This window comes from Phalangium opilio, unplaced genomic scaffold, assembly GCF_054372755.1.
Source record: "Phalangium opilio isolate 3A_F unplaced genomic scaffold, DU_Popi_V2 ptg000209l_1, whole genome shotgun sequence".
Classification (NCBI taxonomy): Eukaryota; Metazoa; Arthropoda; class Arachnida; order Opiliones; family Phalangiidae; genus Phalangium; species Phalangium opilio.
Genome location: NW_028324217.1, coordinates 13,553,021 through 13,673,525, shown reverse-complemented (window position 1 = coordinate 13,673,525; position 120,505 = coordinate 13,553,021). Strand labels below are relative to the sequence as shown.

The 120,505-nt window shown below is 37.9% G+C and overlaps 8 protein-coding genes across 9 annotated transcripts; 4 read left to right on the top strand and 4 right to left on the bottom strand.

Moving 5' to 3' along the window:
- Positions 1 to 2,698: 2,698 nt before the first annotated feature.
- On the bottom strand, positions 2,699 to 14,406 carry LOC149620735 (uncharacterized). The gene is made up of 3 exons (XM_089855953.1): positions 14,263 to 14,406; positions 8,512 to 8,939; positions 2,699 to 3,422 (listed from the first exon to the last, which is right to left on the bottom strand). Exons 1-3 carry the CDS (start codon positions 14,322 to 14,324, stop codon positions 3,064 to 3,066), a joined length of 849 nt encoding a protein of 282 aa, XP_089712079.1. The 5' UTR covers positions 14,325 to 14,406; the 3' UTR covers positions 2,699 to 3,063.
- A 9,235-nt stretch (positions 14,407 to 23,641) lies between these two features.
- Positions 23,642 to 25,849, bottom strand: LOC149620734 (uncharacterized). Its single transcript, XM_089854583.1, has one exon. The coding sequence runs from the start codon at positions 25,847 to 25,849 to the stop codon at positions 23,642 to 23,644; it is 2,208 nt and encodes a 735-aa protein (XP_089710709.1).
- Positions 25,850 to 50,468: 24,619 nt separating this feature from the next.
- On the top strand, positions 50,469 to 52,204 carry LOC149620733 (uncharacterized). Its single transcript, XM_089855929.1, has 2 exons — positions 50,469 to 51,399; positions 51,460 to 52,204. The coding sequence occupies exons 1-2, from the start codon at positions 50,595 to 50,597 to the stop codon at positions 51,690 to 51,692; spliced, it is 1,038 nt and encodes a 345-aa protein (XP_089712055.1). The 5' UTR covers positions 50,469 to 50,594; the 3' UTR covers positions 51,693 to 52,204.
- A 109-nt stretch (positions 52,205 to 52,313) lies between these two features.
- LOC149620732 (uncharacterized) lies at positions 52,314 to 55,940 on the bottom strand. The gene is made up of 4 exons (XM_089855928.1): positions 55,167 to 55,940; positions 54,826 to 55,100; positions 54,594 to 54,757; positions 52,314 to 54,506 (listed from the first exon to the last, which is right to left on the bottom strand). The coding sequence occupies exons 1-4, from the start codon at positions 55,681 to 55,683 to the stop codon at positions 54,134 to 54,136; spliced, it is 1,329 nt and encodes a 442-aa protein (XP_089712054.1). The 5' UTR covers positions 55,684 to 55,940; the 3' UTR covers positions 52,314 to 54,133.
- A 9,936-nt stretch (positions 55,941 to 65,876) lies between these two features.
- On the bottom strand, positions 65,877 to 72,625 carry LOC149620731 (tektin-4-like). The gene is made up of 3 exons (XM_089854582.1): positions 72,605 to 72,625; positions 72,196 to 72,353; positions 65,877 to 66,090 (listed from the first exon to the last, which is right to left on the bottom strand). Exons 1-3 carry the CDS (start codon positions 72,623 to 72,625, stop codon positions 65,877 to 65,879), a joined length of 393 nt encoding a protein of 130 aa, XP_089710708.1.
- A 1,407-nt stretch (positions 72,626 to 74,032) lies between these two features.
- Positions 74,033 to 76,381, top strand: LOC149620730 (uncharacterized). Its single transcript, XM_089854581.1, has 6 exons — positions 74,033 to 74,607; positions 74,708 to 74,782; positions 74,851 to 75,048; positions 75,123 to 75,945; positions 76,016 to 76,063; positions 76,128 to 76,381. The coding sequence occupies exons 1-6, from the start codon at positions 74,419 to 74,421 to the stop codon at positions 76,379 to 76,381; spliced, it is 1,587 nt and encodes a 528-aa protein (XP_089710707.1). The 5' UTR covers positions 74,033 to 74,418.
- A 21-nt stretch (positions 76,382 to 76,402) lies between these two features.
- LOC149620729 (uncharacterized) lies at positions 76,403 to 77,954 on the top strand. 2 transcript variants are annotated; one of them, XM_089854776.1, is made up of 4 exons: positions 76,403 to 76,834; positions 76,898 to 77,122; positions 77,183 to 77,417; positions 77,501 to 77,954. In XM_089854776.1, exons 1-4 carry the CDS (start codon positions 76,412 to 76,414, stop codon positions 77,860 to 77,862), a joined length of 1,245 nt encoding a protein of 414 aa, XP_089710902.1. In that variant the 5' UTR covers positions 76,403 to 76,411; the 3' UTR covers positions 77,863 to 77,954. The 2 variants fall into 2 exon arrangements, with proteins under 2 accessions (XP_089710902.1, XP_089710903.1); XM_089854777.1 differs by having other exon boundaries at positions 77,560 to 77,784.
- A 16,905-nt stretch (positions 77,955 to 94,859) lies between these two features.
- LOC149620728 (uncharacterized) lies at positions 94,860 to 96,294 on the top strand. The gene has a single exon (XM_089855020.1). It carries the CDS (start codon positions 95,605 to 95,607, stop codon positions 96,253 to 96,255), a length of 651 nt encoding a protein of 216 aa, XP_089711146.1. The 5' UTR covers positions 94,860 to 95,604; the 3' UTR covers positions 96,256 to 96,294.
- Positions 96,295 to 120,505: the final 24,211 nt, after the last annotated feature.

Sequence of the window (120,505 nt, the reverse complement as noted above, 5' to 3'; positions counted from 1 at the left end):
CTGGAAATGTCAGGGATATTGGGCAAATGTGCTCAGGTATAAGCAAAAATAAATAGGGGAAAGTGTCGGACTCTCTGTCTGTGACATGCATTTGGAGGGGTGAATGCATCACGGGGTCCTATAGGCCTACATTAACATAATCCCGGATTCTAAGCTGGTGGCCAGTTATAAGTTGGTCATGTAGTCTAACAGACTCGATACTACTAAATAGTAGTTTCAATTAAAAACTGATAAAATTAGCATAATTGTAAGTACAAAGCTGATTGATAAACAAGGAATTTATAGGCTGCATTCTTTATTTATGGCTTGTTTACAGGTGTGTCCCTTTACAATGTATAGAGGGGTGGTGGCTAGCCCCTATGCCACAGCTAACCGACAGCGCCCTATACTAACTATTACCATTAACCTCTGCAAGTTTTGATGGAAAGGATAAACCGGGTTAGACCGCGGAGGAAAACTCCTTTTAACAAGAGGGGAGAGAACTTGCAAACTCTACGCAGAAGGATTTGTTCCCAGATTTTCATCCGGTGCCACAGTCCGGGATCGAACCCGGGATCCTCTTGCTGCGAGGCGAAAGCGCTAACCGCTACGCCACCCCACCTATGCATTCTGATTTTCATGTTTGTGCAAAAACGGATTTATGGGATAAGAACGTCGGATCGTACCTTTAGCCTCTAGTACCATCCTCGCATACTTTTATTGAGAAACTTCGTCTGCTTATATTTTGACTCCACCCACAAATTCGATCTCTAGAAGTAGCTATATACAGAATTTGTGGGTGGAGTCAAAATATAAGCAGACGAATTTTCTCAATAAAGTATGCGAGGATGGGGAGAGAATTCGCTAACTCCGACGTTCTTATCCCATAAATCCGTTTTTGGTTTGTGTAAGTTTGAAAATTGCTCAGGGAAAACCTGGAAGAGTCAGGGAATTTTGAAATGAAAAATCTATGGCAACCCTGACGCTGCATTCTCGCGAATACAAGGGCTAGGTGTCGAGTAACACTCCTCCGTCACTCCACGTGATTTGTTAGAAAACAAGCTGCCGTTTGCTTAATGAAGAGTAACTCGTACCACGCGCTTTTAATCTCAGAATTAAATAGTTTTGTGACCATTTCATTCTCCCTTTTAAGGGAGGGTGAAAAGGAAAGGCTAGTGATTTTTTATGGATTCTTCTACTAATTATAAGACCAATCTGCATAGTGAAACATCGAAGAAATAACACCAAATTATTTTAAAAATACAATTAATCTTAACTTTGTGTCTCTGACCAGTCGCGTAACGCCCTGCCTTTTTGTCAACGAAATTCTCGTGGCACGCTCCGAGTCGACTGAAATTTATCGTGAGACTTGATAAAATTTGCGCGCGATGTGACAATGAAACTTGGAGCGTGCCACGAGAATTTTGTTAACAAAAAGGGAGGGAGTTACACGATTTCAAACCAATCCACCTTATTCCCTTTCGCCGGAAGTTAGGCTTAGCTCAGGATTCATGGGGGTGAGTAGCAAGAAGAAATTGGTCTGTCGTCCGCTACAGTAGATATTTTTGGCTTATGTAGCAGACGACAGACCAATTTCTTCCCGCTACTCACCCCCATGAATTCCGAGCTAAGCCTAACTTCCAGCGAAAGGGAATAATGTGGATTGTAATTTTAAAAGCATTGGGTGTTACCTTGGATTAAATACGACTACATATGGATATAGTCTCTTACCGAAAAAACCACCTCTAAAACACTTCTTAGGTTGGGCTGAAGACGTTTTTTAGAGGTTTTTTTTTCGGTAAGGGGTACTCTCCAAAAAACTTGACTACCGGTTGTCCCTTAAACGGGGCGCCATCTAGGGTGGGCTAATGGCAAAGGGGGGGGGGAATAGGTAATCATGGTTCAAACTCAATTTTTTTCTTCTAACGCACGTGACTCATGACGACACTGCTTGTCACACCAAAATTATTTCCATTTTTCCGCTACCCTCCTAGGATTTTCCGTATGTTTTGATGTGTCAGAGGCGATTGCCTTACCGAAGCCTAGAGTGCTAGTTTATTATCTAAACAAATTTTACCTTGCCGAAGGTAGGAACCAATTTAAATTCTTATAAGAGGGTGAAGCTAAAATTAGCCATTACAAAGCAGCTGATAAGCAATTTGTAATCGGTGCCAATGGACGAGCGCTTGGCTTTCATTATGTTCTTGCCTTCCAATAGCTGTAGACATGGTGTGACGATACTCTGTAACGAACCAAATCCTACGATCCGTACTTTTAAGCTATTTCGCGGGGTAGAGCATACAAAGTGCTATAAAGGCCAATAGGTAATAATTAAAGAATACTTTACGTCCTTTAGTATATCCTTTATTCGTAACATAAAACTCCCTTATTCCTATGGGGATGTGTTGTCCATCTCCGTGACCCGGATACCGCTAACCGCCTCTAATCCATGCCGCCACCACTGAAGGGAGACCCGGGCTTACATACCATATAAGCGGGTACGTGTGGGGTTAAAGTTCGGGTCACAAACGGTACCTAGCGCCATCTGGCGGTGGACGTTACAACTCTAGGCAAGGAGTGTCGAGACTCGATACTCTAGGCAAGGTGTGACGATACCGTAGACGTGGTGTGACGACACGGTAGACATGGTTTGTCTATACAGTAGACGTGGTATGTTGATAGCATAGACATGATAGAAAAACAATTAAAATAAGGTAGGTACATTGACAACGAATAAAATATTTTCATTTATTAGAAGCTCTTGTTACCGAAATATAAATACTCAAGATGAAGCTTCAACTGAGGTTATACAAAAGTTTGCTATTTAAAGGGTCCCTCGGTGAGCACCATGATAAATTTTTTAACAAGTCTGCCCATTGCCCCTCTTAAACATTCAAGGGGTATTTGAACAATGCAGAAAATGGGCTGCCCGTTTGCGAATCCCCCCGTGGCCCTAACTCGAAAAGTCTCACTTTTTTTTATACTCTCATAAGCATATCCCTTTAGAGTTACTAATAAAAACTATATGTACATTGTTCTTTTTTATACATGATTATTTATATACAATGCCATATAAACCTCGTACTAGTCGGGATCAATAACTTGATCTGGTTTAGCATTTGGACAGTGTTGTTTTCTGAGAAGATCTTTTATTAGTTCAATCATTGCCTGTCTTTCGGCTATTTCCACGCGTTTCAACTCCAAGTCCATGTCAAGACGGGCTTGATTCGCTCTCTTTTCAAGTTCAAACTTCTCTTTTTCAATGTTCAACCGTTGTTGCTCCTGGGCCAACTCGATTTTCCTCAAAGCTAATTCTTCCCTTTTTAGCGCCAGTTCCGCAGCGTGCCTCTTCTCCATGAAATTACTACTAGTAGCTATACCAAGATCCTTGGAGACTGACGTTTTCTTCCTCTTAAGTGTATTTCCAGACATACATTTTTCATCTGAAAGAAAAAAAAAAAAAAAAACCAAAAAAAATTAATCTTAAATTTCAATCATTAAAAGGGAAATTGAAATGGTCAGACAACCATTTTTAATTCTTAATTTTTTTCCCATGCAAAGATAATTTAAAGGGATACTATTAGCTGAAAATTTTAGTGCCGTGTTTTATTTTTTCCTGGTTAGTTTTGATTAAATATGTAGTCTCTAATTTTTTCCGATTTTTAAAACATTTTTTTCAATCAAAATTAAATTTTTTAAAATTTGTTAGGCTTAGCAATGGGTTTCGATTTTAGCACACTTACCTACAGGCCAATAAAAACCTCTTTAGGGATAGAGACAAATCAACCAATCCCGTGAAGTTTAGAGAATATTTAGTCGTATGCTGTCCAGGGCCGGAAATAAGCACAGGACACTGGACATTGTCCAATAAAATTTTAAAATGTCCCATAATTTTTTAAAAACTAAGGGGGTCACTGGACAGTTTGACCAATAAATTTTCCGAAGTTTTGATAGCTTGACTATGGAGATTCGACACTATTTTGCACACTCCAGTGGACAATGTCCTATAAATTTTCAAGTCAAACAGGGGGTCACAGGACGCATGTCCTGTAAGAAATTTTTCTTATTTCCGGCCCTGATGCTGTCTGCTTCAAATAGGAAAAGCTGAGTTTCCAAGGGCGGGAAATAAGTATTTTTTTAAAGTGGCCTGTCACCAGTCTGGGAAATAGCACACTTCCTCTGGTCCAAAACCAGTTTATTAATTGCTCGGACTAGTTTTTAAATTCGAGATGTGGGGCTTACTGGTCCTCGGGACCACTTTATTAATTGCAAATCTATAGGAGAACAAAGGCTGGGACTGGGACCAGTCCGGAGACCAGTTTATTATTTCGGTCCCTAGGGGATCACTGGTCCCAAGGACCAGTTTAAAAAATATCCTTATTTCCCAGACTGCCTGTCACCATTGACTCCCCGGGACCCGTCGTCTGCTAAAGTTTGAGGACGATAGTAATTGTGTTTTAGATTAATGGCGTTTTCCTTTGGGTCCTCGCGGAGCGCTCCCATGGAGGAATAAAACGAGGAGATCCTATTCTTCAAAAACAGTCTTTAACGAAGCTGTAAACTACTACTACCATTTTTATTGCTCCTTGGGAGCGCTCCGCGAGGAACCAAAGGAAAACGCCATGACTCTGCTGAAGTTTAAAAGATGGCTTTTTTAATTTTTTCAATCCCGAACGTCACAAAGAACACTGATCTTCCCATTCCTAAGACTGATAACTTGACACTCAGATTATCAAATATACAACAAAATTACGACACGCCGCATTTTAATATAGAAAGTTTAAGAGAAAAATTTCAGTGTAAGTGAAACGTAAAAGCATAAACCTGCTAATTGTTAATGTTCCTTATCCGCTATTCGTTAAATGATCAAACCCGCGCCTTTCTTTTGAGTTCTAAAAAGTAGAATATAGATTTCCGAACCTAGTGCAGACGACGTAAATGAGACTCGACTGAGAAAATTTTTGGGGATTGCCTCTTATAAATCGCGGGCGCTGATTGGCCGGTAGGTCGCTTTACCAAAATTCAAATGCATGTTTTGGATACAAAACTTCAATTATTGTTTAATACTATAAATAGCTCTTCAAAAAATCTAAAAAAAATTCAAGGCGGCATATTTTAACATAAGGAATCAGAATAAAAATACTTAATTTGTGCCAATAATATCCCTTTAAAATAAAAGCCAAGCTAAAAACCAGCAATAAAGTATCAGTCGCTAGTTGATTATCGATTTGTAGTAGGCCTGTGCGGGTAGTGATTTTTGGATTTCGGGTCGGGTACGGGTAGTTGAAAAACTTTCAATCGGGTATCAGGTCGGGTACCCGGATTTCTATCTGGTACTCGAATAATTAGGCCTAACCAAACTACCATTATTCGGGTGCTTTTCGGGTACCAAAAATTCTTCCTTGAATTTCTGTCTTTCTGTATCACTTTTTTCCTCTCTAAACTCGTGGCTTTGTTCAGTTCCAGTTGGAAGAAGAAAGAAAGCCAGGCGTTTAGCGCCTTCACTGGTGGTTTTAGGCACACCTTACCCTTCTTCCTGAGTGCCAAACCAATACCCGATTGTCCTAAGCCTTGTCACGGGTAATGAGCAGAAAAATTTAAATATTCGAATAGTTTCGGGTATTAAGAAATTACCTGACCGGGTCGGGTACCGACACTACTGGGTACTCGCACAGGCCACTGCCTTCTCTAATACCACGGAGCTTCTATTAACAGGGAGAGTAAACTTCCTACCCCTCAAGTACTGTAAAGGCCCTTAGGAAACGTAGACACTATTTGTCCATAGAAAGGGGCACATTTTTAACACCCCCCCTCGGTTTTCACTGGTAAAAAAGGGGAGCCTATGTAAACAACAAAGATGGCCGCCTTCACTCGTTCGTAGAAAGACTTTTTAATGTTTAATTGCTATAATAATTGGTACAATTTTAAAAATTAAAATGGATTGCGATTACAATCAGTTAGTTTGTAAAAAGGGGAAGAAGAAGAAATGTGTTTGCGGAAGCTGTAGAAGCGATTCACGATATAAATCGTCCTATTATGGCCAGGAATTAAAGTTTATAGTCCGTACCTTTTTAGTCTTAGCAGGGAGAGAGGCTTTTGTCTCCATTTGTATAGTCACAAAACCTTTATTTTCAACATAATCACGGAGCTTAATATAATCTGGATTTGTTCAGAGCACAACGGAGCTACACGACCACGTTCAACGTCTTCAAACTTTCAACGGCGGTCGCGTAAGCCTTGTCTACAAGCAGGCGTCGCGTTCCTCCAACTTCCTTACGACAAGAAAATGACGTCAGACTTTGTTTACATAGGCTCGGGGTGCGCGCGAGGAATGAAAATGGTGCGCAGAACCAAGGTACGCTAAGAGCGAGGGGGAAAAGACCGAGTTTCCTCTCCCTGTAATAGAAGCTCCGTGCTAATACTAGGCCTTGAAACGTACAACAGAAGCATTTTTTATGTGATATTTTGAATCTGCGCTTAGTAACCGTTAGATGGCTCTTTTCTGAGGCGAATTTTCGCGATGACGAAAGTAAATTCGTACTGCGCAGTCTCGCATGACGTCACGTCTTTCGCTTATGGCGGACCAGGAAGGGAAATAAGGATTTTTTAAACTGGACTAAATAACCTGGTCCAGACTCCATGACCATTGACCAGGGCACATCGTCTGCTAACTCTCCTAAGCTCGCTCATTGGGCAATCCAAATCAAACTTAAGGTATTTCATTGGCAGTGGCAGTTTTTGATAAAAACTTAAGGGCTGTGATGGGTTGAAATTTCCATGTAGACGCCATTGAGTCATTGACACGTGTCAAAAGGTAGACCAAATTTAAACTAGTATTTTTCGAACTCGGAAACCGTTCAGCATCATGAACCGGTTTATTGACCGGTTTTTGGCTTTCTTTTTCGAGACGAACTTAGCAGATTACACTTCGTCGTTGCTAACAATTTCCCATAGTTTTGAATTTTCCGCCAGTTTAAAACCTCAGAAAAGCGACATCTAGCGCCATTTTTGAAATCCTAACTGCCACCCCCCTTTTATTCCTATCGCAAGGCCTAGTATTAGAGAAGGCAGTGCACAGGCCTAATTTTTAGAGAAGTTTTTATAAAATTAATGGAAATGTTTTGGTAACTTATATTAAAGGAAAGGACCACACTTATTAAAAACCTTTTTTAAAACACGTAAAAAATACGAAAATAGTAGCGAAAAAAAAAAAAAATTAGACTTCAGTTATATATATTATTCTTTCAGCTAAGAGCCATTTTCGCTAGTACATATTTTACACGCAAGGAGGATTCATACCATTTGCGCAAGGAGACCAGGCAACTTAGAGTGTAAAATAGCATACGATTTTACTCTCTAAGTCGCTTGGTCTTCTTGTGTTAATGGTAGGAATTTTCCATGCCTGTAGACTATGTATACTTTATAGGGGATTTACGAGAGGTATTTCTGTGGGCGCTGCCATAACCTGTCGGCGGCCTTTAGCTAGTGGCTGACATTCCCTGTCGTCGAACACGCTCCGTAGCCTTGGCAGAACAACTCTCCGAAAAGGGGGCGGTAACCTCGTAAGTCCCGTATAGATATTGTAATTTGGGTGGGAAATAATGATTTTTTTTAAACTGGACATTAGACCACCAACCCCCCTGGCCTGAAATAAATAAACTGGTCCATATGGGACTCCATGACCATTGAACAGGACACGTTGTCTGCTAAATTAAAAAAGTGGATAATTAAAATATTTGAGTTAATGACTGGACTCTGGTTACCCTTGAATTTTATTAGTGGTCCCGTGGACCACTGACCCCTCTGATTTAATTTTTAAACTAGACCAGGCAATTTTTAAACTGGTCATTTGCCCTGTGCCACCGCCTTATTTCCCACTAGAATATTTTGGAAAAGGTGGCAGCTAATTAATAGGAGAATATTTTGGAAAAGGTGGCAGCTAATTAATAGGAGAATATTATGGAAAAGGTGGCAACGAATTATTGGGACCATTGCTTTGGAAAAGGTGGCAACGAATTGGGACCATAGGGAGCTAACAGTTTTGACCCTGAAACGTCTCTTACTGGAGTTTCATCCCCCCCTAACGGTTAGAAACAGTATTCTACATGCAAAAATGCCAACCAGAGGGGGGATTAGGTAACCAAATAATCACGAGACCAAATAGTCCTGAGACCGTAAAATCAGCGAGACCATATTTTCCTGTTCTGTAATAAAGATAATTGCGACTAATCTCAGAGCAGCGAAAAAGAGCTACCAGAAGTTCATAGAACCAAGAGAGTGTTGTGGGGAGTGGAAAGTAGGGCAAGTAGCATTTGGTAGGTGGCGCGACGGTAGACCAATCAAAATGGAGCAAGGCGGAAACTCTAGTACCTCTAGTTATATTTAGGGGCAACCAGTATTTCAGGCTTGTGGAGCGAGCGGGGGAGCTTCCACTCCTCCTCTTTATTCACTTTGATAGAACTATATACATAGCTCTATGAACTTTAGGGAATGCGCTATAAATGAAGGGGATAACAGATTTAAAAACGGAACCTGATGAACTGCTTGAAGAAGCGTTGGTTCTCTCCTCAATGGAAGCGCTATATGATTCGATACTTCTTTCCAGATCACTATCCTTCTGAATTTTGGCACACTTGGAGGCGCTATAGGCTACGGCTTCCGAGACAGTTTTTAATTCATTAAGTTCCTGTAGAAGTTTGTCTCTTTCTTTGATATCCTCTTCATTTCCAACTTTTCTGAAGCTGGAATTCTCCTCACTCAAGTAGTAATTAAGGATTAAGGAAGTTCTCTCTCGACACCTTCTCCCGTCCACAAAGTAATGAATTCTCAGGTTTTCCGCAATTTCTTCCCATTTTTGGCGACTATGAATGGTAGTATAAGGATTGACATTAATCACTTCCTTTAGCAGCAAAATGTCGCTGGCACAGTTAAACCTGTAAGGTTTCTTCTTAAACCTTTGTCTGAAAAATAAAAAAAAACAACCTTTGTTAGTGTTTCAAATAATGACCTTCTATTAAAATTTTTCCTCATTGTTAATTATACTTTTAAGTTCAGGGATTCGTGTAATTTTAGAAGCAGGAATAGCGAACAGGGTATATTGGGTGCGCGTCAAAGTCCACGACCCCCTTCCCCGGGACGGGATTTTTTTTTTTTTTAAGAAGAGGCGGGTCATTCAAAATTGGAGTTGTTTTTAGGGTGGGGAAATTAAATTTCTCGGAAAACCTAAGCTTTGGTCCAACGGCGCCACTAAACTTTAATCTTGGACGACTACGTATGGATATAGCACTCTAGCCTTCGGTAAGGCAATCGCCTCTGGCACATCAAAACGGACGGAATATCTTAGGAGAGAAGGGGAAATAATTTTGGTGTGACAAGAAGTGTCGTTATAAGTCACGTGCGTTTGAAGAAAAAAATTGACGGGCGCCGCTGGCAGTTGAGTTTAAACCACGATTAAAATTAAAAAGGCGCGTTGTCATTGGCTAATAGGCCTTGTCACACTAAATCTACATTCTACAATTCCATATTTTCCACCCTTTGCCATTAGCCCGCCCTAGATGGCGCCCCGTTAAAGGGACAAACGGTAGTCAAGTTTTTGGGTGAGTGCTATATCCATACGTAGTTGTATTTAATCCAAGTGTAAACTTCCTTCAGACCAAGGCTTAATTCTAGAGGCCACATTTCTCCGCCTTAAAAACAACTCGAACTTTGAACATTGATCATTATTAAAACAACGGACGGAAAATTATGAAATAGGTCTCGAAATATAAATTGGAACTTATTTGATTTCTCATTTAAAATTCGGTCACAAAAAAAATAGGTAAATATATATTAAAAATGCCGTAAAAGTAAAACCAAGTCCACTTCCGAATTTTATTTCCCCATAGAAAAAGCATTATGAGAAAAACTGGGTTGGTAGCGCACCTAACGGCAAAAGTCAGAAATAGGGGGCGATTTTGCTAGTCGTTTTTTAACATGGCGCTGGCAGGCCTTCTACCACCGGTAATCCAAGTTGGCCATGCCACCACTGACTGCAAAATAACATCAAATTAGCATTTGCGAGGTTTGACCAACAATGAAAAGGGAGTTATAACCACCCTACCCCCCCCCTAATTCTACATAAAAGAAAACGCTTATATATCGTAGGTAATGTATGTCTGATGGATGATTTGCCAAGAAAATTTAGCAACTATGAACAAAAACTTAGATTAGTTCTATACTAAAACCAGAAGTGAGATGAGACTAGAAGTGAAGGGCTCTAGCATTGGTAATAGATCCTGGCATTAGTGAACAAATTTGAGGGTTTTACGCCGCTTCAATCGCGCCTACGCTAGGGAGAAAAAAATTGGTCGAGTTTCAAAAACATTTCCTACCCCCTTCCCTTCAACCTAAAGCCGAGGAACACGGACGCGGGTGCTTGAATCTAGTTCGGCCGTCTACCACCGCGAGCGTCTCACGTTTTGGAGGGGAAATTCTGAAACCGCCACTAGAGGGCCAACCGTTGGTGTGTTATCAAGAATATTCACTTTCGCCGAGTGAAGAATTTGTTAGCTCAGTACTTCTGGTCTCATCTCACTTCTGCAAAAACCAGTGTTGTCCAATCGCAATTTATCACTCAGGAAAAGGCATAACATTGCCCATCACACCGAGACCTATCTATATACATTGAATAATAAATATAAAAAAAATAAAATGTAAATAAAAATATCACAGTCGTTAAGGAAGTTTAGTGTATCTATACGTAAGCTAAGGTAAAACTCTGGGATACGGCAGGAATTCCATTCACGAATAGTGCGCGGTAAGAAAGAATTTAATCTGGCATTTATTCTGGAGTGTTGCTGAGAGGGGTTACTGTACGCGCCCATTATTGGGATGACACAGATCTAAGAGATAGAACGGTATGACGTTTGCATATGTAGTACTGACACTGCTTTATACATCCTCTATAATCAAAAGTCCATAGGACTTCGTAGAAAAAGTGGTATCTTGTGAATTTAGGCCGCTCATGGCATTTACAGCGCCCCAAAACTTCCCCCTCCAAGCGCGGAGACAATTGATACAGCAACACGCCCATCTTTTTCACAGGAACACGAAAGAAATATTATTCTTGCGCCTTCAAAGATAGTTCCTCTGGATTTGGTGAAAGCCAATGACGTCATCCGAGAAATCAGGGAGGAGAAACTTGAGATCAAATGCTAAAAAACCCGTCATACAAATGGTAAGGGGGGAAAAAGTGAGGGTGGGAATTTCTATCTCCGTTCCACGATTTTAGCTAACAGGCGCGAGTGACGTCGTTTACTACCGCCAACAACAGTTCTTATAGCTCACCATGACGGATATTCAAAAACAACCTTCCCCTTTCAGTTCAAAGCCGGTTTTTAAATTTGACGCATGCGCGCGGACACCGCGACGAGTGGCAGAGCCATCGCCATAGAGAGACGAGTTTAGCCACGAAGCGAACGAACTCGCCTATTCACTTTATTTCTCCCTCTCAAATCTCTCCTCCCTGGAGAAATGGTCTCTCATTGGCTGAATATTTAAATGTCTATCTCCTTTGTCCGTGTCGAGGCCCAAGGCCATTTTGAACTTACGCTCCTAAAAATCACAGGCTCACTTAAATCAACTTTCATTATTTAATTATCTCCAGCACAAATGGAGTTAAGATTGTATATAGTTCATCTTTCGTCCAAGGCTTGGTAAAAACATAACTTTTACGGAAATTGCGGTTGATTTACTTCCATATTCGAGACCAATTTCGTTATAAATTGACCTTGCGTAAAATACCGATCTACATAATTGTATATAAAAACGAACTTTATCTTAATTAAAGTTAACTTAGTAGAAAAATCCAAATCCAACGTTTCTAAAGCTTTTGAAGCAGGCTAGTTTGAGTGACCCCGCGAGGGCTGAACTACTTCCCAATGTCGTAATTTCTCGCGATCGCGATTGGCTGAGCAAAAATCGTGACTGAATAGGATCAAAACAAAGGCATTGAACAGTCGGTTTTTTAGTCGTCTGTTCCAGAAACTTCATAAAATGTACTGAGAAAGGTATTTTTGAGATGCTGTAACCCACTTTTTCTACAAAGACCGATGCACTTTTGCTATAATTGAAAAAACTAACAACTTTGTAACCAGGCTAGGAAATAAGACAGGTTTACAGGTCAAAAACCAGTTTATTAATAGCTTGGGCCACTTTTTTTATTCAAAACGCGAGGGTCACTGGTCCCAATGACTAGTTGATTACTTCCTACTTTTATGAAAAATTGATATGGGGACCTCTTTAATCATTTTCATTTTAACATAAATTTCGACTCCAGGAGTCCAGTTGTGTATACAACCCTAAGACGAGAGAGATTTTTTAGAAGAGAGAACGACCACAAGTCCTGGGACCAGTAGAAAAATAAATAGGGGAAGGGTCACTGGTCCCGGGACCAGTTTCATATTTAAGACATCAGGGGTCACTGGTCCGGAGGACTAGTTCAGAAATAAACCTTATTTTCAAGCCTGTTTGTAACCTATGAAAGGATGTCGTCTGCTCTGGGGAGACGGACAAAAATTTTTCTTATATTTTGTATGGAATAAAAAGCGCGGGCTGAAAATAAAATAGGCCAGTATTGTTTTGTCCATATCTGCAATCTCCGCGGTTATTTCTTTTGCGACATTGAACTTGAATAACAGTATTATAGGGACTTGGCAATTTGGGCTTAACTCCGCCCCCAGCGCCATTATGGTATGTTTTTTATCAGAATGAAAGCTATATAAGCCCTCCTCCTGGTATGTTTTTTAGCACTAGTAGAAGGTAGCCTGCCGTTGAATGACGAAGTACTGCCAAGTCCCTATTGTGACAAAAACTGGATCATTCTTAACTCGCGTACAATGGATAATCTAGTAATTATGATTTTCAAAGTCTTGGATAATAAATCCTTAAAGTGGGAACCTTGGAACTTCTGATTTTAGTTAACTTTCTTGGTGAATCGTAAAAAGTTAGGCCCCCTACTCTTTTACTAACTTTACGGTTACAACTTTATGGTAAGCATTGGATAAAAGTTTATGCGATGACAAAGCCCCACGAAATCCAAAATTGATTTTTGGAAATTGAAGAGCGCCATCTAGAAAAAACTTAAAGCAACTCTATGTAAGATAAAATCATACTTAAAATATATCAGTGTACCATACACTTGCCTTGTTGGTTAGGCATAGGAGAGATTTGGCTTAGCAATTAGCATAGGGAGCTAACAACTGGCTAGGGGGAAGAGACAGTCTGACGTCACGCAGCCTCCCTCTGGTTGGCATTTTTGCGCGTAGAATACTGTTCCCAACCGTTAGGGGGGATGAAACTCCAGTAAGAGATAGAAGGGTGTGACGTTTCAGGGTCAGTACTGTTAGCTCCCTATTGGCTCAAATTGAGTCAGGGACAGGGCTCGACATAAGGATATTTTTTTAGTAGTCAGCCTGACTAGTGAGCCCCCTATCCCAATTTTTTTTAGTAGTCACTGACTAGTGAGACGCATGGTTTACGAATATTTTTGACATTTTTTTACTAGTCAAGTTGACTAGTGAGCCCCAGATTTCTGTTTATTTTGGTGGTCAAGGCATTTTTTTAGTTGTCAAATGCCTTGACTAGTGCCTTATGTCGAGCCCTGGTCAGGGACTGTTGAAATCCTCTATCTGGGTTAGTTTTTGTTAGTTATGATAATGTTGGGTTCAAATAGCTCAGAATACGTTTAACAAAGATGTTTTAGACTTTGTTGTTTAGTTTCATCCTGATATGGTAAGTTTATAGGAAAGGTTGAAATAATTGAAAACCTCCGACAACATTGTTTCAATGTTTCTTACTAATTTGTTGTTGCTGACCTTATTTTCACTTAAAAAATGCTTCCAGTAAAGTCTATATAATTCTAATAAACTTAACCTTCTATATGTAGTGATAATGTACTGGATCTTCGAAATATTTTGCAAAAATCAACCCTCACCCTGTAAACAGCACATTCAACAACCGAGAGCTCTACTCTGACCTCTGTAAATATGTGGGTTTTTGTTAGAAACTAGGCCTAGGTAGGATATTATTCGGGCCAATTAACTTCTGGTAACACAGGCTTCGAAAAAATTAAAAATTGTTGTTTACTGTAGAGAAATGGGAGTAACTAAAGAGGCCCTAGACTTAACCCAAACTCACCCTACCCAATCCCAAAAGCAAGTACTACTGTTAAACGATAGCCTAGGCCTAGCACTTAGGACTGGGATCTGTATGAGTCAGCTGTGAGTGCGAAACATTTTAACTCACGGCAAAAAATTGGTCGCATCCATTTGAAAAACAAAATCAGAGCATGAATTTGCGAGAGACATTAACACTATTTTTAAAGAATCAGCTTAAGAGGCAAAAGGTTACGACTTACGAGTAATGTCGGCCTTAACTTTTAGCATAGCCCACTCGATCACGCGCATCACGACGCAAGATACCAGGGTGGGAAATAAGGATTTTTTAAAACCGGACATTGGGCCAGCGAGCAGCCACCCCCTGGCCTGGAATAAATAAACTGGTCCATGACCATTGACCAGGGCGCGTCGTCTGCTAAACTTTAGAAGTGGATGTATCTCTATGGGATGATTAAAATAGTAGAGATAATGTCTGGACTCTGGTTACCCTTGAATTTTCTTAGTGGTCCCGTGGACCAATGACCCCCCGATTTAATTTATAAACTGGTCCAGCCAATATTTAGACTGGTCATTTGTCTGTGCCACCGCCTTATTTCCCACTCTGCAAGATACTCGTGCTATAGAAGCCAGGGTGAGAAATAAGAAAATTTTTTAAACTGGTCATTTGACCAGTAGAGCCCAAGGATTTCAATTAAAAACTGGTCAATGACCACTTAATCTTTCTACATAAATTCAGAGCTGCCCTGAAATGGTTCTAGGTTTTTATATACTGTCTATTTGTTTTATATCAGAAATATATTACCTAAGGTCATATATTTCTGTTTATATGTATTAATTCTTATAGATAGTTTTCAAACATGGGGGATTGATACCATTTGCACCAGGAGGCCGGGCTATCTGGAGGACACAATCCCGTCTGCTTTTGTCCTCCAGATAGCCCGGCTTCCTGGTGTAAATGGTATGAATCCTCCATGTGTGAAAACTATCTATAACCCACTACCACTACTGGGAATTTATGTTTTACTAAAGAACAGGCTGGGAAATAAGGATATTTTTTAAACTAGTCCTTTGGACCAGTGACCCCCTAGTGTCTGAAATTATTTACTGGTCTCCGGACTGGTCCCAGCCTTTGCTCTCCAATAGATTTGCAATTAATAAACTGGTCCCGAGGACCAGTAACCCCCACTTAATGAATTAAAAAACTAGTCCAACCAATTAATAAACTGGTTTTGGACCAGAGGAAGTGTGCTATTTCCCAGCCTGCTAAAGAAGGGGAATTTAAACCCATAAGCGCAACTTTTTAAAAATTAACATTAAGCTCTACCGGAGGAGGTAGGTTTTTGGCCATATCCTCTGTCCTATTGATCGAAATGACCTGAAATTTTAATGGGACGTGTGTTTCGACGTGTTTTATTATTCTGAAAAGGATTCAAGCTTCCAGAGTGGATAGTTTTAAAATGCAAGAACCCGTGGTCACTCACACAAACTAGTCAAACCTAGGGTGCTAACTACATTCCGACAAACACACTTTGCGTGTGCTGTTATTGACGATTGGAATTCGTTGCCCAATGAATGATGTTGTCATTCTAACTAATAAATCCCATTTTCGTCGTAAATAGACATTTTTCGAGCTCACTTGTGAGCTCCATATGACGTTTCTTCCAAGTGTAAATTCATGCCGCTAGAACTTTATGAAGTTTCTTCAAAATGAAGATTTATCCCGTGATATTCACATGAAGTTTCTTCAAAATGAAGGTTCATACCGCAATACCCATATGAAGTTTCTTCAGAATGAAGAAAAGGCGATTGGTATATCATAATATTATGACACTCTGATCTTCGAATTAATATATTCGAAAAAGAACGGATTGCGTTATTGCCAATAAGAAGTGGGGAGAGAAAAATATGAGGTCAGGCGCTTCAACGATCAGCGAGATAAGTTATACGTGCCGTGACGTTTATCGTGGCTCATTCATAATGATTCCTCAAGCTCTCTACCTCAGGAATCTAGCGGACACTTAGAGAAAAACACAAGGGCGTCGGAAGCCGGGGGCAGGGTGGGCTCAAGCCCCCTCGATTTTTGAACCTGGGGGGCTGAGCCCCCTCAGAATTTAGGCCAAAAAAAAGTATAAATATTTTAAATGTTAATAATACCAGTAAAAATAAATAGATTTTAAAATATTATATTATTCAGCTGTGATTAGGTGATCCCCGTGGCTCAAAAACAAAAAAGACGTAAGTTTCCACCCCTCTCGACAAGTTCTAGGCCCCGGGTGAAAAATATTTTTGTCACTCTCGAGAGAGTTAGGCCTATAATAGACCCTCCACTGCCAAGACAATGAACAACCACCCTTTCCTAAATAGGCCCGATCCACAATGCGGATAGAGTAGCTTTTACTTGCTTTTTCTCAAAATCTCACTAGGGGCTATTCACAAATGTTCTAAGGCAAAAATCGTCCAATTTTGACACTTCTCTCAATTTGAGCAAAGAGAATATACCAAGAGGAGCAGAAACTTTGTAAATAGGACCGGCTCTGAATTTGGAGAAACTAGTTCCGGTTGTTCACGTGACCGTGTCGTCTACATAAAAATTACCTTTTGTACGTCAACGGTCAACCCATTGCCACCACCAAAAATTAGCAGCCGACATAATTTAACCAATAACATTTAAATATTTCAAGTAATAAAGACAACCAAAGTATTGAATTATTATTATTGGGGGAGAGGGGGCTCACGTCCTTGCACCGATGCCAGAGGAATATTGTGCACCCTCATATTCAGGCCTTGAAGAGACCTGTGGCCGCGGTGTAGCGTAGAATTCGTTCCACCGTTATGGAAGAGACCCGCGAGGGCTCCACAGTATGTGAATCGAAGTGTTCAAATCTGAGTGAGGCGAAGTAATCGCACTCGCACAGTATGTGAGAGGGAGTTTCTTCCTTCTCCCGGCACGACCGACAGAGAGGGTCGTCAGCAAGGCCCATCAGATGGAGGTATCTACTTAGCCGACAGTGTCCGGTCAAAAGACCGGTGGCCAGCCAAATATTCCATCTGCTGAGCGCAATAAGGTACCTAGCCCTAGACCTGCAGGGGCCATTGACAAACTGTTTCGTCTGTCTCTGGCCCTCACCCTCCATATTATGCCAGAGCTTATTTTGAACGATAGTCAACCTGTCATGCAGACTCCGTCTAGCACATGGGGATGACCGGTTCCGGTCCCAAGAACTTGGCCTTCTCCCCCTTTTAGCAAACCTATCGGCTTGCTCATTGCCATGATGTCCGCTATGCCCCGGCACCCAGTACAACTGGACCCTGTTGCGGGACGCCAGTCGCGCAAGCAGATCAAGGCAACTGCGCACCAGTGGAAAAGTTATCTGGCACTGGTTCAGCACTTTCAAGGCGGCCTGACTGTCAGAGTAAGTTCTCACAGGCCCCCCCCGAAAGAAAGGCTGCATATAGTGCTTGCTCAAAGTTAATTTTCATTTATTCGATATTAACTGCAAATAAATTTTTACGTTGAAACGGATTATAATTACCGTGCGTAATACTTGACTATGCTTATAAGATTGTCTTTTTTAAAATGACTAATGGCTCAATAAGTGAAACTTAAAACCAGTAGAATTTACCCAGCTTACATCAAAACAAAATTTATAATTGCATTTTGTTTGATTGTGTACGTGAATAAGGACATCCCTGATTTCATGTCCACCTTTGTTTCAAACTTACCCATTATTCAAGGATTTTTCTCAAACACACATATGGCCAGCTAAAATTTTCAGCCCCCCCCCCAGGTTCAAAAACGTTCCGACGCCCCTGGAAAAACACTACACCATCATTCCTCGTAGGCTGGTAGCCGTATGCATTCCTGGTCTTATACGGTACAAAGTTCACTTGATTTTGCTCATCACCCTCCCTACCACTAAAGTTTAAAGGGAAAGTGAAGAGTTATGCGATCGGCTTTTATATCGATTCGTCTGCTATTTATAAAATCAATCTGAACACCTATCTTGAATGATTTTAAAAAATCCTAGTATATTCACATTTCATTGATACATTAAAAACTAATACACATCCGACCAATCGCATAACACACGGTCTACCAGCTAATTATTATCCGCAACACTCATGATTTAGCGCGAGATCTCATAAACCTTGCACGCTCAAACGGATATTTTGTTACCTGAAAGTTGGGGTAGAACCTTTACTATATCAGTAAAATCTGAACCTATTCTCATTTTAAAAATCTCTGGCAGATGTTTCCTAAATGGTTCACTAAGCATTTAGCACTATGCAGGTAGATCTTATAATTTTGTCCTGAATTGATAAAAAACTTGATTTTCAACTTCACCTTACCTTTAATCGAATGGCTTGTTTGTATTTTCTAGATTAGCATAAATTCATATTGTGACGTCAGATAATGGGGTTTTGACCTAAAATAGGGTGGGGTAAGGTTGTTTGATAAGCCATTTCTCGAAGAACGTATTCAGGGCATGCGTCAATTGTGATTAAAACGTGAAAACAATTGTTCGGACGAAAACATCGCTCTCATTCGGAACGAAATGGCCTCGACCAAAGGTTCTACGGGTTCAGCAAAGAAAGAAAAAGTAACGGAAGTAGAGAGCTGCAACTCCGTGGAAGAACTCCGAAACCCGCTGGGTTCCGCGTTTAAGCGATGGGAACTCCAGGAGTTGGAAATGTTTTTCTGAGATAAAATTGGAGTTGGGTGGCAGTGTTTTCGTGTGCGGAGTTGGGAGGCAATGGGAATAATGACAATTATAATTGCGGAGTTGGGAGGCATTGGAAAATTATCTTAAAACATGGAAATCTACGGAGTTGGAAAACTTAAGTCTGGTAAGTGGTATTGCTCCAATTTAAAAGCGGACTTTAGCGTTGTTTGTCTTCAGAAGCTTTGTACGAAATTCTTTTTTCACCCGTTAGCCACCGTGACACGTCCCCTCAGTGAGTCTCTCACACAATGGGGCCACGGGCGCTTTCCTTTTCTTTTAAACCCATTGACAACAGTCTCCTTTCTAGCTTTGAGGCATATTAAAGTAAGGCAGTAGGTATATTGGCAGGCACAACTAATAACAGAATGGACTCTAGTGTTAGTATTTCTTGATTCGTGAAGTTCGTGGCCTTGTCCTTCAAAATAGCATTTGCGAAGCGAATCAGTCCGGTTTTAATTAAATAGCTAATTTAAGAAACTAAGCGTAAAATATGACTCAACGACAACGCGTAGCGCCTTTTTCCCCCAAATCTTAAGTTTTAATGTCTAGAAGAATTTTATGAGTAAATATTATTCCTTATTTGAAAATCATAATTTATAAGTACTCGTGATATCAATCTCAGGCCAAATTTGAAAGAAAACTAATGAGCTACAACTTTCCAATTTTAAAGAGTGAAGAAATCTTCCAAAGACTAGAAACTAGAAAGATTTTAATGGACGAAGCTAGGAGTTTAAGAAATTTTAATTTTAATGGAAGGAATTGGGAGGAGTTTAAGAAATTTTAATTTTAATGGAAGGAATTGGGAGGAGTTTAAGAAATTTTAATTTTCATGGAAGGAATTGGGAGGAGTTTAAGAAATTTTATTTTTCATGGAAGGAATAAGGAGGAGTTTAAGAAATTTTACTTTTCATGGAAGGAGTTGGGAGGAGTTTTACATTTCGCTTGGCGGAGTTCTGCGGAGTTGAAACTTTAGATTATGGCATTGGGAGGAATTGGAGTCATTGTTGCGTATTGCCTTGGAGTTGGAAGGAGTTGGAGTTTAATATTTTCATTTTGCAGCTCTCTAAACGGAAGCGACGCCAACCGTATTCGATACCGATTTCTCACGCAAATTCCATTCTGGCGAGTATGGGAAACGTAATTTGCAGGACCATTTTTCTTACCGTGGAAGTCTACCACAAGAAAACGGCCTGGCATCAAAATCTGTTGTACTTGTTTGTGTGATTTGCAATTCTATATTTCATGGCAATAACCCAAACAACTTTGAAAGACACCCAAAGGTATGCAAGATTTGTTTTAGGGAACTTAAAATCCGTCTGATATTGGTGAAACTTACGTTTTCTGTTAGCCTTGGGTTCAGCGCTTGCATTGCATTTGCTTTTTTTAGGGTATCACAGTGTTATGTTACGTTTATGGCAATGTTCAAATTTTAGAATTTAAAGGTGTCACCGGCGCTGTTAGGATGGACACCGCCCTTAGTTCCGGGGAAAACGCCCCGCTCTTTGGCCATAACTTATGGCGCTATCTTCGCAGCGGGCGGGTAAGCATTATGCTTATCAACAATTTGTCCCCCTGGTCCCCCCAACCAGCGCCAGTGATTCCCTTCAAGAGAGGTAGGGTCACTATAATGAATTTCCTTTAAATGAAGTAAAATAATCAGTTATGCCAGCAAAACTTCCTATAAAAACAAACTGGGCGCAATGTCAAACCAAAAACCGCGACATTTGAGCAAAGGGAGATTAGGTTTCTACTATGTTTAGGTCAGTCGACATTTCACAGCACTGTCTGAAACCGGGCGCGGGAAAAACGGCAATTAGAATCTATATTCTTTGTGGTATGTCAAGGTCACTCGACAGTTCTTAGCACGGTTTGTGGCAGGGGCGCGGTGGAGGAATGTGAATGAGATGTGTTCCACTAAGGTCACGGTGCTCGGGTCGCAAAATGTTTCTACTTTCTCTATCCCTTTTAGTGTATGCAGTGTAATAAATATCAGAGCAACACCATTATCTTTGTGGACGGCCCCCAATGCTGCGGTCGGATGACGTCAATATACTACAGTGTAGATCTCGTTTACAGGGTGTAGATAATTACGTGTCATTGTAAGAATTTGAGATAGTTGAAAGAGTTTAATATGGAAAAAGCTTGAAAAACATTGCAAAGTCACAGATCTTAGCCTTGGAAGTCACTAAGTGACGTCCGAGGCTAAGATCTGTGACTTTGCAATCTTTGTAGCCGTCCGCTTTTCCCATATGAAACTATTTGAACCATCTTAAATTCTTACAATGACACGTATTTATTTACATCCTGTATGCGAGGTCTGCACTGTAGTATGTTGACGTCATCCGACCGCAATATTGGGGGCCGTTCACAAAGATAGGTGTTGGTCTGATCTTTACCACACTGTGTAACATCCTGGCTTATAGATGCATTTAAATACAGATTAAGCATGGCATGATTTTGAGGGAAACCGAGGAGAAAAAGAAACGATCCGTTTCAGCTTCCTTTCTGACTACGTCCTCTTTCAAACCACGGAAAATGTTAAAGCTTGAACCAAACTCCGAAGAGCAACTAGCGTTCCAACAATGTATGCTGGATATGGCCGCAGTGGACGGTCACACGTTTGACTTCGTCGACAAATTGGCGTTCAGACGGTTCACCTCAATATTTTGCCCTCAAGTGCATGTACCCGCACGCCGTACTCTAGTGCGACATTTGGAATCAGCTGTGGAGTCTATTAAACCGAAGATTTCGGTACTGTTGGGAAAGGTTTCAGAAAAATCTCTACATCTAACGCTTGACATATGGAGCACTAGACTTCGGGATTCCGTTTTGGCAACACGGTGTCACTTTATTGACGAGCAATGGTGTTTGAAAAACCTGCTCATTGGATTCATTCACTTCGGCGGCAGTCATACGGGCCAAAATATTTTAAAGGAGGTCAAAAACCAGTTGCTTAAAGTGGGAGTGAAACCCAGCCAGGTAAATCTTCACTTGCGATTTTAGTATGTTGCTTTACGACTTGTATTTAAAACCAGATTTCAAACGTGTGCTCTGATAATGCCGCAAATATGATAAGGGCATTTAACATGACCGAAGTATTTGGACAATTGGAATTAGACGTATTAAGTACTTCAGTATCTACTCCTTTAGACACTCAGTCTACGGGTTTCGAAGAGCCAGCTACTTCAGAATTCTATCGTAGCATATGTTTTTTTCACATGGTTATTCTTTAAAGGGATGGTTAAGAGGGGGGATCAAGTAATGTTCTACAGATTCTGCTAATTATAAGACATGTCTTCATACATTTAAGAAATAACCCCAAATGTGTGTGAAACGTCCAAATCGGTTCAGATTTCAGCGTTTCATTCAACGTTGAACTTCCGACCAACCGTTCCTGTACTGTAACAATAAAAAGTGGCGTGGCACGCGCAATGTCGAGCGTAATTTGGTGCGAGGAGTGATGAACATTGTGCGCAATAAGATAAATGACGTAGATTATGCTAATAAAAGTTTAACGCTTGATCCGAGGTGCGAGTTTTACTTTATCGACGAAGTCTGAATCAGATATCAGTTTTAAATTCATTCGGAGATGTCCCCCGTTTGTTTCATTTATACAGGGTGTTTCTAATAAGTCTGCCATAAATCAAGGGGCGTTTTCTTCGGGTCAAACTGAGTGGAAAGTGTCAAAGAACATGGGGTGTACTAGAATTTGCAACTGAGATATGGCCCCCCAAACATTGTTTATCCTTTGTTACCTATAGCATTGTTTCATACCACTGCAGCAAAGAATTCATATATTTCCACTGAAGAACCGGATGGATCAATACCATCAACATCCTCCGGTGTTATCTCTGGACATATAAACGTTTTGCATGCAAACAATGTAGTAACAAATCAGACGAAACAAGCGTTCTTCAATGCCCCACCCGATATATTAGACGAATATATAACATGCGAGATACCATTTGATCCGGAGTTGCAGAAAAAGCCATGCCTGGCTCATACGTTACAACTTGTAGTAAATCACAGTTCAAAGGCCTGTGACGTTGCTACATCTTTCGTCCAGAAAATAAATTCGTGGATATTATTCTTTCGTCGTTCCCCAAAATGGTCCGAAATATTAAAGGCACAATCTGGAGGCAGGGATTTAATCCTTCCGATCTGCACAAGATGGAATTCAGTTTTCCTAGCGATAGAACGAGTATCCGAGGTATTATTTTATTACAACAAGTTAACGGTACAACTATAATAACCCTTAAACGCGTGTCTTTTCACTTATCAGCCTGAAATGTTAGATGCTTTGATCAACGTACTTTCGCGGGCCAAAAACATGAAAGGTGGTCCCAAGATTACATTTACCATGCGAATACCAGCAGCTTCGTCTGAAGCGAAGGAGCTTTTGGACTTACTGAGACCGTTAAAATGGCCACAGATAAGTTTCAACGAAAAGATGCCGTCTCAGGGGAAGTCATTGCTGAGATCCTTACAGTATTTTCTATGGTGTCCGATGTACAAGCTGATAGTTTTCATGTGGTACAAACCAATATTCTTGCCGAAATGAATAAGCGCTTCCAAAGCAGTTTAAACGATCCTGACTACGTAGCTGCTGCCGGTCTCGACCCACGTCTTAAAACTGAATTCTTTAAACGTAAGCGTAATTGTTTGTTTAAACCGCATTGTTGCTACTATACAACAAGTTTATTTAGCGCCATATTGCAAGCCATCGATCAAAGCCTTCCATTTCTGTTAAAAGTCCAACGGTGAAATGTGCTACAAATTTTATTAAGAATTTGTTGACTGAAGACAACGGGCAAGAGTTCGATGGAGTAAAAGCAAGTTTGAACGAAGAAACTTATCATCCGATAATACTTCAAGATTGTAGAGCATCTGGATCGCTCGTTTTAATATAGTTCCGCAAGGTAGTTTAACTGCACAGGCTCTGATTTTCCCATCTCGTCCAGGATATGTTTCCACAATACGGGCCAATTTCCAAACATGCCTCGCTCCATACATTCCGGATTCTGTGCGATACCGTAAGTAACTGACAGCTGCATATGCTTTTTCGCTGGCGTCGCAAAACACGTGGATCTCAACGTCTTGGACTGGACTATCTGCCTCCGCGAAATACCATCTGGGGACCTTGAGTTTCTGGAGATTTGTTAAGTCTTGAAACCAACGTTCCCATTCGACTTGAATTTCCGGAGGCAACTTATCATCCCAATCAATGCCATGTCGCCATAACCTTTGGAAGAGACACTTGACAGTGATGATGAATGGAGCTAGGAGACCAATGGGGTCAAATATTCTTGCCGCGGCTTGCAAAAGTCCTCTCTTGGTTTCTTTCTTCTGTTTTAGGAACTCCCAAAGTGACGCGACGTCAAAGGCAAAGGCATCGGACTCTGGATCCCAAGTGATACCAAGTACTTTTAGAGATGAACTTGGTTGCGTAGTGAGCTGTTCGTGATCACTATCTGACTTCCATATGGACATAACCTCTCTGGAACTGGCCACCCATTTTCTTAGGTTCATCCCTGCTCGCTTCATAATCTGACAGGCTTGCTTTCGAAGGTCAATAGCTTCCTCTACAGAATCGGTTCCACCAACATAATCATCGACGAATAGGGTGCTGAGGAGCATTTTGCCAGTCTCTGGATACTCCTCCTGTAGAGTCTTGAAATGGTGCTGTAGAGTGGCTGTGAGCAGGAATGGGCTTGAGGTCACTCCGAAGAGAACTCGGGTCATGCGTAGATGAATAGTTCTCGGTTTTTCGGGTCCATGTGCATCGGCAATCCATAGGAACCTCACATAATCCCGATCTTTGGGATCCAATGATATTTGGAGAAATGCTTTCTCCACGTCTGCCATGATTCCAATTTTCTTTTCTCTGAATCGCAATAAGATATCCATCAGATCTGGGTTGAGGTTCGGACCAGCGTGCAGACAATCATTTAATGACGGAGATCCTCTTTCTTTAGATGAAGCGTCAAATACAATGCGCGTCTTGGTTGTTGTCTTATCTTCGCGCTCGACTTCGAAGTGTGATATATAATAAGACAACCCCGGTTTCGTTGAGATTTGGTCGGCAGGAATGACTTCAATTATGTTGTGGGAGAGATAGTCATCGATTACTTCTCGATAGTGATAGTATAGAGACGGGCTTTGTTGAAATCTTCGAATTAGTCCATACATTCTTTTAGTAGCGACTGACAAGTTGTTTTTGATATCTGGATGATCTTGCTTCCATGGCAGCTGTACTTGGTAGCGTCCTTCAATGATCTGAATACTACTTCTATGCTTTTCAATGATATCTTGCTCTGGAACGGTGAGGCTTTGAATAATTTCGGTACCCATAGATTCGAGCTCCCAGAACTTCCAGAGATACTGAGACAACAGTTCTTCTACGACCAGGCTCACGGCTATGGATGATTGGATCGGATAGTTTGCTGACACAGGTTTCGGCCCTTGGACAGACCAGCCGAACGTTGTCTCGACCGCTACGACATCACCTTCCAGTCTCTTGAAATTCATTTGGCAGAACTTCCAATAGAAATCTGCTCCTACTAGGACTATCAACTCTGGTGATACCTTGACTCCGTTTAGGTTGGTTTCGTCAGCTAGTTTGATACCCCTCTCAGTCATTTGTCGCCTTATGTCAGCTCCAGGAACTCCAACGCTTACTCCGCAAATTACTGGTGTTTCCAGAAGATTCAGCTCTACTATGATGCTAGGATCCATAATGCTCTTTAGTTTCGCTTTTACTCGTCTCTGCATCTTAGTACTTTCTTTGGCTTCTCCAAAGGGATTAATTCGAACCAGTTCTTCTGTTACTACGGGCAACTCCAGGGCTCTGGATACATCTTCTCTTATGAAGGACCGTTGGCTACCGTTGTCGAAGATGCATCTAGCAAAGGCTTCCCTCGTAGAACCCACAATGGCAAGTACCAGCGTTTGTAGATAGACTTGGGAGTTTTTGAGTCCGAATTCCGTCATCGAAATCAACCCGGTACAGGTGTTCGAGGCGTGTTGATTGTCATGTTATAAATATCTCCCGCTAGGGGAATTGATAGTTCTGTTTGTATGTTCTCCCGCTAGAGGTTCTGGAGCTAGGTGTGAGCTTGACGGGAGAACGTCAGTTGTTGTAACGCACTTAACATGAGTAGTCACTTTTAATAAAGGATAAATTAAGTACTTTTAATATGGCAGTTTATTAAACACATCATGGTGATAGAGGTGTCTCGAACTTTACGTTTTTAAATCAACCCAACGGCGGTCTAGATTAAAACAGTTTTTTTTACAACTTCGTTCGTTCGGGCCTTGGACATGACGTCATTCAAAAGCCCTTCAGAGTTCGTTCCGGGAGCCGATCCTGCTTCAACATGGGCTGAGTATAAGGAAGGATTTGAAATTTACGCCGAAGCAGCCAAGTTAAGTACTGAAACTATACCTACGCAACGCGCAACATTCCTGCATATTTTAGGCCCAGCGGGGCGGCGTATATACAAAACTCTCCCAATCAATGAGGTCGGCGATGCTCGTACCCTTCAGGTTATTCTCACGGCTTTTGACACTTTTTATCAACCGTATAAGAATCTAACCTATCTACGGTACTCATTTTTTCAAACGAAACAATTACAACTAACTTTTGACCATTTCCTTACCGACCTTAAAACCAAGGCCCGAGTGTGTGAATTTCTCACGTTGACGGATTCTCTAATTGCAACCCAAATAGTCTGTGGTATTCGTAATGACGTGACGCGTAAAACTCTATTAGCAATCCCAGATTTAACATTAGAAAAAGCGATCCAACTCTGCCAGGCAGAAGAGATTTCTACGCTCCATGCAGGTGCTATGGCTAACGGGCCTGCAAAGACTGACGATAATGCCATCACTATTGATGCTTTAAACCGTAAAAGACCCAATTTTAGACAATCACGATATCCCGGTTCAGCTTCGCATCCACAGTTTAATACAAATAAGTATAACTCAAGGTCCAACGAACCATACCATTCCAATCGCACACTACAGCATCAACAAACCCAATCGCGTCCTATGCAATCACAACAACATCGTTCGCTATCAATTCAGCGCCCTAATAAATGCCTAAACTGTGGTCACTCAACCCACAACTCAGGTTTATGTCCTGCCCGTATGTCAATTTGTTTAAAATGTGGGCGTAAGGGTCATTGGGCCACAGTTTGCCGCTCAACTAATGCTATAGAACTTCAATCAGAGGTGACAAATTTCCAACACAATTATGTTAGAACCCCATTGTAGGATGTGTCACCGCCTCCCCCTCAATGACATAAACTTGGACATAACACATTTGTGTGAGTTATAAATCACTCTAAATATAAATTCCATGGATTCAATACAAATGGTTTGACCCCTCCCCCCCAAGGCCATCGCGGCTTAGCGTGGTTACGTATAAATAAAAAATAGGTGGGGATAAAGGTTCACTACCTTTTAATAAAACATGGTGGGTGGTCCAATTAAAGAAAAATAAATTACATTGATAGCAATGAAAGGAATCTAATGGCACTGCCACGCCCCCCCAAAGCCCTTTAGACACGTTTGAACGTGTTAACGTATAAATAAAAACAGCTCTGGAGAGAAAGGTTGGTGACATGGCTAGTAAGAAATCATGTGTTACGGTACATGTAATTCTTTTTTGGTTGACATTTTATAGTAATATTTGTTCGTTTTAACTAATTACCAGCTACCAAGTTGTGTAAAAACAACCTTATTTCTTCTTTTTTTAATACTAAAATGTACTATTGTTTTAACCCGGTGTCTCGTTTACTAACTATAACACCCTTCCTAAGTACCGCATCGTAGCTTAATTGGTACCTTTTGCAATGTAAACCTTATCTCACTTAAAATTGGTTCTTTGGCAATAGTCTAACATAAGCATACATAGAGAGACCTTAAAATCATACAACATTACTAGAAGGGTGGGTGTAGAAAGGGCCTACTGAACCTATATAAATCATGCCCTAAATGAACGTAATATCCTAAAGATACACCTAATAATAGCAAAACAAAACATGATTACACCTAGAACCGCGTGTAATTTGAACCCTTTTTCAATGTAAACCATATCTCAATTAAAACTAGTTCTTTAGTATAACATAAGCCTACACGGAGAGACCTCAAAATCATACAGAGAATAGCATTACAGGATGGTGTAGAAAGGGTTTACTTGAACTTATAGAATTACCAATAAATCATATCCTAAATGTACACAATATCCTAAAGATACACCTAATAATAACAATACAAAACACGAGTACACCTAGAACATCATCATAGTTTAGTTTGTACCTTTTGTAATGTAAACCTTATCTCACTTAAATCTAGTTCTTTAGTATAACATAATCATACATGGAGATAAATTAAAATCATACAAAGAACAACATTACTGGAAGGGTAGATGCAGAAAGGGTCTACTGAACCTATAGAATTACCAATAAATCATCCACTAAATGTATACAATAGCCTAAAGATGCACCAAAATAACAACACTATGGACGATGAATGCCTTCACCAAGTCACATGACGTCATACCAATACACTAAAAATAAATTTAAATTTCCCGCCAACAACATCACGTGACACGTGACGTTGTCAATTCCTCCCAACCCCTCAGGCATGATACACACTTGGCAAATAGTAATAATCAACCAGATCTCCCGCCACAACTAGGGGGGCATGACAATGGTTATGCCCCCCCCCACCCCTCAAGCACGGCACAACCTAGAGGAAAGGCATAGATAGAAAAGGGGGGCAACAAATGGGGTGGTGGTAAACGCCTAGGCTCCATATATGCCGCCTTTATACGGATATCTTATCCGTATACTGGCAGCTATACTCTCTCCTATGGGATTTTAGGAATTTTAAATGATCAATTTCGTTTCGAAATGCGTTGTGAATGATGCTTCTTTCAATACCGTTTTATGTTTTCCACAAATTTTTGATTACGTTGCCGATAATTTTGATAAATATGGTACAGTCGCGATCAAAAGTTTCCGGCTGTTTTCATTCGGTCGCCATTTCTTTTCTATAATAGCTAGAGCGAAGAGTAAGACGTTTTTGGAAAGGCTGAACCCTTGAAAACCCGATGCCATCGAAATTAATAGAAAATCTTGAAAGGAGCACGAGCAACACATGAACGTGTAAATTATCGCAAAATGACGTCACGAAATATTTCTTCAAATTTGTTGTGGTTGATCTCGTGTTATGCATAACGTTACCCAGAAACCGAATCTGTTTTCAAAATTAAAATCGGATTTGAACTTCAAAGGTTATTAAGGAAATAGTGACGCAAAAAAACACTTTTTCATTAAATAAAATTAAATTAGAGTCAACCTTACTATGCTTAAGCAAAAGCTGGGGAAAACAAGTTGGGCCACGCCGTATTAAATCTAGCTTCACCCTAGAACGTAAAGTTATACAATTGTAATGGAAATATTCACTAGTCTAAATAGCGGATATTTGTTTAGACATGTGAAGGTGGAAGGGTAGACTAATGGGAGACGTCTGGAAACTTGAATTTCGTTTCGGTGGCGCTTATTCACGTTTTCGACATTAAAGTCTCAAAGAGTCATGTTGGTAGGCGATTTGCAAATTTGAGAATCATCCACGCTTTGGATGACTGAAGTAGAATTGAGTGCTTACCGATTCATGATCGACAGTGTTTCATAATGGCTGGTTGCTGGTCGGGGTTTCTAGACAGCCGGACAGAATCTGAATGATTTTGTTTGGGTGACTACTGTTCAATAACAGTGATAGAACTGGACAGGGCGAATGTTTATAGAATGGTGTAATTGACGAAGGACGTTTAATGTCGAAGTTGGGCAGGGAATGTGGAGTTGTGGCTGATATTGATCCTCAGCATGACAAAATAGCACACGGCAACGTTGAAACCTCTTTGCCAGCTTTTTTTGCCAGGGAAAAGCTACAAGGTAGGACACGTGTGACACGTGATATTCTAGGAGAGCGGTCGCTTTCTTAGATAAGACTTGATACCACCTATAATGCTAAAGGAGGGTTCTTTGATTGGCCGTAACGTTTTTCATATTGTGTTTGCTGCTTTGAAATTTTGCCAGTGAACTAAAATTTGGACCCTAATTTTGTGGTTAAAATTTCAAAGAGATCCAACTAATAGTTAATTCTATAAAGAAAAAGTTGTTAAGGGTGGTTTTAGAATCCATAAAATGAATCCGACATTTGGTGAAAGATACTATATTCTTCCATAGAGATAACAGGGGATTTTTTTGAATAAAGACCTTCTCTAGGAAGGCATATAAAGAAAACTTGTGGGTGCCTGTAGGTACTTGTGGGTGCTTGTAGGTTCTTGTGGGTGCTTGTAGGTACTTGTGGGTACTTGTAGGTACTAGTGGGTGCTTGTAGGTGCTTGTGGGTGCTTGTAGGTACTTGTGGGTGCTTGTAGGTACTTGTGGGTGCTTGTAGGTACTTGTGGGTGCTTGTAGGTACTTGTGGGTGCTTGTAGGTACTTGGGGGTGCTTGTAGGTACTTGTGGGTGCTTGTAGGTACTTGTGGGTGCTTGTAGGTACTTGTGGGTGCTTGTAGGTACTTGTGGGTGCTTGTAGGTACTTGTGGGTGCTTGTAGGTACTTGTGGGTGCTTGTAGGTACTTGTGGGTGCTTGTAGGTACTTGTGGGTACTAGTGGGTGCTTGTAGGTACTAGTGGGTGCTTGTAGGTACTTGTGGGTGCTTGTAGGTACTTGTGGGTGCTTGTAGGTACTTGTGGGTGCTTGTAGGTACTTGTGGGTGCTTGTAGGTACTTGTGGGTGCTTGTAGGTACTTGTGGGTGCTTGTAGGTACTTGTGGGTGCTTGTAGGTACTTGTGGGTACTAGTGGGTGCTTGTAGGTACTTGTGGGTACTAGTGGGTGCTTGTAGGTACTTGTGGGTACTTGTGGGTACTTGTGGGTGCTTGTAGGTACTTGTGGGTGCTTGTAGGTTCTTGTGGGTGCTTGTAGGTACTTGTGGGTGCTTGTAGGTACTTGTGGGTACTTGTGGGTACTAGTGGGTGCTTGTAGGTACTTGTGGGTGCTTGTAGGTACTTGTGGGTGCTTGTAGGTTCTTGTGGGTGCTTGTAGGTACTTGTGGGTGCTTGTAGGTACTTGTGGGTGCTTGTAGGTACTTGTGGGTGCTTGTAGGTACTTGTGGGTGCTTGTAGGTACTTGTGGGTACTTGTGGGTACTAGTGGGTGCTTGTAGGTACTTGTGGGTACTAGTGGGTGCTTGTAGGTACTTGTGGGTGCTTGTAGGTTCTTGTGGGTGCTTGTAGGTACTTGTGGGTGCATGTAGGTACTTGTGGGTGCTTGTAGGTACTTGTGGGTGCTTGTAGGTACTTGTGGGTGCTTGTAGGTACTTGTAGGTACTAGTGGGTGCTTGTAGGTACTTGTGGGTGCTTGTAGGTACTTGTGGGTGCTTGTAGGTACTTGTGGGTGCTTGTAGGTACTTGTGGGTGCTTGTAGGTACTTGTGGGTGCTTGTAGGTACTTGTGGGTGCTTGTAGGTACTTGTGGGTACTTGTGGGTACTTGTGGGTGCTTGTAGGTACTTGTGGGTGCTTGTGGGTACTAGTGGGTGCTTGTAGGTACTAGTGGGTGCTTGTAGGTACTAGTGGGTGCTTGTAGGTACTAGTGGGTGCTTGTAGGTACTAGTGGGTGCTTGTAGGTACTAGTGGGTGCTTGTAGGTACTAGTGGGTGCTTGTAGGTACTTGTGGGTGCTTGTAGGTACTTGTGGGTGCTTGTAGGTACTTGTGGGTGCTTGTAGGTACTTGTGGGTGCTTGTAGGTACTTGTGGGTGCTTGTAGGTACTTGTGGGTGCTTGTAGGTACCTGTAGGTACTAGTGGGTGCTTGTAGGTTCTTGTGGGTGCTTGTAGGTACTTGTGGGTGCTTGTAGGTACTTGTGGGTACTTGTAGGTACTTGTGGGTGCTTGTAGGTACTTGTGGGTGCTTGTAGGTACTTGTGGGTACTTGTGGGTGCTTGTAGGTACTTGTGGGTGCTTGTAGGTACTTGTGGGTGCTTGTAGGTACTTGTGGGTACTTGTAGGTACTTGTGGGTACTTGTGGGTGCTTGTAGGTACTTGTGGGTGCTTGTAGGTACTTGTGGGTGCTTGTAGGTACTTGTGGGTGCTTGTAGGTACTTGTGGGTGCTTGTAGGTGCTTGTAGGTACTTGTGGGTGCTTGTAGGTACTTGTGGGTGCTTGTAGGTACTTGTGGGTGCTTGTAGGTACTTGTAGGTACTTGTGGGTGCTTGTAGGTACTAGTGGGTGCTTGTAGGTACTTGTGGGTACTAGTGGGTGCTTGTAGGTACTAGTGGGTGCTTGTAGGTACTTGTGGGTGCTTGTAGGTACTTGTGGGTGCTTGTAGGTACTTGTGGGTGCTTGTAGGTACTTGTGGGTACTAGTGGGTGCTTGTGGGTGCTTGTAGGTACTTGTGGGTGCTTGTAGGTACTTGTGGGTGCTTGTAGGTACTTGTGGGTGCTTGTAGGTACTTGTGGGTGCTTGTAGGTACTTGTGGGTGCTTGTAGGTACTTGTGGGTGCTTGTAGGTACTTGTGGGTGCTTGTAGGTACTTGTGGGTGCTTGTAGGTACTTGTGGGTGCTTGTAGGTACTTCTGGGTGCTTGAAGGTACTTGTGGGTGCTTGTAGGTACTTGTGGGCTCTTGTGGGTGCTTGTAGGAGCTTGTGGGTGTTTGTAGGTACTTGTGGGTGTTTGTAGGTACTTGTGGGTGCTTGTAGGTACTTGTGGATACTTGTGGTTGCTTGTGGGTACTTGTGGATGCTTGTAGGTGCTTGTGGGTGTTTGAAGGTACTTGTGGGTGCTTGTAGGTACTTGTGGGTACTTTTGGGATCGTCTTTACGAAGTTTTAAGGATATCTGAATTTGATATTGGGCTTATGACAATTTTGAGCTTAATGTTAATCGGACACAAATCAGCATTTTTAAAAATTTTGTAAAATTGTCAAATTTGGTCCTATTTCTGGAATTTTTAGGGGGGCGCCTCGCGTTTCAATAAATGATTGTAAAAAATTGTATTATGTTAATTACAATAAGAATACAAACTTTTATTGATTTACGTTTTTTTTTGAAGTATCATTATAAGTAAATGTCTGATTGAGCTAAAGTTATGGTCCCCTTTATATATGTTTCTGCTTAGTGCAGATTTTGAAAACGTAAAACAGTTTCTTAACATTCTTAATTAAAATGAAGACTGAAGGAACAGATATTAATCAAAAATGTCTTGATTAGAATAAAGACCTAAAAAGTATCGATAAGACTGAGGCTATCACTTGTCTGAAGGATCAGATATTAATTTTTCTTTTTAATTGAAACTTAAATGTATGCTTAAGAAAAAACAACGTTCCATTACCGTTTTCCGTTGAAATAAATTATTTTACTAGTAATCAATTTCGAAAATGTACTTATCTCGGCTTTTCAACCACAATTCCATTCCCCGAAAACATTTTATCATTACATTAATTACTTTTGGGAGAGTACGTGTATGGTTTTGCGTTTTAAAAGGTTCCTAAAGACGTTACATCCCCATTCATGACCCACACGAAAGCACTCACTCACTGTGTTTGTAACGCGTAAGAGAATTTAGAAATAAGAGAGAAGCAACGGTTTTAGGTTTTTACCGGCTTTACGTGTTTTTCTCTTCGCATTGAGTTCCGATTTTAATTTTTTTGGCCTTAGACAATATAAGGAAGGAATAGCAGATAGACCAATTTTTTAAAGGTTTACTGTTAATTTCAACCTCTCACGGCTTATACAACTCTGCTGCTGGAAAACGTCTCTTATACTACTTAAGAAACTGTGTTTCACGTTTTTACCAGTGGGCAGCTGTCCGAATCGAGCAGGGCGGCTGAGCCGCTCCCAAACAAATTACCTTGAAAGATAATAGGCCTATTTCATGTTTTTATAGTTTGACCTTTCAGAAACAGTACGAATCTGTTTGAAAGAGTATAGTGTTGAATCGCCTCTAGATGGGGTAGATTTCCCTTTTCGAAGCCCGATTTTTCCTCGTTAATCTGTACTATTTGCCTACTAAATTTTCAATTGTTAGGCAACAACTAGTCTGTTGTCAAAGCTACTTGAAATTAATTTCAAAAGAAGGTTCGCATGCGGTTGCAGAGTTGTAGGATTGAGTTTCCGCTGGTGTAGTATTCCGCTTTCAAAACGGACCCCTTCTTACAAGTCAGTTGCGGCTCCTTTTGACTCGCCTTTCTATGTTTATCAGTAGGGTGTTTTCGTGGTTCAATGATTAGAAGAAACGGTGATAATAACGTTGGCCGAATCGAACTCAATTCGGTTTTGGCAGAATTTAATGTGGCCGCTATATATTTATATTGCAAATGTGTAAAATCAGTTTGGTGGAATCTGTTTTAATTAATTAATTCCGGTTCTGTGCGCATGCTTTATTTATATATAGACCGAAAAAATAACACAGTTGGAAAATAATGATAATGTTTATTCAATTTTATTTTGTTTTCTACTTCAAAGATAATCATTCGGCACATTTTAAAGGAATCAGTGTTAATAATTAACTAATACTACAATTTATACTTAATAATGCGACCAGTAACCGCCATTATCGAGCACTTCTCTTACTCGATTGGGCATTGATTCATTGTAGGATTGGAATAATTCCTCCTTCAGCTTTAGATCTCGCCAAGCATTTTGCACAGCCTCCAACAACTCTTGGACATTTCTCACGTTTCTGTGATCAATAACACGAACCATTTCCGCCCAAAGATTCTCAATTGGATTCATGTCGCATCCCTTAGCAGGCCAATTCATGATCTTCAAATAAAATAAACCATTCACTATAAGGTCGCAATGTCCAATTGATTTAAATACTTCTACAAACGTAAACAACATAACTTACTCTAAATCCATGGATTTCCCTAAACCTTTCCAATGCTTGGGTTGCGATTCTTGCCGTGTGAATCGGGGCTCTGTCGTGCATAAAGTCGAAGTACCCGTTCGGAAACCATTCCAGGATGCTTGGAAGGCCATCGTTCTCCAATAACTCGACGTATCGTTGCGCGGTATTTCTCCCTTGGATGTGAACAAGACATCCGGAGTTAGCTGCCGATAGCCAGCCCCAACAGTTTACGGAAAACCGACCGCTTCTTTGAACCTCGGTTACGTACGGTTCGTCGAAGCGAGTACCGATTGGTCTTCTTACTCAGATCTTAAATATAAAATATTGACGAATGCTTAAACTATTATTCTAATTACTCGTTAAAAATACTCATTACCTGGCCATTGTGCCCGACAACGAAGCTTTTTTCGTCCGTGAATATCACTCGCGCCCCAGCTCGGGTGTCCAGTTTAAATGGTCTGGTGCAAATTCTAGTCTCCCTCGTCGGTTTTCTGCGCTTAACTTCTCTTTCTTGCAGGCAATGCGTCCGTGAAGGTCATGCCTGATCAACTCCCTTCTCACAGTTCGTAAGGACGCTTGGAGTTCTAGTTCCGTTCGCAGGCCTCTAACTGTCAGAAATGGTTGCGCTCTACTGGTTCTAACTAGACGACGCGAATCTCTGGCAGACAAAACCTTAGGTCTTCCGGCTCGTTCCAAGTCCTCCCCACCATTAAACTCATTGTTGCGGAATCTATCTACCCACGTAGCTACTGCAGCGAGAGAAACGTTCAACTGCCTTGCAATTAATCTATTTGAAAATCCTTGTTGATGCAACTCTACTATCTGACGCCTAACTTCAATTCGAATTACTAATTTTTTATTCCTGGCCAATTGGCAACGGAATAAATACAGCTAATGTTTTACCTAAAAAGTAAGTGATAAAAAATTAGTAAGAAAATTAAAGTATAAAAGCGAATGAAACCCATGATAGATCACAGTTCAATCTTGGAATCCTAACGCGAAAAATGGGCGATCTTTATGCACGACAGAGCCCCGATTCACACGGCAAGAATCGCAACCCAAGCATTGGAAAGGCTTAGGGAAATCCATGGATTTAGAGTAAGTTATGTTGTTTACTTTTGTAGAAGTATTTAAATCAATTGGACATTGCGACCTTGTAGTTAATGGTTTATTTTATTTGAAGGTCATGAATTGGCCTGCTAAGGGATGCGACATGAATCCAATTGAGAATCTTTGGGCGGAAATGGTTCGTGTTATTGATCACAGAAACGTGAGAAATGTCCAAGAGTTGTTGGAGGCTGTGCAAAATGCTTGGCGAGATCTAAAGCTGAAGGAGGAATTATTCCAATCCTACAATGAATCAATGCCCAATCGAGTAAGAGAAGTGTTCGATAATGGCGGTTACTGGTCGCATTATTAAGTATAAATTGTAGTATTAGTTAATTATTAACACTGATTCCATTAAAATGTGCCGAATGATTATCTTTGAAGTAGAAAACAAAATAAAATTGAATAAACATTATCATTATTTTCCAACCGTGTTATTTTTTCGGTCTATATATAAATAAAGCATGCCCACAGAACCGGAATTAATTAATTAAAACAGATTCCACCAAACTGATTTTACACATTTGCAATATAAATATATAGCGGCCACATTAAGTTCTGCCAAAACCGAGTTGAGTTCGATTCGGCCAACGTTATTATCACCGTTTCTTCTAATCATTGAACCACGAAAACACCCTACTGATAAACATAGAAAGGCGGGTCAAAAGGAGCCGCAACTGACTTGTAAGAAGGGATCCGTTTTGAAAGCGGAATACTACACCAGCGGAAACTCAATCCTACAACTCTGCAACCGCATGCGAACCTTCTTTTGAAATTAATCTATATCCTTAATTCAAGTAGCTTTGACAAAAGACTAGTTGTTGCCTAACAATTGAAAATTTAGTAGGCAAATAGTAAAGATTAACAAGGAAAAATCGGGCTTCGAAAAGGGAAATCTACCCCATCTAGAGGCGATTCAACTCTATACTCTTTGAAACAGATTCGTACTGTTTCAGAAAGGTCAAACTATAAAAACATGAAATAGGCCTATTATCTTTCAAGGCAATTTGTTTGGGAGCGGCTCAGCCGCCCTGCTCGATTCGGACAGCTGCCCACTGGTAAAAACGTAAAACACAGTTTCTTAAGTAGTATAAGAGTCGTTTTCCAGCAGCAGAGTTGTATAAGCCGTGAGAGGTTGAAATTAACAGTAAACCTTTAAAAAATTGGTCTATTTGCTATTCCTTCCTTATATTGTCTAAGGCAAAAAAAATTAAAATCGGAACTCAATGCGAAGAGAAAAACACGTAAAGCCGGTAAGCACTCAATTCTACTTCAGTCATCCAAAGCGTGGATGATTCTCAAATTTGCGAATTACCTACCAACATGACTCTTTGAGACTTTAATGTCGAAAACGTGAATAAGCGCCACCGAAACGAAATTCAAGTTTCCAGACGTCTCCCATTAGTCTACCCTTCCACCTTCACAATGTGTAAACAAATATCCGCGATTTAGACAACTAGTGAACATTTCCATTACAATTGTATAACTTTACGTTCTAGGGTGAAGCTAGATTTAATACGGCGTGGCCCAACTTGTTTTTCCCAGCTTTTGCTTAAGCATAGTAGGGTTGACTCTTATTTAATTTTATTTAATGAAAAAGTGTTTTTTTGCGTCACTATTTCCTTAATAACCTTTGAAGTTCAAATCCGATTTTAATTTTGAAAACAGATTCGGTTTCTGTGTAACGTTATGCATAAAATGAGATCAACCACAACAAATTTGAAGAAATATTTCGTGACGTCATTTTGCGATAATTTACACATTCATGTGTTGCTCGTGCTTCTTTCAAGATTTTCTATTAATTTCGATGGCATCGGGTTTTCAAGGGTTCAGCCTTTCCAAAAACGAATTACTCGTCGCTCTGGCTATTATAGAAAAAAATGGCGACCGAATGAAATCGGCCGGAAACTTTTGATCGCGACTGTACGTATTAGGTTAATGCTTCGGTTTAATGATAAATTGCCTTTCTGTTAACTCAACAGAAACATCTTAAACTTGTTGAGACTTGTCCGTTTAATGCCTACGGGGCAACCACCTGGAATCAATTAAATGTTTGAACCCCATTGTAGGATGTGTCATCGCCCCCCTCAACGACATAAACTTGGACATAACACATTTGTGTGAGCTATAAATAACTCTAAAAATAAATTCCATTGATAACCTTGCACTACAAATGGTTCTAAAAAAAGCCATTAAGACACGCCTGGACATGTTTACGTATAAATAAAAAAATAGAGGGGGATAAAGGTTTAACCCCCCCCCTTTAATAAAACCTGGTGGGTGGTCCAATTAAAGATAGGACAAAATAAATTCCATTGACAACAATACAACTGGTTCGACCACGCCCCCAAAAGCCATTACGACACGTCTGAACGTGTTTACGTATAAGTTAAAACAGATTGGGATAAATTCTTTTGTTATGAACCATGTTCGAACCCTCCTCCCCCTTAATGTCATATAACACACACCTAGGTGGCCAAAAGGGGATTTTGTAAACTATAGAGAGTCATTTCACTTCCGAACTCTGGAGAGAAAGGTTGGTGACAAGGATGGTAAGAAATCACGTGTTTCCTCCGATGCACCTTACGTAATATGTAATTCTTGTTTTGGTAAAAATGTCCCTTAAAATGTGTGCTAAATAGAAAACATATGAGACAGTCTAGCCATATTCGTGTATACTTTACTCGGAAATGTTAAGATCGGTAAGTTTTTAGCATAATAAGTTATATTCCGGTATATTTCATTCATCTGACCACATCTCTTTCGGTATGGCCGAAAATGTTCATGAAAACCTCAAAAAACTAGGGTATGCCCCCATGCCACGTACGGGTCATCTACACTGCCCTCATTGTGATGGGACTTTAAAAGACGTGCCTGACTGCGGCCAATTAAATTATTTCTGCACATCACGTGACTGTGCGCACTTCAGACGTTGTGTTTTAGTTCAATCCAAAATACCTTATCCGTATGTCGACCGATAAAGAGCGAAGACATCTTCTTGACGAGCGAAACTTTTGTACTCTGCGCGGTGAGTTTAAATACCGGATTAAGGACTTGTGCCCGTGTTACAAATGGACAGATGATTCACCAGAGATTTAAATCAGGTAGGGCAGTGACTTTTGAAATGAAATAGAATTGTGGAAGCATCATAGTTAATACAAATCAACTTTTGCTTCATAAATAGGGTATGTTTCACTTTGCATCATAACAATGTTTGTATTTTAGTCGATATTCATGTGTACTTTAGTAGAAGTAATCTAGTATTATTCGTATGAAATTCAGTATTAGTTTATAATAAGCCACTTGTGCATGGTAAAATTGGTGTTTTTTAAGGTGGTATTATATAAATGCGGTGTTTTTTAAGGTAGTATTATATAAATGCCAGTATTTTAATCAAATTCATGGGTATTTTAGTAGTAGTCAGCTATAACCTTTGCATGTATCTATATCTATATAAATCAAAGTCCTGACTGACTGATTGACTGACTGACTGACTGATAATCAACGCCCAGCCCAAACCGCTTGACCTAGAAGGCTGACAATTTGCAGGAATTTTCTTCATAAGTAGTAGGCGCGTACTAAGGAAGATTTTTCCAATCCGCCGCCATCTTAAAAAATGGCGACCAGAAATGTAAAAACCCTTCTCTATGCAACGAAGTCCGCGCGTTTCAACCAATTAGCGTACTGGTTTCCTTTAACCTATAGACTGAGAGGTCTTTTGGGTTTAATTTGTTGCCATCTTTTTAAATAACGGCCAAAAACTTCAAAACCCTTCTTTATTGAATGTCCCCATGGAAAGTAATGAAAAATGTCCCGACGGGCTGACGGGCAACGCCGAGTGAATTCACTCCTAGGGTGCTACAAAAATATAAGTCATCAGTAAAATCTACCCATTCTTTCTATCATTTTGATGGAAGTTGTTACCACACGCGAGCGACGCCGCGGGTAACAGCTAGTTTTATATAAATCCCTTGTAGTTTAGTATTATTATTCGTATAGAAAATGGGTATTAGTTTCTAATAAGCCACTTGTGCATGGTAAAATTGTTGTTTTTTAAGGTAGTATTATATAAATGCCAGTATTTTAATCAATATTTATGGGTATTTTAGTAGTAGTCAGCTATAACCTTTGCATGTATTTTATATAAATCACGTGTAATTTAGTATTGCTTGTATTAAGTCCAGTATTAGTATATAATAAGGCACTTGTGCATGGTGAAAATTGGTGTTTTTTAAGGTAGTATTATATAAATACCAGTATTTTATTCAATATTCATGTGTATTATAGTAGTAGTCAGCTATAACCTTTGCATGTATTTTATATAAATGCCATGTAGTTTAGTATTATTATTAATCGTATAGAAAATCGGTATTAGTTTCTAATAAGGCACTTGTGCATGGTGAAATTGGTGTTTTTTAGGTAGTATTATATAAATGCCAGTGTTTTAATCAATATTTATGGGTATTTTAGTAGTAGTAGTCAGCTATAACCTTTGCATGTATTTTATATAAATCCCTTGTAATTTAGTATTATTCGTATGAAATTCAGTATTAGTTTCTAATAAGCCACTTGTGCATGGTAAAATTGGTGTTTTTTTTAGGTAGTATTATATAAATGTTGGTATTTTAATCAATATTCATGGGTATTTTAGTAGTATTCGAATGAAAAAAAAACTGTAGAAATATTTCTATGAAAAATCAGATTTTCGTGCTCATTAAATGTTCTAAACCTAATACAAACTCTGATTCTTCCGCCTATACAACTAAAATAACCTAGCATAAGCCTATCTTTTCCAGGATCTAACAAAGAATAACTTAGCGTAAGACTATATTTTTCAGCATTTACCATAGAATAAGCCTAGCAAAAGCCTATGTTTCAGTAATTACTATAGCATAAGCCTAAGTTTTAGACAGGTGACGTCATTAAAACGCGTCTGGTCGTGTTAACCTGTAAATAAAAAGCCGATGGGGATAAATTCCATTCGTTTTGCTTTAGCCACGCCACCTTTTAAGGTGCTAAACCACCTGGTATGTAGCCAACTAAAGAAAGGACAATAAAAAAGCATCAGTCAATATAACCTCAGGCTAAATATCAACCCGTACTCTGAAGAAAACCGCGCAAATGCACTCGTTAGACTATGGGGATGAATGTTATGCCGTTTTCGGGGTGACTGGAACCATTGTTACAATCTCGGAAGACGTTTTGAAGGAATTTATGTAGGAGTGGATGGAGATATATTCAGCGTTGGAAACTGGCGACTGTGGTAATTATCGTTACTAAACTTGAAAATAAAAATAACCTTTATGGAGGGGAAGATTGTATTCAACGAGGGTAGCGTCTTCACTCTAACAAAGGCCGAGGCAGGGAAGCTGAACGAGAAATTTAGTTTTATGAAACTTCACTACAACCTTTTGAATGATCAAGTTATAAAATGCATGTAATAAGCTATTTTAAAACGCTTAGGATCTACCATAGAATAACGTAGCTTAAGAGTATATTTTTGCAGCATTTACCAAAGAATCTAATACAGCATAAGCCTGCCAGGATCTACCATAGAAAAAGTCTATCTTTTTCTTGATCTAATATAGCATAAGCCTATCTTTTTCAGCATTTACAAAAGAATAAACCTAGCATAAGCCTATCTTTCACGACCTAATATAGCATAAACCAACCAGGATCTAACATAGAATAAGCCTAGCATAAGCCTATCTTTCAAGATATTCCATAGACTAAGCCTATCATAAACCTATCTTTCATGATCTAATATAGCATAAACCTGCCAGGATCTACCATTGGATAAGCCTGCAGTAGCATAAAACTATCTTACAATATCTAATATAACATAAACCAACCAGAATCTACCTTAGAAAAAGCCCACAATAGCCAATTTATTATTATTTTAACTTAATTATGTATGTTATTATCACGCTAATCAAATGTTTTTTATTTAAAATCTGAGTCGTAATAATAATAATAAGCCTAGAATGACCTAGCATAAGCCTATCTTTCAGAATCTACAATAGCATAAGCCTATCCCTACAGTTACCAGCCACGTGACGTCATCAAAAATTAGCCGTGACGTCATCAAGAAAACCACCACCAGGTGGCTCAACAATTCAAATTTCCCGCCAACACCATCACGTGACGTCATCAATTCAACACCCATCCCCCCCTCAGGCACGATCACCAAGGGGCATGACACTGGTTATGCACCCTCCCCCTCCCCACCCGCTCAACGTAACCCCCACCCCTCAGGCACGGCACTACCTAGAGGAAAGAGATAGATAGAAAATGGGGGCAACAAATGGGGTGGGGGTAAACGCCTAATGAGGGCTCCATATATGCCGCCTTTATACGGACATCTTGTCCGTATACTGGCAGCTATACTCTCTGTTCTCTATTCCTTTTTCTAAAATTCAATATATCCCTGGAATCATATTTGCGCTAAACGCAGGAGGCTATAGGCAACCCATGGCTCCGTTTAGGGAAGTTCAATCACGTAGCGAATGTTCCTAGCATAGAAACCATCTCCACTGAAGTTGCTTCATATATGGAATAATCGAATTTGTCTATTTGAAGAGATCTCGTGCAGCGCATATGCCATCATGAATGATATTTTCACTAGGCTGCAATGAGTCGGGCTGAAGACCCAAATAAAAATATTTTCCAACCGCTTCTCCTCTTCAAAAGACGCGATTTTTCTCTTAAAGGGAGGGGGAAGAGGAAAATAAAGTGATTTTTTTATCGATTCTTCTACCAGGAGTTCATTATAACCCGAAGTACGAAACTGGTTAACAAGCCCGTAACAACAAAGTTTCGCCGTAAAGCTCAGCGGTTTCATACACCGCATAACTCCCAAAGAAATAGTTACCCCATTTTTTAGCGCCCACGCGCATTAACTTACACATTTCCGGTTTAGCACTATTTTTATCTTGAGATTTTGAGAGCGAAAATGGCTCACGTATGCTTCTGTCGGAACGGTGTAAATTAACCCTTGGCTAAGAAATTGGGTTTTAGTCGGGGTTTCTAGTTTTCTACAAAACATTTAAACGATCGTCAAAAATGTTTTGTTGTGATATGTGTGAGTGAGAATTCCGTGGTTAAATTAAAACGGTTTGGACAAATTTATTCGCAATATCTTTAGTATAAGAATTGCAACGTGTTTTTACGTCTACCATATCGCCATTTTTCTTTTCGATTGAGATCCCAGCCAACGGAAGTTTTGGAACGAAAACCAAGGAGCATAGATACCACTACGATATACTGTAAAGTTATATGTCCATAATCAAGCTAATCCTTTCTATGTGCAACGACAGAATTTTGTTGTTCACGATTTTGACCATTAGCTCTATGGCCAGTTTCATACTTCCCCCCGAAGGGGGGATATTATGAACTCCTGTTCTACTAATTATAAGACCACTCTGCATAATGAAAAATTACGAAAATACCTCCCATTGATTTTAAAATGCAAATTAAGTTAAGATTTTAAGAATAATTGCAAATAAGGACCTCCAGCCAATTGCGTAACGCCCTGCATTTTGTTTAGAAAATTCTCGTGGCACGCTCCATGTCTCGCACCACAATTGTAACACATTTATAACCTCGAGAATCCAATATTTTCAATGTTGATAATTTTGACACTTCCGGTGCAAAAGACAACTCTGAAACGGCTAAAATATGAAAGATGAATGCAAAACTATTATAACACACTTTATTTCAGAGCGCTAGCTTGATTAGTCTTTGAAATATAGTAAAATATGTGCGAAAATGGCAACGCGCAAAGACTTTTAAAAATCTGTACATTCGAAATGATTCTCAATCAGACTGCCTAGCAGAAGACAAATGTCGCATTAAATGTAAAAAAATGTGCCAAATTAATCACTAGAGATTAGTTATATTTTTTAAAAAGCCGGATAAAACCTGTAAAATGCGGTTTAATCCACCTTTTTCAAGAAAAATCCGTATTTTTACCAACTCTGTCCATCACCGCCAGTACAAACCTCAACTCTTTCCCTATTTAATCACATACGACCTAGGGCTTCGCTCGCGGCCCTCAGTAATGGGCCGTATTGGGTCTTCCGCTCTAAAATTTTTCCTAGAGCACAAAGCCTCTAGAAGCAGAGGTTACGGACCAAAAGTCTGATATATGACACTGATGTTAGATCATTCTCCTTGTGATGTTACTTTTCAAAACTAATTTATTTAACACCTCATATTATTATTTGAAAAATGTTTTGATCTGGGACTGTTACTTTTTATCTATGGAGACTGTTAACTTAAAAAAAATATGGTTCTATTGTGGACTGTTTTAAATATAATTTAAAGAATAGGGTTTTCTTGCGGATTGGTATCTTGAGTTACTTCAGTTGTATGTATTTTGCTGATAGGTGGTTGTAAATTGCGTAATATCCCACAAACTGTAATAATTTTATTCGGTTTTCCTGCACGAATGCAATGGTAGGATCTCAGGTAGAATTGGTTTAAAATTATTGTAATATTTGAGTTTCCTAATAACTCTCTCCACTTCAATTCTTGCTGTTGCAATTCTTATGGTAGGTGTAATTTCGATTGTCTACCATTGGGTCGAATCCCATTAGATCGAATGTCTTGTTCGACCGAATCCCATTAGACCGCATACCGCAACTTGAGCGGTTTTCCAATCATGAATTTTCCTTTCATTCCTATCTTTCTATTGATTTTCTTATTAAACTTCTTGATATTGCAGCAAATAATATTGATGTTCACCAATAACATTCTTCAATAAATTTCAGTAAACAATTTTCATTGTTGGAAATTGTCTAACCTAACCAAACCTAACTGAAACTAACCTAACCTTACCAGACCTGACCTGACCTAACCTTACCAAACCTTGCCTGACCTAACCTAGCCAAACCAAACCTAATCTAACCAAACCTTACCAAACTTAACCTTACCAAACCTTACCTGACCTAACCTTACCAAACCTTACCTGACCTAACCTAACCAAACCTAATCTAACCTAACCTAACCAAACCTAATGTAACCTAACCTAACCTAACCTATCTTTACCAAACCTAACCTTACCTTACCTTACCTGACCTGACCTAACCTAACCTTACCAAACCTAACCTGACCTAACCTAGCTAAACCAAACCTTACCTTACCTAACCAAACCAAACCTAACCGAACCCAAAAATAAAATTGATTTTCTTATTAAACTTCTTGATATTGCAGCAAATAATATTTATGTTCATCAATAACATTCCTCAATAAATTTCAGTAAAAAACTTTATTTTTTGGAAATTGTCTAACTCTAACCTAACCTTACCTTTAATAGATCTCCCTCCCAAGTACTGACGGCGCTCGATGCTGCTTAACTTCTTCGATCATCCAAATCAATTCATCCATTGCGCTACTGGAGCTCGGCAACTGAAGGAAAACGCTATGTGTAAACCCATCCCATTAAGCCGAAAGCTCTTCCATATAAGTATTCCCGTCCAGCAGAAAATCGCTCTTTGGGCCATAAATTGTAAACGTAACCAATCAATAAACAAGTGTGATACATATTTTAAGGAATATTAATTTATCGTTCTTTAACCCGTGTGGTAATTTGATCTAAGTCTCAATCCTCATTGACATTCCCTATTCCCTCGTTTAAGTTTTCTTAAATAAATAGTACACTAAATTTTTATAGACAGGTTGTTAATGCCAATCCACCTTATTCCTGACGTGTGTGCCAAGGATTATAGCATGATTTTGAGGGTCAGATCTGGGTCAAAATTATGTGTCGTCCGCTTTGCAGACGTTTCATTATTTTACACTGTGAAGGAAACGTTGAGTCACCTTAATTGACCCAGATTTTTCTATTAAAAAACTCTACTAGGAGTTTTTTTAGCTTTAACTGCCTGCAGTAATACATTTCTTACTGTAGGATTGAAAATAAAAGGCAACATAAACTTTTCACGAAATTGTAACTGACGCTTTTAATACGTTGTTTTGCCCATCCCTCTTTTACTCCAGACATCACCAGAGAAACTGGCCTATTGTTCCCTTCCAAGAATGGGTATGACCAAGATCTCATTCACGTAAAGAGAGAACGTTCGAGTTTACCTTCATCTTTGCTACCATCAAGTACTACCTAAGCCCCTCCCTAAAAAATCCCGCCATTTTATAGATACACTAACACCGCCTGGTGGAGTATCCATTCATAATTTATCGAAATTGTCGTTCTCGATCTAGATGTGAGAGAGGCTGACTCCAGAATTAGTAGAAATGTTTATTAGAGCAACAGTTGATAGGGCTGGTTATGTCGATATAAATATAGAACGAATAGTAAATAGTGAAATATAGACAATAGTTATTCGATTATTATAACAAGGAAAGACCATTATTATTTTCCTAAAGTGCCAGAACAATCAAGGCTTACGTTTGAAACTTCAGGTAAATAGGCCATATTTTAATATAAAATCCACGTTATTAGGCCATATTTTAATAAAAATCCACGTTATTATTATCTGTTCCTACCCCTATTGATAATAAATATATTTTTAATTAGGCCCATCCGATGTTATTTATCTGGATCTTATACTAATACTTAACATTGTTGTCAAGAGTTTCTTTCTACTTCTTGGCCGCGTCCATTATAACATTTTATTCAGTAATTTCCGGTTAGTAGGTTGCGCGCTAAACCATAGCCCATTCAATCACTCGTGTAACGACGCAAGCTGCTATAGCTATAGCGCGAGCAGCGCAGCGTCTGGGAGCGCGGATCGAGTGGGCTATGGCTAAACCGACTTAAACTAGGCCCTTCCCAGAGAAAAAAGATAACTCTGACTTAATGGAAGCGGATTAGACTGACTCGAACGTTCTCTCTTTAGATGAATGAGATCTTGGTATGACCAAGAAGGAGTATACTAGAAGAAGGCATAAAATAGTGTAATAGCGTGATAGTCGACAATACCTCCTTCACAATTGTAATCGGAGGCGGTACTTAATATTTTATCTTACTCTTTGTTTTCCACCATCTATCTCTTTTACCTTTTCGATTTGGAATTCACGAAATCATAAGTATAGTACACTTGATTGGATTTAGAAATAATTATAGAACGAACTATTTTCATGAAGAGACACATGTTAAAAATCCATCAAGTTAGGTTCAGCACCATTAACTAACTTGTTAATGGCAATTAAAAACAACTGTCGTACTGTTTCAGCACCGCGGGCAGCCGCCATTTACAGTTTACTTTGCTAGAGGTTTTTTCACCAGTGGAAATACGTCATTCGCGTCTGTATGATCTACTCGCACGGGATCAAAGCAATGACGGGCATGAAAGGGGTGGGGTTTTCTTGTCCATTGACACTAACGTAATCTTGCAACTAATGCGTTCTTATAGTATATTCCTTCTTGGTATGACCCGAGGGGGAAACCACTTGTGAAATCAGGTGTACAAAATTTTTGAAATCACGATTGAAGTCCATAAATAATTTTTGAAGTCTCTATAAATTTCAATATTTTAATGAAATCTCGGAAGTCTTACGAAGTCACTAGAGAATCCCTTGAAGTCTTAGGAAGTCACTAGAGAATCCCTTGAAGTCGTAGGAAGTCACTAGAGAATCCCTTGAAGTCTTAAGAAGTCACTAGAGAATCCCTTGAAGTCACTTGAAGTTCCTTGGAAATCTCTTGAAGTCCTGCGAAGTCATAAGTAATCCCTTCGAGATCTCTTGAAGTCTAATGAAGTCCATTGGAAATCTCTTGCAGTCAAATGAAGTCCTTGAAAAATCTTTTGAAGTCCAAGGAAATCATTTAAAAATGTCTGGAAGTCTACTGAAATTTCGTTTGAAATCTATTGAAGTCTCGTGAAGTCCCTAGAATATGAAATTTATTTTTTCCCTCCTTTCGTTTCTTAAAGAATGAATGAACATTCCTTCTAATTAACACAATACATATACCAGTGCTAAGTTAACTTTACGAAATTCTTTCGTATTTCACTTTTAAAATTTGCGGTCAAGCAAAAGAGCTTATCAAGTTAGTCAAAGAATTCGAAAAAGGTTTGCAGGTTTTTTTTTATTTTTTATTTATTTATTATTATTGAAATCTCTGAGAAATTTCTTCTTCAACAACTATTTTCAATTCGGGTTTTGAGTCACACGTATAGAAAGTATAGCCAAGGAAATAGAGGGGGAAGGTATTATAACGGCGCAGACCGATCTCTTTCTCACACGCTTCTGCCAGCAACCAGACGTCACGTGATCCGCTAAGAGGGACATTCTCGCACCCGACGTCAGCGCCATATTATTCGCTATCCATACTTGCTTTCGGTTGCTCTGCGCCTTTAGTTATTATTTATTTTATTGGAATTTTTTTCGGGAAACATCCGAGTTTTTTCATAACTAATGGCTAACAAAGTAACCGATGACGAAGAAGAGATAAAAGTAAGTTTTAAAACATCATTGTCATAAATAAACACATTCATTGAAGGTAGAGTGAAAAGTAAAACCAAGTGATTTTTGGTCGATCCATCTACTGGTTATTTGTAAAACATCCAAGAAATATCTCTGAATGATTTTAAAAACAGAACAATTTACTCGTTTAAACGCTTCACCTACGAGCAATCTCGCAAACAAATTTCAGTGGTACTCACATAGGGTTCTAAATCAGTAAATTACTATGGTAATTTCGAGGGTAATTTACCAGGGTAACTGTAATTTACGATATTCTTTGGTAAATTACGAAAATGGTAATTACTGTTGTAATTTACCAGGGTAAAGTTCTGTAATTTACGATATTCTCTGGTAAATTACGAAAACGGTAATTACTGTTGTAATTTACCACCGAATTCTTTTTCTTTCGCTTAGAAAATGGTTTAAAAGCTCCATGTTTTAAATCGTGCTTCACTGGAAAATTTTCCTCTACCCGCGCATGCGTACTTGAGTAAGTCATACAAGCGTGGGAAAAGGAAATGCTATAAAAAGTATTATAGCTAAGTTCAAGTCGCGGTCTAAGTGGTATTTTTCATTATTTAGCGTTATTTAGCTGATAAACGACCAATAAAACTAATTTTTGAGTTTTGGTAAATTACCTTATTTATCACTTTACAAAATTACCGTAATTTTCGAACCTACATCCACGATATTATGCCGCGCACAACGTTTATCCGAAGGGTTGGACAGTCAGGGAGTCAGGTTTACAATTAAGTTGTGAGAATCGATTCAAGGCAATCACTGCAGTACTTGAATAATGGAGTTGTTGTAAATGATGGTATCCAATGACCACGGGAATCTTGTGCGAAACCGAATTTGGCAAGGAATCGGACGGATACATTGTTTTGCACGTTTTTTGCTCGACATAGACTAAGACACAGAATCTTAGTCAACTAGAAATCAGGGTGTTACACGATTAGTCTACGGTGCAATTTCTAATTTAGTAATGAAATCTCAATTTCTTTACATTTAAAAAAAATTCGGATACTTCATGGATGTTCTATGTAATGATAGATTTTATAGCTAGTACAAAAATTTATAGAAAAAATGGATTTTTCTTTCCACCCTCCCTTCATAGAGTTTGTAATTTTCTGAGTCATACCTTGAAACTATATTGTCCGAGAAAAGAAACCCTCGCCAAAATATTTATTAATCTCTTCTCCATTGAAAAATATAAATTTTTAAATCTCACTCTATTGTAACCTACCTATACCTCGATTCCTGCGGTTCTGTTGGTCTAAATTATTCTATTTCTTTCAGGCTGAACCTATTCTTGATAATAGGTTTTGGAACATTTTAAGAAGTGACATGGGGGTTGAAATCCCTATTTATTTAAAAAATTTGATGAAAATGATGGGGTTGACAATCCGTATTCTATTAAAACCATGACTTCTCAAAACATAAGTGAAATGGAAGCCTTCGCGAGGGATGAAATGAAAGATTATTTGGATCCAAATGCAAACCTTGAACATCATTACGGAATGTATTCAAAGATGACTCAAAAGTTCAGAATCCTGCCCGGCCATAAAAATCTTTTGCAAGGCATACAAAAGTATGTCGAGGGAAAGGAAGACAATTATTTTATGAAGTTCGACCTACTAGGTCATAAGTCCCAATTGTCTAATCAGAAAAACATCAAAAATCCTTCTCAAAAGTCACATCAAGATGGAAAATGTTTAGGCGAAATTGTACCATCGGATTCAAATGCCGAAACCTCAAAATTTGACTCTAAAAAAGAAGAATTGAAACTTCGAAACTTGCTTGTCAATAGAGTGAAAACTCAGTTCCTAACAGACAATGAAAATTTCCAACGTTTTTCGAAAATTGATTTAACAATAATTGAGCTTTCGCCTAAAAATCTAGTCGGAAGTGTGATATGCCCAGTTTGCGACGCGAGCGTTAAAATTTCAACATCTGTAAATAAAAACAGCGGAAGCACGCGATGGATTATATCAGAAGTAAATAGGGGGAAGTAGGTTTCTCTATGTATTTTTTGAGGCGTCACTTTACGTGATTTTTCGCGCCACGCATTAACCACACTTTTTGGCGGGAAACCGCGGAGGAACACATAGATCACGTGACAGACTGAACTATTTTCTAAAGTCCGTCTGCTCTTGTTTATGTTGGTTCTCTGATCTCTGACCCAAAACGTTGTTCAGTATGTATTTTATTTATATATTTTAAACTTAATAATAGTCTAATTATTAAAGTATAATATTCATTATGATTAAATTAAATTTTAGAAGTTGAAATGGACCTAAACGATATATTAAAACATTCTAAGGAGGAATTCAAAGTGATTTCCGTTTACAAAAATCGTTTTGAGTTGTTTTCCAAATTAAGAACAACAGGTGAACTAGAAAAAGTATCGCAGATAATGTTTTTTGAGTTAATGAAGATGAAAGAAGTTAACACAGTTAATGAAGACTATGGATTGTTATTAAATTCTTGGCAACAGTGGAGGACTGATGTGATATCTTTAGCCTTTGGGTTTGACAAAAGTGAAGATCAGAGCCAATCAAGTCAGGCGGAAATTATAGAAATTGTGCGGAAAAATTTTAATTCTAAATCTGACGGAGTCATTGAGGACATAGTGATCATTTTGAATTGGATGGGGCATGCAATTCTTGATTGCTATAACCAACAACAAACAAATGCACAATCTGAGCTCTTATCTGGATCAGAAGGCAATGCAAGCGCTGGTGCAAATATTGAAAATGTATCTTTGAGGCACAAAGAAACAGACATTCTATACGCAGCTTACAGATTAGGGGGAGGAACCCTTGGGGAGATTATTAAAGTTAATAAGGCGCGAATGAACAATTCAAACCTCTCTTTCTCCCAAGTCAATAAAGCCTCACATCTTTTAAATATTTCTCAGCTACTTTGTGACCCCATTAAATCTGCCAATACAATACCAAAAGCAATGCATAACAGAGACAATGGTGGCATGTATTTCTTGCATGAATCACTTGTTCAGTATGCAAATGAAGTAGCTAATATCATTGCTGTCCATTACAGAAGTATTAGCAAAATGGATGAGAGGAATGTCATAAGTAAGTTTGTTAGAAACTGATAGTCATAGCTTTTTACTAATAATTTATGTTCTGTTTTAGAAAACACAATGAATCTTCTTAAATGTAATGAAACTTTGAAAGAAATGTTTTATTCAGCTGTGTCATCAATAAAAGATTTTGAGAAATGTTGCTTCCCACAAGAGGTTCTGGAAGAATTTAGAAATGTACACTTAAGGAAGATGGGCCATGCACTTTTAAACGATATAATCTTAGCTAAATGTGATAAAAAAACAGGAAAAACAAAGACCGTGGTCAAGGAGGCCAACTGTTGAGAGACCAGCTGTACAGCATTTCATCGGGGTCAAAGAAGGTAGAAAAATCAAAGACAAAAAGTGCAAATAAAAGGAAAACTTCTGATCCAATTCAAACAAAAATAAACTCGAAACAAACTATCTCAGTCAAAACAGCCTCAAAAGAAGAAAAATCTGTTTTAAAACAAACCTTAAAAAAACGAAAACTTTTTCAAAATGATGATGACCCAGTTGAAAAAGTCACATCAAAATTAATATTAAAGAAACCAAACCTTTTTGAAAACGAAAATGACGAGGACCAAATCAAAATAGTCACAAGTTCAGTCAAAAAAGATGCAAAAGAACAAAAACGTCTTTCAAATTCAGTATTAAAGAAACTAAACGTTTTTGAAAACGATAGTCAGAAGGATCTAGTCAAAGCAGTCGCAAAAGAAAAAAAAAGTCTTTCAAAGTCAAAGAAACGAAACGTTTTTGATAACGATAATCTGGAGGATCTGGCGAAAATAGTCAAAACAGCCCCCAAAGAAAAAAAATGTCTTTCAAAACCAACCTGTAAAAAGATTTGTGATAAAACATATCCCTTAAAGGACGACCAAATTTGTGAAAATACTTCAACTACAGGAAGAATTAGGAAAATAAATTTAATAATGATTTTGTTTATTAAACATTAGTTCCTAAAGCCAAGCTAAAACTAAGAAATAAGTTCCTATAATACATTTCAAAGCCAATGCAAATTATTGTAATGTTTATGTTGAAAGATTTTGTTTTCTCTCGTTTTATTAAACAGTCTCTTGACCCACGTTAGTACAATCCAATATTGACGATACGTCTAACTCAACATTCCTATAAATATTCTCACCAGTTTTGACAGTTTTTGCGGGACTTTTCATATCAGCACTAATAAGAAGCGATCTTCGCGCGGTTTTGTAATTAATGCTTGTAAGTTTTCCAGCCGTTATAAAACGTAATTGGCTAAAAAACGATTCTAAAATACTGCCATTAACTTTTACAGGATACATATAAAAGGTTTTATATCTTTCATGAAAGTCTTTGACAAAGCCAAGAAATCCAAAAACCATAACACGCAAAAGATCCCATGTTTGCCATGCTAAAAAACACTTTCCTTCTTTTCCTGACAACAGTTTCCCACTCTTAATAGTCTCTATCGCCCAGCTTTCAAAGTATTTGTAACCTTTCAAAATATTTCTAACTGGTTCGGAGTCAAGAGAAAACACCTTTTTGTGGGAAAGAAAACCAGCTTCAAATAAATTATGACATGCCGAAAGAAAGTCATAGCAAGCCATGACTTCCTTGCTATCATGGGGTGATTCAACTATTGTAGTTTCTTTATCACATGGAAAATCAGGTGTATTGTTTTCATTTCTTTTAGCTTCATCATTATTAGGTAAGAAATGAGAGTTTGGATTGGCATAATTAAAAAGTTCGTTTATAAATGGTTTTTGTTGAAGTATTTTTGCCGGAGTCACGTTTAATTTTTTCCATGCATCCCGCTCAATGTAAGAGTGGCGCAAACCTTTAACTTGAGAAAGTTCAAGATTATCTTTTCTTATATCTTCCCTGGCTTCAACATCTTGGACCTGCTTCCAACCAAACGAAACTCCCCCCTTTTCAAACGATCTAGTTCCATCTTCCTTAGAATGACTTAATCCATTAATTAAATTTTTTAATTGGTGGCTTGGGCAAATTATCCAGTAAATCCATCTATCCGGTAAAAGGGGGTTTTTAAATCTTGGTTGAACTTCGAAGTTGTAACTTCCATTATCTTCAGTCGCGAAAGAATATTGACCCGTCACCCCGTGCGTAGATTTAATCATTTTCAAGTTGGAACTAGCTCCATCACAAATGATAGCCGAAATTAAAAAACCAACCGATTGAAAAGCGAATATGCACTTCTGGGTTAATACAGTTAATTGTTCGTGGGAAAAGGGAAAAGCACTAGGAAAAAAAGGACCAATGACGTCAAATTTATCTCCAGTGCAGCGCCAAATGTATTGTAAAACATATTGGGCTGCCAGGCATTCATTCAGAGACTTTGATTTGTAAAAAGTTTGAAGTGATGGGATTTCATTCTTATCCATAGCTAATCCTATGAATTCATTGGTATTGGCATTCCATACCATTTTGCCAATAACTTTAACTTCATCTAAAACTAAGAAACCGTCTTGTGGTGGTTTCTTTATCTCGTCATATTGTTCAAACTTGCTCTTAAATTTCATACTTTCTTTCTGGAGGTGTTCTACATCTATTCCAGCACCACATTTAAATTTCTGTACCTTTCTTTTAATAGTGTGAACGCTTGGCAAATTTAATATTCTGAGAGACTTCAAAGCTCTATACGAAGCCGGTGATCGTGAATATAGTGTTAGGGCAAGACGATATGTTAAAGCGCTCCATCTATTTCCTGTGCTTGTGCCTAAATTTTTCCCCTGGTCTTTCAAAATTTACCCTAGTCTGGTGTTTTCACTATCCGTGTCCCAAGATATCTTAAATGCTTTGGCTAGAAGAGGGTTTTGTTTCTTGACCTCTAAAATGATTCTTTTTACGTCATTCTTGTGGTTTACATTTATGTCACTTAGCACTTGTGCTAATTCATAACTTTGCTCTGTGTTAAGAGTTACTGAATTTTCCTTGATGTCTTTCTCCAATTTTCTTAATCTTTTCTTTTGTCGGTATCTTTCATTACGTAAGTTCTTAATTCGGATATTTCGGCTTTTGGGTGTTAAATCTTGGATGGGAAATTTCGAACTGATACATCTTCTTCTAAGCTTGGTTCTTGGGGTTGCAGGAATCGTTTTCCGTCTACGTGTAAGGTACCTGTAAAAAGTGAAAATGCAATGGATTTAACGACAACATACTTGAGTTTATTAATGCCCTTAGCCTGTGTTAGCTAACAGTATTTACTTTTCTAAAGCAGAGCACTTAGGACACATTGATCCTTTTTCTGCCGATGCAACTGAAGATTGTACTTTAGTTTTCCTGAATAAGACTGGACAGTGCTTTGACTGCCACCTTTCACAAGGATGGTGAATTATTTCTAAACTCTTAGGTTTTGCAATTGGAAGATCCTATAATATATGAAACCAGTTGTTAATTTTTTGCACTGTGCAATAAGTATCCATTGGGGAAGACATACCTTTTTAATTCCTGAACAAAACATGTTAGTTTCCTTAAGATAATTGAGAGCCCTAAAAACAGGCACTGGATCCACATCCATTATTTCAGCATCCCAATATGTCTCGTGTATAACAGGCTTGAAAAGCAAATTGACAGAAACAATTCCTTTCGATGAAAACTTTATTATAACTGGAACTTCATAGACACCACCAATATCTTGCAGCGAGTCTTTTCGGAAAACTTCCAAACAATAACATGAGCCAAGAGAGTTTCGTATAAAAACAAACTCGAGATCTGTGAAAATCATAGATTGCAATACCCATATATGGTTGATGAAATGAAAATTAAAACTTTGATTACCTTTTCTTTCTTCAATAAGAGGAAGAACACTCCGAATAGGGTCAGATATTTTAGGGTTATTGGAAGAGTAAAGTTTTGCAGGACTTAGCACGGATACTGATTCTAACGGATTGTTTAAAGTGGTACCGCTAATGTTTGAGAAAGTTCTTAAAAGGTCTGACTGTGGCTCATCAAATGATTTATCAACACTATTATTCTTCTGATTAATTTCTTGTAACGCTCCGATGCATCCAATAGTTAGTGCATTTTTATATTTTGGGTTACGCTCACATTGTTCACTGTCATTGTTTTTCCTTTTTCTATTTGAATTTAGAGTTTCCACTTTCTTTTCTTCCTCCACGCTTAGCTTAGAGATAGGCTCGCAAAGGCTTAACTCTTCGCTTGTCTTGTTTACAGTTGAGGAAATATTAACTTGAATACCTTTATGTTTACTGTTGGTTTTAAATTTAAAATTTGCTTGAGTTTTCTTCTCACTGGTTTCTCGATAAGTTAAATTACATTGAACATATTGATCCATCGTTAACCTTAAGTACGCAGATAGCGACGGACGAAGCAGACGACAACGATATTAATACAGTTTCCCAACCCCGGTTGAACTTTTATAATTCGCTTTATATCCGAACGGTGGCGCGTTGACAAAAAACGAGGTAAAATCTCAGACTCTCGCTGATTGGACGAATTCAAATTTTTGACTACTCAACTTGTTTTTAAGGGTAAATGGACGACTTACACTAGTTAACCATAGAGAAACCTACTTCCCCCTATTTACTTCTGATTATATCAAATTATCCAAGACACATCAAAACTCATTTCACCTCAAAGGATTCCAAAACAAAAGACAAATTCCAGAAAACTAGCAATATTTTAGAACATTTTCTCGTAAGAAATAGCAAACCTGATGGGTCATCAGCAGCTGAAAACAATGAAAATACCTCAGACTCGGAAACTCCCATAATAGATGTCAATACCATACCTTCTTCCTCATTGAAAAGGAAGGCCAACTGTCCTTTACAGTTAAAAGATGATCAAAGGGAAGAAGAGACAAAACAAAATAACCCCAATTCGGGGGAAGTAAACGATGGCGTGGCCTAGGGATCAGCCATGTCATTCCTGAACCGTCAAAGATCCCGAACAGGAAGTGGAAGCAGCCAAAGTATAGTCGGTCGGCGCGAATAAAACGCAAATTAGACTATTTGTGCCATAGTCAACCTTTAATTACTAATTACACAAAAGTTGTTAATAATGTTGAAAATTTAATTGAACAAAACCCTGAACTGAAGCAAGGCTTCACTAAATACATAGAAACTCATCACGAGACTACAACAGATACGACACTTGAAAGCGTAAATCTAAGTACCTTTCTTTCAACTTTAATGACAACCGCCAAATCCAATTGCAAAAGAAAAAATGGAGGACGACGTTACGATGGAGCGATGAAACTCTTTTGTACTTACCTCTTTTTGATCGGTGGTCGGCTAGCTTATGAAACAATGCAGAAGAACCTAAATTTACCGTCACTAACCACAGTACAAAGGTGTATCAGCGATAAAAGACCGAATATTGTGGAAGGAAAGCTACGAATGATGGAGCTTAAAGCTTTTTTGGATGAGAAAAACCTCGCACCAAAAATTTGGCTAAGCGAAAACGCTACACGAATAACGGGAAGAATCGAATACGACGTTAAAACTAACCAACTTGTCGGATTAGTTCCATCTATAAATAATGAGACTGGTCTTCCATATTTGCTCTCTTATCCGGCTGAATCGGCAAGCCAGATTGAAAGCCACGTTGTAAATCATGCCCCTGCGTCCCTAGCTTATGTAATTATGGCTCAGCCTATTGAACCTAAGGCACCCTCGTTCTGCTTATGCGTCTATGGTACTGATAACAAGTTCAAAGCCGCGGATGTTATATCAAGATGGCAAACTATCATTGAGAGCGCCCATGAACATGGGATAGAAGTGCTTGGAGTGTCATCAGACGGAGATAGTCGACTAATTAAAGCCATGCGATTTACAACTAAGCTTGCCCAGAAGACTGAGGACAAAGGAAGAGAATGGTTTTATATGGACATTAATGTTCGTTTTGCCTGCGTTCAAGATACAGTTCACATCGGAACAAAATTTAGGACAAGGTTGCTGAAAAAATCATCTGTTTTGCCATGCGGAAGTAAAATCGTGTCGTTAACACACCTTAATGTTCTATTAAATAAGTTACCGAAAGACCAACATTTCCTTTCCAAGAGTGATCTTGAACCAAAGGACAAAATGAATTACCGAGCAGTGGAAAAAATGTGCTCACAAAGGGTCATTGATCTTCTGAAAAATGTGCCAGGAAGTGAAGGGACCACGCAATACCTTTTGCTAATGAAAAAATCCTTAGACCCATTTTTGAAGAAAGAAATGTCACCATCGGAAAGAATCTATGACATCTGGTATGTAGTTTTCTTTGTACGTATCTGGAGGTCATGGATTATAGAACACGATGAATACAAGCTAAAAGACAACTTTATTACTGAAAATCTTTATATATGTTTGGAACTCAACGCTCATGCTTTACTGATATTAATAGAAAAATTTAGAGATTCCAAAAATGTGGACTGTTTCTTACCTTGGCTATTTAGCAGTCAAACGTGCGAAAGTTTTTTCAGGGCAATGCGCTCAATGTCGAGCACATTCTCGACTGTGGTAAAGAAGACCGGCAACAACCGGTAGACACTTGGGGCCTGTAATGTTAAAAATTATTGTCTCCGTTTTGACCATTTCTTGCTATGATATGAAAATTGGATGGTAAAGGGATGTGTTTCACGAAAAAGTAACACTAAATAGTCAGTATTCTGGGAATGGAGGGGCGACAAAAATTTCCTCCGTAATGTTAAGTATAGGCGGAATTATCGACTTTAGCCACGGATACGACAGCCTTCCCCCACACCGAAAAACTCGGAGTTTCGAATTTCTTATACAGAATAGATGTAAGAAAATTGTGGGAAAGGTATATCTTGTAACTGCAAAGGGTACAGCGTCCACGACGAAATAAAATCACTGGAATTTTGGTCTAAAACACTCGGAAAATAGTCCAATCGCCTGTAGAAGTGTTCGACTTCTCGTACATTGCTGCATTGCGGTTGAAGTGACATTCAGGGGCTTTGCACAGACTATTTAATTGACTCATATAGTCTTTGGTTTTGTAAAACGTAACCTTAAACATAGAGAAATAATACCAAAAACGGATACTGGAGTAGAATTTTTTATTTCAAATCAAATAGTTTACGTTTCTACATTGTTCAACAGTTTAGCATTTGTCGGGAAGCCCTTCCAGCTCAGGGGCATCTACACAAACGACACGCAATTTTGACTGGTACCAACTGCCTCGATCGACATGGCGGCGATAACCGAGATACCAGATTACGCTATTAACATGAGCACAAGCGCCTATCGTCAAACATCCACCTTTGCACGTACAGTACCAACCTAGAATGGCATGAATACCATTACCGTTGGGTACATATCGAATGAGGGCTTGATGAACAACTGAGCTGGAAAACTGACTAGGCAAACTTTATTGGAGACGCCCATTCGTAGTTTCATCAAGAATACTGCTAGAGCTGTCTTTGAAGAACAGCATCTGATTGTACCAATAAGTTACTCAATAGTAGAATGAACCTCTAGGAAGTCTGTCATGGATAATGAAGTTAACACTTTGCAGTCTTCATCACTTCGTATGACGTTGTCAAAGCTCCTCGTCTTTAAGTCCTTAACACACTGTCTAAGGCCCGTAAACAGGTGGTTGATGTCCCTGGATGTCATGACACTTGATCTACTGGTGCAGTGAATACTATTAATTATTTCAATGGGCAACTCCCCGTCAACAAGGTGCGTGGAGCACATGCGGTTGTCCTGGTGAATAAAGATTGCCCTTTCCACAAATATATTTAACCGATCTCCGGCTTTTATACTGGTGCGTGTACTGGCGCCGCAAATGAAGCAAGTCTTTGAATGTGGCCTGATAAAACTTTGGTATATGGTAATGGTGTATGACTACGTGTTACTTGCGAAACCGGCTGTTCTTGTGACATCGTTGGTACTGCTTCTTCAAAACCCGCCTGCCTTCGTACTTGTGATGTTGGTTGGATTATTACTAGTAAAGGTGATACGTCTGGTACTTGCGACGTGAATGCTTCTGGTACTTGTGAAGCGAATGGTTCTTGTGCTTGTGAAGCGAATGGTTCTTGTGCTTGTGAAGCGAATGGTTCTTGTGCTTGTGAAGCGAATGGTTCTGGTGCTTGTGAAGCGAATGGTTCTGGTGCTTGTGAAGCGAATGGTTCTGGTGCTTGTGAAGCGAATGGTTCTGGTGCTTGTGAAGCGAATGGTTCTGGTGCTTGTGAAGCGAATGGTTCTAGTACTTGTGAAGCGAATGGTTCTGGTACTTGTAAAGCGGATGGTTCTGGTACTTGTAAAGCGGATGGTTCTGGTACTCGTGACGCGGATGGTTTTGGTACTCGTGACGCGGATGGTTCTGATACTTGTGAAGCGGATGGTTCTGGTACTTGTGAATCGAATAATTCCGGTACTTGTGACGTGGATGGTTCTGGTACTTGTGAAGCGGATGGTTCTAGTACTCGTGACGCGGATGGTGCTGGTACTCGTGACGCGGATGGTGCTGGCACTCGTGACGTGGATGGTTCTGGCACTCGTGACGTGGATGGTTCTGGTACATGTGAAGCGAATGATTCTGGTAATTGTGACGTGGATGGTTCTGGTACTTATGAAGCGAATGGTTCTGGTACTTGTGAAGCGGATGGTTCTGGTACTTGTGAAGCGGATGGTTCTGGTACTTGTGACGCGGATGGTGCTGGTACTCGTGACGTGGATGGTTCTGGTACTCGTGACGTGGATGGTTCTGGTACCTGGTTTACGGGTTTTGTTGGTGTAGGCGAGGGCGATGATGTCCAAGAGACTTGACCGCTACTGAAGGACGATTTGGAAGCATTTAAGAACGTTTGAAACTATCGCGATAATCCGGTGCATTTGAAACAAATCTTTGTCGTTGTGCCGTTAATTGCAAATGGTAATAAGTCCTTAGTGAAACGGAGAAAACGCGCAAAACTAGCTACAGCGCGAGTAACTATACGTCTAGTTATGGTATTGTTAACCTTCCGGTTACACGCGTAGCATTTGTTCTGAGCATAGACATACGTTTTGTGATGAAGGAAGCTCGTAAGATCATTCGTACAAGCTAAAATCTAAATACTTAGCCATGTATATAAATCTATCAAGGGGAATGTGATTGGGTGGGGTTTATTGGTTAGATTGGTGAGCACTAACAAAGTAGACTTTAAATTTGTTCAACAAGAATAAAAAAACATGCTTTATTCCCTGTTTTATCAATGACCTTACGATTTATTGTCGAAAACATAAACATCGCTTTTAGATTAAATCTAAAAACGATGTATAAAAAGTGCAGTCGTTTACGTTTCTAGATGACCTTTATGTTTTTTAGATTATAGCTTGTACGAATGGTATTACGAGCTTCCTTTATCACAAAACGTATGTCTATTCGAATGTGGAGATGGTCCAAACAAATGCTACGCGTGTAATCGGAAGGTTAACAATACTACAAGTACACGTATAGGTACTCGCGCTGTAGCTAGTTTCGCGCGTTTTCTCCGTTTCACTTAGGACTAATTACCATTTGCAATTAACGGCACAACGACAAAGATTTGTTTCAAATGCGCCGGATTATCGGGAAAGTTTCAAACGTTCATAAATGCTTCCAAATCGTCCTTCAGTAGCGGTCATGGCTCTTGGACATCATCGCCCTCGCCTACACCAACAAAACCCGTAAACCAGGTACCAGAACCATCCACGTCCCGAGTACCAGCACCATCCGCGTCACGAGTACCAAAACTATCCGCGTCACGAGTACTAAAACCATCCGCGTCACGAGTACCAAAACCATCCGCGTCACGAGTACCAAAACCATCCGCGTCACGAGTACCAAAACCATCCGCGTCACGAGTACCAAAACCATCCGCGTCACGAGTACCAAAACCATCCGCGTCACAAGTACCAGAACCATCCGCTTTACAAGTACCAGAACCATTCGCTTCACAAGCACCAGAACCATTCGCTTCACAAGTACCAGAACCATTCACGTCGCAAGTACCAGACGTATCACCTTTACTAGTACCAATCCAACCAACATCACAAGTACGAAGGCAGGCGGGTTTTGAAGAAGCAGGACCAACGATGTCACAAGAACAGCCGGTTTCGCAAGTAACACGTAGTCATACACCATTACCATAAACCAAAGTTTTATCAGGCCACATTCAAAGACTTGCTTCATTTGCGGCGCCAGTACACGCACCAGTATAAAAGCCGGAGATCGGTTAAATATATTTGTGGAAAGGGCAATCTTTATTCACCAGGACAACCGCATGTGCTCCACGCATCTTGTTGACGGGGAGTTGCCCATTGAAATAATTAATAGTATTCACTGCACCAGTAGATCAAGTCTCAAGACATCCAGGGACATCAACCACCTGTTTACGGGCCTTAGACAGTGTGTTAAGGACTTAAAGACGAGGAGCTTTGACAACGTCATACGAAGTGATGAAGACTGCAAAGTGTTAACTTCATTATCCATGACAGACTTCCTAGAGGTTCATTCTACTATTGAGGAACTTATTGGTACAATCAGATGCTGTTCTTCAAAGACAGCTCTAGCAGTATTCTTGATGAAACTACGAATGGGCGTCTCCGATAAAGTTTGCCTAGTCAGTTTTCCAGCTCAGTTGTTCATCAAGCCCTCATTCGATATGTACCCAACGGTAATGGTATTCATGCCATTCTAGGTTGGTACTGTACGTGCAAAGGTGGATGTTTGACGATAGGCGCTTGTGCTCATGTTGATAGCGTAATCTGGTATCTCGGTTATCGCCGCCATGTCGATCGAGGCAGTTGGTACCCGTCAAAATTGCGTGTCGTTTGTGTAGATGCCCCTGAGCTGGAAGGGCTTCCCGACAAATGCTAAACTGTTGAACAATGTAGAAACGTAAACTATTTGATTTGAAATAAAAAATTCTACTCCAGTATCCGTTTTTGGTATTATTTCTCTATGTTTAAGGTTACGTTTTACAAAACCAAAGACTATATGAGTCAATTAAATAGTCTGTGCAAAGCCCCTGAATGTCACTTCAACCGCAATGCAGCAATGTACGAGAAGTCGAACACTTCTACAGGCGATTGGACTATTTTCCGAGTGTTTTAGACCAAAATTCCAGTGATTTTATTTCGTCGTGGACGCTGTACCCTTTGCAGTTACAAGATATACCTTTCCCACAATTTTCTTACATCTATTCTGTATAAGAAATTCGAAACTCCGAGTGTTTCGGTGTGGGGGAAGGCTGTCGTATCCGTGGCTAAAGTCGATAATTCCGCCTATACTTAACATTACGGAGGAAATTTTTGTCGCCCCTCCATTCCCAGAATACTGACTATTTAGTGTTACTTTTTCGTGAAACACATCCATTTACCATCCAATTTTCATATCATAGCAAGAAATGGTCAAAACGGAGAAAATAATTTTTAACATTACAGGCCCCAAGTGTCTACCGGTTGTTGCCGGTCTTCTTTTAGTTTGCTAGACATTTTGCATAGAGTGAAAAGAATTGAGATGCAATCAGACATAATAAGCAAATGCAGTGAAAATAATTTCAAATTTCCTCGTAACACAGCAAATGCCTCTTTAGTTAAACAAACAGCTTTACCAAGCTACACTGAAATAAACCAATTCGTCCTCAGAGCCCAGTCAACAGCCGTGGCAGGTGCAGCTAAATTTGGGATGGTTCACCGTAGAAAAACACCATTTTGTATGCTAAAACCAGTGTTTTTCATAGAAAACCAAAACATCAACGGAAACGTTTCGAATCATAATGATGATGATGATTCCAGCAGTGACAGCGAGATAAGCACCATTCAGACTGACAAATATAATTGTACATTGGAAGCGTTGGAAGGAGCTTCGCACATAGGACAAGATTTATGTCTTATATTAAATTCTGGTGGGTCTGATTTAAAGGACTACTCCAGCGAAATTGATGTAAACTGTCTCACAAAAGACAGTCGTTTTGTTCCACTAAGAACTAAAACCGGAAAAGTGGTAATTGTCAGGAAGACATCTCTTTGTTGGTTGCTACGAGCTACCGAAAATCACCTGAGTAGCGATCGTCTTCAACGTGTGTCGCAAGAAACCAACTGGAACCACTCTAACGAAGGCTCTTCACTCGCTATGCAAGCTGGATATACGAAGCCTATTCGCAAAGACGTTGTTAACATAGGCGAATGGGTTGTGTGCCGAAAAGACAGTGGTTCAGGTTGTTTAATTGGCTTAATCTTAGAATTTTCTTATCTCAGCGGTAATGTGAAAAGTAGAGAATTTTCTCAAACTTTCGCGCCGGTTAAAGCCCCCAGAAAAAATGCTAAAGGCCTAGGAATACTGTGCAATTGGTATGACTTCAATAATCATGGGCAATTAGTATCAGTGGATATGTTTGCACATGGCTTTTACAGCATTGAACATTATTTGTTTACTATTCAAAGTCCCAAATTTACAAATGGCCATTTGTGCGTGAGCAAAGACGTTATCTTAGCCATTAGAAATATAATTAGTACAAAGGAAGGAAGAAGGAAAACGCGTAATAAAACTTAAAAAAAGTTCTGAGCCAAATATTTCTGTAAATATTTTAAGTTATAATAAAAATGTTGCAAAAAGTTTAAGCTCCATCTGATCACTCTTTGTTGTTGTCAATCCTCAGTAAAACCAATGCCGACTCAATTTATAAATTTAGTCGGCATTAGTAAAACACGATTACAGTGTCGCAGTTTGACGAAGTTTCGAGAAAAATAGAAATTGGCATTATATTGCCCCTTCAAGTCTATAAATTATATTGAAGTCACTTGAAGTCTATAAATTATATTGAAGTCACTTGAAGTCTATAAATTATATTGAAGTCACTTGAAGTCTTTATAAATTATATTGAAGTCACTTGAAGTCTATAAATTATATTGAAGTCACTTGAAGTCTATAAATTATATTGAAGTCACTTGAAGTCTTTATAAATTATATTGAAGTCACTTGAAGTCTTTATAAATTATATTGAAGTCACTAGGAAGTCTTCATAAATTATGTTGAAGTCACTTGAAATCTATAAATTATATTGAAGTCACTTGAAATCTATAAATTATATTGAAGTCACTTGAAATCTATAAATTATATTGAAGTCACTTGAAGTCTTTAAAAATTATATTGAAGTCACTTGAAGTCTTTATAAATTATACTGAAGTCACTTGGAAGTCTTTATAAATTGTATTGAAGTCACTTGAAGTCATATGAAATCAACTACAGTTAGTGAAGTCTTTGAAGTCAAATGAAGTCTATGATAATTCAATTGAAGTCAAATGAAGTCTATGATAATTCAATTGAAGTCATTTGAAATCTGAAATCTGGTGTACAAAATTTTCTTAGTGGTTTCCCCCTCGGTATGACCTCCTGTTTCCACTAAGTACAATTCAAAAAGTTTCGTCGAAAATTGAAATAAATAAAAATCACTGCAATTAAGATAACACTTTTCATCAATTAAGTCCGTTCAGGCAATTTACAGAAGATAAAATAGCTCATCTGGTAGAGCGTTAGACAGAAAATGTGAAGAGCAATGATTCGATCTCAGGTTTCAGCAACCTACATACTTGGAGTCTTTTTGTACTGTTGTCTTCTGAAGATCTGAAACTCCTTTGTTCAATCAATATTTTTGGCAACAAGCTGAGAGTAAAATTTTTTTTATTATATATGAATCAAAAAGAATATTCGACATATGACCATCTAAGAATTGATTTTAAAATAAGTGCTGCTACTTCATGAAGTAGCAGCACTTATTTTAAAATCAATTCTTATAAAGTTTTACCATGGAACAGAATTTTAATATTTATAAATATGACCATCTACTTGGACAGTTTATTTCATGTTAACCGTTGAATCCGCGGATAAGACACAAAATTTTTCAGTGTAGAAATCAATGATAAAGAGGCATACTGTTTCAGTGCAGAAATATAATTGATAAAGAAACATACTGTTTCGATGTAGAAATATGACTGATTAAGAAACATACTGTTTTAGTTCATAATTGTAATTAAAAAGTGTATTGCATTACCTAGAATATAAATCAAATATAACCTCTTTTTTCCGATTTAACTAATAGTTTTGCGATATATTTGCGAGTTTTAAAAGCAAATTAATTTCTCTCCAGATTAGAATATATTATGTAAGTAAACGAAACTCTTAGTGCGTATATAAGTTCGATAGCTGATTAGTTTTTATTCTTAATTAAACGAAGTGGATTGTGCCAATCTCTCACGTTATGCTATTGTTGTATATGCACATAGATGTATGCCTATATGGCAGCACGTGCTCTATATAATATAGGTAGTAGTGAGAGATGAAGAGAAAGAGGATCGACACATTGGAGGGACAGTTACGCGGGGCCTCAGGAGAGGAACACACGCGAGAGGCGCGTTATTAATGTATAATTCAATTGTATCTAACCCATTAGTTTTGTCATTAAACCAAGTTATTTTTAATAATTATACAATTATTGCATTCTTGAACAGCCCCTGATGGAAGTAGCGTCGCTAGGGTTTGAAATTTGGGAGCACTTTAGTATCCAAGAAGATCACTTTGAGGAGGGAATTTTTCACGAAGATTCCTACATTGAATCTTGTCTACGTCAATGCTGTTGCGCTTGACTTCGATCTCTTCAACCAATATTCGTCGACTCGAGTGAAGATTTTTAATGCATTTCTCAATGGCTTGATGCTGTTCCGCTAGGGAGTGAACAGTTCCACTTAACATCGCCATTTCAGAGTTGAGTCTGAAAATATTTCAAACCAAAACTCCAAACTTAAGTTCTATTATAAAATTGTCGAATGATACTTAAAGGGTGAATGAAGTGGTCAGACAACTATTTTTCGTAATAATCAAAGTCCTTGACCAAACTTGACTAATCCTTTCCGTCAATTTTTGGGTAAAGTTACAAAAAAGGACTTGCTAAGCCTAGCTAATTTAAGACAAAAAATATTATGCAACTGACAGTTTAGAAAACCATGCGACCTTTGCTTGGAGTTTCTCATTGTTAGGCCCGTTTTAGGCCCTTTTTTCAAAAAGTTGATATTTCGATACAATTTACCAAATTTTAAGAAAATATTCTAAGGTTGAGGTAAATGTTGATATCAGTTAATAATTACATTATTAACATTTCCTCAAAACTTGAAGTTGGCAGCTCTCAAAGTGTCGGCGGTGCCTTTATAGGAAGAGGTCAAACCCATCCTTGCTACGTCATAGGCTTATATCTCTTACCTCGATTCCATCCCCCTAACGGGGGAATTTCAATATCGCGCCTACAAACGCTCCCCTAGGTAGAGGTATAAAATGACGTCGGATGTTCTTTCCCTCCCTGACAAACGCCCTCTCCCTATATACAGGGTGTTTCTGAAAAGTCCATCACAAATTAAGGGGCGTGTTTATGGGACCAAACTGAGCGGAAAGTACCAAAGAACATGGGGTGTACAACATTTTGTTACGGAGATATGGCCTTCCAAACACTCGCCCCTAAAACAAGGAAATATCCAAAAATGAGGAGTAACACTTAAGACCGACTAACCAGCTTGTTTAAAATTACTAGACAATTTCAATAGCCTTTAATCGAACAATTGATTTCTACCTTTACTAATCAGAAGCGTATAAATGAGTAGAAGTATGCCTACGGTGGTAATGTAAAATTAATCCCAAGTGACATGATGTTTCAAGATCTTCCCAGCACCAAGTAAAATGGTTCTGATTGAAGGGACTTTTATTAGCACAGCGTAAACAACGTTATTTTCAGGAATTAGTCCAAATGTCCACGGGCGGCATTACAAAAACGAGGCAGTCTTTCGAATGATACTTGGACATGTTGGAAGATCCCTGGCTTGTTCCTGTTATCTCAAACCGTAAAAAGCTACGCAAATCTTCATCATCACGGACAACACTCTTGTACGTTAGGTATGACCTTGAGAAAACCTAAAAGGACATCTCGAATGTATTTGAAAAACCCATCTCCAATTAAGGGGCGTGTTGTTTGTTTCCAACAGAGTAAACTCGCCCAGAGAACAATTACAATGCAGAGCCACGTTTCGGCGTTAATGGCCCACAAAGGTGGTCCCAAAAACAAGAACAAACTTTAATTTGTTTCGTTCAGTAAGTGTTTCATGTGTCATAGATAAAACGCCATGATTAATGCACGAAGAAAATGAATTTATTGACAAGTTTTAACATTTAATTGCAACTAGTTACAAAAATTGTTCAAAGTGTTCACCACCCGCGTTAAGGCACACATTAGCACGTCTTACAAATGATTCCCTTACACATTGAAAAATGCCTGGAGTTTCGCGAATTGTTTGACAGCCGTGAATTATTCGTCGACGTAGCTCTTCAACATCGGGCACTTCAGTCTGATAAACTAAGTCTTTCAGGTGGCCCCAAAGAAAGAAATCACAAGGGTTCAGATCGGGTGATCGAGCAGGCCACTCCACAGGTCCACCTCGACCTAACCACCGCAAAGGGAAGGTCGCGTTAAGATAATTTCGGACCGCGATGCTGAAATGTGGTGGTGCACCATCGTGCATGAACCACATTCTGTTTACCAAACCTAAGGGTACGTCTTCGAGTAGTTCCGGTAAATCGTCCCGTAAGAACTGCAAGTAAGCCACACCGTTTAACCTGGGCTCTAGGAAATTTGGCCCAATTAAATTGTCACCCACAATACCACACCACACGTTTAAACTGAATTGTACTTGGTGACTTCTAACGCAAGTTGCGTGGGGGTTTAGCTGGGACCATTGATGTTTATTATGTAAGTTAATAATACCATCCCGTGAAAAGTTAGCTTCGTCAGTAACCAACAAATCCCGTGGGAAATCGATATCATTTACTTTAGCCAGAAACCACTGACAAAACGCCGTGCGTCGTGGGTAGTCCGCTGGATTCAAACCTTGAACTTTTTGAACATGGAAAGGATGAAACCGGTGGCTTCTGAGGATTTTCCACACGAGCGTGTGGTTTACGCCTAATCGGCGACCAACTTGGCGGGTACTTGATTCAGGCTCGTCCTCGAAAATGGTGAGAACTTCGTCTTCTACGGCCTCTGGGATGGCTCTCGCTCTAGGTTGAGGTCCAGCCGGTTGGATTCGTCCATCTTGCCTCAAACGTCTGTCCACAGCCTCGAACGTCAGTCGATTTGGTAGTCGCCTCTGCGGAAATCTTTCCTGACACAAGCGTACAGCTGCAGCGGCATTCCCCTCGGCTAGTCCATACATTAGGTGCATATCCGCATATTCGGCATTTGTGAAGAAATGCATTGTAACAGACTTCGTTGAATTATGAGTTTAATAAAACAAACACATGTACGTGAAACCTCTTTTATTCCTTTCTTAAAAAACATAGTGCTCTGTTTTAGTGTTCTGTTTTTTAAGAATAGGCGAAGTTCTCACTATTTTCGAGGACGATCCAAAAACAAGCAGCCGCCAATTGGTTTGCTGATTAAGAAAAAACCACACGCAACTTGCGTTAGAATTCACAAAGTACAATTCAGCTTAAACGTGTGGTGTAGTATTGTGGGTGACAATTTAATTGGGCCATATTTCCTAGAGCCCAGGTTAAACGGTGTGGCTTACTTGTAGTTCTTACGGGACGATTTACCAGAACTACTCGAAGACGTACCCTTAGGTTTAATAAACAGAATGTGGTTCATGCACGATGGTGCACCACCACATTTCAGCATCGCGGTCCGAAAACTTGTCAATAACATTTTCTTTGTGCATTAATCATGGCGTTTTATCTATGACACATGAAATACTTACTGAACGAAACAAATTAAAGTTTGTTCTTTTGTTTGGGACCACCTTTGTGGGCCATTAACGCCGAAACGTGGCTCTGCATTGTAATTGTTCTCTGGGCGAGTTTACTCTGTTGGAAACAAACAACACGCCCCTTAATTGGAGATGGGTTTTTCAAATACATTCGAGATGTCCTTTTAGGTTTTCTCAAGGTCATACCTAACGTACAAGAGTGTTGTCCGTGATGATGAAGATTTGCGTAGCTTTTTACGGTTTGAGATAACAGGAACAAGCCAGGGATCTTCCAACATGTCCAAGTATCATTCGAAAGACTGCCTCGTTTTTGTAATGCCGCCCGTGGACATTTGGACTAATTCCTGAAAATAACGTTGTTTACGCTGTGCTAATAAAAGTCCCTTCAATCAGAACCATTTTACTTGGTGCTGGGAAGATCTTGAAACATCATGTCACTTGGGATTAATTTTACATTACCACCGTAGGCATACTTCTACTCATTTATACGCTTCTGATTAGTAAAGGTAGAAATCAATTGTTCGATTAAAGGCTATTGAAATTGTCTAGTAATTTTAAACAAGCTGGTTAGTCGGTCTTAAGTGTTACTCCTCATTTTTGGATATTTCCTTGTTTTAGGGGCGAATGTTTGGAAGGCCATATCTCCGTAACAAAATGTTGTACACCCCATGTTCTTTGGTACTTTCCGCTCAGTTTGGTCCCATAAACACGCCCCTTAATTTGTGATGGACTTTTCAGAAACACCCTGTATATATATATATATCACCTTATTTCAAATTTTATTATAAGAAACAGTCTTAGGCTTAGAAATTAACTTTGAATGATTTTTATGTTATTTTTTAAATATAAATCGATTAGAAAATGGCTGGCAGACCATTTACTTATCCATTTAAGTGAAACAGATGACGTAGTAAAACATTGGCTTGCCACAATATTCAATGGGCGAATTTAGATACATTTTTTTGCTCAGGTTCTTAGATAATACAGTTTAAAATCCTAAAAATATATTAACCCTTCGAAGTATCACGTATTTCCCTATTTTGAGTATCACCCCAGCTTAAATTAGTACCAAAAAGTGGGTTCCCTCACTTGAGCTTTACGTATACTCCTTTAGTACCGCTGAAACTATACATATAAAAAAAATTAATTTCCCCTAATTAGAATACTCATAATACCGGCTACAGATATGGAAGGCATTCTTCTAAACGCGTCTCAGCGGTCATCCCCTCGAAAATACTTCATAACATCGCCTATTGCGAAAGTGGTGTAAAACTGACGCTGACACTCCTCGTCCGGTATAATACCTCCCCGTGAACAAAGCTCGCTTGAGTTTAGTGTTAATTTTATTAAATCTATAATTCAGTGTATCTTTTTTTTAATTTTTTCCGAAAAGGGAGACTGAACCCACTTTAGAGCATAAGGGTGGAAAGAAGAACAAGAGACTACTAAATAACAAAAAGTTTGATTTATGCTTTTAATCGTAACAAAATTTCATTCGTTATCAACTAGTGAAACCTGAGCCAGGGTAAAGAAAGTTATAACAAGATGGCCCAAGGACTGGGCCTTAATAGTAGCCACATCGTTATCTATTTAATTAGCACATAAATAAAATAAATAGAAATATAAAGACCGAAAGACACAAATTCAGAAGTATCCGACCCCACAAATAAATAGGACTCATGGTTCAGTGGTGAAGTGTCTTACTGCTGCGCGAGCGACCCGGGTTCGAGCTCTGGCTGCGACCTAGAGCAATTTTAATTAAAATTAAATCTCCAACCGAGCTTAGTTATCCCTATGGGTGGGTTTGAAGTCCCATCGTGTTCCTTTTAAGCTAAAATCTAACGATAACGAAAGCGACAACCCCGACCACAACTACAGCTCGGGCCAAACTAAGAGCCTCATTGTATACTACGATGTGGCTAAAACTATAATAAGTCACATTTGTGATTCAATATGTTGATATCATTAACTAGCTAGAGATGAACCAGCTCTTGCAAAAAAGCGTTATCAACCTGTCAAGATAGCTTGCAAAACAAGATTGGGATTATTTTCATATAAATTTCCATTACCTTGATCTGTGTTCTAAAGGAAAAAGCAAGATGCCCTAAAGGCATGTTACCGCTTTTAGAAGTGTGAATTTATAATCTTTTAGAACCCAAATGCAGGGTAAGTTACTCTAGGCAAGTTACTTGGCAAAGGCTAGTGGGTTGGATTTATATATGCACGTATAAATCCTGCACACAAATGCCTCTAGCTTTGCCAAGCCATAACTGGAGTTCGTAAGGAAAGTCAACTTGTAGGGGATCAACTGAAACCGCGCTACGCTTTAAATAACCGCCTCCAACGATGTCAACCTCAGGTACCATCCCGCTCGATCGACCACATCTCATAATTGAAATGTGAAAAGTTGGCTGAATTTGGGCTTGTGTGCCGATGTTACGCTTGAAATCAGTAAACGAAAATCTCGGCGAGATGTTTGAATTAACGTTTAACTTTCAACACGAAACATCCGGCCGGCCGGTCTGTCTGCTAGTAAGCCTACTTCCACGGGTCTCCGTACAAAGCTCTTTAGTTGTGGCAAAAAGCTTAAAATCATCGAAATGACTCAAATTTCAACAGTGCGAAACTTCAATTTTTTATATCTAATCAACTTTTCAAAGGCCATCACATATACTTTTGTAAGTTATTTCATGATGAATGTACGAGAAAATTCTACGAGTTTTAACTTAGGTGTCAAAAATGGCGGCTAATTTGAGGACCTCACCTAATAGAACTCCAAGGTTTTAAAGGAAGTGTTTCCAAATTCAGTCTGGTAATTAAGTACATTCTTTAAACTAGTCCTTAGGACCAGTGACCCCCTTAGCGACCGAAATAATAAACTGATCTCCGGAGTGGTCCCACCCTTTTTTATCCTATAAATTTGTAATTAATAAACTGGTCCCGAGGACCAGTAACCTACATTTCTTGAATTAAAAAACTAGTCCAACCAATTAATAAACTGGTTTTGGACCAGAGGAAGTGTGCTATTTCACAAACTGTTTCCGATGAAAATGAAAATATTTTTTACTTACCCACTTTGAGCGGCGTCAATCATATTTTCAGTTTTTGAGAGTTCTACTCGTTTAGCCAGTCTTGATTGTGTTACTCTTAATGTATCGTTGTTTAAAGTTTTTAATGCGTTGTGAATTTCTGCGGAGGCTATTTCAGCCTTAGCTATATCATCAGTAACCTTTTAAACATAAAGGATTAACGTTACAATCTTCAATTTCAAGGTGAACACTGGTTTATAAGATATTTTACATCAGCCTGAAGAAAAGTTTGTTTATATTACTGTAGTAAAAGGGTTCCATTGAGAAGTGGAGTCTCAAAAACGAATTCTATATAAGTGATATAAGCAAAGGGTTTTTCTCTTGTGATTTTGGAACATTTCCTAGTATCGACGTTACTGTCATTAAATTTATCTAAGGTTCTGGAAATTACAAGGTATCGACATTTGTTCATAGTGGTTTCATGCACTTCAAGTGGACCAGCGAACCACTGCTCAAGCTACAGGTATTTGAGTTTCGAATCAATCAAAACTTGGATTTCGAATTGAATTTTTCAAGAATAAAATGCTGTTTTTATTATCTTCGAAATGTTAATAAACTATAGCTTTACCAGCGTAATATAGAAGGAGATACTCCTTGGCACCGATAATGATATACTTTAAATGGTCAATAGGAAATTTAAAAAAAGCTCAAGGAACAATATTGAACTACTACGATTCAAGAAAACCTTGTCATATACAGAGATTCTCTTCAGCTCTTTTCTTTTCACGGAATACATCAAAACCATCTAGTTTCTAAATTTCAAATGTAAAGTTTTCCATAAATATGCGTTTTTGACGGTAGGAGATGAATAAAAAATGTATATCCATAGCGAACTTAAAAAGGCACAAATAAAAATTGTTCAATTGAAAAATACAAAATTTCAAGAAATATATGAGCTCATTATTAGCTTATAAGCTAGTTGGTATACGAGAGAATATCCATTTTGATGCTTAAGATAAAAAGCCTCGTCGAGTCGGCAATGGATTAAAATTTTCCCTCTGAGTTCAACAATTCGAGTAGAAAAAGTGATAGCTATCTCAGGGTTGAATTTTACAACCATTGTTTTTGGAACTTCTGCCCCCAGCAAAACAATGTTTAATACCTCGTGGTACCATGTGACTTTTCCTTACTATGCAAAGGTATTTCAACGTCTCTCGTCCGCTGGCTAACAAGGCGCGTATAGTCTTTAGTCAGGTCATTGTGAGTATAAAATGGATAGCTATATTCTGTGGAATTTACGCCTTTAACCATCCTTAAAATAACTCAAACAGTAATGAAAAAGTAGAGCCAAGGTCTGGGCCAAAAGAGTAACCACATCGTCATCTATTTAATTAAAGGGATAAAATCAATCTTTTGACAACCAATGAAAAGCTTTCATTTTATTAAATCGGATAGAACCTAAAATTACCTTTTCAAAAATATATATATATTGATAGTTTTAATAACTTAACTATTTTCAATTAATTTTTAAAACTATTAGTTTTCGGCGCCGCTGCGATCACTGCCCCCTCTACAGTCGCTCGGCAAAAAACGAGCGAAACACCTATATTACTCCCGCTACCCTCCTCTCACACGGAGATATAGTAGATTTACACTTAAAAGTAGTTTTCATACTATTTTGCATTTGTGCCAAATTAATATTTTTCATTTCGATATGGATGCTTTTAAAGTTATAAATTAAGGGAAATAGTTTCACTGTAATTTTGGTGTTCAAAGAAATAGCTTTACTATGTTTAATTACAAATCAAAATATGTTAAAGCTTAGATTAGGGCCATTAGGCTAAAATAAAGCCATAACATTATTATACGTGGAACCATAAGTACAATAATTAAACATAAGTTTGCCAATTACCTCATTTCCTATACTAATGGATGTCGAGAACCTATTTTCACTAGTGACTAGTTAGCAGGCTAAAGCGTGGACACGATAATACTATAGTCGTTGTTCACCAAAACTTCGAATTTTTTTATTGGCTGGAATGTGTCCATTGATGAGAGCTAATAGAGAAAAAGCTAGCTCGACTAGAACGCGCTTGTATTGTTGGGTACTGTGCCCTAGCTTTGTCTCTTATACGTTTAATTCAGTGGATGGTTTGAGCAGGGGATCTACTTTTTTCTGGAGAGTGCAGACTACGTTTCGCTTTCAGTCGTGAATTTGCCGTTGTTTAGGCGCGTTTCGCGTAACTTCGCACTTTAATTTGGAAAATGTACAGCATTTTAAAGTCTAATAATCCTCATATTGGTGAAGTTGGTAGTAAGGCAAGCAAATCTACTCAGTGTAATTTGAATCTAAAACTATTTAAATCTGTATCTACTCAAACGGTTCTTAACTTGCAAAACCAATTGCCAAGGCTTAAGTATAAACTGACAAAAGAAGTCTCTTCAGAAAATCAGGTTTGTGCTTTATGATGTTAAAGTTCGAAAAACTAAAGCAAAAATAGATATTATATTTGTATAAATCGGTTTATTAATTACAAATGTATATTCACATTAGCATGAAGAATGCACAAGCGCTAATTCAGCGGCAGAAGTTACCCATCAGAATAAACTTCTATCCCCAGTTAATGAAGTATTTATCTTTTGCGTTTTATTTCAAGTATATGATGTAATTAAGGATTAATGTGTGTTTTTGGGTAGGGACTGGAATGTACCTCGACAGATTGTGAGGAGAAATTGAAATGTTTACCACCCCCAGGCCAAAGTGATTACGTAGATCAAGGAATGAGATGTAATAGTCCCGAGGAATTTCCCACAGTTTTGGGTGAACCATTTAAAAAGTTGGCATCTCAATTTAAGAATCTCGAATTAGCTGAAAAACGCACAACAGATAAAAAGGTATGTAAGGGGAAAATCCCAAATATTAATGAAGGTCCAAGATATTAAAAAAATTATTGTTATATATATTTAAGTGCATATTGGAGATAACAAGAAAGGATTCATTTGAAGATTCGTATAACACAGAGCCGATAAAATATGTACTGAATTCTGATGGAGTTTTGAAGGTCGTCGTACTTTTTAAAGGGGTTGTTAAAGAGCATATTGTTTTCCAAAATAATGTTTTCTTCGATGTTAAGACTCGTGATATACTATTTGATTTATCAAATATTAGTAACGTGTTTTGCATCGGTATTGCCACTGACTTCAAAGATAATTTATCCCAATTGCCAGTGAAACCAAAAACGTTACGAATTTATGAGTACCCCTACAAACATATTGCTTCAGCCTCTTGCCCAGTTTGGTTTAAGAAAGTTCATATTAGTGATGACGGATCAAACATTTGCAAAGACTGTAAAAGTCTTCTGCGGTACTTAAGAAACTCTTGTTTGAAAAGACGTATAAAATCCTTATCAAGTCCTCGTGCCCGTAAAAGGAGAAGTGAACCCTCTTCCACATGCCCAACCTCATACCTTTCTCCATGTAGCCTTGCTGCGAAAAAGAGGAAAGTGTCCTACAGGTATCACAACGTTAAAAACCAAAACATCAGGTTAAAGGCTAATCTAAATGAACTGAGAATATCTATGACTGACAAGCAGCATGATGAAATGAAAAATGTTACGTCTATAATAAGAAATAGATTTTCTGATGAATTAAACACCATATTTTCTGAAGAAAATGAAATGGAGCAAACGAAAAAAGACAATCGTAGAAGGCTTCGCAAAGTTTGGGAAGAAGATTGTGAGATGTATTCCACTAAAGAAAAAGAAGCATTTCTGGGAGATCAACAAAAGAATGGTATACTTAATCTGTACATGAAAAGTTTTTATAACTGAGTAAATTTTAAACGTCATAATGTAATTTTCAGCAAATGGGAAACACAAAAATCGGTGGAGTGTTATAACTTACCGAATTGGTAAATAATTTATTTATAAATAAACAAATAATTATGAAAGTAATAATATTTAAATTTAAAACAGCAATGGCCGTTGCTTGTAGGAGTAAGGCCGCATATGAAGCCCTTAGAGGCTTCAATATTTTGAACTTGCCATCATTGAGAAGCTTACGTAGAAAAACATCCAAAAATTTCGATGAACCTGGGATAAACTACGAATATTTGCAAGAACAGAAGAAAACATACGACATGTTCAGAAAAGAACAGGTTTCATTAGGACTAGCAGAACCAAGAGCAGATGGGCTATTAATTTTTGACGAAGTTAAAGTTGCGGCATAAATAATTTGGAATAGTAAGAATCACAAAATTATGGGCCTGGCAATGCCAAAAGAGGAATACTCTTACTTGGAAGATCTATACGAAGAGGTCCGTGATGATAAGGATATTACGAAGGCCAATTACATGCTTCAGTTCCTCTGGAGAGATTTAACATCAAACTACGATGTGATTGGGCCATATTTCTCGGTAGCATCAACAGCCGACGCACATTTCACATCACAATGCCTACTTCAAGTCTTGAAAGGTTTTCAGTTTCAAGGTTTCAATATTTCTGGAATTGTTTGTGATGGTGCTAGTGCTAACTTATCAGTAATTAAGATGATGGTGGGGGTTCAAACTTTCCCAAGCTACAAGTTCATCAATGGTGAAATTAATGTGGAAGTACCAGTGTCATTTCCAAACCCATTTCGACTAGACAGAAACATATATTTTATCATTTGTCCATCTCACCAGGTACAAGAGCATATTTTAAATTTTTCAGATGTTTTAACCTTATTCAGGATAAATTTACACTAGTTAAAGAACCTGGTAAACCAGCTGTACGCCTCAGACCCCGAGAGAGCCAAAAACTTTTCCATCAATGGCCTAAATTTTGGGTGGAAACAAATTGTGGAGCTTAAGAAAAGGGATGATGAATTGCGAGCCAATGAAATTCCTCGACTTATTCCAGACCTACTTCAGAGTTACATTGATCGCGATGCTTGGACGAAGCTTAATGTTAAACCGGCACGCATTTTACAAGTAAAGCGATTGTCCATAATGGCACTCATGTACCAAATTTGAACTGACAACATATTTCAGCCAAATGAAGTTCTGTCCGCACTGTACGAGTATGCCAATCCCCCGAATGAAGACGATAAACCAGAAGATGCGCAAAATGTTATGGCAACATATGACTACCTTACCGCATGCAAGTGGTTATTTGAGGAGGGACTTTTCCAAAAATTCAAGAAAATTGACTCAACAGATGGTGATATTATAAAAAACCTGGATAAGGCGCTTCAGTATTTCACAAATTGGCTGAAAAGTCTTCTAGGTAGGAAATTGAATATCCGTAGATATTGGTTTTCTTAATGAACCCTGGTCTCTTTTAGAATATATAATATAATTTAATTTTAGATGAAGATAAAGATTTTATCCCTGGGCATCCTCGCCAGAAAAAATTTATTTCATGGCAGACGTGGACATTGCTTCGTGTGATGGTCTACGGGATAAAAGGGTTAACAGAAGAATACCTCAGAATTTATCCCAATGGCGATCATTACTTGAGCCCAATACGCATTAACGGCAGCGCTGTTGAAACCCTTTTCTCGCAATATAAACACGCAGCTGGAGGAAAGCTTACAAGCGTGAATTTTAACACATCGCGCAAGTCAATCCTAACAAGAATAGACATTAAAGGTCATCACAGCGGAAAAGGATATCGCGATGTACCCCTGTATGTGAGAGAATCATTTGGTGATAAATTTGGCAAAAAATAACTTTAATTTCTCTGATGACAACTAAAAAATAACAAATGTTTAAATATTTTAACTCTAAACTCGTTAAGTAATAAAAAAAAAAAAATAAAAAATATCACTCATATCGACTAGGAAGCTTTATCACCCGTACAAAAATTTTAAGCTGTAATTCATCTGCATACGCGCTTTTTTATCGCTACCACGCTGTAATAGGTATAAATTAAGGCTACATTTTCTGCAGCTCGAAAAACGCGAAAATTTCACAGAAATTCCAGAACTGCAAATTGTCTGCCGTTTCTACATTTTCTGTTTATTATCTGTTAATTGTCTGTATTGGCAGAAATATGCAGCGCGATTCTGCAAACGCGATGCAAAAGTAGAAATAACAGCTGCTAGTTTAAAACTGTAATTTGACCACAGTTATAGACATGTTACAGTTCTGCAAAAGTGATGGAAAAGTAGAAATCCAGCTGCCAATTTAAAACTGCAATTTGACTATATTTATTGACATGTTACAGGTCTGCAAAAGTGATGAAAAAGTAGAAATACCAGCTGCTAGTTTAAAACTGCAACTTGACCACATATATAGACATGTTACAGGCCTGCAAATGTGATGGAAAAGTAGAAATCCAGATGCCATTTTAAAACTGTAATATGACCATATTTATAGACATGTTACAGGTCTGCAAAACTTATGGAAAAGTAGATATTCAGCTGCCAATTTAAAACTGTAATTTGACCATTTTTATAGACATGTTACAGGTGTGCAAAAGCGATAGAAAAGTAGAAATACCAGATGCTAGTTTAAAACTGTAATTTGACTACATGTATAGACATGTTACAAGTCTGAAAAAGTGATGGAAAAGTAGAAATCCAGCTGCCAATTTAAAACTGCAATTTGACCATATTTATAGACATGTTACAAGTCTGAAAAAGTGATGGAAAAGTAGAAATTCAGCTGCCAATTTAAAACTGTAATTTGACCATATTTATAGACATGTTACAAGTCTGAAAAAGCGATGGAAAAGTAGAAATCCAGCTGCCTATTTAAAACTGCAATTTGACCATATTTATAGACATGTTACAAGTCTGAAAGAGCGATGGAAAAGTAGAAATCCAGCTGCCTATTTAAAACTGTAATTTGACCATTTATATAGACATGTTACAGGTCTGCAAAAGTGATGGAAAAGTAGATATTCAGCTGCCAATTTAAAACTGTAATTTGACCATTTTTATAGACATGTTACAGGTGTGCAAAAGCGATAGAAAAGTAGAAATACCAGATGCTAGTTTAAAACTGTAATTTGACTACATGTATAGACATGTTACAAGTCTGAAAAAGTGATGGAAAAGTAGAAATACCAGATGCTAGTTTAAAACTGTAATTTGACTACATGTATAGACATGTTACAAGTCTGAAAAAGTGATGTAAAAGTAGAAATCCAGCTGTTAATTTAAAACTGCAATTTGACCATATTTATAGAAATGTTACAAGTCTGAAAAAGCGATGGAAAAGTAGAAATCCAGCTGCCTATTTAAAACTGTAATTTGACCATTTATATAGACATGTTACAGGTCTGCAAAAGTGATGGAAAAGTAGATATCCAGCTTCCAATTTAAAACTGTAATTTGACCATTTATATAGACATGTTACAGGTCTGCAAAAGTGATGGAAAAGTAGATATTCAGCTGCCAATTTAAAACTGTAATTTGACCATTTTTATAGACATGTTACAGGTGTGCAAAAGCGATAGAAAAGTAGAAATACCAGATGCTAGTTTAAAACTGTAATTTGACTACATGTATAGACATGTTACAAGTCTGAAAAAGCGATGGAAAAGTAGAAATCCAGCTGCCTATTTAAAACTGTAATTTGACCATTTATATAGACATGTTACAGGTCTGCAAAAGTGATGGAAAAGTAGATATTCAGCTGCCAATTTAAAACTGTAATTTGACCATTTTTATAGACATGTTACAGGTGTGCAAAAGCGATAGAAAAGTAGAAATACCAGATGCTAGTTTAAAACTGTAATTTGACTACATGTATAGACATGTTACAAGTCTGAAAAAGTGATGGAAAAGTAGAAATCCAGCTGTTAATTTAAAACTGCAATTTGACCATATTTATAGACATGTTACAAGTCTGTAAAAGCGATGGAAAAGTAGAAATCCAGCTGCCTATTTAAAACTGTAATTTGACCATTTATATAGACATGTTACAGGTCTGCAAAAGTGATGGAAAAGTAGATATCCAGCTGCCAATTTAAAACTGTAATTTGACCATTTATATAGACATGTTACAGGTCTGCAAAAGTGATGGAAAAGTAGATATTCAGCTGCCAATTTAAAACTGTAATTTGACCATTTTTATAGACATGTTACAGGTGTGCAAAAGCGATAGAAAAGTAGAAATACCAGATGCTAGTTTAAAACTGTAATTTGACTACATGTATAGACATGTTACAAGTCTGAAAAAGTGATGGAAAAGTAGAAATCCAGCTGCCAATTTAAAACTGTAATTTGACCATATTTATAGACATGTTACAAGTCTGAAAAAGCGATGGAAAAGTAGAAATCCAGCTGCCTATTTAAAACTGTAATTTGACCATTTATATAGACATGTTACAGGTCTGCAAAAGTGATGGAAAAGTAGATATCCAGCTGCCAATTTAAAACTACAATTTGACCACATTTATACACATGTTACAGGTCTGCAAAAGTTATGGGAAAGTTGAAATCTAGCTTCCAATTTAAAACTGTAACTATTCAACATTTATAGACATATTGCAGGTATTCAAAAGTAGAATTTCCTACTTTTGAATACCTGCAATATCTCTCTAAATGTGGTTATATTACAGTTTTAAATTGGCAGCTGAATTTCTACTTTTCCATCACTTTTGCAGACCTGTAACATGTCTATAAAAATGGTCAATTTAGGTCAAATTAAAGTTTTAAATTGGCAGCTGTATTTCTACTGTTCCATCACTTTTGCAGACCTGTAACATGTCTTTAAATGTAGTCAAATTGCAGCTTTAAATTAGCAGCTAGATTTCTACTTTTCAATCACTCTTTCAGACCTGTAACATGCCTATAAATGTGGCCAAGTTGCAGTTTTAAATTAGCAGCTGGATTTCTACTTTTCTATCACTTTTGCAGACCTGTAACATGTCTATAAAAAAGGTCCAATTACAGTTCTAAATTGGCAGCTGCATTTCTGCTTTTCCATCACTTTTGCAGATCTGTAACATGTCTATAAATGTGGTAGAATTGCAGTTTTAAATTAGCAGCTGGATTTCTACTTTTCTATCACTTTTGCAGACCTGTAACATGTCTATTAAAACGGTCAAATTACAGTTCTAAATTAGCAGCTGGATTTCTACTTTTCCATCACTTTTGCAGACCTGTATCATATCTATAAAAACGGTCAAATTACAGTTTTAAACTAACAGCTGGTATTTCTACTTTTGCTTAGCGTTTGCAGAATTAAGCTGCATATTTCTGCCAGGCTAGACAGTTAACAGTTAACAAACAGAAAATGAAGAAACGGCAGTCAATTTGCAGTTCTAGAATTGCTGTGAAATTTTCCCGTTTTTTGAGCTGCAGAAATGTAGCCTTAATGTATACCTATTACAGCGTGGTAGCGATAAAAAAGCGCGTATGCAGATGAATTACAGCTTAAAATTTTTGTACGGGAAGTCAACTTCGAGCACACCCTAAATTTTTATCTGCTTCTGTTAGGCATTAATATTACTGCTTTTATTTTTCTAAAATTTGAATAAAGAATTGGTTAGGCCTAAAAAGGCATCTTAAAAAGCTTTACTCATTCATCTTAATAAAATCTTTTGATCTAATACTGTCACGTCTCGATCCTAAAAATATTTAAACCACCATAAAAGATAGAAAATTGAAACATTTTTTGGTCATAAATGGGCCAGTATTGTATATACAGTTATCATAAGTATATCAGATATGTTTCAATAAGTATGACACTGCCTATACTTCGTAATGCTAGAGACTTACTGAGAGCTAGTTCGAGAATGACGCGAGAATTGAATACACTCGGTTTTGCAGTCCAACTTCCTATTTAGTCTTATTAAGCCTTTGACAATGGCTCAACAGGCGTCGCTTTACGAGAATATGACGTTTCACCTACACCACTTCATGAAGTAACCAGTGACAAACTTATGGAACACATCTTACGAACTTATGCAGTTATGTTTAAGGTGTATCCAATACTAACAACATAAGGATTCCAAGCTTTCAAAGGTGTTGGCAGTCAAGTTCTATAGATTCAAAACCTAATAAAATAAGAGTTACTTCTATTTGAGGTAAAAAGTCGTAGAAAAACAATTTTTCATCCAAAAAAAGTAAATAAAATTAATTTCAGTTTATTTTAGTGATTTTATTCCAGTTTTTGAGACCAGACCTAGCTTTCTGTGTGGGTGTGCATGTGTGTGTTTGTGGCCCCGGGTACGCGAAAAACAAGCGTGGATAGCAACCGATTAAGACAAGATCTACTATCACCATGGCGCTCGAAATGTGAAGGAAATTGCGAACCAAAGTACTTTAGCGCTATCATATAAGTTTACAGCAGTTTTCCTGGTTGCGGATAGACGTAAAACAAGCCTGTCGGGACCCTTCCCTTCAGTTGTAATCGGTTTTTAGCTATAAGTTTGAAAGAATTTTTCGATTACGTTCTGTGAGTGTGTATGTTGTGGATGTTAGATAGACGAAAAGACCTTCTTATCTAGATGTGGTGAGAACTTAATGTACATGTACCTAAACAGTTGGACCATCTCAGATATTACTTTAGCAAGTCAGAAAAGCGTGTATTCAGATGAATTACAGCTTAATATTTTTGTAAGAGATGAGTACAAGTTGGGAATCCAAAATAAACCTCTCCAAGTCGAGACGCAATTTAGAGGCTATTTTTAAATATTTAAATAAATATAAATGATATTTATTAATTTAATCGTCATTAATTTACCTTAATTCTAGTTAAATCGTTTTAAGAAACTTTATTCCTAAAATCATTTAAACATAGCTATTGTTGACGTTTGAACTCAAGCGTAAGCCTCTTTAATTTTTTTTGGAAATTTAGGGTATATAAGGCTACTGATTCACAATAATTGATAGGAAAACCCGCAATGACTCTGCAAAGCATATGAAACGCGCCTGCAATGATCCTGCAAAGAATCTGAAATGCACCTGCAATTATCCTACAAAGTATCTGAAACGCACCTGCAATGACCCTACAAAGAATCTGAAATCCACCTGCAATGATCCTGCGATGTATCTGAAATGCACCTGCAATGATCCTGCGAAGTATCTGAAACGCGTCTGCAATTATTCCACAAAGTATCTATATCGCGCCTGCAATTATCCTTCAAAGTATCTGAAACGCGGCTGCAATGATCCTACAAAGTATCTGAAACGCACCTGCAATTATCCTACAAAGTATATGAAAAGAGCCTTCAATTAATCTAAAAAGTATCTGAAACGCGCCTGCAATTATCCTACAAAGTATCCGAAATACGCCTGCAATGATCCTAAAAAGTATCTGAAACGCGCCTGCAATGATCCAAAAAAGTATATGAAAAGCGCCTGCAATATTCCTACAAAATATATGAAAAGCGCCTGCAATTATCCTACAAAGTATATGAAAAGCGCCTGCAATTATCCTACGAAGTATCTGAAATGCTCTTGCAATCATCCTAAAAATTTCTGAAAAGTACCTGCAATTATCCTACAAAGTATCTGAAACACGCCTGTAATTATCCTACGAAGTATCTGAAGTGCGGCTGCAATGAACCTAAAAATTATCTGAAAAGCACCTGCCATTATCCTTAAAAAGTATCTGAAACGCGCCTGCAATTTTCCTACAAAGTATATGAAACGCTCCTGAAATTATCCTGAAATGCGCCTGCAATTATCCTACAAAGTATATGAAAAGCAACTGCAATTATCCTACAAAGTATATGAAAAGAGCCTGCAATTATCCTAAAAAGTATCTGAAACGCGCCTGCAATTATCCTAAAAAGCATCTGAAAAGCACCTGCAATTATCGTACAAATTAAAGTATCTGAAACGCGCCTGTAATGGTCCGTAAAAGTATCTGAAACGCGCCAGTAATGATCCTGAAAAGTATCTGAAACGCGCCTGCAATTATCCTACAAAGTATCCGAAATACGCCTGCAATGATCCTAAAAAGTATCTGAAACGCGCCTGCAATGATCCAAAAAAGTATATGAAAAGCGCCTGCAATATTCCTACAAAATATATGAAAAGCGCCTGCAATTATCCTACAAAGTATATGAAAAGCGCCTGCAATTATCCTACGAAGTATCTGAAATGCTCCTGCAATTATCCTAAAAATTTCTGAAAAGTACCTGCAATTATCCTACAAAGTATCTGAAACGCGCCTGTAATTATCCTACGAAGTATCTGAAATGCTCCTGCAATCATCCTAAAAATTTCTGAAAAGTACCTGCAATTATCCTACAAAGTATCTGAAACGCGCCTGTAATTATCCTACGAAGTATCTGAAGTGCGGCTGCAATGAACCTAAAAATTATCTGAAAAGCACCTGCCATTATCCTTAAAAAGTATCTGAAACGCGCCTGCAATTTTCCTACAAAGTATATGAAACGCTCCTGAAATTATCCTGAAAAGTGTCTGAAATGTGCCTGCAATTATCCTACAAAGTATCTGAAACGCGCCTGTAATTATCCTACAAAGTATATGAAAAGCAACTGCAATTATCCTACAAAGTATATGAAAAGAGCCTGCAATTATCCTAAAAGTATCTGAAACGCGCCTGCAATTATCCTAAAAAGCATCTGAGAATCACCTGCAATTATCGTACAAATTAAAGTATCTGAAACGCGCCTGTAATGGTCCGTAAAAGTATCTGAAACGCGCCAGTAATGATCCTGAAAAGTATCTGAAACGCGCCTGCTATTTTCCTACAAAGTATATGAAAAGCGCCTGCATTTATCCTGCAAAGTATCTGACATGCGCCTGCAACTATCCTAAAAATTATCTGACATGCGCCTGCAACTATCCTAAAAATTATCTGAAATACGGCTGCAATGATCCTGCAAAGTATTTGAAACGTGGCTGCAATTATCCTACAAAGTATCTGAAACTCGGCTGCAATGACCCTGCAAAGTATCTGAAATGCGCCTGCAATAATCCTGAAAAGTATCTGACAAGCACCTGCAATTATCCTACAAAGTATATGAAAAGCGCCTGCAATTATCCTACAAAGTATCTGAAAAGCACCTGTAATTATCGTATCTGAAACGCGCCTGTAATGGTCCTTAAAAGTATCTGAAACGCGCCTGTAATGGTCCTTAAACGTATCTGAAACGCGCCTGTAATGGTCCTTAAAAGTATCTGAAACGCGCCAGTAATGATCCTGAAAAGTATCTGCAACGCGCCTGCAATTTTCCTACGAAGTATATGAAAAGCGCCTGCATTTATCCTGCAAAGTATCTGACATGCGCCTGAAACTATCCTAAAAATTATCTGACATGCGCCTGCAACTATCCTAAAAATTATCTGAAACGCGGCTGCAATGATCCTGCAAATCATCTGAAACGCGGCTGCAATTATCCTACAAAGTATCTGAAACGCGCCTGCAATGATCCAAAAAAGTATCTAAAACGCGCCTGCAATTTTCCTACAAAGTATATGAAACGCGCCGGCAATGATCCTGAAAAGTATCTGAAACGCGCCTGTAATGATCCTGAAAAGTATCTTAAACGCGTCTGTGATGATCCTGAAAAGTATCTGAAACGCGCCTGTGATGATCCTGAAAAGTATCTGAAACGCGTCTGCAATTATCGTAAAAAGTATCCGAAACACGCCTGCAATTATCCTTCAAACTTAGCAATTTCTGACTGTAACATGCATACAATATATTTGGAAGGTACAGTACTTGTAATGAGCCTACAAACATCCTGATTTCTTACGGGAGTTACTATTTCCCCTCTGTTTTCTAGCTGTAAGGTAACTATTTTATGACTCTAGAGTTGCTAAATTTTGTATACTGTTGTACTGAGTTTTCCAACGGAAGATATTTTTTCTGCAAAACGTCTAAAATGTTCTGCATTGCTCTCTGGAATCACCTTAATTTTGTCTGAAATTGAACATTTTTCAGGTTTATTCCAGTATTTTTCCAGAATATTCCAGTTTATTTGCAATATATTGCAGATTCTAAAAAATCTAATTAACAGCAAAAATGCAGCCGTAAATTTTTGTACGGGCACTCTTTTTGGCCTACCCTTGTAGGGCTGTTCTTCCGACAGCTTTTCAACCAAATCACAATGCTTTATAGGTTTCTTTTTTTTAGGGGTGACTAGAATTTCATTTGCCGTAGGTTTGGATGGAACTTGAATATCGACATGTTTAACGTTTGCACTTCTAGTTGCACCATCGTTTGTCTCTTTTCTTGAATATTTTCTTTTCTTAATGATTGAAACGTGTGGTGAAGCTTTACTAGATTTCTTGTTGGGTTGCGTTGGTTTAGATTTCGGTGTTTGCGGTTGTGAAGCTGTTTTCGTGTTTACTGTTAATGGCGTTTTAGAATGCTTACTTTTCGATGATGAAGCGTCCGAGATCTTGGGGGAATCTTTCTTGCTACCTTTCTTGGATAGAATGTATAGTTCATCTCGCAAACCACTAGCTCCCTTTGAACGATCATTTTTTTCATCTTTTATCCTTTCATCCATTGCAGTTAGAAATTCGTTGCTAAGTGCGTGAACAAATTTTCTTTCCAATTCCCTTTGAAAGGCTTCAGCCGCATCATATCCAATCACAGCTTCCGTTCCAACCAAAAACGCTTCCCTTAGTGTTTCTTGATTTTCTTTCACGGCGTCAACCACAGCTTGAAGAATATTTCGGCCATGTTTTAGAATACCCTTCTGGTTAAGTACTGATCTACAAATCCTATTTAGGATGAGTAGGTAATGTCGCAGTTGTTCTCTAGGTATAAATAATCCTCCAGCATCTCTTATTTTGATCCCTGAGAATAATATCTGTTCTTTCTCCTCGTTAGTTTGGCGAAGATTCAGAACTGTGTCATAGAGTAACTTTGCTTCAGCAATCTGTTTGTCGCTCAGACTTTTATTTCCAAGGAAAGATCTCCTTTTGCTCTTTCTCCATATTTGCCCCATACATCCTCCACCAACCGTTAAGAGAGATCTCACATACTTCTCTTCATCTTCAATATTAGCTTGAATATCTTCGTCATTATCATCAGTGACAGTATTTAGTATGCTAGAGATTCTACGTTTTTGGCACCAGTAATTTAGAATGCCTTCAGCGTACGCTTGGCACAAGAGTAACAATTCATTGTCATCTATTTGACCAATGGGCAAAGTTGTCGATTTATAGAAATCCATGTTCTGTCTAACAGATTGTAAAAACATAAAAACGACGAGATCACTTTTCGATTTCGTATCACCGAGTTCTCCTTTCTTCCTTTTACATGGTTTATTTCTATTATAAAGCGAAACAAAGGAACCGTGAATGTGTTGAAGTATAGTGCTTACTAAATTAGCATCTATTAGCTGGTTATGAATGCTAAGAATAGTACTAGATTCTCCAAAAAACTTTGGCAACAATATATTCAAACTACTTAAGATATCTAAATACTCTTCTGAGGATAAAACGTCCATTTTATGCTTCTAACTACCAAGCTCAATATTATCACTCTATCCAATTCTTACAATTTCAAATACTGCGGATTTCTGGCAGTGCTGCCAACCAACATGGAAAAAAGGTTGTTGAGCCTTATGTTCAGCCTGTATCGGAACCGGAACTCGCGGAGGGATACAATTAACGAGTTTCAGCTAATTGACGCAAGGGGGCGCCGCGCTGGAGAGTATAAGCAGATGACGTGAAAATCGGTTGTTGTCGGATCTAGCTAAATTGGCAAACTTATGTTTAATTATTGTACTTATGGTGGAACTTAAGACTTTGCCAACCTATAGCATAAAAATGTGGTCTTTTGGACATTACCTGTAACAATTTTGACAAATCGCTATCATCCTTACTCTACAACGTAACAAAGAGTTAAGAGAACAAAGGATAATAAACATGAAAAATCAAAATTATGTTTAGAAAGGTCTTCTCAAATATGCGTCGCTTTCAATACATCTAACGTATTTTACTTAATTTTAACCGCTTTTAGTCGAAATATTTTGTATCACACATAATTTTAGGCGCAATTTTCTACCTAAAACTGCCGCCATCTAATACTAGTCGGAAAAGATTGGTTCTATCCCTTTAACACTTAAAATAAAATAAGTATAAAGAACCAAAAGAAAAAAATTCAAAAGTATCCGTCCCCGTTCTATCCCTTTAACACTTAAAATAAAATAAGTATAAAGAACCAAAAGATAAAAATTCAAAAGTATCCGTCCCCATAGATAGAGGTACCACCCCGACACTTTAGAGATAAATTAAAGGATGGAAACTCTGGCCTTGTACCAAGGATCTATGGCTCAGTGGTAGCGTGTGTTACTGCTGCGCCAGCGAACCGCGTTCAATTCCCGGATGCGATGTGAAAATATTATAATTCTAATAAAATCTCTAATCGAGCTCAGCTACCCCTATTGGTGGGTTAAGGTACTGTAGAGTTCCTTTTAAGCTAAAATCTGACGACAACGAAGCGAAAACTCCGGCCACAACTACTACTATTACGGTTCGGGACAAACTAAGAGCGATGTGGCTAAAAATCTCAAAGGTTGGAGAAAAACAGGCTCAATCCAATTTTAGCAATTTTCACAAATCCAACCCTGCGAATGCTGGTTGACTAGGCTATGGACCGAAGAAAACACGCGAAATCAGCATCGCATTATACGTTGGTTTAAAGTTAGACCGCTTCCATAAAAGCTTTGTATTTCTGCCACTAAGTGTCGTCGCGTTTTTTGAGAGATAAAATTTTCTATTTCGCCAAAAGTAATAATACTCCCCAAATCAAGAATGTTAAAATACTGCAGGCTATGATTCAATTGAAAGCAAAATATTACTGCTAATAAGGCCGTTCTTAGTGACTGTAAACATCGACCGAAATTAGAAGTTGATGACATTTCCTTCTAGTGTAATTTTAACTTTTTAAGCACTAAATTTTACAAAACCACTACGATTTATAAACATTTGATTTTATATGGATCTATTTACATATGGTATAATAGTATGATGAAAAATAAACACCTTGCAACGAAATAAGTTTTAACATTGACACCTTGCAACGAAATAAGTTTTAACATTGACATGTCTTCCTATCCCCTTGATATATCTCAAGACAGTGTGAACAATTCGTCTTCTTTAATAGACTTTATTTTTCTAAATTTTTATCTACCTGCCAAAAACAAACATTTTTGAAAAAACATGTAACTCTTAATGAAAAATTCTGAAATTTAAAAACTATTTAGTTCCGTACTTAAAACGTCTATACTCTTTATACTCCAACACTGCATTTTTAATTGTTTTAGAGAAAAAACATTTTCCAAGCCGAAAGAACTGTTTAAACTACTCGTAAAATTGAAAAAAGTATTTCACGTGTTCTGTTGGTCAATTGTCGCATTGTTTCCGAACTTTCATTCAAAAGTTATAACCCTTTAAAGCATGGGAACAAATCTTACAAATAAATAATGTAGTTGAAACTAACTTGTTTAATTTGGTTGTTCATTCGAAACATTGCAGACTGAATTTCACCCACTCGTTTCAAAAGACACAGGTCAACCTGATCGCAATTAGCTCGAATATCCTCAGCGTAACCCTTAATAATGTCTTCCACAATGTAGCGAAATCTTTCGGATGTTTGTAACTGTTCTGTAGCCTTAGATAGCCGTTCCTTGGTTGCCTCAACACACTCATCTAAGCTAGTCCAACTAATTTAAATGTGTGCCAGCCTTTATTAGAACAGCTTGGTCTCAATAGCTTCCGCTAAGCAAATTAGTACCTTTTTCCTGATTGGGAATTATATGTTAATCCTGAGAACGGAAGCTGTAAATCCAGCTCCGCCTTTTTAATGCGCCTACATGTTTCGTTGATTTGATGGGTCTCATCTTTGTTGCTCCAGTCTCGTTCTAAATTCGTTTTCATTAGAATATTTCGCCTGTAAATTTGTAAAGCGCAAATCATTATGAGAAAAAATGTGAATAGAAAAGTCAACAATGGTTAATTGTCAACTAGGTTAAGGTAATTTGACATTGCCGAATTTCTTTCATAAAATTTAACATAAAACCGGTCTCGCTGTTGGAAACCAAACTATTACGTTTCCGAGTCGATAAGACGACTATCTCTTTACTTATTTCCCTGAATAGGCAACTTGCAATTCTTATTTACTGATAAACCACCGTTAGAGTCATAATTAATTTCTCAAGAATTTAAAAATAACTTTTCACAAATAACTTTTCACTACTAGATTGACGAGTAAACAAATCCCTTTCGTCATATCTAAACAATGTTCTTAGATTCTCAGTATGTTTGCTAACTTTTGCTCATATATAGCTGAATTATCCCTAGGAAGTGAAACAAAGCTAAGAATTTCAGACATTATAGATTTTTCGGCGCTTTTTAACGTGATGTGGTCTCCCACACTCTCCCATTGGTGGAATTTCCGCCATATTGGAAAATTGTGGACAAAATCGAGAAAACGTTTAATAACTCGGGTTCTACTTACCCGATTAACACGTAATTAGGCTTCAATTGTAGATTACCTTCAAACTTATTTGTGAGAGGATTTTACGGAAATTCAAAAACTGTTCAAGCATTAGGTACTTAAAAGAAATATGGATCATAGAAACCCTATGATGTACACCCGAGATCAGTGGCATTTCAATAACGCATATTTATTAAACAAAGTGGATTCTTTGCGAGATGAATTGAAAGGGTGAGTATATAATATTTTTCTCTATTCGTACATGATTATTAGTATATTAAGATTCCATACCGTTTTGTTGAAAAATCTGGTATGGTTATATCCCAATGAAAATTGTTTGTAAGACCTAATGAAACTACAAAGCATGCGCTTCTAGCCTAATGCATTATAAATAATTATATTTTATTATTATTATTATTAAATTATATAATATTGAGATTAATGATACTTTGCTTAATTTAGTTGTAGTTGAAAGATATAAAAAACGTCAAACGTCAAAGATTGCCATGAAGAAATTTACATTAGTGTGGAAGAAAATAAAATATATTAATTGAAATTATTTAGATATCTCCAAACACATTTTTACAAAATAAAAATTAGTATAATTCGAGTTGTAAAATCGATTCTACGCAACCGAAAGTCATAAAAATGAGTGAGGAAGATAACATATTTTAACTAATACGAACGAAATATTAATAATGTGTGGATTTTGTTTAGAAAAAACAAAAGGGTTGCCAACACAACGGATTCTGTGGGTTCTTTCTCTTATAAAATACATGATGCGGCCTCGTTCCTCTCAAGCATAGAGAAAGGAAGGCGTTAGACCTTCCTTCCTCTGTCTCATCCAACGCGTCGCTATCGGAGTTCCAAGCTCAAAGAGCGTGGCGCGCTCTAACGGGAGTTACAAACACGGATATAACATAATTATTCAAAGTTGCTGGTTGTATTGTTTGATGGTTTCAGTAGCTAAGGTCACTTAAATGATTGAAGGACCAAGCGGGTCAAGTCATTTACAATCTTCTTTATACGCGGTTTTTGAGAACATTGCATACATATCTAGTCTGGTACTATCTTGGACAGTCCTCATTTTGGGTTGTTAAAGTAGATTACATCATAAATAAAACATACTACATCACTAATAAATCTCGTTAAATATAGGATTTAATTTATTTATAACAGTTTATTTCAAATAGGATCCAATTGAAGTAAATCAAATATCTAGCCATGGATTTTACTGAACTGCTAGCCTTCCTCTCTGCATTTTTTTTTGGCTCACAAACGGTCTGTCGTCGAAAAAAGACGTAGTCATACAGTGATACTTGGTATTGCCGTAATATTTCTTGCTATAATGTCGATGGCGCTTTTTCCGACTAAGAACTTCACTTGGTGGTCTTTTTTTTTCGATTAACTTGATTTTTTTCTTAGGGGTGATAAAGGAGGTATCTTCCCTTGTGCAGAATTCCGTTAGACAGAATTCCCATTAGACCGAATCCCGCCAATGTTTTTAATGAATTTAGCCCAACGGCGGGTTTGGTATTTACAAATCAAACGACTCTTTTTGTCGAAAACAGGGACCCCAAATTGCTATTTAGTTTAATTTGTATTAATGTCGTTTTTTAATGAAAGCTTTTTAAATACATTTTTACTGACTTGGAAACGCCACTATTTGGTTATACACTTCAATTATATTAAAACAGCTTAAAGTATTTTCATGATGAATGTAACATAAAACGCCACTATTTGGTTAAGTTAGGTTAGTAATATTTTATAAATCACTTGACAATGTTACGCCTTTTCCAAAATATTGATGTTTATCTTCATTGACTTCTCAAATAATATGCCTTTTCCAAAAAATTACTCTTAGGTTAGGTTTGGTGAGGAGAACGTCTCTTACTCTTTGGAGCGGTAATACACTTCAATTATATTAAAACGGCTTAAAGTATTTTCATGATGAATGTAACATAAAACGGCACTATTTGGTTAAGTTAGGTTAGTAATATTTTAAAAATCACTTGACAATGTTACGCCTTTTCCAAAATATTGATGTTTATCTTCATTGACTTCTCAAATAATATGGGCCGTTGCTATTTTGCCCCGAAAATCGGGGGCAAATAGTGTCACGCTATTTAGCCCCGATTTTTGAGGCTAAATAGTTCAGAACTGCTTGGGACACTATTTAGCCCCGAAAATCGGGGCTAAATAGCCTTAGCCGCGCGGGGTGTGCTATTTGCCCCCGAATATTCAAAGCCCCGATTTTCGGGGGTAAATAGCACACCCCGCGCGGCCAAGGCTATTTACCCCCGAAAATCGGGGCTCCTATATTTACGGGGGTAAATAGCAATCGCCGCGCGGCCAACACTATTTACCCCCGAAAATCTGAACCCCTATTTTCGGGGCTAAATAGCCTTGATGCGGCTGCCTGCTATTTACCCCTGAAAACAACGAAGCCCCGATTTTCGGGGGCAAATAGCTTTGGCCGCGCGGCGATTGCTATTTGCCCCCGAAAATCGGGGCTTTGAATTTTCGGGGGCAAATAGAACGTTCCGCGCGGCCAAGGCTATTTACCCCCGAATGATAGCCCACCGGATCACGCACTTTTATCGTGCTGATTAAAGGGAGAATGAAATAGCCAGATAACCATTTAATAATGCATTTCGACTTTTAAAAGAACAACAAAATCGTTAAGAAACGTTTTGCGGCTGTAAGGAAAAATTCCTGACTAATATTGAACTCTCGGCCCAAACTTCTTTACATAGGAAGCTGAAACTTTGCAAGGACATTTTAAAGGGATCATAATTGCGTTACATAGGGGCTTAGCAAGAACAATATTTCAAAGTGTATTTGATAGAAGATAAACTTGATATATGATATAGGCCCCGCCCCTACATAACGGATTGTACATCCCTTTAAGCAATCCAGGGTCATCATAAAAATGGCACCCAGAAATGTAAAAACATCTTCCAAAACGGAATAACGTCCATACCCTTCAACTTATAGAATACTGTTTCGCTACATCCTATAGAAGGTCATCATGGCCTTTGGGGTTGATATGCCGTCAACATTTATAATGGTTGCCCGAAAAATTCCAATATTTTCATGACGGGCTAAGTAAGTCTTTATAAAGAGAGAGTGAAAAGAGCCAAAGATTTCGGTAACATTTTACTAATACCAGAAGTATATAATACTACTCTTTGAGAGAAGTGTACCACAAAGTTGGGTGAGTGTAACGCCACTCTTCCCAACATCGGAACATTTAGAGCAAGGTTACTAAACCGAATCACATACGCGATAAATAATTTCCTCATCATTACTCTATTAGCGCTTAAATATTTGGCAAGACGCGCTTGTGCATTTTGTCCCACGTCCAGACGAGGTTTGTGGGATGATTGCTGGGGATTTAGTGGCAAACAACTATTGAATTTACCTTACGGTGCGATGCCCATTTGTAGTTTGATAAGCGGGAAAGCAAACTAAAAGGGGGAGCCTGGGAAGAATGACGTTACATTACTAAAGCATAGGGAGGATACAGAGTGTCATCCTTCTTCTGTTATCCCCTTCTGCTAATACTAAATGTCCGGACGAAAGTTTATGACATGTGTAAGCACATAAGTCCACAATATAAGTCTAACTCTATCAGCACCCCGTACCTTCTTTGGAGTCCCTTTAAAGTAAATTCACAATCTAATTTCACCAGTTTTTTAAACGAGTGACGATGACGTCATGCAGAGGTATTGCACTGTCGTATATGTTTGTGTGTGTGTCTGTCACCGCGTTCAGTTGTGAAATCGGAGCAAACATGTTCGCAATTTCCGGACAACGTACGCAGTGCATAGAAATTACGTTATTTATCCCACTGAAACGTCAATCATTAACAAGCCATTCACCTTCATCCGCCAATTCCTCCATACATTAGTTATCGACTCGACACCAATCTGTGCGTGTTGGCTTCTAACAACTGGATTATACCACATAGCCACCAATCTGCAACACTAGTGTCTACTCAATTATCATCGTTAGGGTTAAAAACGATTAAAATTAAGAGCGAGGCGAAAGTTAAATGCATATTAAAAGAATAATATTAGGTTCTCTATTAGAACCACGAGTCATGACCACAAATAAAAGGCCATGGTTATGTGTCTGATCGGTCAATAGCTTCAATTCTTAGGTGCTAGAGATAATTTTTCTTTAGTATGGAGAAATATTAGCAATTATGCTGTATGCTTAAGAATATTGTTGAGGTGTAACGAGAGGGTAGTGTTTACAGAAGAATCGAGTTGTCAATGCAACGCTTTTGTCCTCCAAGTCGCATGACCTTCTGTGCAAATTGTATGTGTCCTCCTAGTCTGAAAACAATTTATAACTCGAAATCGAAAGGGGGAACTAAACGAACAAGTAAAGCGATGTCAATCTGTACAGGGTTCTGAAGTTTCTATTTTTTGGTTAAAATATGATGACGTGAAAGCTATATTTCGTAGCTTATTGTTTAGTGTACGCACAATATCGATGTGCTCTAAATAACCGTTAATGTAAATTTTTATGAACATTTAATTTTATCCCATTATTTCGGAACCGCTCCAACACCCTGTATTGTAGCGAGAATGAAAATAAAATTTCACTGTTCTTAACGCTTTATACTTAGTGTGTCCTTTTTCAACGTTATACGCGTTGGTTATAGATGGTCAGTTGAACAGAATTTAACCAGCACTGTTTTATTATACACATACTTGAACCTTGAACGTCATAAAATTGGACTTTACGAAAGATATTTGCGGGAAGGGACACTTACTAAATTTTTCGCTAGTTTGTCAGCATGAGTCAAGGGTTGACAAGAAAGGTTTATGTGGGGCTGTAAAAATTAGAAACATAAACAGTGGTAGGTTGAATTCGCCGATCAGTATCTATTGTCCGATCCCTCGGCACGCAGCTTGGGTAAAGCTTCATAAAAGATATAGCCACCACTTTCCCACGGTTCTGTTTATTTCACGAATGCGACTCATAGTTATATTATAAGTCACGGTTTCAACGCGCAACTTCATCACGAGTCGCTCTTGTTTTAAACGGAATGCGTTTTTGAAGTAGAAAATATGGCTATTGAATTAAATAAGCAATTTGATGACTGGAACTCCTGTTTAGATAATCATTATAAATACTGTGATCAAAATTTTGCTCCGATTTTGTCTAAACACAAGAACGCGACTTCTATAGAGGCCCATAACAAAAGATTGGCAAAAACAACTAAAGGATCTGCGAAGCTTCTCCCCGCTAAGCTTGAGTACTCCAAAGTTACTTTTGTATGCGCACATTTTGGACAATATGACTCAACATCAACTGGAAAAAGACAATCATCCACATTTCGCAGTCAGTGTCCAGCATTTATAAAGTATGCCGCTAGTAGTAAATTTGGCACTTTGGTGATTAGTTCCTTCGAACTTAAACATAACCACGAAACGGGACCAACCCTATATGAAAAATATCCAGCAAATCGAGCCATTCGTCGTGCAACTGAAGAGCAAAAAAGTGCCATTAAAGATCTAGTTGAAGTTCGTGGTGATAACAAAAGGATCTTAAAGAAAATATCTAAAATTACGGGAAAACGCGAAATACCAAAATCGCTTCATAACTTTAAATCCAAATTACCTAAATTAGACCAAACGTGGGATTCAAATTCCGCGCAACGACTTATGAAACTATTGAAGAAGGACCAGGAATCAGATTCGTCAATGGTAAGTGTATAGCCTCATGATTTTAACTAGCATGAAAAATTATCTCTCAATTTACCCATAATTCTTATCCCGTTGAAATTCAATTTAAAGAGTAAAGACAGGTTTGGTACTCTTTTCCTTCAAATTATTTGTAAATTCAGTGGGTTTTAATAGTTTTTATAGAACATTTAAAATGTTTGACGTCTTCAAAGGTTACATTAAAGGGAGAATGAAATTGTCAGACAACAATTTTCTAATCGATTCATATTGATAAAATTACTCTGAAAGCATACATAAAATTTACTTAAACAATTTCGTTAATTTTATACAAATATTCAAAGTTTGATAGATTACTTGCTAAGACTGTCACTTTTGAGACATAACTACGGTTTTGTTAAATATTAAAAATGTTGTGTAACCATTTATAAGCGTCGCCTCACGTGATTTATTCTACTGTTAAAGGGCGTGCTACTACTTTTTCATTTCTAGACAAAATGCGAGCTTTTAAAAATCGCGTGAGGCGACCCTTCTATTTAGTTACACGATATTATTAATATTTTTATTACAAAACTGTTGATTGTTTGTCTACAATGAGAGTTAGGTTCAGCAAGTCCTCTTTTAAAACTTTGAAAGGTTATTAAATTAAGGGAAAAGTTTTTGGTAAGTTTTACTTAGGATTTCGATGAATCGGTTAAAAATGCATGTCATACCATTTCATTATCCTTTTAAATGGAGGGTGAAGAGCAAAAACTAGTGGCGGTCCTATATAGAAGCCGATCAATCGGTGTAAGAACGATAATCTATAATTATCCGTCGAATAGTCGAAGGCGGTCGAAGGACTCCGATATTAACATAATCTTATATTGGAGGAAACCCAATTTTTTGGGTCTAATTTCGAAAATTTCTTGAAATTTTTCTTTCCGTAATTCGGGAGCTACGCCCAGATTCGCGCTTATGTATGGAGAATGAATTCTGTTTACGCTCTAGATAAATTGCGATTGAAATCTATAAAAAATCATTATATTTTGCTTTCCACCCTGCTATTAAGCTAACAATATCATTGGTATTTCTCTTGTTTAATGTTTACCCATTATGGTACAAAGCTATTCACCGTTAGCTGGTAATGCTCGCGTAACAATTAATACTTCCATTTTGTTTCTTTAACCGTTACATACGTGTATCACTAGATAATTGATAGTAACAAATCAATTAAATATTTATAGGTTGTTGAAGTTAGTGTTGATTCCGACTCAAACGAACTTGACTTCGTATATTGGCAAACCGGAAGAATGCTCGACACTTTTGAAAGGTATCCAGAACATCTCCTTTGCGACGCCACATATTCTCTGAACTATTGTAAAATGCCGTTGTACATAATCATGATTGTCGATGGGAATCTAGTGAGTGAAATTGTGGCTCTGGCTATCGTAACTAGGGAAACGTCACAATCTGTGAAAACTGTTTTTGAAACGTTCAAAACCCATAATCAAAATTGGTCAAAGATAAAAAGTGTTATGGTTGATAAAGACCTATCAGAAATTAACGCTTTGAAGGACTGCTTTCCTGGAGCCTAGGTTGAAATTTGTTTGTTCCATGTCTTAAAGGCAATTAAAGCCAAGATCAACTTGTTAAAATTGCCAAAGGTAGTGGAACTAGCAACTAAGGAATATGCGCAAAAAATTGCTTATTCATTCACGGAAGATATTTACGAAGAAAACGTTGAGTGTATGCTTCGTGATGAACGGTTAGCAACTGCACCAGCGTTCGTCAAATATCTTCAGGACAACTGGTTGTCTATAAAGGAAATGTGGGTGATGTGCTACCGAAGACAACACTTTAATTTAGGAGATACTACAAATAACCGCCTGGAATCGCTAAATCAGAAAATTAAAAGCGTATGCCGTAGAAACGCACCCCTAGACGAGTTCTACACCGATCTCAAACTGCTGTATCATTTTATTGAAAATCAACATGATTTCGAAAAATTTAAAGCTAAAACTAAGACAAAATTTCTTAAAATAGACACGAACGACAAAGACGTCCGCCACGCCAGTAAAGTAGTTGCTGAATTGTGTGTACCGCAGATGGTTGAGAGAATAACGAAAAACCTATTAAAAGGCGTCACTATTCCTGATTGCTACCCTATTGACATTAGTAGAAACTTCATCGTTAAAAGCAAAGGCCACGCTGATGCTGTCTCTGACGGTAATACTTGTTCGTGTTCAAGTTTCACGATGCTGCAAATACCATGTTTTCATATATTTTGCGTGAGAAAAGAACAAAACAAAGACCTGTTTAGTCAAGAAATGGTTACTCCTCGCCTTTGCAAAAAGAGATGGGTAGAGGGAATTACATCGAAAGCAGCTGTTCTTAGTCAACAAGTTTTCTTAAAAAAGAACAAGCAAAATACAGCGCCGAAATCACGTGGATGTCAACAAAGATATTCGGAACTTTTCCCTTACGTAAAGACCTTATGCGATGTGGCTTCAACGTCAAGTGAAGATATATTTTCGAAAAGAAAAAATATCATTAACTTATTGACCCAAGCTTGGGCGGATCAAAAGGATGTTAAATTACAGATAGGTGGGAAAGTATTCGATGGAGCGAGAGATAACGATGACGCAGAAGACATCGAGGAAACAGAGCAAAGTGATGAGGACATGGAGAATACAGACAACAGTGATGAGGACATTAAGAACAGCGACAAGAGCGATGAGCACAGTAACAGTGATGACGACTTTAAGAACAGCGACAAGAGCGATGAGCAGAGTAACAGTGATAAAAATAGTGATGAGGTCCGGAAGAGCGACAACAACAGATACAACATAAGTGATGAGGAACAAAACAGTGATAATATCGACGTGGAAAATAATATCGACAGCAGCAACAATGAGGCAAGGGTTTCCAATTTTTTTAGGCTTTTTAAATTTTTATCTTTATAAATATCATTTTAATTTCTCTAATTTGAATACGTTGAATGAGGTTGGTTTGTAAATATTTTCTATAGCTTTTTATACATAAAGGCCCTTCAATATGATACATACAAGAAATTCTATATATTGAAATTTTGCCTAAATATAAGGTAATTTTCCTACATTTCACGATGAAATTTTCTATAATTCCTTTAAAGGATTTCAAAATTATCCGTCGTCACCCTGAGGCAGTCACTGATACCACTGACAAGACAGGAAATGTTGATATTGAAAACAGTGAAGAGGACATCAGTGACAAAAGCGACGACCAGAAACAAAAAATCTCTCAGAAAATTGAAAAGAACATAAGTACCAAATTTGACGACAATTTTATGGGCTCAGTTAAAGAACCCTTGAAAACCAAGGTCAGGGGAAAACCAAAAGGAGTTTTCAACACTGTCATAGGGCTAAAGAAAAAGTTACCCGCTAAGAGCTATATTGCCGAAGAGTCACCAATTCATGTAAAATCCAACCGAAGATCAATAACGCCAATAAGTGTTGAGATGGAACCAATGCACGTTCCTGTAATTCACTACGACAAATCCGATGTTTGGTTAAGTGAGCCAATTACTTTGACAAAGGAACATGAAAAAGGAATTCTGTCTAAGGGCGGAGAAATGCATGTTATCAACGCCATTCAAATAATTCTGAAAAAAACATATCCTAATGTTTCTGCGGGCCTCGTAATGCTCAACAAATTGAACGTAGACGTTGGATCCAACCCCATTCCGTATATTGTGAACAATATACCCAATACAGGATACATGGTTCAAATGTACTACGTACAACACCACTTCTTTTGTGTAGCAGGATTTTATGATGATGAGTTGGCAGAGATTTCGGTATATGATTCTTTGAACAATAAATGTCGCTTAAAAAAAATTGTTTCACTTTTAAGTGCACAGTTTAAGAACACCAACGTAACGCGAATCCAGTTGAAATTTGTAGAGGTTACGTTTCAAAATGACAACGAGTGTGGAGCCCATGCTGTGGCAAATGCTATCAATTGCTGCATGAACATAAATCCCGGATCGGTGAGATTCGATACATCCCAAGGGGTTATGAGGAAATTTTTACATGGTATTCTGGAGCAAGGCAAAATTTCCCCCTTCCCAACTACCACCCGAAAACCACATGAAATAAAAGTGTATCATGAAAGCACACACAAACTCGTGTATTGCGTTTGTCGGAAAATTTTCACTGGAAGAATGGTACAGTGCGACAAGTGTCACGAATGGTTTCATGTTAAATGTCTATCTCGGGAGAAGTATCCAAAAAAAACGAAGGCTGGATATGCGAGTTTAAATGCGAAGTGGAACTCGTAAATATATCTTAAAATTAATACTCTGTTTTCTTTACTGTTTTCAAAATATTTCTGTAAGCATTTCAGACTGTAACACGGTCTTTGGTCTTTTTTTTTCTTTTTAACTAGTGAAGATTTGTATTTTGGCTCAAGATAAAAACAATTTAAACTGCAAATATCTGTTTATGTAATATGTGTTTTCTAAAATTACCAAAGATAATTATATATCTCTATTTGTTATACTGGTAACCAACCTACCTACCTATTTATAACCATTTTAGTTTAATAGTGTCCCAAAAACCATTTTTAAAATAACTTTTATAATGAATAAGACACGAAAACGTTTCCGTAATAGCTACGTGAATTAGAGAGAGAAAACCTCCAATTACAACAATCCCCAAAGGCCATTAAGCCCGTCAAAAAGTGTTAGCATAAGTTTATCAGATGTGTTCCTTAAGTATAACATTACCTAAACTATATAATGCTATAGAGAATGCTAGTTAGAGAACGACAAGCGAGATTAGAATACACTCGGTTTTACAGTCAATCTTCCTATTTAATCTGTAAGAAACCTATGACAGCAACTCACAAGGCGTCGCTTTAAGAGAATCTATGACGTTTTACTTACGTCACTTCCCGACAAGCTCTCAGTTATCAGTGACAAACTTATGGAACATATCTCATAAACTAATGGTATTGGCGAACTAGTAAACAAAATAGGTTTAAACTCATGGACGTTATTCCCCAGAGGTTTTAAACATTTATCGGCGCATTTTTCAAGAGGTTGCCTTCTTGAAAAACGGTTATTACCGAGTAACATGACTTGAAAACTAGTTTCAGATTTCTAGATACACATCCATTAGTAACATGGCGTCACGAAAAGAGCTCCTTACATCGTAAAAAAAAACTGGTGAATTAGATTGTGAATTTACTTTAAAGGGACTCCAAAAAAGGTACGGGGTGCTGATAGAGTTAGACTTATATTGTGGACTTATGTGCTTACACATGTCATAAACTTTCGTCCGGACATTTAGTATTAGTAAAATGTTACCGAAATCTTTGGCTCTTTTCACTCTCTCTTTATAAAGACTTACTTAGCCCGTCATGACAATATTGGAATTTTTCGGGCAATCATTATAAATGTTGACGGCATATCAACCCCAAAGGCCATGATGACCTTCTATAGGATGTAGCGAAACAGTATTCTATAAGTTGAAGGGTACGGACGTTATTCCGTTTTGGAAGATGTTTTTAAATTTCTGGGTGCCATTTTTATGATGACCCTGGATTGCTTAAAGGGATGTACAATCCGTTATGTAGGGGCGGGGCCTATATCAAGTTTATCTTCTATCAAATACACTTTGAAATATTGTTCTTGCTAAGCCCCTATGCAACGCAATTATGATCCCTTTAAAATGTCCTTGCAAAGTTTCAGCTTCCTATGTAAAGAAGTTTGGGCCGAGAGTTCAATATTAGTCAGGAATTTTTCCTTACAGCCACAAAACGTTTCTTAACGATTTTGTTGTTCTTTTAAAAGTCGAAATGCATTATTAAATGGTTATCTGGCTATTTCATTCTCCCTTTAATCAGCACGATAAAAGTGCGTGATCCGGTGGGCTATCATTCGGGGGTAAATAGCCTTGGCCGCGCGGAACGTTCTATTTGCCCCCGAAAATTCAAAGCCCCGATTTTCGGGGGCAAATAGCAATCGCCGCGCGGCCAAAGCTATTTGCCCCCGAAAATCGGGGCTTCGTTGTTTTCAGGGGTAAATAGCAGGCAGCCGCATCAAGGCTATTTAGCCCCGAAAATAGGGGTTCAGATTTTCGGGGGTAAATAGTGTTGGCCGCGCGGGGTGTGCTATTTACCCCCGAAAATCGGGGCTTTGAATATTCGGGGGCAAATAGCACACCCCGCGCGGCTAAGGCGAAAATCGGGGCTAAATAGTGTCCCAAGCAGTTCTGAACTATTTAGCCCCAAAAATCGGGGCTAAATAGCGCGACACTATTTGCCCCCGATTTTCGGGGCAAAATAGACACTCCGAATAATATGCCACTTCAAAAAATATTTTAACCTATACCTCTTTCAAAAAATGACAATAGATATAGTATTTAAAGCCTTTGCCCTTGGTACCACTAATGCAAAAAACATGTCAAAGGTTCTGTCATCCGAAAACTGACGATTTTTTATTATTCACAAGACTAACCGAAAACACATATCAGCGGCTATTGTGATTTGTCTATTATATTTTCTTCTTTTGTTATACTTACGGTTTTGTCATTTTACCGTACTACCTATTGAACTATGGTTAGATACATTTAACAACTGTAATTAACTTCCTTATCCTAAATATCCCCCTCCCCCGCTGATTATATCTCCCCAGGCTTCTTCACCCTTTAGTGCCTCACTCTACCCAGTTATCTATTACTCCTAGTATTCCTTCAATAGCCCTGTCAATATTTGATTGATTGATGAAAATTTTTTCTTGACAATACATCTTCAGAGACCAAAGTTTACTGTCGTAAAACCTATTAAAGGAATGACGCATCAGCTCCTTTGTTATAATTAATCCTTTTGTTGAATTAAAAAATCTATTGTTACCATCTGACATTTCTTAAAATCACTCGGATGTCAATCTTATGTCACCTATTGTTGATTGACAAACAATATTAGACGTGTTTAAACACGTCCGAAAGGTCAACTTACACTTGGTCAACAGAAGCTTAGGTAACCCTCCACCCCCTCTACCCCCTACTAATAAGCCTAGAGAAATTTAGTATAAAATAACTCGAGAAAAAACAGAATATCGCATTCAAACTTTAGACTTTAAAACCTCAAGATGGATCCTGAATCGCTTCGCTGGAATTTGGATGAACTAGCTGTAAATAGGCCTTGGCCACTACCCGTACTATACAAGTTTTATTGTTTTCCTATGTGCCTATTTACACATCAACCCTGCTAATGTACCCTCAACTTTTCCCAACTTTATTATGAATGGAGGTTTAAATATAATTCGGACCTTCCTTGATGTCGTTGAGTACATGAAAACCGTCCCTAGAACACCGGAAGACTGCCATACAATTGACGAATTGGACCACCTAAGTAACTTAATCCCTAGACCTCTAAATATTTCCTACGCTGATCGCATAGAAAGACGTCGGCATGAACTAATACCCACTAGCCATGAAGAAACCTTAATCGCCGAATTCAACACACCTCAATACGATATATAGATGGCGGCATTTTTGAATCAGATATGTCAACAAAACGACCCTTTTGAGTACCTGTCTATAAACTTCTCCAACTACCTACCCAGTGAACATGAATCTCTTGCGGACTCGGAAGAAGCCGAGGCCGATGCGTACGATCAGTGGGGTGGCGGCTACCCCCCTTCATATATTCAGGATGTCCCTTATTGCGAAATCTTGGAACAGAGCGAAAAATTCTTTGAACAGTTTAATATGTACGGTAGAGAATTAGTTCTAAACATCACTGACGATCCCGTTGACAGTATAAGTAGTATTACAGAGCACGTATTAAATGAGTACAGAGCAACAGATTATGTTCAAATAACATTGAGAAGCCTCGGTATAAATTGCAGGTCTGAATTAGAATTATCCTTTAGTAGTAGATCCCTCTATCCTCTTTGACCAACTAGCCGAACCGCTTTACGACGATGAAATTGAACATTTTTTTCAAGGCCCCGTAAAAATGATTTTTCAAATAACGAGAATTCCTGAAGGATACGGTCGATCTAATCGTCGTCAACTTAAACCCTTCAATGTTTTCTCTAAAGATAGGCGAGGAATACGTCGGATTACGAGTACGATAATCTGTGCCTAGCTCGAGCTCTCTGTGTAGCTATTTCTCATCGTGACTACATGAACAACAAAAAAAAACGAAGAGGTCAAAATCCATTACAAATCCAAAACCAGAATAGGTCCCCACAACAAACTGCAAAAAACAGCCGCTTCAGAGCTATGTCGTAAGGCAGGAGTCGCCCTAGACGAATGCGGGACCCCCGACTCATTTCAGAAATTTAAACTATATTTATCGGCTTACTCCATCTTTGTATATAAATTCGAAAATAGGGTACCCGTTTTAATATTAGGCGAAAATGACCCTAGTGATACCAGACCACGCCTCTTTCTACTTAACGATAATAATCACTACAACGTTATTACCAATTTAAAGCCTCTTTTTAGTCACGAGTACTTTTGCGAGAAGTGTGTCACTCCCTACTGGCGTATTCGATCTCATAAATGCAACGACATTTGTTTCAAATGTATGCGTCCAACAGTTTGTCACGGTAGCGAAAAAACATGCGGGTCATGTTTGCGAAAATTCTGGGGCGACAACTGATATAAAAGTCACTTGGTTCCAACTGGTAAAAACTGTTCTAAAACAATTGATTTCGGAAACCGCAAGACTAAACATACTTGTGGGGAAATGTACTGTCAAGTATGTGGAAAAAATCAACCCAACGATCATTTATGCTACACTCAAGTGATTAAGGATAAAAACCCCAGCGTTATCCCTTCGAAAAAACCTCGTCGTAATATACCTGAACTAATGTATGTTTTCTTTGATGTGGAATGCATACCGACAAAATTACGCCAGGAAAAATTGGGGGCGTATGAATATCAAGCCATCTTATGCGTCAGTATCTCAGTTTGCGAAGATTGTATAGAAGAAAAATCCCTAAATTTTAATTGCATCAAATGCAACCAATTTGTGTAGCGGTCGATAGTGTTTTTGGGCCCACAGGCTAACTAATAACTCAGCTACAAAGTTTTTACTTAGTTTTGACTAAGTTTTAAATAAAATAAAGCCGGTTGGGGTTAGTTTAAAAATAATACACTGTATTGCGACTCTCTCGAAAAAGAGCCAAACCAAATCTAACGAAATATACAAAAAGGGGTAGCAAGGGCTTACGAGGTAAAGTCCTTTGCTCCCGTGTTGACGTTAAGCCGATAACAATCAGTTTCTTTCCATCTCTATTCAAAAGCTCTAGTTAGCCCCTTGCTCCAAAGGTGTGGGTTTTTAAGAATCTTGAATCATGGAAAATCTCCAAAACTAGAGAAGCCATCGAGCATGGAAAATAACCAGGGACCACCAGGGTTATGAAGGAATCTATATTGCAACGTTACATTTGGGCCCCGGAAACAACGTTTCTCAAGCGGAAAACCTATAGCTCTAATCATGGACTATTTAGTCAGTTTATTCGACGTGAAGAAAGTTATTGTATTATCGCATTTTGGAAGCAACTATGACAATCAATTATTGATTAGGGAAATTATCAATCGTGACGAGAAATTTGTCCCCGAAACTCTGAAAATTAACGGTACGCGCATTTTAGAGATGAAGCTCTCTAATCTATTATTCCTCGACTCGTATAATTTTATCCCTGTAGCTTTATCTAAGTTCCCCGCCACTTTTGGTTTACCTAATGCCGCCAAAGGATACTTTCCCCATTTTCTTTTCAACGTAGTCGAACATGAGTTCGATATTGACAGACAGGAAGAGACAAACTACGTGTTAGAAAATAATTTACAAACACAGAGGCTTACGGGGGCCAGTATTTCACTAGGAAAAACTTGGAAGCCTTTATGAAATGGCACAACTCCGAAGTATGTAAGGGTAAAGGTTTTAATTTTTAAAACGAGCTTTATTATTATTGCGAAAACGACACTCTACTCCTATTTTTAGGTTGTTTAACTTTTCGGTCGCTCCTACTTAAAGTCACTACCGTAGACCCATTTAATTGCGGATCAGTCACCCTGCCTGGTGTCTGTTCCTACGTTTTCCTGAAAAATTATCTTAAATCGAACACCATTAGCATCATCCCATCAAACTATTACAGACTTGCTGAGAACCAATCTTAAGGCGCCATTGAATGGCTTGAATTGACTTCGCATGACAGAAATACCCCCATTCAATCCTCTTTTAGGGGTAAGGAAGTTAAAATCCAGACCCTAAAGGTAGACGGTTATTGTCCAGTCAACAAAGAAGTGTTCGAATATATGGGATGCTATTATCATGGATGCAAAAAGCACTTCCCCACCAATAGAAACAAGATGTTACATGGTGACCCTACTGAAACGTTAAACACAAGATACAAAAAAACTGAGAAGAAAATTAGCAAACTAGAGGCCCTCGGATATACAGTCAATATCAAATGGGAATGTGAGTGGCAGCAGAATAAAGCGAATAACCCCGAAATTAATGAATTTTTAAAACGGAACGACATCCGCGATAAAACATCCAAAAGGTTAAACCCTTGCGATGCTTTCTTCGGGGGACGCTGCTGTGCTAACAAGCTATACCATAAAACAACGGGGACAGAAAAATTGCACTATGTGGCTTTCACTAGCTTGTGCCCTTTCGCCAACAAAACTGGGAAAATTCCTATTGGTCATCCATACATTATTTTAGATAATTTCCCCGACATCTTCTCTTTCGATGGGCTTCTCAAATGTGACGTACTTCGGGCTCAAAATCTAATACATCCGGTTTTGCCAGCTCGTATAAACGGTAAGCTCACATTACACTTGTGTTACACCTGTTGTAATACTCAATTTCAAGGTGACTGCACACACACACCTGATCAAAGAGAACTGCGGGGTACCTGGGTAACAGATGAACTAAGATACGCCGTAGAACGAGGATACAAAATCACGCGGATTTTTGAAGCCTGGTCGTACAAAATAACCCAATAGGATCCCAATACTAAACAGGGTGGTCTTTTTAAAGACAATGTAAACGCCTTCCTCGAATATAAAACTTTGGCTAGCGGCTTCCCTGCTAAATGCGTCAAAAATTACAAAGAAGTCGAGGGGATCGACTTAGACATCGATAAAATTGAAAATAATGAGGGGTTGAGATGCCTAAGTAAGCTCATGTTGAACTCTTTTTGGGGGAAGTTCGGACAAAACACCAGACACGCCTCAACAGATATAATAAAAGACGCAAAAACCGTATATGAACTACTTCTTAACTTAGACAAAGAGGTCAAAAGTCTCTTGACTTTAAACGACAATACCACCTTAGTCAAATCAGAAGATATTGCAGAAAACGAGATAGCTCACAAGCATACAAACGTAGTTATAGCGTGCTATACTACGACTATGGCACGCCTTCATCTTTTTAAAACATCTCGAGATGGTGGGAGACTTATGTTTTTATATGGATACCGATAGTCTTATCTACCTCTCGCCAGATGGAGCCCCTACACTCCCCACAGGAGATTATCTTGGTGAGTTAAAGAATGAGTTAGAGCCATACGCAAAGACGCCTATATTTGTGAGTTTGGAAGCGCTGGTGCGAAAAATTATTCGATGAATATTTACGATCCCGCAACAGAAAAGATCACCAACAATTAAAGTTAAAGGATTCTATTTAAATTCATCAACAGAAAACCACGTCAATTGTGATATAATGAAGAAACTATTAGGTGTAAACAACGCTGGTAAACCAGAAATGAACTCAGTACAAGTACCTGTTAATGTATAAGGTTGATAATTAGTGAAGATTCGTTTCATTTAAGTTAATTTATTTAGTTAACAAACAAGTTAAATCTTTAGTACAATTATCTTCTTTTAGTTACACTAATAACGGGGCCAATATCAAGAGCAACTACCCACATCGGGTCTATACGAGGCAACTAACTGTTGTACAATCTAAAAATCTTTATTACACGTGGAATCCCTTATGGTGCATGTGTATAGTGGTGCATATGGATAATGGTCCCATGTCAGTGTATATAATGTCTATGTCTCAGCAACAGTACCGATTGGCCCGCAAATTAGACGTTTACCTAATCACACTTTAATTACTATTGATCAAACTAAAACGTATCAAGTAGTCGTTGATAAAGTCAGAGTTTTCACCGATTACACTACCACACCTTATGGTAATCTTAAGTAAATTTTAATTTTTAAAGTTGTATATAATTGTATAGTTATTAAGCATTTAATTTACTGGGGTTTTGTCTGCAGACATTTTTTTATTAATACCAAATTAATCTTCGTTAATCTATTTAAAATCATTGTTATTGCGAAATAAAGTTCTTAACTTCATATTATAGTCTTTATATATTTATTCTTAATTTATAAGCTTACAAAATCAATCAATCAAATATTGACAGGTAAAAACTGGAGATCGGGAAAACCCGACTCCTCCCCCTTGAGTGGCCGCCATCTTGAATTACCGCATACTGGCTGCATATTCCCTGATGTTCATGTGGTTTCAATCAAAATGTGTACCAATTTTCATAATTTTTAAAGAAGAATGTGGAATACATTGCAGCTGGCATTCCCGGCAGCCATTTTCCAAAATGGCGGCAAAAGCTCGCTTTTAGTATAATTTTTTTGGTTCACAAATAACACATGTACCAATTTTCATCTTTATGTTCAAATTTCCTAGATCAAACCCTACGGTCTATTAATGAAGATTCGTCATACAAAATCACTTACTCATTCTGGCTCTCGATGAGTTTCAGTTTCTGCGTAAGTTCTTCCTCATATTGTTTTAAAAAGTTTTGTTCCTGTGAAAAAAAAAAAAACCAAACAAATTTTTCATTTCGAAAAACCTTTCGAACAAGCAAAGTCTGCATGCAAAATAAACGGCTATCACTTCTTATGTTTTAAAAGGAACCCAGGGTTTTCCCTAGGGGCTACCTCATCTTAGATTAATAACAAGTTGGGAAAACCAAAATATTACCTCTCCGAGTCAAGAGGTCTACTACTACAAACTTATTTACCTAGATATGGAATTATTTCTCTTTTTTGAAGTAAAATTTATGAAATATTGAAGCAGTATTCCAAGCATAGAGAATATACAGTAAAGCAGACGACATTTTACATCCAATAAGGATAAATCTTGTACACATGGAAATCAGTCAATGGGGAAAAGAACAGGAAATGAAGTCTACGCTTAAGCTGTTTACCGTATATTCAGATAGCTACATTCAGAACTGGTTTGCAGTGTAAACACAATCGTATCGTCTCACCTCAACAATATTCTTAGTTTGCCAACATGAATGTTAACGTTAAATAACACCAAAGCTAAATTGTAGCTAGACGCACTAATAGTCAATGCGCACCATGTAGAGAATAAAAAGTCTGTAGCTACTACCCGTTTACCATTAGCCCTTTTACTATTCTAATTGCCACCATGATCTTTTCCTCTATTATAAAATCTTAACCTGATTATTTAAGAGTGTATTTAACTTTCGGCTCACTCTGAACCGTTGATGTCTCTTCATTTCAGACACGAAAATCAAAGCCCAAAGTTTAATTCACCTCAGGCCTCAATTATTTACTCTTTGTTTCACTAAGCCTATTGCGGATAATACTTGATATACCCGCCGGAGTCTAGGTCTTAGTTTTCTTCGTGAAATCACTAAACCAAGGGTTATTCTATACACAGATGTAGTAATGCTAAAGTAATATATAAACAGCCATTTCAAATAACAATATTAAAAAAATCTTTGGAATATCAAAATGAAACAGAGCTTTAAAGCTACAAAAGTACTAAATGCATCATAATTACGAAAAATACCTCCACATATTCACTTTATATTATGGAAAAAGGGAATATTAAAGGGATAGAATCGATGTTTTGGCTACTAATGAAAAGATTTCATATTTTAAAATCAGATAGAACCTAAAATTACGTTTTCAAAAATATATATATATTGATACTTTTAATAACTTAACTATTTTTAATTAATTTTTAAAAGTATTGTTTTTTGGGACTGCTCCGATCACTACCCCATCCTGCGTCGTTTGGCAAAAACACGGTTGAAACATCTACCCACCCCTCCATACGCTCCTCTTATTTGAAGATATGGTAGCTTTACGACTAACAGTAGTTTTCATACTATTTTTTCTTTGTGGATCACAAATAAACTTGGCCTTAACTTTTATTTCGATTTACGTGTTTTGAGAGGCGTGAAAGAAGCTAAATAGTTTCATAGCAATTAAATCGTTTAAGTAAGAGGTTTAGCACATTTAATTTGAAAAATAAATCTTAAAAGCTTGAATTTAGGGCCACTTAGAATAAAAAAAATCGATCATGGAAACTAAGCCTTTGACGAAATGTCGTAGAAAGTGCGTTGTTTTTGACTGTACCAATACAGACTCGGACAAATCTCTGTCATTTCATAGTCTACCAAGTAACGAATTATCCGAATTTGAATTTTCCTCACTTGAGTCACGAATTTCGAAAGATTCAACCGAGTCTAAACTATCGGATTCTACTACAGAGTCAGGCCCGTCTGATATTTCGGATTCCGAGCTACAACTCGACGTCGACGATGACATTTTCTATTTGGCTCCTGTAGCAGACGACGGAAAAAAACCTACTATCCTCAACTTGAGTTCCCCTACATTCTCCTATTTCCAAACAACCAATGAATCAAGAGACATTTACAACGTCATAGTGTGAAAAACAAGTTGGGCAGTATTTCGCGGCTAGTTTGAATTTCAAAATATCTAACGTACTTTTCTTAATTTTAAACGTTTTAATTCGATTTTTTTTTGGCACAAATAATTTTAGGCACATTTTTTTACCTAAAACTGCCCTCATCTTGTACTAGTCGGAAAACGTTGATCCTATCCCTTTAAGGTTCTGTATGATTTCTTAACACATCAACACAAGGCTAAGTGCTAACGCGACGCACTAATGTAACAATGGACGGACACACACAGACAAAAACATAGACTGCTTTTTAACTTTTTCCGTATTAATTTTGAGTTGAGAAACAAGATTATATGAAATATTAAAATAAATATAATTAATATTGAATATTTTCTTCGATAGTTGTTCGCCTAATTGAGTGTTACATCGTTTTGATAAAGAACAATTAAACATTCTTGAGAGACTTCTAATATTGGCGTTTGAAATGAAGCATACGCCGGTTGCTTCGCCTATCTCTAATAGGTAGTATATAAGGGTGTCGAACTACAGTTAAAAGCAAGAACAACCGCAATTACGAAAACCTTTGGTGGACAACCCACCCTAGGGAGGCTAGACGTTTCTCGTAACCCTAGCTGATCGCCGCGAATGTCTTAAACCAAACGATGACGATGGAGTTAGAAGCCAATGAGACAGGTTGGTGACTATGTGGAATAGACGGAAGAACAGTAGATGGTAGTGTTTAGAAGCCAGTATGTACAGACTGGTGTCCAAGTGGGATGGACAGAGAACAGATGATGGTGGTGATTAGAAGCCAGTATGTACAGACTGGTGTCCAAGTGGAATGGACGAAGACCAAAATATGGTGGTGATTAGAAGCCAGTAAGTACAGACTGGTGTCCTTATGGGATGGACAAAGACCAGAAGATGGTGGTGTGAGAACTCAAGTTAAGGAGCCATTTCCGTGACTGTGAATGCAGTTGGGAAATGGCGAACACGTTTGCTCCGATTTGGAAACTGCGAACGCGGTCACGTGGGTGTAACAACAGACACACACACTAACAGACAGACACACACGATCGTTACAGAACCTCTCCGTGACTTACGTCACTCGGAGAGATAAAAACTGACATTGTAGACAAAGACCGGAAAGTATAAAAGATAAGTGTAGAAAATGAACTGCCCGAAGTACAGATATTCAGATTTTCACTTTTCAAGACATAATTATAAAACATCAATTATTTTAAAAAATTCCTATCTTACTTTTTTCACCCAAATTACTTTTGTAAAACATTTTAACAAGAAACATAAGCGTCATTTTAAAAATAGTACGCGCTTGCATTAAATTTTCTCTCAAAAGTATACAATTAGCAGAAGAAAATGGCCTGCAATTAGGTAAAGAATTTGGCCCTATAAAGAGAAAAAAATGGACAGAAAATCATTGAGAGCTGTAAAAATGTAAACATAGTTAACAAAACGGATTCTTCAATTGTAAAGTTTTTGAAGTATTAAATATTAAAGTGCTGTATAGCTCTCAAAGATCAAGATCAAGGTTTCGATGTTCAGATGTTTTCGACACTCATAACTAAATCACTTCCTTCTTCTTTTCAGATATCCAAGTATTTGGATATGCTAATAGCAAATGTTAGTCGATAGTAAAACCTAGCATCAAGCTCATATCCCTTAAATTCTTCTAGGTGACTTTATTATTCAACTACTATTGAGAACATAATACTTGGTTAAATATTGTTGAAAAATATCTTGGGAAAATTAAATTTTGGTGAAACAAATTAAGATAAGAGTTTTTTAAATAATTGATGTTTTATAGTCATGTCTTCAAAAGTGAAAATTTGAATATCAGTTACTACAGGCAGTTCATTTTCTACACTTGTCATTTACACTTTCCAGTCTTTGTCAACAATGACAGTTTTTATTAATATCTGTCACTTCAGTCTTCATATTAATTAAAATTGTTTAGAAAACATAGGAGAGAAATAATCTTACGGCGTTGCGCGTCCATCCGTAATCTAGCTTAATTACCAGTCGACGGTAATCCCGCTTAATTACCAGCCGTCGGTAATCCGTCTAACTTTTTACTCGACGGTAATCCGGCTAGATAACCAGTCGTCGGTATTCTGGCTAAATTACCAGCCGTCGGTAATCCGTCTAGCTTTCCAGCCGACCGTAATCCAGCTAGATTACCACTCGTCGGTAATCCAGCTTATTTACCAGCCGTTGGTAAGTCTAGCTTAATTACCAGCCGTCGGTAATCTAGCTTAGTTACCAGTCGTTGGTAATCTAGCTAAATTACCAGTCGTCAGTAATCTAGCTAAATTACCAGTCGTCAGTAATCTAGCTTAATTACCAGTCGTCGGTAATCCGATTATATTACCAGTCGTCGGAAATCGGGCTTAATTACCATTAGTTTGTAATCGAGCTTAATTCCCAGTCGTCAGTAATCTAGCTTAATTACTAGTCGTCGGTCATACAGCTTAATTACCAGTCTTCGGTAATCTAGATTAATTACCAGTCGGCTGTAATCTAGATTAATTACCAGTCGGCTGTAATCTAGATTAATTACCAGTCGGCTGTAATCTAGATTAATTACCAGTCGGCTGTTATCTGGCTTAAATATCAGCCGTCGGTAATCCAGCTTAATTGACAGTCGTCGGTAATCTAGCTTAAATACCAGTCGTCGGTAATCAAGCTTAATTACCAGTCGTCGGTAATCTAGTTCAATTACCAGTCGTCGGTAATCAAGCTTAATTACCAGTCGTCGGTAATCAAGCTTAATTACCAGTCGTCGGTAACCCGAATTAATTACCAGTCGGTAATCCGAATTAATTTCCAGTCGTCAATATTCCGGCTAAATTACCAGTCGTCGGTATTCCGGCTAAATTACCAGTCGACGGTATTCCGGCTAAATTACCAGCCGTCGGTATTCCGGCTAAATTACCGGTCGTCGGTAATCGGGCAAAATTACCATGTTAGTCGGTAATCTAGCTTAATTACCTGCCACCTGTAATCTAGCTTAATTACCTGCCTTCGGTAATCTAGCTTAATTACCTGCCTTCGGTAATCTAGCTTAATTACCTGCCACCTGTAATCTAGCTTAATTACCTGCCACCGCTAATCTAGCTTAATTACCTGCCTTCGGTAATCTAGCTTAATTACCTGTAATAGCTAATCTAGCTTAATTACCAGTAATCGTTAATCTAGCTTAATTACCAGTAATCGTTAATCTAGCTTAATTACCTGTAATCGTTAGTCTAGCTTAATTACCTGTAATAGCTAATCTAGCTTAATTACCAGTAATCGTTAATCTAGCTTAATTACCAGTAATCGTTAATCTAGCTTAATTACCTGTAATCGTTAGTCTAGCTTAATTACCTGTAATCGTTAGTCTAGCTTAATTACCTAAAATCATTCAGTTTTTGCAACGAAAGAGAGTAAAATCATATAAAGGTCCGCGGTAAAACAGTGTATGTGCAAGAGTGGCTTTCTCCTCGGCTTTATCCAAGGTAAAACTCCGTAAGTCCAACAGTATGACACATAGGGTGCAACAACGTAAGTCAAAGCAGGATTAAAAAACATGAAATTTAGCACTTAAACTTATTTTTTCTCAAAAACCTTAAATTCTTTTCTAGAAAAAGGTTTATATTTTGATATAAAACCGTTCCCAAACCTAACAAACGAATATTTCATTTCAAAACGGTTGCGACAAAATGGGTAAAATGGTGAAAAACTCCCATGTTATTTCTACAGGTAAATTTAACGTTTTCACCAAAAACACTGACTTATTTTATGGAAATGAAAACCACCCTTAACAACTTTATTTTTTATAAAATCTTTTTGAAATTTTAAGCACATATTGAGGGCCCAAATTGTAGTTCTGTGGAAATTTTTAAAACAGTTGAAACAATACAAAAAAAGTTACATCCAAACAAAAACCCTCCTTATACCTTAAAAGCAGTATGAAGTCTTATCTAAAAGAGCTATCGCTCTCCTTGAATAGGCCATTCCTGCCAAAAGGCATTAAAAGAAGCAATCGGATTATTATACGTTAAAAAAGGCCAATATTGGTCACGCTGATATTTCCTTATAAAACAGTGTATCCATGCTAAAATATCGCAGATTGGGGTAGTTCTGTGAAATTTATTCAAAACAATTAATGCAATACAAAGAAATCTACATCAAAACAAAAAACCCTCCTTATACATTAAGACCAGCATCAAGTCTTATCTCAGAGAGCTACCGCTTTCTCAGAATTAGGTGAAAAATCACTCGCTACAAATGAAATCATGCTTAATTATAATTTTTATTTAAAATTATGTATTACCTTAATAAGTGCTTCTTGAACAAAGTCATTTACGAGGTCGCTCAACTTTCTTTTCTTCCTCAGGTGAAAACATTCGTCATTAACGTAAAAAGCTTGCTTTAATGCATGCTGAATTGTTTCTATCCTTTCGCGAAGAATTTGCAATTTTGACGTTTCCTGGGAAACCATTTCTATCCGTTCGTGCAAAGACTTTCGAAGTTCAAACATACATCTTGCTGTATTGGTTAGCTTCTGGGTCGTTTCTTCTTGGTCTAAATATGCCGCAAAAGATCTCTCTTTCGCCAGTTGTCTCGATTCTGCTTCAGACCTATATACCAAAGGATTGATTTTATTATTTAGAATTTTCGAAGACTTTTTACTGCTAACATGAAAAATATATTACTATAGCTATCATTGTAGATAAACGCTTGAAAAAGAAAAACCGAAATATACAACATCCACATGGTCCAAAATAAAAAATAATAATTTTCAAAGCCATGATTGTAAGGAATGTTTTTTTAAATATTCGTCTTCGATCTCCCCCCACCCCGAAAACGATTTATCGTGCAATTTGTGCAATATTTTCAAAATAGGCGCGTGTATCGTGTATTGCAGACTGAATTTTCTTTTTACTTTCTCAACTTTTCCGCATTCGTGGCAAAAAGCGTTTGCCGTCAGTTCCATTGTTATATCGTTTCCAGTCAAAAAGCAGGATTTATAAGTTTTGACTCAGAAACGTGTTTACATACAGCCGTTTAAAAGTGGCTGTGGGCTGTCCAAAGTTAATTAAGTTACAAACAACAGCGATTTTATATAAAACAAATTGTGAAACGAAAATATTAATTCTCCTAGTCGAGAAGAGGTCCATCTACGCACTAAATTACCTGAATGTGCAACTATTTATTGAAAAGAAACAGCATGTGTTAAAATTAAAGAATTTTTAAATAGTTATATTAAGTTCTGTTCACAACTGGGTTGGCGTGAAAACTATCCTCTCGTCTAATATATTTGGTTACCCTGCAGTATTGGCAAATTTCGTCCACGCTAAAGCTGAGTTAACTCTAACCTCACAAGAACAGAAATTGCACAAAAGAATGATAGCTATTAACAGATTAGACATTTAAAGTGTTAGTGCCATAATTATCGTCATCCACAAACTTATAGTGCGAAAAAGTCCTTGAAAAATCTACTTTATTAAGATATGTTAACTTTTGTATTTGGTTTGGTAGTAATTTATAAAATTGCAATCAAAGTTTTGTGTTTGGAAATGGCCTAGCTAAAATTTTGTTTCGTTTGATGACGTAGTAAGGAGAAATTTTCTCTCTAGATGTCGCTCACGTGACGCCTGTTAGTGTAGTGTCGCCGCGTTATGCCTATTTTATTCAGATTCGCGCGGCATTAGTAGACTTGGGCGCTCGCGCTTGGCCTTTCTGCGAGATGCCGTGAGTGACGTATCAAGGAGAAAAACCCGCCAAAAATCTTCTCCGCGTTTTTTCTTGTTTTCCCTCATATTTAAATATTGATCAAGCATATTTTTGGAACCAGAAGAGTTTAAACTCTCAAAAAAGTAAGGTTTTCTTTAGATTTGAGATAATTTTTAAACAACGGCACTATTCCTTTAATTACGGCGATATAGTTGCGGTCATGACAATGATACTAAGGATCCAAAACAATTTATTTAAAAAAAATAAGGCCTCTTCAGAGAGTACACGACCCGCAAAGCCAATTTCAATCGTATTCATCCTAGCTAGGGTCTTGTGTGTTCTTGCTTTTCGGACAAATACGAAGAAAAATACTGGTAATTGAAAACAAGCCGTGCTTCGAAACAGAACTTAAATGATAATTAGTTCGAAAAAAATATATTTATTTCTCAGATAATGAATTTAATGAAGAATTCGTTGATTATTTCATTTATTTTGTTCAAAATCCTTATTTTAAAACCAATTAAGGGAACCAATATCTAGCTAAAAAAATGTCGAATAAAATCTATTTCAATTGGGATTCTCTAAACTAAGCTGATATATTACTAAACCTAAACTGGTTAAGCTCCTAAAATTAGGTTTAAAATTGATTTACTGTTTTAATTGTATTGGCTTTGTAATTCATTATTTTATAATGCTTTTGTATTATATTTCATATTTTAATCACTTTGTAAATCCATATAAACTAAAATTGAAAGAGGAGGATAAAACCACAACTATCAAATGGTGGACAGGTATTTACGGGATGACGTTCTTTCCCGTACTGCCCTGTCCACTGTTCAGTTTGCCTACCAGAAATGCTAATTTACGGAGATGGCTCTTCACGGCATTCTGAATATATATATATATAAACTTGGCCTTTTAGTATACATAGTTTACAGACGTGGAGGATTCATACCATTTTCACAAGGAGACCTGGCAACTTAGAGTGTAAAATAGCAGACGATTTTACACTCTAAGTCGCTTGGTCTCCTTGTGTTAATGGTAGGAATCCTCCACGCCTGTAAACTATCTATAGGTTTCAAAAAGTATATTTTTAAACCACGCGCTAGCTCACGCGCCAGCACGCGCTGCATTTCAATAAAAATTTCAATTCAAATCTTGCGCTTTTTTCACCATTTCGGTTGTCAAATTAACGTCACGTGATTTTTCAGAAACCTTTTGGGCCTACTTTTTTGTCTTGCTAAACCTAAGGTTAAATGATCAAAAGATATAGCTGGAGAATTTTTATAATTTTCACATGGTTTCAACCAGTATTTAGCACTGTGTGTTTTTATATATTATCCGACCATTCCAAAAAGTGGACGATAGAGTTTGACTATTACAGAACTAATTTATTCCTAAATAATGTTTCTCTCCAAAAAGGGGCAGATATTATACAAAACGAGTTTTGCTTCGCAGTCCTTAAAAAAATACATTTATACACAATCCTTGTTGACACTTTTTCAAACCCACAAAGGGCCAAAAACTAGAAATTATTATATGTATTGCAATTTGAAATTAAGTTTAATCGATATGAGAAATTTGCTTTTAATTGCGTAGTTCAAATATTTGTTATGATAAGAAATTTTACAACAAAAACGGGTATAAATGCGGAGTTTCGGAACAAAGAGCTAAATCAAGGAAGATTATGACTCGAATTGAAGTTTAAAACTTATACAGGGTATAACAAAACATATATAAGAACACTTATTCTGAATGCATAATAAATGATAGAGATATGACACGGTCAGAAATCATAATGACGGATCTCATTTTAGGAGTAGTAAAGCGAAATTTTAATTGAAATAAGTGTTCTTATTATCTGTTTCACCCTGAAAAATTAAAATTCTAAAAGCTCATTTTGTATTTTTTCGCCTTAATTATTTGACATGGATAAGTTTTTACGGGAACAGATTCTATATAATTTCATAAGTGAAAATCTAAGCTCCCTTCATCTCGAAACGCCGTATTTATACCCGCTTTTGTTGGAAAATTTCAAATAGTAACAAATATTTGAACTACGCAATTAAAACGAAATTTCTCATATCGATTAAACTTAATTTCAAATTGCAATACATATAATAATTTCTAGTTTCTGGCCCTTTGTGGGTTTGAAAAAGTGTCGCGAAGGATTATGTACAAATGCAGTTTTTTAAGGACTACGAAGCAAAATTCGTTTTGTATAATATATATATATACCTAGTTATAGATTTTTACCACTTTTGTGAGAGACATCCTGGCTTTACGATTATGATCTGTGTTTATGTTTGTGGTTTGTCTGTGAAGATTGGTAGACGAAAAGACATTTTCAGTTAGGTGTGGTAAGACCTTAATGTACCCCGACCGTTAGGCCATCTCGAATATTACCATGGATGAAGCCAGGATAGCCGACTCTAGCTTTGGCCTATAGTTGTTGAAACCAAAATCTAGTTATATTTTAAATGTCGGACAAATAAGTCTTATTTTAGTATTTTTTAATTTTTAAATAATCTTGTGAGAGTTTTTTATTTAATCTGTAAGCAAACCTATTACAAAATAAAAACAGTATAACTCTAAAAAAAATGTTTGTCTACTAAAGCTTAAAAACTCTTTTAAATTTATTGTCATATAAGGAAATATTGTGATTTTTCTCTCTCTACCTTTTTTTATAATTTGGCCAATAGACATTTTTTTGAGCTCTTAATTGTTTACCTCTTGAAACGATTATCTTGAGATTTTTAGTCGCAATATTTTATTCAGCCTAACAAGTTAAGGATTCGTCTGCGAGTCGGCTTTATGGATAAATTCGAAATTGTAACTCGGAATTCGATACTTTTAACTATTATTCAAGATATTGTTTTTGTTTTCCTAACTAAAGTCGTTTCTTGGTTATACTATCCTCATTTTAAATGCGCGCGTGTCGAACGAACATCTTCAAAGTAGTATCTAACAAACTTTCGGACTTTTTCAGTCGGGTTCGAAAGCAATTTAAGCTCTCCCAATACGAGTAACTAAACTTTCGCGTAACATTTTGGTGCCCAAACCCGGGAGGATACGCCGATTTAACCTTAATACCATGGAGGGTCAACAACTACTACAAGATCCTGACTTCGCCGCCAGGGAACTTGCAAAAACAATAAGAAAACGTAATACGTTGCGAGCTTCAGTTACGAAGACAATTTCTGCGCTTCAGAAAGAAATAGATGATGGAAACCCTTGTCTCGATTACCTTCATAATGGCATACTACTTCTCAACGATAAGGAGGAGAAACTGAACTCACTAAACGCTAACGTGGAGCGTCTCATCGATAACCCTGAAGAAGAGGAAAGGGAGTTCGAGACCTGTATTAAGTACAATGACGAAATCATCGAGGTTCGTGGAGCTGCTCAGCGTCTACACGATCGTCTTAAACAACACGGAACTTCTTTAGTTCAAAACCTACGAGAAAATCCAGCGGGACCCATGTCATCAACGGTAACCAACCCTGGTATCCCACCGATAGATGAACTTTCGCTACAACCTAATCCACAAGATGAAAACCGTTCACAAGCTGGAAGTACGGGAGGTGTGTCGGCCTCACGAGAACTTTATGTGAGACTTCCAAAGTGGGAAATGCAACGTTTCAACGGTGATATGTCTGACTGACTCAACTTCTGGACACAATTTTGCAACGGCGTCCACGACAGAACTGATCTACGGAAGTCAGATAACTTTACCTATTTGAAGTCTTATTTAGAGGGAGAAGCCGCTATGGCTATAAAAGGATTAGCCTGATTCCAATAATGATTACGCTATTACTCTCATAAAAGAACGTTTTGGGGATACTGAAAA

Excerpts from the sequence above, each read along its gene's own strand:
- LOC149620734 (XM_089854583.1), bottom strand. The coding sequence starts at position 25,849 with ATGACGGAATTCGGACTCAAAAACTCCCAAGTCTATCTACAAACGCTG.
- LOC149620733 (XM_089855929.1), top strand. The coding sequence starts at position 50,595 with ATGGACCTAAACGATATATTAAAACATTCTAAGGAGGAATTCAAAGTG. Across the intron at positions 51,400-51,459 it reads GGATGAGAGGAATGTCATAA|AAAACACAATGAATCTTCTT; the intron begins GTAAGTTTGTTA and ends GTTCTGTTTTAG.
- LOC149620728 (XM_089855020.1), top strand. The coding sequence starts at position 95,605 with ATGGCTATTGAATTAAATAAGCAATTTGATGACTGGAACTCCTGTTTA.
- LOC149620731 (XM_089854582.1), bottom strand. The coding sequence starts at position 72,625 with ATGAACAAATGTCGATACCTT. Across the intron at positions 72,354-72,604 it reads TGAACAAATGTCGATACCTT|GTTACTGATGATATAGCTAA; the intron begins GTAATTTCCAGA and ends TATGTTTAAAAG. Across the intron at positions 66,091-72,195 it reads ATTGACGCCGCTCAAAGTGG|ACTCAACTCTGAAATGGCGA; the intron begins GTAAGTAAAAAA and ends AAATATTTTCAG.
- LOC149620732 (XM_089855928.1), bottom strand. The coding sequence starts at position 55,683 with ATGGATCAATATGTTCAATGTAATTTAACTTATCGAGAAACCAGTGAG. Across the intron at positions 54,758-54,825 it reads TTTGTTCAGGAATTAAAAAG|GATCTTCCAATTGCAAAACC; the intron begins GTATGTCTTCCC and ends CATATATTATAG. Across the intron at positions 54,507-54,593 it reads AAGTGCTCTGCTTTAGAAAA|GTACCTTACACGTAGACGGA; the intron begins GTAAATACTGTT and ends CACTTTTTACAG.
- LOC149620730 (XM_089854581.1), top strand. The coding sequence starts at position 74,419 with ATGTACAGCATTTTAAAGTCTAATAATCCTCATATTGGTGAAGTTGGT. Across the intron at positions 74,608-74,707 it reads AAGTCTCTTCAGAAAATCAG|CATGAAGAATGCACAAGCGC; the intron begins GTTTGTGCTTTA and ends TATTCACATTAG. Across the intron at positions 76,064-76,127 it reads TGTTATAACTTACCGAATTG|CAATGGCCGTTGCTTGTAGG; the intron begins GTAAATAATTTA and ends AATTTAAAACAG.
- LOC149620729 (XM_089854776.1), top strand. The coding sequence starts at position 76,412 with ATGGGCCTGGCAATGCCAAAAGAGGAATACTCTTACTTGGAAGATCTA. Across the intron at positions 76,835-76,897 it reads TCATTTGTCCATCTCACCAG|TTAAAGAACCTGGTAAACCA; the intron begins GTACAAGAGCAT and ends AATTTACACTAG. Across the intron at positions 77,123-77,182 it reads AACCGGCACGCATTTTACAA|CCAAATGAAGTTCTGTCCGC; the intron begins GTAAAGCGATTG and ends AACATATTTCAG.
- LOC149620735 (XM_089855953.1), bottom strand. The coding sequence starts at position 14,324 with ATGTCTCTCGCAAATTCATGCTCTGATTTTGTTTTTCAAATGGATGCG. Across the intron at positions 8,940-14,262 it reads GATGCGACCAATTTTTTGCC|ACAAAGGTTTAAGAAGAAAC; the intron begins GTGAGTTAAAAT and ends TTTATTTTTCAG. Across the intron at positions 3,423-8,511 it reads TTCTTCAAGCAGTTCATCAG|ATGAAAAATGTATGTCTGGA; the intron begins GTTCCGTTTTTA and ends TTTTTCTTTCAG.